This window comes from Lissotriton helveticus, chromosome 4_1 (assembly GCF_964261635.1).
Source record: "Lissotriton helveticus chromosome 4_1, aLisHel1.1, whole genome shotgun sequence".
Classification (NCBI taxonomy): Eukaryota; Metazoa; Chordata; class Amphibia; order Caudata; family Salamandridae; genus Lissotriton; species Lissotriton helveticus.
Genome location: NC_136063.1, coordinates 290,966,442 through 291,110,620, shown reverse-complemented (window position 1 = coordinate 291,110,620; position 144,179 = coordinate 290,966,442). Strand labels below are relative to the sequence as shown.

The 144,179-nt window shown below is 44.3% G+C and overlaps 1 protein-coding gene and 1 long non-coding RNA gene across 2 annotated transcripts; one reads left to right on the top strand and one right to left on the bottom strand.

Moving 5' to 3' along the window:
- The first annotated feature begins 46,021 nt into the window (after positions 1 to 46,021).
- On the top strand, positions 46,022 to 91,888 carry LOC144828535 (uncharacterized). The gene is made up of 3 exons (XR_013610481.1): positions 46,022 to 46,096; positions 52,061 to 52,201; positions 90,182 to 91,888. It is a non-coding gene; the product is annotated as an uncharacterized LOC144828535 (long non-coding RNA).
- Positions 91,889 to 94,658: 2,770 nt separating this feature from the next.
- On the bottom strand, positions 94,659 to 124,332 carry RNF139 (ring finger protein 139). The gene is made up of 2 exons (XM_078686793.1): positions 123,995 to 124,332; positions 94,659 to 97,009 (listed from the first exon to the last, which is right to left on the bottom strand). Exons 1-2 carry the CDS (start codon positions 124,149 to 124,151, stop codon positions 95,133 to 95,135), a joined length of 2,034 nt encoding a protein of 677 aa, XP_078542919.1. The 5' UTR covers positions 124,152 to 124,332; the 3' UTR covers positions 94,659 to 95,132.
- Between the last annotated feature and the right edge of the window lie 19,847 nt (positions 124,333 to 144,179).

The following is a 144,179-nucleotide window of genomic DNA, read 5'->3' as shown; positions in this document are numbered from 1 at the left end:
TGCGCCACTGGTACGACACAAAAAGTGACGTACTGGTGGCGCAGGGGGCTTGTAAATCTGCCCCCAAGTATTTTGAGCCTGCTACGGCCTGAACATTGGGAAGTTCAAAAATGTTTGTATGTACCAATCTGAAAAAGAACATTGTCATTTTCTGAGGAAAAACGTCCTCCATGCTGGACAAACTTGACTTTCAATCCTGTGCCATTGACTTCCAGTCAGATACTTTTTGCTCTCAGTACCCTCAAACCTATGGGGCAAATGTTTTGTAAAAGTTCTCAAACTTCTTTTGGTGCCCAAACATCCACAGGAGTTCACTTTCATGGTATCCAGGACCTCATGGGGAGCATTGAAAGACTCTCATGTTGTCAGGTAGAGGGCAATAGCAAAGCAGGTTCAGGCCCAGTTGCAACTTTTCAGCTGGGATACTTTACAGAAACGTCCTCTTTGGTTTTTTTAAGTTCCTGGAGCCACCCAGGGAATCAGTCTTATGATCCTTGAATATTTTCTCTGTCCTGGGATTTCAAGTGGAAGGGAGTCCAACATCTTCAGGTCCTTCTCATAGGACAGAGATGCCAAGTGCAGCAGATCAGTCTACCTTGTATCCTATCGCAAGTCCAGGCGTGTTCCAATGGGGTGCCACATTAATGCCTGGCACTAGCTATTGGGTGGCGATGACTCCTGGGCATTTCCTTACCAATGGGGTAAACGTTCCGGGGGAATCCTACAACCTTTTCAGTAATTACTGTTTGCTTTGCTGCTAACAGGCCCTAAATGTCATGTGCCTGGGCATTTTCAAGACAGTCAAAGTCTCGGTGTGTGTTGAGTTTCATAAATAAACTACCAGTGTCCGACTACAGTAAAATCCAGTTGGAAGCAGGTACTGTACCCACAACAAACCCAAAGACAGAGGTCTGGTAAGACAAAAGCAGGGCCCTTCAACAACCAAAGAGGGAATACACAAGAAATTAACAAATCAGAATGGGGAGGTAGACATATTGGAAGTGGGTCCACTCAACGTCCAGACGTAAATCATAAAAGAGGGAGGTTAAAGAGAGGTGTTAACATGGAAATATTTCCTGCTTGGCGGATATATATAATTATGAAAAAAAATTATACATTAGAAAGCGCAAAGTGTCACACCTTATCCCATTTACACACAGATAGGAAAACAATCTCTTAAAAAATTCTTGTTAACGCAGCAACATTTATACAAATTTTATTCTTTTCTATTACTTATTTTTTTAAATATTGTATCATAATTTGGAAATCAATAACACAAGTATACATGGGCAAAAAATAAAATATCTGCATTACGCAAATAGTGTAGATATGACTGAGGTATAGCATCCCTACACTTTGGGAATTTACAGGAGCTTCTACAGTGAGGTTCTGAGGAAAGCTACTAGACCTGTGGTGAGATGAGATGGCTGAAACATGTAGACCACTTTGTTGTGATACTGGGGACCCATAATTATCCCTACTGACATTCCTTTTGCTTTTAACCTTAACCAAGCACCCAAAACCCCTTAATTAAATTATTTAGGATACTTGAGGCAATTTTATACTTGTACACAGATCCTGGCTGGAAATTCCTTTCCCAAGAGCTTCTTCTTTGGGACGGTAGGAGGACTTGATGATGAAGCACGCTACTGGTAAAATGTAGTGGATGAAAGTCCTTCTAACAGAATTCTAAAGATTCCCAGGGTAGGAGAGTAGTAAACGTGGCTCCACCCCTCCCCCTCTTTTTTGATACACAAGAATTGTCTTGGCATCCTTTTCTTGCCCTTTTAAGTTCATCCCAAATGATACATGTGGCTCAACTGACCTGTCAAGCAGGGCTTGACAGTGTGGTGTCACAGCCCCCACTCTGAATATTCTGCAGAGTTCAGTGGAGTCATTTCTGCCCATTCAGATCAGGCTCATTTTTGCTCCAGTGGGCATTTCACTCCTTTTCCGCAACTATTCTTGGCTTGAGCACAGGTTTAGAGCTGCAGAGGCTTATGTTAAGTTACTATCCCTTAATTTTTATTAAAAATCCAACTTTTTAATAACTATTAAAAATATTGGTTTAATTATGTACCCAGCTTGTCCTATTTCTGAGATCCTTTAGGGCCTTGTCACTGTAGTGACATAGTAACATTAATGTTATACATTTCTCACTTTTACATACCATGCACCCTGCCTTGGCACATACCCTGGGCACTGGAAAACAGAGCGTGCACATTTAAACCAGCAATAAAATTCTGCAAAAAATGGGGGTGACCACCCAAAAATGGGCATAGCTCTTAAGTGTCTAGTCAAATGGCGGGTGATTTTATGACATCATTCAAGGTTAGAGTAAAGTCAACCACTATGAAGTGATAGTCATAAGATTTTATGGTGTGATGAGTTAAAATCATCAATACAAAAATCCATACATAGTTTGTATACATGGCACCTTATAATGCAGTCAGTCATTTGGTAATCTGGACTCAAATTGTCAATAGTGAAGAATATGTTATGTGTTTTCACGATTTAGTCTAGACAAGTTGGGTGATATCCAGTTAAAAATCTATTAGGCTATTTCTTTGAATGGAGATTAAATGAAAAGGCAGATACATTCAAGTAAATGTGAGTGCTATCTGCATACTACTGAGTGCAGATTAAAAATGTATTCATAGTGACAAAATTCATATTTGTACGACAATAGGTCTTCAGTTCACTGCCTCTTACAACAAACTCTTTATGGATTGACTTGACAGTCAGTGAGTGCATTCACATTTCTTGTTCTTCTTGTATAAAGTGTCAATTCACATGGAATACAATTACATGGATGTTATACTGACAACAGCAGATGGATAAGATGAGCTCCTTCATGAATACATCGAATTTCTCAACTATAATTGTAGCAACATACACTAAACTGCTGAATGCAATAAACACTTTTATTTTTGACTTAGACCCTAGAGTCTAGGGCCTAGACCTTTACATTCATTCCCAATCACTATCTAGAAACGCAAACACATGTTAAAGAAACTGGTGCAAACCAAATCTTATATGCTTGGACTTTTTACTCTACACTTTAAAAATGTAACATACCAAAACAAAATTGTATTATATACATAGCCAGGCCATATTCCCAACCACCTGGGCAACCAATCCCCCGTTGGTGCACAGACTTTAGCCGTGCTCCAGTGTAGGGTTGGCTGAATGGCCTTTTGTTCACACTTTTCAGCTTCTCAGAGCTACCAAGATCCTGAATACCAGCCATGAGCTATCTTACTGAAGAGCGCTAAACAGGAATATCACAACTGCGAGGGTAAGACATGCCTGTCTTCGGCTTGGCTGACAGGACAATGTTTATCCATTTATAATGAGGATGGACCCATGGTTTAAGAGTCAACTGTCCGATGGGGGGGCGTGGCTTGCGCCCAAAGAAAATGGCGGCAGATCCGTGACTCTCCTGCGGAGGCGGGGACCTAGACGGAGCGAACACGGCATATTCCTACACGCATCATCCTCAAAATGTAGGACATGCGGCGTGACGCTTTACGGACCTAGATGATCTCTTTTCAACATCTTTTCCTGCTCGGCAGACGGAGTTTGTGGCACAAGTAATTCGCGGCGCAGCTCCGATGAGCGTGCGTCCGCCATTTTGTTGTTTTCGGAGCCGCTGACGGAGTTCTCTCCAACGCGGTGCTCCACTGCTACATCTCGCTTCCTGCTCAATGAGGATCACGGCGGATTTTAAAAGACATGGCAGGTACTTTTAGGCTGCCGTGGAACATATTGGTCGTTCCCTTTCATGCCTGTGTTACAGCGCGGACCTGTTGAATTTATGTCCTCCATTGTGTGACTCTTCTGCCTGCAGCCTCTTCTGCTTGTGCCGCCCTCTAATTTAATATTGTAATAGATGAACTCTGTCTGCCAGCACTCCTTAGTTGTTCTTGCTCTGCATTTTGCAGCTCTTTTTATGAAATTGTGGTCTACCACTTTACAAATAGATGCAAGCAACACACTTCTTTCAACTTTCTGACTGAACTTTTCCCACATTGTATTTAATTTCTAATGAGATGGTATCTGGCTCAATACATCTTTTTCATACTACTTATGCCATGTTCTTTCCTCAATCAGAGCAGAGTATATTGTTTATGTTTACCATTTTTCAATAAATGTTTGTAACGGTCATAGCATACTTTTGAGGATGTTTTACTTTTATTGTATTACTGGGTTGTGCTTCTATTAGCAAAGTAATTTATTTAATTGCATAGGCCCATTAATTTATGTGCTTATGTTACGGAGTTCCTTCTTCTGGTTTTTGCAATTTGATATGTAACTATTGCTACTGTAGTTGATGCGACGCATTCTTCAGGTTTATGGGCAGGACATCTAAAACTTCATCATTATCTAAACCTACACCTCGTAGATTTTTGATTCATACTAGCTCACGCTATAACTGCCTATCCATGGAGAATTCAGCCACTTCCTCGCCTAAAGATGATTCGATATCTCACTCTACTTTAAGCTCTAATGCCACTAAAGCATCAACGAAAAGGTTGAAGAAAGATCCTCCTTCTCCACCTAAACAATCCACTTCTGTCACAATGGACTTGTTACTTGAAGAAATTAGAGCCTTGCAACCATTTATGGAGGAAACTAACTCCACACTTCAGATGCTTTCTGACAAATGGTCGAACATGTATCAACGAGTCCCCGTATTAGAGCAGAATTTTGATTCCTTATCTTCCTCTACCTCCAAAGTGGACTCTATTTGTTCACAGGTCTCCATACTTCACAAACAGATTGAGAATTTGGAAAACAGAAATAGGAGTAATAATCTTCTCATTTATGGTCCTCCTGAAGGAACGGAAGGTTTGTATCCGCCTTATTTCTTCAAAACCTTTCTCCCAAAACTTCTTAAGTTACCTGAGGGCACTACTTTAAACATTCAGAGAGCTCATCGATTGGGACCACCATCACATCTAACATCCTCATCACCTGCACAAAAACCGAGAGAAGTGATCTTGTATTTTCTTGAGTACACTGACTTATTAAAGATCCCATCAGCAGCCAGAGCAATCAACCGCATAACTTGGTCAGGAAATTCCATATTCTTTTCTCAAGACTACGCTAAGATGACCGCTGATCGACGTAAGGAGTTTTTATCATTAAGGCCGCAACAACGCTCGATAGGAGCAAGATATGGTCTCTTTTACCCCTGCTTATTCAAAGTGACCATCAATAATAAAACCACAACCTACGAGGATCCAATTAAACTGAAGAGTTTTCTATATTCCTGACGCTGACACATACGCTGACACAATGGAAACCAACTCTTCAATAAACTCTAACTAGATAGTTTGTGGACTTTGTTATGGGTATCATCTTTAATGATCTTTCAATTGGTTTTGGATTCAATTATTTTGTATTAATATGTAAGCAGCAGTTAACTTATATTGTTATTGTTTCTTATTGCATTAATTTCTTCTTTTTCTCCTAACAGGTTGTACCTGCGTGTTATCTTTTCCTTATGTTTTGAAACTGTTCGTTCTGTTTTCCTTTCTGCCTTCCCTTGTGGGTCCTGGACGTGTCATTGTTCCGTGTGGCCTTCCCTTCCTCCACTTCTCATATGTTCTGGATTATATGTAAGTCTTTTTTTTCAATTATTCTCTGTCTTTTTCATGGTACTTTTCTTATTCTTTCTTTCTTTCTCTGAGTACTTTATCCTTTCTCTTACCTTTCTCATTTCCTCTCTCTATTTTGTTCCAGAGACTGCTATTTTTCTTTCTTCTCTTTTCTTCTCGCTTTCGTTTCCTAGTTCAACTTTTTCATTCTTTATACAGTTGGTTGGATGTTAATCATATCCTAATTAGTTTGAGATGTTTTTCTTATTATAGTTTTTTATATCTTCGTAATTTTAATTTATGCCTTTAAAAATTGTTTCGTGGAACGTCAGAGGTTTACATTCACCCATTAAACGACAGAGAGTTTTGACCCATTTGGCTAAATTGGAAGCAGACATCGCATGCATACAAGAGTCTCATTTAACAAGTGAAGAATCAACAAAACTAAAAAGAGGATGGGTGGGTGAAGTTCTCTTATCCCCGGGTGATGGCAAACGCAATGGAGTTGTTATTCTTTTTCGTAAATCCCTTTCTATTAAAATATTATCACATTGTACAGATCAAATAGGTAGATGGGTATTTGTTAAATTTGTGTTGGATGACATTCCTCTCTCTTTATTGAATATTTATGCACCCACAATTAGTGAACCCTCTTTTTGGACTTCTTTGACCCAACAAATCACATAATACTATGATGACAACTTTATTCTTGCAGGCGATTGCAATGATACTTTAGACGCCTTTTTGGATCGAAACTCATCGACTCCCTTTGTACCTCACAAACCCCACAAACTATTTGCGCAAACCATAAAACAACACAAACTCATAGAAGCTTGGAGACTTTGCAATCCTACCCTAAGTGAATATTCCGCATACTCACCAACACATCACACTCAGTCACGCCTCGATTATCTTTTTGTATCTCATAATATTTCTCAATCATTGATGAAGGCGGATATTGGTTCCATTTTGATATCTGAACATGCCTCTGTTGCCATACACCTTGATGCTTTGCATAAACACAACTTGGCTCGCAAATGGCATTTTAATAATGCCCTTCTCTTAGATCCAGTCTTTATATCATCTTTCACTTCTGTTTTTAATGAATATTTCACTATTAATCAAACAGATGATTTGTCTTTTCATATAATTTGTGATGCCTTTAAGGCTTCAGCCAGGGACTTTATTATTCGCTTTCTCTCCAACAAACGTAAAAAAGCACAGCAAACTACTACTGCCCCACTAACCAAAATTAAAAAATTGGAACACTCTTAATACTCCTCCAAATCAAAGGATTGCTTATCTGAACTTTTGAAAGTCAAATTTCAATTTAACTGGGATACCACCATTAATGCTTCAAATTATTTATTGAAATCTAGTGCGAAATTTTATGGTGGTCAAAATAAAGCCGGGAAATTATTGGCCAATTATTTAAAAACTAAACAAAAAAACTTAATATAGAATCTATATTTGGCTTTGATAATTCATTAAAATTTAAGGATAAAGACATTTTGAATGAATTCCTTCAACTTTATAAAACATATATACGTCTGAAACCCTTTCTTCTGACCACTCCATCACTCCTTTCCTAAATTCATTGTTCTTCTGATTCGCGCCCGGATCTCTCTCCTTTAGAGTCTGATATCACACAGAAAGAACTTTATACTGCTTTAAAAATTCTTAAAAAGGATAAGGCTCCGGGGCCGGACGGCCTTACTGTAGAATATTTTACTCATTTTGCTTCTTTATTGATTCCTAAATTGCATAACCGTATACTTACTTTTTTACAATCTGGAGAATCTACTGGATCTTTTTCCGATGCTCTTATCTGTCTCATTCCTAAGGAGGGTAAGGGTCCTCAATATTGTAAAAACTATCGGCCTATTTCTTTGGTCAACATAGATTATAAAAAATTTAGAAAGCTTTAGCATTACGATTGGAATCTCAGATGCCCGATCTGTTAGGGACTCAGCAATCCGGATTTGTTAAGGGAAGGCTTATTACGGACAACACTCGTTTATTTTTTTACATCCTTTCCAAAGCTTCACATATCTCTCACCCTTTGGCTGCCACAGCTTTGGATGCAGAAAAAGCATTTGATAGAGTTGAATGGCCTTACCTTTTTCATACACTTAAGTGGTTTGGTTTTGGTCCTAGAATTATTGCTTTAATCTCTATTTTATATTCCAATCCAAGAACTGCTGTCACTGCGAATAGTGGGATTTCTTCTTACTTTAACCTTGCAAGGGGAGTTAGACAAGGATGTCCTCTTTCCCCGTTTCTTTTTAATATTGCCTTAGAGCCTTTTTTGCTTAGAATCCGACAAAATAATGACATACACAGCTTTACTTTTCAAGAGACCAGTATTAAAATGGCAGCTTATGCTGACTTTAATTCCTATCACAGCCCCAAGCTTCCCTCCCTGCCTTTATGGAGGGGGTGGAATCCTTTGTGTCTGGATACAAATTGAATAAAGACAAATGTGAAATTTTACCCTTGACGAAATATACTTTTAGTGCTGACTTTGCTGTTCCAGGTTTCTCATGGAGCCCCCAGTCCATTAAATATTTGGGTTTACACTTTACTTCATCCATAGTAGGGACGGTATCACGTTGTATGGAAAAATGCATAGATAGATTATCTTCTTTGACAGCAAAATTGCATCCCTTGTAATTGTCCTGGTGGGGTCGTTTAGATACCATCAAAATTATGCTCTCCCCCATAGTTTTATATACAATTTCTAATATTCCGTTGTCGATTCCTCTCAAATATTTTAAGAAAATTAATTCCATCTTATCTTCTTTTTTATGGGGAAATAAGAAATCACATATGTCCACTCGTAAACTGACTCGTCCAAAATCAGAAGGGGGAACAAATTTACATAAATCTTTCATAATAACTCAGTCATCACGTTGGCTCTCTGATCCTTCCACAAATTGCCCTCTTTGGACCACATTAGAATGGTCTTTCATATCCCCTTTCTCTTTCCAAGAATATTTATCCTTCACGCGCAAACCACAATCTGTTCCCACCCCTATTCTTAAACTTACTTCCAAAATCATTTCAGTGGCTCCTTCGACATCCTTTCTTGATTTTCCTGTATGGCATAATATACACATTTTAATAAATAATAGACCTTTCTTTTGGAAAACTTGGAGACAACGGGGGTTGATCTGGGTGAATCAATTATACAGTCGGATTTGATTATGTCCTTTGCACAAGCTAGCACTGTTTTTGGTATACCTTCATCCTTTCGCTCTAAATATTCTCTCTTAACACATGCTATCCAATCTGCCTACCTACACTGGCAGTTGTGTTGTTCTTTAGTTACCTACACTACACAGCATCCCCTCTTAGCACCTCTCCTACATCTACCCATGCAGATAAATTACGCTCTTTAATACTTTGTGAGTCTAAAGCTTCTACTATATATAAATTTCTACACACTCCACCTACTCCAAGAGACAAAACTAAGATAGAATTGTCCTGGGAAAAAGACTTAGATATCTCCTGGACCGTGGATTTTTGGGATAAAATATGGCTTAAACTTAGGAAATCATCGAGAGCCGCAAACACGACACAGACACTCTTTTTCATATATAACAAACTCTTACTATCTCCCCTCGTCCTTAATACGTATTGTTCTGACACTTCACATACATGCTGGTCTTGTTCGTCACCACATGCTGACCTGTTCCATCTACTCTTTGCATGCAAGTTTGTCTGAGTTTTTTGTGAAAATGTGTGGTCTCAACTCAATTTGATTTTTCATTCTAACCACTCCTTCTCTATTTTACATATCTTTTTGGGTAGCTTATCTTCTATTTGGGAACATTCTGACACAAATGTAATAATAATTGATCTTATATTAGCAGTAGCTTTCCAACAAATACTAAGAATTGGAAGGACTTTACAAAACTTTCATATCAAGCATGGTGGTATGATGTTTGCTACAATCATAGGCTAGACACCACATTTGTATACCCGACACATCTGGCATCCAAACGTTTAGATTTGTGGGCACCGGTTATATTATTCAATGATACTAGTGCTAAGTGCTTTCCCATCTCTACACCTCTGCAGCAAGAAGTCCCTAAACCTCCATGACGTCCTCTATGTTATTATATAGTTCTATTTATATTTCATATGTATTATAATATTTTATAAACTATGTAATTTTCTCTTTTTCCATTATACTGTGGTATATGATATAGTTATATTGATTGTTTATGTAATATTAGATTGATTCTTTTATACTTTGGATACTCTTCCAATCCAACTGATACACTATGTATAATCTTATTCCATTCATTGTTCTTATATTTTGTACACTATTGTATTTGTTTATTCTGTCCATTGGATGACGTTCCTAAAGGAGGGCCTAGCACCTGCATGATACCCTTGACCATCTAGTCATCAAAGGTTTTCATTATATTTTTAAAAGTTCCTTAAATCCTAAATGCAGTTGCTCAAAGCACTGACCATGTATTTATTTATAAAGCACACTGTCACCTAGGAGGCATCCTGGCGCTGTGGTACTTAATGGTAGAAAAAGAGTGTAACCTTACTCAGCCACTAGATACTGGATTAGAACACCAAGAGACCCTCCTCTAATTTTGGGAAAATACATGTTTTAAGGCCTTTTCTAAAGTGTAAGAGATCATCAATGGATCTCAAAGTCACTGGCAAATCATTCCAAAGTCGAGTTGCTGCAATCATAAATGCCCATCCTCTAAGCCTACTCCTCTTCATTCTGGCCACCCTGGCCATTTTGGCAGAGGAGGAGCGTAAACTCCTGTTGGGGGCATAACATTTTTATTTCTTTGGCAGAGGAATTGGTCCGATGCCATGGAGTGGTTTAAAGACAATACACAAAGACTTGAACATGATTTGTTGTAGTATTGGTAAACAGTGTAGGTGAACTTGAGATTGGGTTACAGAGTAACTACTCGTCCAATCCAGGGCCAGTTTGGCTGCAACTGCTAGAACTCTTTGAAGTCTCTTAATTAAATAGATAGGAGCGCCTAACAATAAGGCGTTGCAATAGTCAAGTCAACTTAAAATCACACTCTGTACCACCAGTGCTCAAGGGGAGATAGGGAGCAGTAGAAAAATCTTTTTGAGCGCTCTAATTAAGGAGAAACAAATCACTCCCATCTTGTTGACATGATCCTCCAAAGTAAGCTTCCTATGAAAAGTTACCCCCAGGCTCTTGACGGCCTCTGAGGCTGTCAAAAGCTCATCCAAAGATCCTGGCCAAAAATAAGGTGCAAGTAAGACTGCAACTCTGGACACAGGACAACACATGATCTCTGTCTTGTCTCCATTAAACTGCAGTGAATTGGATTTGAACCACGCTGTAATCCCCTCCATGCATTCATGGAATGTGTCTAGTGGCATTGATTGTTTGCCATCCAATGATTGAATTAGTTGGGTATCATCCACGTAATTGACCACCTCAACTTTATATGATTCGATAAGTGAGATCAATTGGCTCATATAAGTATTAAAGAGTATGGGACTGATTCAAGACCATAATGGAACTTCATATTTAATGGCCCTGAATTCTAAACAGAAGGGAGGAAGGGACGCAGCCTACTGTCTATCAGATAGATAAGATTGTAGCCACTTTGCCACCACACCCCTAAGGAGAGGAGCCTTCCAAATGAAAATTATAACTGACTGTATCAAACGCGGCAGATAAGTGCCACAGGATCCAATGTATGACCCTTATCTGCTCGCATTCTGAATACATCTATGGCCGTTAACCGAGCAGTTTTCGTTCCATGTCCCGGACTGAAACCAAATTGCTCTTCCTCCAGAAACTTGTTAGCTTCCAAATAAGGAGAGTGTTTTACTAAAGAAGTGTTCCAAACTTTTCATAGGATATGTAAGAAGAGAGATCGGCCTGTCATTACTAAATACAGTGAAATCTAGAGATGTTTTTTTTTAAAGTGGAGTTAACCACTACCCTTTTCCAGGCTGTTGGGGCCATCCCACTGATCAGGAATTGTCAACAAATAAGACGTAATGTGGGAACAGCTCATCTGCCAAATCTTTCCAGGTCCTTTGGGGTAACGGGTCCTGAGGTGATTCAGATGATATGTTAAAGGCCAATTCTCTGAAATTTTCCTCTTTTGAAATTATCCTGTTAAAGGCTCAAAAAAATGCTAAGGTGTTTGTCTGCTTCAACAGTGCCCTTTCCAAAGTGGAATGTGCAGGTAGAGTAACACCTTGAGGAACACAATCGCTATCATCGGTCAACAAAGTGGTCCCAAGCCCATTGACTAATCTAACAATGTTCTGCTAAATAAAATGCCATTAAACTATTACCGAGGTCTTGAGGTGCAGGAGTGGCATTGTTTATACATTCCAACATTTCACGCGTTATTTTAAATACACATCTAGCGCTGTTGAGTACAGCCAAGATAGAGCTAGCATAGTATTTCGCCTTAGCTCTGGGAATATCAGTCTTATATTGATGTAAAGCATCTTTTAGAGCTTGTGTATCCTCATCTTTATAGAGCTTCGACCATTTCCTCTCTGCGATTTTGCAGCGCATCTTTAACTCTTTGAGACTGGAGATATACCATGAAGCAGAGGGTCTCTGACGAATTGTAATTTTAATTTTATCTTGAAACTAGAAGGAGTACAACTGAGAAATAACTTTCATTAGCAATAGGAAACTCCAGATCAGGACTTTGCCTGTTGCATTATCTGTATTTCACAAGGTTCTATGGCAGGCGTAGGTAATGATATGTTCCTGTGATCTTGCAAAAGTTGAACTTTAAAGTCCAGTGAAAGATTCCAAACCCAAAAAATTTGCATCCGGCAGCACAAAAACACTCAGGGAGGATAACCAGCAACATTGTTAGACAATCCATACTCCACCAGAGGCTTTCTGGTTATCCAAAAGAACATAAAGAAAACAAATAATGTTGATCGTCAAGCCTTACATTGTGCTGCACCTGTGACAGCGCTGCTCTAATCGCAGAGTACTTTCTTTCCTTTTGAGCATCTGTGATCAGCTCATGTTATGTAAAACATTTATCTGCAAAAAAACTGAGTAAGATGAATTTGTACGTTGGGCCATTTCTCAAACGAAATCAACTAGGTTTATGATCCATGTCCCATTAAAAGACCCATACCAATACAGCCATTTTTTTATTTTTACCCCCAACACCTTTAAAGCCCACTGAATAAAAAAGTATTATAGGATTTGAGCCCTAGAACTGTGCTAAGACTACTTTTAGCTTAAGGGTCTGTTAGCGCGACCTGTTGTTCCCAACATAGCATAGGCTATTGGTTGGCCCCTTGTGCATGGGTGGAGGGCTATGTTGTCTTGCTCACTTCCTTGATCATGATTTAAAAGCTTTCCCCTGTTTTTTTTTGTGTTTGTCCTAGTCAGGAATATTTAGGGCTCACATCCTTCTGACAGATTGACTTGTATCTGTCTACTGATGATGCTTATTCCATTCCAGGAAGTACAGTTTTCCTTCACGTTCACCATCCATTGTGAGTGCATGTGTTTTCTTGCTCCCTCTCCTGTGTGCTGCTACCGCCTCACATGCCCACAACAGAATGCTCGAGACGGTACGTTAGCATTGTGTATAAATAAGGGAAAAAAACACAAACCAGCTGGGTCACATAATTGCTCCGCCCTCCACTTCCTGGTTTTGCTTATTTATTATGCATAGCTCTCGGAGAGAGCCATTAGCATAAATCACTGGGTCTTAACTCCAGTAATTTACTGCTATGATGCAGCAGCAATGAGTAACTGAACTTGTTAAACCACATCGTAAAGGAATTCCAGGCTTCTCTGGCTGGTCCCTCTGACAGCTTGTCGCAGCAGCACGGCAAAGCAGGGAGAACAGATGTTGTAGGAGAAGGTATGCAAGGAACAGAGAGTGTATGGGGAGTCACGATGCCATGTTTTTTTTAATTTTTATTTGAGACCGGAAGGTGAGGCCATTTAAAATATATATATATATGGATTTACAGATGTGTAATAGTAAATTATGGTGATGTGTTTCACCTTCGGGTTATGAATGACATTTATTGACAACTCAAGCTTCGATCCTTCACTGTTACAATCAATCGATCAATCAGTGGATTTGTAGAGCGCACAACTTACCCGCGAGGGTCTCAAGGCGCTGGGGGGAGGGAGTGGGAGGGGGCAGCTGCTAGTGGTCGAAGAGCCAGGTCTTGAGTAGTCTCCTGAAGGTCTGCGGGTCATCAGTTTGTCGTAGGAAGAGAGGGAGGGTGTTCCAAGTCTTTGCGGCGCGGTGGGAGAAGGACCTGCCCCCGGAAGTGGTTCTGTGGATGCGTGGGACTGCGGCCAGAGACAGGTCGGCGGAGTGGAGTTTCCTTTTCCCGTCTACAATTCCATATTTATATATATATTTTTTAATTAGATCCTCCATTTTTAGGGCCGAGTAGCTGCACTTTGCTGCTGCATCTATCCTTTATTAAAGTGCGCATTCACACACATTTCAGTGTTATTTCCCGCTCAATGATGGGCTGAATGGTAAATAGAAAAAAATTGCGGATATGTCATAATGTATATGCACATGCCATGATGCTATTGCATGCATGCATCACAACACACAGTGTCACAATGGATGTTTTATGGCGACTGAGCAGAAGTGCGCTGACGCCTAGAAGTGCATGCATCAGGACGCACAGCGGTGATCTTGGAATTGGTTTACCTTAATAGGAGATCCATTTCAAGATTGCTTGAAATGCATGCACATGCATCTAAAGCAAGTGTCTGCACATCAGTGTAAACAAGCATTGGCAAAGCCAATAGCTTGGCTTTTTAAAGTTGAGGCCTGTTGGCATTGCCAAAGGTTGTTTATATTTGGAGTTCCTAAATAATTACATATGTAACACAATTTGTCCAGATATTATATACCTTATTATTACAGAGATTGAATATGGGAAAGGTGTACATTAGAAGATCTAACACACAGTGACTTCATATGCAACAAACTATTCGTTTTTTATAAGCATAGAAGACGCCTTGAGCAATTTTAGTGATTAATTGTTTTAACTGCTTAAGTTTTATTTTTGCATTCCGCAACATTGATTGCAAGATTAAGCTTTGCAACAGCCTGACCTAGTTCATGAAACTAATTAAGTTTGGACGTTCTGGTAAAATCGGATATATTGCAAGCTAGCTTTAACCAGCTACGCCACCTCAACTTGACCAGTGACTTATTCATACATGTTAGACCTGGCATCTTTGGCGTGGTTTTCCCCTATCTCTTTGCCTCTACCCCCTGTATTTTTTATGCTGTGCTGGATTTTGTTTTTGCTGGTTTAGATGCTTTGAGCACTTGGCCACTGCTGTTCAGTGTCAAAGTGTAAGTGCTCCCTATGGAAATTGTTATTGTGATTGGTTATCCATGATTGGCATATTTGTGTCACCAAGAAGACCCTAGTAAAGTGCACTGAGTGTGCCAGGGCTGGCGATAACAAATGCTACTAGTGGACCTGCAGCACTGATTGTGCCATCCATATGAGTAGCCCTAAAATGGTGTCTCAGGCCTGCCACTGCAGTGCCTGTGTGCAGTTTGTGAACTGCCATGTCCTCCTGGTCAGTGTCCCCATTGACCAGGCCTAACCCTTCCCTTTCTGTACACATTGGTCACCCCTATGGAAGGCCCAAGGTACCCCCTTGGGCAGGGTGCAGTGTATGTGAAAGGTAGAGCATGTACTTTTGCAGGTGACATGCTCTGGTTGTAAATTACAGCCATTTTCGTTTTTCACTATTGTAAGGCTATCTTACCCCATAGGCTGTCATGGGGAATGCTGGCTACAGTGGCTACCAGCATATTTTCCCATAGGAGCAAGATAGGACATCAAAGTCTGGTATCCCTGAACTCAGAATTTAATAACACATCTTTTAGGAAAGGTTGTTTTTTAATCCTGTGTTTGAGAACGTTTAGGGGTATAAGTACAGGACCCCTGACTGCAGAAAATTAGATCATCCTGGAATTAAGAAGGTACCTCTGCCAAGGAGAAAGCTGAAACTGAAGAAGGAAGACTGTCCTGCTGTTGATCAGCTGGACTTACCTGCTGTTGCTTTGATGCCAAGGAGAGGGGAAGGACTTTGCTTTGTGCTGTGTCCCCTTGCGTGAAGGAATCTCCAAGGGCCTGAGAAGAGCTGGCTCCCTGCTAAGAAGTCCCCGGAACAAAAGGACTTCACCCCCAGCTTCCTTGAACTCTGCTGAGAGAGGTCTGTCCTTCCTAGAGTGCTTGGGCCAGTTGTGGTGCCTCTAGAAGTTGTACCTGTGTTGGGAAGCTGGAAACCAAGATTTTAAAGACTTTCTGCAAGTTTTATCGCATCGCCCGCTTGCGGAGCGCATCCCCGTCAGTGCGAGGAAACTCTCGCCGCTACGAAGGCCGAGATCGTCGCAGCGCCTGTTGCCGCTGCCAGAGTCGTCACATCCTTCGTTTGCGGGACACACCAGACCAGTGCTGGAAGATTACCATTACTGGGAGTGTCATCGCAGAGCCTGTCGTCGCTGGGTGAGATCGTCGCACCGCTTGCTTGCGGACCACATCACGTCGCTGCGAGTGTCGTCGCAGAGCCATCGCATCGAGGAGCTGCGAGAGGAAGATCACCGCTGGTCCGCGCATCGTCGCCCGGGGGACCCAAAGATCATCGCATCGTGCCTTAGCAAGCTTTTTCACTACGGAACCTCTGCACCGGAATCCATACAAGGTATCGCATCCATCCCCATACAGACCGGAGTCACCGCAACACGCCCGCTACATTCAGCGGGGTTGTAGCATCACCTCCCCAAGGTATCAGGAGTGACGCATCGCTTGTTTTCCACCGCACCAGCTTCTGTTTTGTAACTTTGTCGCATTTAAAGGTACTGTTGGCTAACGTGATGCAACTGTGAACTTTTCGCGCAACTGTGGATTATTTTATCGCAACTTTAAGAACTCTTTTGAAATCATATTCTTGAACTGTGTATGTTGGATTTTTGTCGCTTTGGTCTTGTGTAGCTTAGATTAAATACCTTTATTTTTCTAAACTGTTGTAGAGTCAGTTTGTGGTGTTTTCACTGTGTTACTGTGAGTGTTGGTACAAATACTTTACATATTGCCTTTGATAAGCCTTGACTGCTCTTGCCAAGCTACCAAGGGCGTGAGCAGGGGTTTTCTCTGAGGGTTTCCTCCTTTCCCTGACTAGAAGCAAGGGTCCCTATATGGACAGTGGTACCTACCTCTGCCAACTAAAGACCCCCAGTTCTAACAATACTTCTTAGGTTGTTTGACAAAAATTAAATCATGGACAGCTGATCACTTACTAAAATTAATTTCAGATATATTTCAAGCTAGCTTTAACCTACTACTCTTCCTCAGCTTGATCACTGACTTTCTTATACTTCTTAAGTTTTTTCTCAATAATAAAATCATGAATAGAAAATCACTTACTAAAATTAACTTATCTTCTTACCTTCTAGAATAGGTCGCCTTTTAATCTACTCCTGGATGAACTGTAGCCTGACACCATCACAGCTTAATCTGAATCCTCTGGTCTATTTATTATTAATTGGTGGCCCAGTTCATCCAGGCAAAGACCAGATTGTCATGTCTGCTAAAGTATACATCCAGAGGAAGATGATTTACTTCCTTCACCTTTGGAAATTACAAGCTATAGTCATATTGAGAAACAGCTCAGGAAGAACCATGGATTACCAGCATGCCCTCACATATAAGAGGTCCTCTTTGCAGCAACACAATTTATGTGACACAAATAAAATCATGACATCACCAAGAGCTCCATTTTGTTCATTTCATACTAGTTAAAGACTATTCGATTTAAAACTGGCTGTACAGACTAGAAAAAGTCTGTGGTGGTGGTAGATCCAAGCCTAGCCTTTAACCCCTTCCATGCTCGTGACAGAACCATTCCGTCATGAGTCACGGTTGGGCTGTGCTGATGACGGAATGGTTCCGTCACGACCACGCCCGTGATTGGAATGTCCAGCACAGGGCTGGAATTCCTCCCGTACGCAAGCGGTTAAAGCTCCCAAATTCAAAATCAAACAAACAACTGCAAGCATTCCTTGTGCAGTTCCCAGCATCTGGAGCACGTTCCCAGTGCACCACAGGTGTATGTGATTACTCCTCCAATGGTGAAATATTCCTTATCAACAAGTTCCTGTAACCTTTATTGGGTGTGATTTAAATTCAATCAAAACTTTATTGTTTGCTTTCCTGTGATGATGCACAGTTCCTGCTTCATTCTGGAGCCAGCCCCATTATTGAAGCTTCTGACTTTGTGTCGACTGTTAATGCTAATTCACGACAACAGAAAATCCTCAAACTGAAGTGGGTGGTTCTCTGCAGTATGACATAGTGACCACTTTGAGAAGTAATATCATATTTTATGCATTTAAGAGTTCCTTAAATTAACAATTTTTACGTTATCATATCTGGCAATTAAGCAATGTTTTCACTAATTATTTTGTCAAGGAAGATGTTCACTAAGTAAAACGAAAGGGAAGCAGACATTTTCCAAATTGACGTGTACTCTAACGGCATTGTTCACAAGGTATTCTCAAGGGAGGTAAGTGCATATTTCCTGAGTTTAGAATGCTAGAGACTGTACGTTAGCATTGTGAACAAATTCGGAAAAACACAAACCAGCTGGGTCACATAATGAAAGCAAGTCAGTTCAGGAGTGACCCAAGAATCCTGCAAAACTGTCTAGAAGACTCAAAACAGCAAAGCAAAAACAAAATATAAGACAACTAAAGACTCAGGCAATGACACTCAATAGGAACTTAAGGCGAAAGAACCACAGCCTCTGCAAAATTCATGGACAACTACAGCCAAGCACTTTTAGTTTCAGAAAAGAAATTCCCCAAATATGACAGTGTAAAGGTGTATTTATTATCATAGGCGCAGCAATCATAGAGATAATTTCTGCTAAGGACCAACTTAGAATAAGAAGGTATAAAACATTTAAGTTCAAAGTATGTCAGTATGAAAGACCATGCATAGCAGCTTGGTACATTTTTCTTTCAAAATTCTCTTAAAACGTGTTCATCAAAGAAAAATCAATGTTGCAACCTAAGGAATGAATCTACAGATTAGCAGTGCTAGTTTACATTTTTTTACAAGATCTTCAAAGAGCAAGCCAAGTCAATTATTGTGTGAGGCATGTTGGACATCGAACAGAATATTAATGATCCTAATACAGCAGCATTGGCTGATACTTAAGGTTGACTTAGGTCTTGCATTGGTATTGCCCTACATAGCCTATTTAAATTATTTATTAACAATTCTGTTAATTGAGAAAATACTAGGTGTAAAGACAAAATACCCCAAGGCACACAACTGACCTTTAAATAAATCACCATCATTTGGTTGACACAATACTCTCTGAGCGGACCGCCATGAAAAGGCTGTTAGCAAGGGACATCACCATCATTAAGGACTGCGATTCCGACAACCGCCCCGTCTGGATCAGTAGATCTTGTTGGAGGCGGAAGTCTGTTCCCCATCCGACAAGGGTACAACATTATGCGGCGCTTGGACCGAAGGGCTGTCTCTCAGTCTGACTGCCCCCAATGGCCTGTCAGTGGTGGTCTGACTGACGTAATCAGGCTCTTAATTCTTTGCATTATTACACTATTCTCAGACATAAAGACAGAAAGATTTATCACAAAAAGGAAAACAATTACTCTCACATTGGCTAAACTCACAGCCAAGAAAGTTCAGGCATGGAAACTATCAATTGGAAATGTACTAAATATTACTCTAATGCTTGCTATGGGAGGGCTGAAACACAAGATCACGTTGTTACTAATGTTATGGAACACTACCACCACCAACTGCTACTGAAATCGAATTAAGGCATGTATTACAAGATTTAAGAGAAACAAGCAGTAGCTCCCAAGATCCCACAACAAAAATACAAAAAATATATACTCCCTAAAGTCTCGATACACATCATAGGCAGCTACAACCACTTTAAAATGCTTGATAACATGTAGTAAAAAAGTCAGCTGTGATACCCCTCCTGCTCCTAGACAATACCAAGATATTCAAATTCCTAAACTCTTAACCACCACACATAATGAGGAACACTTCCTCTTAAATGATAATCTTAACAATGCTAAATGTATCCTAATGTTGTCTACAACAGATAATAAAAATAAGGCAATGTCAAACATGGATGAAGGGGGGACATCGTCAAGAACAGATGGTGAAAGCAGTGTGATTGCCAAGTTCTGGCGCCATAGGCTGGTGACAGTCATCCTCCTCTGGCCCTCGAGCCCCACATACCACCCATAGAATTAGGGCACACCTCAGGAGCTGGAAAGACATCGCACATAGCCCCCGCGTCCATGGATGGGCCCGCCACAGCTCTTGTCACTGACGCGAGCACAGCAATGCAGCTAGGCATGATAGCAGCCATTGCATCACGCAGGTGAAAACTATGCCTGCCGGGGCCCAGTATACTTTGTACAATGGCATACCAGACTTGAGCAAGCATGAAGGAATTAAAAGCATTTGTAGAGAGTACAACTACTCAACAACAGTGTCCCGGCGAAGATCAACTGAAGCTAACAGGACCTAACAAGCATGCTTAACCCTAGAAAAGCCAGGTCTTAAGATGTTTCTTAAAAACTGTCAGGTCAGCTGTGGATCTGAGAGCAGCCAGTAATTGATTCCATGCTAGAGCTCTCAAAAACTCGAAAGATCTGCCCCCCATTCGGGCTAGGCGTACTCTAGGGATGCAAGCCAGGCCCAAGGAGGAGGGCCTCAGGGATCTGGCAGTGTAATGCTTCAAGAGGGGGGGTCATGTGGGCCCTAGGTTTAAACCTAAGGACCAATCTGCCCCTGGCATTCTGAACCACTTGAAGGTGCTGGAGGAGATAACCTGGAAGGCCCTAGGGTACAAAATGTTTGCGTAGTCCTGTATGGAAGTCAGCAGAGCCTGTACCACTGTTTTCCTGATGCTGAGTGAAAGAAGAGGAAGGAACTTTCTTAGCATGCCACAACAAATGCCCAATTACGGACTCGACTTGGGGCCTCATAGAGAGCGCGCTATCAATTTGGATGCCAAGATTTTTGATGACCGTAGCCTGGGCTGAGAGGGGCGGAGACATCTCCTCAGGCCACCATTGTCTTTAATTGCCCACAAAAGGAGAGCCAAAAAAGACGATTTCCGATTTCTCTGAATTACAACTGAGTTGGTTTGCATTGAGCCAGTTAAACACATAGGTGAGGCATGATCTAATCCTATCCCCCTGTGTGTCGTCAGCGTATGAAATAATTTTGCCCCCACAGGCTTCCATCAGAGATGTGAGGGGTGACATGTACAGGTTAAAAAGAGTAGGGCTAAGGATGGAGCCCTGAGGGACTCCCACATTCAGGCTGGGCATGGGGAAGCAAAAGGAGGCATCTACATTTCCTGGCTCCTGTCATCGAGAAAGGAGGTAAGCCATGTGAGCACCAAACCGCCAATATCACCCAGCTTTTCCAGGAGCCTGTCATGTGGGACCGCGTTGAAGGCCTCCAACAGGTCCAATAAAATAAGGATAGCTCTGCCCCATATCAAGCTTTTCCTTTATGTGCTCAATGACCTCTAACAGAGCCGTCTCTGTGCTATAATTGACCCTGAAGCCAGATTGAGTAATGTGCAGGAGTTTATGACTCTCTGCGTAGTCTGATATAGCTCTGTTCACATGTTTCTCAAGTTACCTTAGAGAGGGCCGGGAGAAGAGAAATAGGCACTTACAGATCCGCAAAGCGTTTTTTGAGGAGCGGGAGAATTTTCGCATGCTTCCAGATGGAAGACACGAGGCCCACAGAAAGAGATGATCACCTTATTAACTACAGGATTTACAGCAGAGGCCACTGAGGCCAGTAATTTTGCTGGACACACATCCACAGGCTAGCCAGAATTGAATCTCTTGAGAAACACAAGCAATGTCTAAGGCAGCAGATAAGGAAACTGCAGTAGCGCTTGGGTTTGCCGGGTATCACACTCCCTGACCGGATCAGGACGTGGAGCTAAGTCTACAGTCCCCTTAGGAAAGGATTGTTGGATCATAACAATCTTATTGTGGAGAAAAAAAGCCAACTGACTAGTCCATTCTGCAGAGTGCAGAGACTCCTTAGTAGCAGCCTTGGGGGACATATACGACTTTAGGATGTTAGAAATCTCCTTTCCCTTGTTGTTAGCGGTCTCGATCTTAATCTTCAAATAGCTCTTCTTGGCCTCCTTAACCTGCAGATAGTAGGCTTTAAGAGCCGCCTTTAAACTAATTTGTCCTCAGGTTTATAGGACTTCCGCCACTGCCTCTCCAAGTGTTTGCATTCACTTTTGCTAGTTCTCAAAGGCTCCTTAAACCAAGCGGCAGAAGGGCTGGTCCTACTGCAAGTGCGGGTAGTCAGAGAGGGTAAAGCATTGACATTAATCCTAAGCCAGGATTCAACAGCGAGTGCGTCTACTTCAGGGTTTTAAAGTAGTAGGGGGCAGATGTTTCAAGAGCGTTCTCCAAGACTGGGAGAGAGATCTTGTGCAGGGCTCTATACTTGTATTCCGCCCTTTCCAGGAAGGACGGGATATCGTTCCCTATGCTAGGCACCCTGAAATTAATGAGGAAGTGGTCCGACCAGGCTAAGGGAAGCAGCAGACCCATGCTGGGGCCCTCTCTCCCACCTCAGGAGTTGTTTGCACCACACGAACAAGAGCATCACACAAACCAGCAGGCAGGAGAGGAGACAAGACAGTAGCTGTAATAGACCGGCAAAGTAACGGCAAGGAGAGAAGGCAGCCCGCTGTGATTAGGACCCGATTAGAAAAGGCCAAAAGGCAGACAACCTGGACTCTGGAACCCCTCTCGTAGTAACCCCGCAGCAAAAGGACATGTGGTGCACAACCGCCATTCCCCCCCCCCCGCCATAATCCCCCCTCCAGAAGGTCTGAGCAAAGCACAACAGTGGAGGAACAGCGCTGACCCTGGGGGCTGGAGTGGATGGGCAGAAATGGAATATAGAGGTGCCTAGAAGTGAAAGCGAAGGAGAGAAACGGAACTGAGACGTTGGGAACCACACACAGTGAGATGCAGGCTACCCCCATAACAAGCCTTCCAAAAACTGCTGCTAGGGGGGACACAGCAGTAGAGAGGGGAGCGCCGGCACCTGGAGAGAAACAGAGCAGGGACACATGGTGCCACAGGAGACAATGGGGGAAACAGATCAGCAAAGCAAGGCAATGCTGGCCACGGTGCAGAAGATGGATTCCACTGATCACTGGCGAGGATCGAGGAGGAGAGGCCCAGTAAGAAAAGGGGGAGAGGAAGGGAGATCTTTTCAGCGAGGTTGCTCATGCCTGGGTTGTGGTGGTGAAGCCAGACTGGGAAGGGCAAAAGGCCTACTGGTGTGCTACACCAGGAGATGAGAGAGTAGGTGTGGGCAACAAAATAGCAGATAAGATCTCACCAAAGGGGGTGCAAGCAGAAGAAGACCAGGGGGCACACACAACCATTATTCTAGTGGCTATACAGGACACCAAGTTTGAATTGTAGCGCAGGATGTGGTGCTGCTACGGGCCAGCCACACGAAGACAGCAGAGAGGGTGTCGTCTGTGGAGTCCACGCTGGTGCAGGCACCGCCAAATATATGCTCAGTCCTCATGCATACAGGCACGAGAGAAGGAGATAAACATGCTCAGGGATAGAGTGGAAGATGCAGAAGGATGATTGTGTCCTACGTGTGCCTGGTTGGCCTCACTGAAGGAGCTGAAGGAGCGTGGCACCGCAAGCCCTAAGGCTACGGCACGCTGCGACACGCTGCGGCACTTCGAAGCACAGGGATGCAACATATTTATGAGAATATGTCGCATCTCTGTGCTTCCCCCTGCGCTGGCGCACAAACTGCAGAAATCAGATAGGTTTCTTTCAGCTGTTGAAAAAGTTCTTTAGCTTTGTTTTTAAAAGTTTTTGCTGATGGCTGTTTCTTTGCTTCACTCAGGTGTTCAGATGAATCATCGAAGTTGATGAAGTAGCCGGATGCTGTTCTGTCAATTGTTCCAATTGCTTTTGGATTTTGCTTTGTTTCATTAGCAAAGTCTGCAGTTACATCATCATAGGTTGTTGTTTCTTGATGAAAAGTTTTAATTTGGGTTTTAAGAGGTTCAAGTTCCATTGCTTTGTTGCATATTCCTTGTTGATTCACTGTAGATTTTCCAAAGGTGATCAGTCTTCCAGTTTGAGCCTCTGTATTCGTAGCAAACATTGGTGTTCTGCTACTTCTTGGGAGTCCACTTGGCCTACTGTTTGTTATCGGCCACATGATTGTGGTTTAACCAGGTCGATGGATACAACTCGGTTCTCCTTTTTACCAGCAAGGGGCGGTAGTACTACTGATCTTGTCCCGTTGATAGACAAGACAGGAACTGCTTTTCTGTAAGAAGGCCCAAATTCCTTCTTTACCGCGATCTTTTCTCTGACTAGATCCCCGACTTTTGGAATCCAGACAGGCCTTGCTGGGACAGGTGGTTTCTCTTCAGTGGTTGTTGGCTGTTGTTTCAGCTTTATGTTGCTCAGGTCTTTTCTTGTTTCATTTAAGTCCTGTAAAATAGCCAAACGATCTTTGATATCAAAGCTTTTGTCTTTAACCACTGAAGTCTGACAATCAAGATCTTGGATCATCATTCTAGTCCCGAACAATAGTTTGTACGGACTGAACCCTTTCAGAGAATTCCTTGGCAGGTTATTTAGATTACGTTGGACACTTATTAAATGTTTGACCCACCCAGCTCCCGAACCTAATACCTTTTCCGTTATAGATTGCTTTATGTCTTGGTTTTTTCTTTACACCATCCCGTATCCCTCAGGAAGGAAGTGAGAAGAGTCCCGCTATGCAATGCTCATTTGGCCATGCTTCCCCATAAGCTTGAGGGCTAAAAGGAATACATTAGTCAAAACGTAGCATGCTCCTAGCGTATATGCCATTATAGACTTGCAAATCCTTTTATAACAGTCCAGACGTCAGCCGAGCGCTGGGGTCTACATTATAAGTGAAAATTAGTCTTTTTATGTTAATATAGCGCTTTTTTCATGATGGGTGCTTTCTTGTTGTTGTAGTTTATCTGGAGTGAAATGCCATGGCAATAGTCCTCCCCGCTCGCCACTGCGATCTCTATTGCAGTCTGGGCAGTTTTTTACAAAAATGTGATGATGCAGGCTCATGCCTGGCCACCAGTACACTGATTGTAATTCTTCCAGAGAATCTTTTTGCTTAAGGTGTCTGAGACCCTCACCCATATGTGCTTCTGCTATTAACAAGCCTCTCCTGTCCGTGTTTGGAATTACTCTATCCCCCACTCCAGGGATTTGAGCAAAAGGGACTGAGTTTGCATCGATTATGTATGTATAATTGAGTGGATAATTGATCGGTAACGCTGAGCAGTCGCCTTTTGATGACGTTTTCACCACCAGCACAGTTTCACCGTCAATGTGTTTTACTGTACGCTTTTTTGTCCGCTTTTTTGTAGCTACGGAAGCCGGTTTAGTTGCTCCCGCTGTGGCTGTCTCAGCCAATGAATTCCCTGCAACGTGAACGCCATCACGCTGATGACTCAGTGAATGTATCACGTGAGTTTTTGGTAGTTCTTTCTTTAAAAGAACTAATTGTTCCCAAAGTGCTTTCTGCTTTATTGTGGCACCTGTGTCATCTTTGTAACCGTTTTGAATCCATTTCTTCAAATCGTTATTGTATGTTTTGACGCAGTAATACGAATCGCACACAATAAGTGTCGGGAATTCGCGATCGGCATTATCTAGCGCCATTTTTAATGAAATTATTTCCATTTGTTGTTCTGAATTATTTTCCACTGAGCGTGTTTTTGTAAGTAGAGGTCTTAATTTACCTCCGCGCCACACTTCTTTTACAATTTCGCATGTGGCGTTGTAAGCCAGCTCTCCCCAAACTGAGGGTTGAGCATACCCGTCTGTATATATTACACAGGCGTACTGTCGTAAAGGCAGAATGTCGATTGGCAGAGGGTATTCTCTTTCATATTCTAGATATTTTAATTCTTTCATTTCTGGGTCAAAATAGTATTTTACTTTGTCTGTAGCAACAGAATTTACCCATTGTATCCATTCTGGATTCAGTGCAGTTGTCGGTAAATTACATGGTGTTGTTAATGCCTCAAAAGCTGATTCTGCTGTTCTGACTGTATCCTGTCTACCGTCTGCTTGGTATTTTGCTTCTACTACAGCTGTTTGAACCGCATGAACAATATTTTCTTTAATGCTGAACCTTTTTTCAGCTTCTGTGTACAAATGTGATTTGTATGCTATTGGTACCTTCTCTCCCTCATTAGAGGTCAGGTATGTGAATCCGCATCTTCCTGGGATGACTCGAATCACAAGGTTGCGTGTGTTGTCACGTGTTTGTAGTTTTGTTTTAACTAACATATCTGTTTGTAACAATCTCAAAATTTCTGTGTGTTTTTGAGTCCAATTGATTCTTTTAAAATCTGGTTTTATTAGATCATAGAGAGGTTTAATTCTCTCTGCATAATTTATAATGTAAGTTCTTCCGAAGTTTAGGAAGCCTAGAATTGATTGTAAGTTTTTCAGTATTCTAGGTGCTTGGATTACAGCACATTTCTCTAGGAAATTGTCAGCCAGGCTTTTGCCTTCACTTGATAGTTCATATCCTAAAAACAGGACTGTTAGATGGGCAATTCTTGACTTTTTAAAGTTGAATTTGTAACCCTCTGCTGCGAACCCAAGTATTATGGTGTTCACTCTCTTCAAGTGAGTATCCAAGTCATCATCTGTTAGATAGATGTCGTCGACATAAGATAATGCCTCGTCATCATATGTTTGTAGTAATTCTGTTATTCTCGCTGAGAATAATCCTGGGCTGTTCTTGAACCCCTGGGGCAAACGACAGAAATTCTTTTGCGTGCCATTTATTGAGAACGCCGTCAAATATCTGCTCTCTGGTGCTATATTTTGACAAAAGAATCCATTAGAAATGTCTAATGTGGTTTTGTATTTTTTGCGCACTATGTTATTCATTAGTGCAGCACTATGCGAGTTTTGTACTGCAAATGTTTTGCAACATGAGTTAAGGTGTCTGTAGTCCAAAACAAGACGATATGAATTGTCTGGCTTGGAGACAGGAAACAAAGGTTTATTCATTTGTGAGGTGCAAGTTTCAATCACCCCCTGGTATTCAAGTTGATCTAGGATCTCTTTTACCTGTTTTTTAGCTTCTTGCTTAATCGGGTACTGCCTCTGTGCAGTAGGTTGTGATTTTAACTGGATTTTGTGAGGAGGAGAGTCCTCATCCCATCCCACATGAGTTTTATATAAGGCAGGGGCTTGAGCTACTGCCCACTTTCTTGCAAGTGTATATTTTTTATGAATTGGAATATGGTTTGAGAAGGCAGGCATAATTATTTCTTCGCCATGTGGGCACTCCATGACAAACTCTGGAGGCCAGTCTCGTTCAGCTAGAAGGATGTCATAGCCCTTGGACAGATTATCCCAAAATAGTCCCCTTATTTTTCTAGTCTTATCCCCTTCTATACGCAATGTTATTTCATATATTTTATGAGGTTTGCTAACTCTGGTATCTGCAGTTTCCACCTGAATGTATTCATTCGTGTCCACTGTCTCCAGATGATTCATAAGGACTTTGCGAGCTATGCTCACTTCTGCTGCGCTGTCTAGCATTGTCTGAGCCCATTCTCCGTTTTTCAGCTGTGTCCTCAGTATTCTCGGCATTGTTGATTACTTTAATACTGGCTACCTTCTTTTTTGGAAATTGTAATTTTTTATTCAGATGAGCAGGTTCTCTGTCTTTGGACTTGACGTGCTCTTCCCTTTGTTCTGATCGTCCTCTTCTTTCCGATTTCTGCGAGGAAGTCTGAAAAGATTGAGAGGGACGTGTATCAATATCTTGATATCTATCAGGTTTCTTTATATTATCCCTATTTCTAAGGTTGTATTTTTTCACAGAGGGCTCCCTTTGGGGAGACTTGCGTCCATGGTCGGGAGATCTTTCTCTCCGCCGAGGAGACCTTCCTCTGGACTGGAATCTTTTTTCTTTAGGATTGGATTGTTTATTTCCATCCCAGCTCTTTTTTTGAGTGTTTAAATTATTTTTTATAAATACCTTTTCAGGACTTTCAACTAGTTGGGGTTTCACTGGTATTCCACCCAAACTATCTCTTCCTAGTTCTTCATAGGATTTTTCTATGATTCTGGCAATTTCAGATGGTTGGTCTGCTATATTTGTCTCTTTTAACCTCTGGCGAATCGCCACATTTGCTGCTTCTCCCTTTATGTTGGCTAATAATATTGCAGAGACCTGCTTGAAGTCTTTCAGTAATTTCATACCGAGAGTTAAAGCGGGTTCTGGACCGTATTCATCTTGAATCTGTTTTAGCACATCTGGTATTACTGACATGGATGGTACACCATGTGTTTTTGTGTAAATGGAAGCAAAGACTGTTCCCCAAGTGTCACAGTCCTCCACATGTGGTGCAATTCCCATTGGAAGACAGATAGTCAGAATCCTATGTTTCTCAACAGGGGTGGTATCTGGAAACACTGCCTCTATTTGAGTTATTTTTTGTGCTAGCCACAAAGGAATTTGTTCCCGTTTTGCGGGTACTTTACCTAGACAGGACTGTATGTTCTGTGGTGTAATTTTATTTGTGTTCCCCTGATGACTGGTCAACTGTGGAATTTTAATTGCTGGTTGGATAGTTGAAGTCCGCATTACATATTGGACTAATTGTCTATGTATTTTTATTAATTGTTTTAGCTGTGCTAAAAGTTCTGGTGCAGGCATTTCTTCAATGTCTGGATGTGGTGTGTATCCGGCTAGGACCGGCCACGTTGCTCCTGGTCTACCTAGTGGACCGAGCCTGGTGATGTGATTATTATGTTTTAGGGCGCCATTAAACAAGAGCAGGTGCTCTTGGAATTTGAGTGGTATTTCCACCTCCTCGAAAGGAGTGTACTCATTAGGAGGTTCCTCTATTTTGTAATAGTGGAAGTCCTTTGTTACAGCGTTTGCTGCTGGAAAGTTTATCCATGAATAGAATACCTCTGTCTGCCGATATTCGTGTGCCTCAATTACGAATATGACTGTACCACCTCTTGGTGTCAGTCCATTTTCTATAAGCTTTAGGGTTATAGATTTTCTTATGTTGACCGGGATGAGTATTATATCCGGGTCATTTTGCTGCAGAGTATTATCTGCTTCTAGGAGTTCAGCTGCTAGTCTAACTGTCTCCCTTTCTTCTTCAGTTTCTGACATACTATTGTCAAGAAGGTTATTCTGTTTGTTTGCAGATCAGGTTTTTATGGAAACAAAGATTAGATGCACAATATTTGGGAACAGTGTATCCTTCAACGTTGAGTAAACCATGAACCATACATAGGAGTCTCCTCCTGCGAGGTTTGGCGGATAGGACCTTTCACCCACTCCAGACGTCTTTGGAGTATTATGGGAAAAAAGGGGTTCTGTGTGAAAAAGCACGACTGAGTTACTCTAATGTCTTGCGTTAGTTTTATCGCCTATCCAAACGGTTGGGCGCCATGTAGTGTAGTTCCTATTATCCCAATAGGCTCTGCGCATTGGAATAATATCTTCAATAGTATAGACCTAGGGCAGAGGTTAACTAGGTCTTCTACCGACGATATTAGACTTAAAGGTTTGTGTTTGCCAGCTAGCTCAGAGTTCACTAGAAACTTTCTCGAATAGACAAGGAGGATTTTAACCTCCCTGGATAGACAAGAAGGGATTTAGTTTCTGACAACCATAGAACATGACAACTTTGCTCTCCCCTAATCAAGAGTGTATCTCTAGAGTCGTGTGAAAACAATAGACAACTTATTTTACTTAGTCAGTACGTGCATTCTTAGTTTCACCAGTTTGTAGAGAAATAAGAGATGGGCGTGGTTCAATAAAAGATGTTATTTATTGATCAGTCTCTTTTCTCATACAAGAGAAATGAATCGCTATTATTGCAATACTTGTAGTTAAGTAAAGTGCATACAGTAGAGACAGAATTATAAAATAATACTGTAAAAGCATTGATATGGTTTCTGAGCCATATGATACTTTAAAATGGATAAAATAGATACATACATATATACATTTGACTAATCGTACTCAACTGGTACTTCTAACCACGCCTACCCCAATGTACCTGACCTAAGCCTAATACGTGGGCGGGAGTAGATAAGTAGCAGTTTAAGTTAAGTTTGTTTTGCCAAGGGACTGATTCGAGAATTCTCTGCAAGGGGTTATTCAGTTCTGTACCTGAGATCTAGAATGATGGAGGGCTGGTATCTCTTATCCCAGGTCTTGATATTCCAGCTGCCTGCGAGGGCTGCATGGAAGCGCCGGAGCTGGATTTCTCGGCAGGAGAAAGACAGCGTCTCGTTCTCAGCGCGTCAGGAAGGCGGGGCAGCGTCTGTGGGCTTCGCTCTCTGCTGGGCTCCTCAGCACGTCTCGCTGCTCCGATCTCGTCACCACCGCATGTGTTTGCTTAAGGCAATGTCGGTAATATTTATACCTGAAAGGTGCCGAGATTGACGTAAGGATGGACATATATACGTCAATAAGGATGTCATATGAACGGGCTCGTTCGCACATTCTTTTGCTGAAGTTCTCGGTGAAATCAAAACAATGGTTATGGGAATTTCCCAGGTCGCTGTAGGTTTGATTTGTTTTGAGAACTCCGTATGCCTTATCAGGGGCTGGAGGAATATCGCTTGTCTAATTAGATGGCATGCGTTATGACCTAATCAGATAACGCGCTTCTGTGCCGTGGTGTGGCTTAATCAGATAACGGTTCTTGCACCGTTGGATGGCTGCTAGTTAATTATTAACCAAACCAGGGTCAGGAATAGGGGAATCGATACAGTACCTATAGGAATACATCACAAAACGCTGCTCATTAAGTCAGCTAAGTGGTTCTACATCATATGGCTGAAACAAATTTATGAAGCAGGCAACAAGGCAGGGAAGATCTTAGCATGGCTAAGCACTATGGAACGAGAAAGAAATTACATAACCACGATAATAGCTGCAGATGGCAACAGCATAAGTTGCAGGAGGCCGTTGTTGATGTTTTGGGGACCTACTTCCAGGACTTCTACGCTACAAAACCACAGCACACCAACAGAGCCCTGAGGGCATTTATCACTGACTGCTCAGGGAACAAGAGAACAACTTAACAGAATGAACCTCAGCTGGCCATCACACAGTTGCAATCTAGGAATACTTGGGGCCCTAACAGGCTCCCGATAGACTTCTTCAAACAAATGGCTAGGGAGATAGTAGCCCCACTACACAATATGTTTATTGAGGCTGACCAGAAAAGAGTAGGATGAGCCCATCTCTCTGTATGCAGACAACATCCTACTGTACCTGGCAGAGATAGATCTCTCTCTAACAAGGGTGGGTGAGATATTTAAAATATATGGGGAACACTCAGGACTGCATATTAATTGGGACAAATCTCTCCTGTTCTCAATGGGCAGCTGGAAACCGCCGTCATCCCTACCCATGCCCCTTAAGAGCGAATATAAAAACTTCAGATATCTAGGACGGTGGATATCCACAGACAAGAATACACACTATACCGATACACTAGCACCCCATTTTACCAGATTAGAGGTAGACATATAACACTGGAAAGCCTTGCCGCTCTCACTGATGGGTCAAGCAGTACTCTTTAAAATGACCACACTACCCAGGTTCGTGTACATTCTACAAAACAGCCCATATAGACTACCACCTACTTTCTTCAAGATGATAAATAGACTACTGTGATCTCTGTTATGGCAGAATGGCCCGTAGCGCATAGCATTCTCTACACTCCAACGCTTAACCTATGAGGGAGGCATAGCACTCCCCAATGTCCGGAAATACCATGAGGCAGCCCAGTCAGTGTAGTGACAAGTGGGTATATGCCCCACTGGACTACTCGGCATTTTGGCTGGAGAGACTGACGCTGGAGGAGCAAGACTACGTCAACGTCCTATATGGCGGCAGAGTGGCGACCAATGCACCGCCTGCAACAGTCGCAGTGATCATGATCTGGCATAAACTACTGAGGGACATGGGATGGGCAAAGACACTGGCAGCAAAGACCCCTTCTATGGCTGGGTACTAAACTAGGACCAGTCAGTACCCTTCAGGGGTTTAAGAAATAGGTTGTGATAGACCTCTCGGTCCTCTGGGATGATTGGGATGCAAGCAGGATCGTGTCCTTCGAACATCTGGGAAAAGAATACAACATGTTGCCCACATAGCAGTTTAACTACCTGCTGCTGCGTCATGCCCTGCAGGCCAAGATTTCCCCGGAGGAGGACACTATGGGAGAATTCCCCCTGGACAGACAGTTGCTAGATGGACAAATGACCACCTAGGTCATCTGCATCACGTATGGCCAAATTATGATCTGCACACAGGGCCCGATTCATAGAATGAACTTAAGGCTCAATCCTAAACTTACTACTATTTTGGTATTCACAGAATGCACTTACTGCTTTTGGCATTCACAGAATGAACTTACTACTTTTGGTATTCACAGAAGTTAGGATTTTGTCTTAAGTTTGTCTTAAGACAGACTTAAGACAGACTTAAGACAAAATCCTAACTTCTGTGAATACCAAAAGTAGTAAGTGCATTCTGTGAATACCAAAATAGTAGTAAGTGTAGGATTGAGTCTTAAGTTCATTCTGTGAATCGGGCCCACAGGGAGGCCTGAGCAGAATTAAGGCACAATGGTAGACGGATGTAGGGAACCTAAATCATGTTGGCTGGAGGGATGTCTTACACCTGCCTTGTGAGGTGGCGATATAGGGACATTTCCTTCTAATCCAAATTAAAATACTACACTGGATATTGTATACTAGAACGCTCCTACACAAAATAGAAAGGGTTGCTAACAACGGGCACTTATGAGCCTGTGGCCAACAGGGTCCTTCCTCCCTATTCTCTAGGCCTGCCTGATACTGGCACCGTTCTGGGTGGGGGTGTGGAGGCCACAGTGGGCACACCAACAGGGGGACAGGGGGCATCCACGCTGCTAGGCGTATCGAGAGACTCGGATGCAACAGCGTACCAGATGACTCACATCAACCTGGGATTGCTGTTGGTGAAAAGGGAAATTTTGAAAAAATGGGGGAGTCAGCATAGGCCACTCATTCATGATTGGACAAAGGAAATGCAGAGAAGCCGAACATTGGAAAAATTGGCTTATGAGGGAGGGAATGCCCCAAGAAATTTGGGAAAATATGGGACAGTTGGGACATAAAGGACCGGTAGTTAAGGTTTGCTGCAGGTAAACTCAAGGCCATGAGGCGCTGACCAGAAGGAAGTATGATGTGGCGAACCATGGACAAGAAACTGATGGCAAGCGCTCACAAGCGAGGGCAGCAGACCCCAGCCGTGAGACCTATTTGAAGGGTATACAAAGTGATTGCAACCATTTCGGGCCAAAGAGCGACTATTGAGGAGTGGAAGGAGTTCATTGTGCATGTGTCAGATGGTTAAGGGTGTATTTTGAGGGAGGATGGAAATGTTTGACCTGGAGTGAAGTTATTTAGGTCACACTACTGCTACAGTTGCAAAATTCAATAAAATATGTAGGTTAAATAAGTAGGATCGAACTGTTGACGGTGGATCAAAATTATAAAATGTTGATTTTATTAAATGTATACATGCAGTGGGGAAATGGGGAGGAGTATGAAAGGGAAATGAGATTTTTTTAAATGGATGTAGACAGTATTCTAGAAAATTATCCCGCAGACACAGTAATGATTCTGGGGGACTTCAACCATAAACTGAACCCAAAAAAGGCTGACATTTGGAACAGGGAACAGTTGGAGGCATACGGTATAAACCCGGCAAGGTTCCCAGCTGGGGAAATATCGAGACAAGATCGTGATTTAACAAATATGCTAGGAGGCAGGGGCTTCCATTGCGTAAACGGAAGAACCGAGACTGATACACCGGCGGAAAAAACATTTATCCCAGGGCAACAGAAGTGCCCAATTGACTATATTTTTTTACAGGCCTGGAACTTCCACCAGATTAGGCACTTCAAGGTAGATCAGAAAGAGGTGAGCGACCACAAACCTCTACACATAGTAATAGCGGGGGGCAGGAAACTACAGCGAGAAACAGTGTCTAACCAGGAGGTTGAGTATCCTAAACGAGTGACGACACGTTTAACAGAGGAATTCGTAGAAAAACTGAAGGCTACGCAAATAAAAATGGCCCCCGAAAACTATGAGAATAAAAATCTGGAATGGTTTATCGTAAAACTAGAAGAACTAGTTCAATGCCTTGAGATAAAATTAAAAGGGGATAAGCCCATAAGGGCGAAACAATCAAACCGTGGTAATGGGTTCTCTGTGGCGTGCCAAAACAAAAAAAGGGAGATAAGAGCTGAACAAAGGAAACAAAAAAAGAAGTTTACACAAGAGAGACATGACTACCTAACTAAGCTGAAAAAAGAATTTAGGCAAATGGTACTTGATGCAAAAAGGTCACACAAAGAAAAATGCTGGCTAGAACTTTTAAATGCCATAGAGAATAAAAATCTAAGGCAACTCTGGCAGCTAGTAAAGGCAGCAGCTGGAACAACAGAGGGCGAATTAAGCTGTGTGGTGAGTGAGGCAGCATGGGATTCCTATATAAGAGAATTGTACGGGGCGAGGGGGCCTAGAGAGGAGATGGTGGCCAAAACATGGCAAGTAATCTCAGAAGATCTTCTAGTTAAATTTAATGAAGAACAAGTCGAGCGCACAATAGAAGAACTTAAGTTAACCCGGGCAGCAGGCCCAGACAATTTGCCTGCAATAATTTTGAAGACCGAGGTTAAATGGTGGGCTAGATTCCTTGCAAAGATGTTCCAGGTAGTGCTAAAAGCAGGAGTAATACCTCCAACCTGGAAGGGGGCCATAATCAGGCCGATCCATAAGAAGGGGAGCAAAGATGCGCCAAAAAATTATCGGATGATTAATCTTCTAGATATTGGAGAAAAAGTATTCTCTAAAATTGTCCTAAAACAACTGAATACATGGGCTGAGGCGCGCCAAATAATCCCCATAGAACAGGGCGGTTTTAGACCGGGCCACTCGACAATAGACCACGGGTTTGCCCTATGGGCGATGGCGAGGAAGTCGACGGAACAAAATGGCAAGTTATGCTGTTGTTTCGTCGACTTCAAAGCAGCCTTTGACTCTGTGGATCGAGCTAGTCTATGGGATACATTAAAGAGGCTAAACATTCCAAAAGACCTTCTTACTATAATAACAGAACTCCATAGGGAAAATTGGGGGCAAGTAATCAAAGATACGGGGGGCTCCCTAACTCCCAAAATACCCATCGCCAACGGGCTAAGACAGGGCTGCGTGCTGGCCCCCCAGCTTTTTTTCGATTTTTCTGTCAGATCTCCCGGCACACCTTGAGGTGGAGGGTAGTGCCAGCCCCAAGATGGACGGAAACAAGATACCCTGCCTATTGTATGCGGATGACCTGGTGATAGTAGACCAGACTGAGATAGGCCTCCAAAGGAAGCTAAATGCTTTCAATACTTATTGTGCCAACAAATTCTTAACCATCAATCTGGATAAAACAAAAACCCTATGCTTTGGGGAAAAGCCAAGCAGATTCAGTTGGTTCATAGGGGACCTCAAACTAGAGTCAGTAGATGAGTACCGATATTTGGGAATCTGGTTTGACAGGTCTCTAAACTGGTATACTCACCTGGAAACGCAAAAAGCAAAGGCACTCTCCTCCATATGTGGCCTAAAAAGGTTCAATGGGGACTATGGCGAGAAGTCACACCGACCATTGCTTAGAGCCTTTGACGCAATGATCCCCCCGCAAGTTTTATATGGCGCAGAGATCCTTTATTTGAGCGGTAAGGGATCTTGGGACATGATAGAGGGAAACTGCATAAAAAGGCTCCTATCTCTTCCTCAATCTGCAATGATACAAGTCATCAGAACTGAAATAGGTACAAAGTCCTGGGTGACATTAACCCAGATGGCTGTGATCAGATTCTGGAAGAGATTAGACGACCCCGAAAGTAAAAAAGTAGCATATTGGTGTCGCAAAGAAATCCAGAAAAGCGAGTTAAAATGGGCAAAGTCCAGTAGGGAAAAATTGAAGGGAATCTGCAACGTACTTGAGATCGACTTGGATCTGAGTTCATATCAAATCCTTATCTCTAAAGGCGATCTGAAGCAAAGGGGGAAAGAGGTCTCGAAATCAACTGATATAGGCTACCTAACTAAGAAAAAATCTGTGGCACATATGCTAAATGCGTGGCCCCAGGAAAACTGGTTCCCATACCTCGATAGATTACCCAACCGTGGCTTCAGGCAAGAGATCCTGAGGCTTCGAATTGGTATCAACCCATGGGTAACAAACAGAGACCTCAATATAAGAATGTTAGATGAGGAAGGTTACTGTAGGTGTAACTTGCGAACCAAGGGTGATCTGATGCATTTCCTGTTAGACTGTGCGGTACTCTTAGAACAAAGAAAAATGTGGCTGCGCCCTGTATTTATAAAATATGAGGTAAAAACAAGGTTTCAGGCGGCCAACCTCCTATCTGAAATCCCCTACTTGGATATTGTAATAGCCCTCGGGAAATTCGTAAAGGAGGCCCTGGGTGCGATGAGGGCCAAAGAATAACTGTATTACTGTATTTTACTCTAGCGGAAGGAATACTTGGAGTGATAAGAATGTGTATAGGTTTTAATATTTGTATATTTTTTTTGTACTTTTGATAATAGTGTGTATGATAATTTTAATGGACAAGTTTTTAAAAATAATAAGTGTATGATTTTATGACGCATACTCCACTCGGCGTTTTACTCACTGTATTGTTTAAAGACTAAGGTCACAATAAACATATATTTTGACTTGACTTGACAATAAAATATGTTATTAAAAAAATGGGAAATTAATGTGACATTCAACATGTGCCACAGACTATTCACTCAGATATGCATCATACATGGTGAATGTCAAAACACTAATATACCATTCATATTAAAACACTAATATACTATTCATATATGCACTACTACTTAATAAACAAAGTAGCACTTACTACGGACTACTAAACCACATTAAAATTAAAACAAACAGCTACAATTTTATCAAAAGCATTTTGACACATCTCAAACAATCTGCACTAAAAGTAAAATATGCAACAAATAGCCAACTTGCCTTTTAAAATAAATGATTGCACTAGCTTATGTCCGTTCACAGAGGTAGCTAAACACTGTAACTTACATATATAAAGCACTACCAACAAAATGAACACAAACTAAGTCCCTAATGGATTATTTTGAAGATACCTGTGTTGGTAGACTGCATCTCTCTGGACATAGATGCCAACCCAAATTCCAAATACAAGGGTGGAATGTCTACAACAGTACCATGGCTCATGAAGCCAAAACTAACAATGTAGTAGAAGGATCACACAATGCCTTCAAAGGTAAACAAGGAAGAACCCAACATACAATCTACAAATTTATAGCAGCCCTACAAAAATAACAAAGTTACTGAACAACTACGAATGGAAGAATCAGTAAACCAAATGAACCTAAAGTTAGCAAACAAACCCATAGAATGTACAACATGCTAGAATGTAAAGTAAAGAGTACACTAGTTAGAATCAATATCCAAAACTCTCTTATAAAAAAATCCTTTATAATACAGCACCAAATAAACCAAAGTAAGAATCCAAACCAGCATAACTAAAATATATTATAACTAATATTAAACTAATATTTAACAAATTATTTTAATGCATCAATCAAAAACACCAATTCCATAAAACATACGCATAATAAAATATAACATTGCTCGCCCACAAAAAACCCTGAATATAACTTAGGGCCCACAAGTCTGGCGGTCCACAGACTGCCAGACACCTGGGGCTGCAGCAGCGGTGGTCTCCTGACTGCCCTATTATGATTCGGGAGGGTCGGACCGCTATAGTGACGCCGCAGCTGCCAGGGAACCGCTGTTCCTCGGCGGTGTTGCGGCGGTGTGGAGGCAGTGGTATATTTGGCAGGACTGCTGCAGTCCCGCCAAGCATATTACAAGTTTCTTCTGCGCTATGGTTTTCATGGCGGCGGTTCCACCGGCATGAAAACAGTGACAAAGAGGAAACAATAGGGGCCCCTGGTGCATCACGCACTGTGGATGCACACAAAGGGGCACAACAAATGCCCCCCTGTGTGCATGCACACCAGTTCTTGCACAGCATGGACTTTACAGTCCATGCCGTGTAAAGTCCATGCTGTGCTGGAACTGTTTTTGGTGTTCCCATTGCGGTGCCCATTTTCAAGACACCGCCATGGAAACGTCAAAAACAAAGCCCACCAGACAGGAGGACACTCTTATCTGGCGGGCAGCTTGACCATAGTTTTGGCACTGCATAATCAGGCCCTTACTGTTCTGTAGCTGCAGATCTTCATTAGAATCCATGTAGTTAAAAATATAATCCACCAAAAAGTGAAAAATAATTTTCAAAAAGTCCCATAAAAATGCAAAAATTTAACAGGTCCAATAGAAATCCATCAAAGTAATCCAAAGTCTTAACAAACCATAAAAAAACTGAAAAATTGGTTTACAAGAAAAACGCTCATGGAAATCCAAAAAATGAAAAGAAATCAAAATTAAAACTATTGGTTTACTACACAGCAAAATGATTTCCTTAAAAAAAAATTTTTATCGCAAAATCCAAATGATATCTTTTGATCTGTAAACCTGTAAGATAAGCTGCAAAATCCACCCACAAAAAAAATACCTTCAAACTTAACATAAACATCACAATTAATTTATGCAAAGCATATAACAAAACATAATTGACATAGATTAATATATGAATAACAAACTCTACCTTACCTAAGCCTAACAGAAAAAACTGGGTCAGACTGATTTGCATTTGGCCATGTCTGAACTGGGGTGGTGGAGTGAGCTAAAGAATGATGATCAGTTGACTGGGGGTGAGTGTTTGATTTGCTCAAGCGCTCCGTCTATCATCCCCTTTGGTATCGCTTTGTTGACGCTAAGTTGGCAGGGTATGCCCAGACGTGGGTCCCTTGCTCACTTTGCCACTGGATTTAAGGTAGCCTGGCTGATGAGGGTTATGAACCCGAAACCGGTCCCAGGATGCTTGTTTCCGGTCCAGGGAAGACATGGCTTGGCAGTTCGCATGGCTGGACTGTTCCCATGAGGCACAGGGTCAGACTGAGTTGCATATGGCCATGTCTGAACTGGGGTGGTGGAGTGAGCTAAAGAATAATGATGAATTAATCCCAGATCAGTTGACTGGGGGTGAGTGTTTGATTTGCTCAAGCGCTCCGTCCATAATCCCCTTTGGTATCGCTTTGTTGGCCCTAAGTTGGAAGGGTATGCTCAGACATGGGTCCCTTGCTCACTTTGCCACTGGATTCAAGATAGCCTGGCTGATGAGGGCTTTGAACCCGAAACCAGTCCCAGGATGCTTGTTTCCGGTCCAGAGAAGACATGGCTTGGCAGTTCGGGATTGACTGTTCCCATGAGGCACAGGGTCAGACTGATTTGCATATTGCCATGTCTGAACTGGGGTGGTGGAGTGAGCTAAAGAATGATGATGGATTAAACCCAGATCAGTTGACTGGGGGTGAGTGTTTGATTTGCTCAAGCGTTCCGTCCATCATCCCCTTTGGTATTGCTGTGTTGGCCCTAAGTTGGCAGGGTATGCCCAGACGTGGGTCCCTTGCTCACTTTGCCACTGGATTCAAGATAGCCTGGCTGATGAGGGTTATGAACCCGAAACCGGTCCCAGGATGCCTGTTTCCGGTCCAGGGAAGACATGGCTTGGCAGTTCGAGCTGGACTGTTCCCATGAGGCACAGGGTCAGACTGATTTGCATATGTCCATGTCTGAACTGGGGTGGTGGAGTGAGCTAAAGAATGATGATGGATTAAACCCAGATCAGTTGACTGGGGTTAAGTGTTTGATGTGCTCAAGCGCTCCGTCCATCACCCCCTTTGGTATCGCTTTGTTAGCCCTAAGTTGGCAGGGTATGCCCAGACGTGGGTCCTTTGCTCACTTTGCCACTGGATTCAAGATAGCCTGGCTGATGAGAGTTATGAACCCGAAACCGGTCCCAGAATGCTTTTTTCCGGTCCAGGGAACACATGGCTTGGCAGTTCGGACTGGACTGTTCCCATGATGCACAGGGTCAGACTGATTTGCATATGGCCATGTCTGAACTGGGGTGGTGGAGTCATCTAAAGAATGATGATGGATTAAACCCAGATCAGTTGAAGGGGTGAGTGTTTGATTTCCTCAAGCGCTCTGTCCATCATCCCTTTTGGTATCGCTTTAACAGAAAACACTAGTAAACAAAATGTTTTAAACTCATAAAACACCTTTTAAAAACCACAGAGCAACACTATAACTTCCATTTACTAGCACTTCCTACATACCCTCTAATCTCACAACCCTAAAAAAAACCTTTAAAGGTCTTCTCTGCTCCGACGAACAACAGCACCTTCCCACAACTTACTTCCAGAAAAATGAACCATAAATTAGACAAATAGACAACAAATGATAAGTTAGTGGTTGAAAAAATGGTTGCTGAAGACTATCCTCCTATAGAGAAAATTAGGAATTATGTGAAAAATGTTTAAAAAATGTTTAAATAAATGTAAAACATGTCAAACAAAGTGATTTGAAAATATGAAACAAGCAACGTATAAAGTAGTTAGAACTATAAAAAACATAGTATTATTTAAAATATACTTTAAAAAGTATGTCAAAATTGTCTAGAAAAATGTATGTGAAACAACTGCATTAATGAGCAAGACACAAATGTACCACAATAGAAAATATGTTTTAAAATGTATAAATGTACAACACTGTTTAAATATTTTTCACATGTTTCAGTAAATATTAAAACTCTATTAAAATATAGTTTAAATATGAATGACTTTTTTCTTAAGTGAAAAGGATGTACGTAATAAAAAGATTTACACAAATACATTAAAAACATATTACCAAACTATAAATTAAAATTACAAATTGTGTTACGTACCCATATTATTAAAAAATATATATAAATATTAATTATGTATGTGAAATTTGCAAACCCAACTCCTATCTAAAAATGTTGGGAAAAGTCTTGGAAACTATAGGGGTTACATTAATTATTTCTACTTCAATCCAAACCATGTTGGCAAAGGTGCTGGACACTATAGGTGTCCATTATACTATTTCATCTCCAATGTAAAACCTTTTAGGGAAGCTGTTGGACACTATGGGCCTGATTACGATGTCGGTCGGAAAGCCTCCGACCGACAGTCGTATTCCCCTAGACCGTGTCGGAATCCATCAATCAGAATTGTTTCCGACCAACCGATTATGATGCTCATGGTCGGAAGGGAAGCGTTCAGTCATTCCGAATCGGTTCCGAACAGCATTTGGAGAATCCGAGACGGTCTGAGTTGATTCGTACTGCTCAATGGACAGCGTTTCAACTGACCAATTACGAAGTAGGATTTTAACAGCCTTTCCGACTCGGTCTGTCCGACATGAAAAGGCGGTCGGAAACTGACTTTGGGGGCTCCTAGCAGGCATTCCTTCATCCTGAGGTCTCCGGTTTGGGGTTGAGGGACTACCCAGGGGAACCCCTGTAAAACCATGCGCAGTGTGGCATGGGGAGCCCGCGACGGAGTGTAAGGTTTTCCACAGGAGCCTGTTTGGTCGGTCGGAACACAGGCTCCCATTAAAGCCAATGGGATTCCTTCTGAACAGTGTTCGGAAGCATCATAATCGTAACCAGGCCCTAAGTGGGTTCCATTTACTTCGCTCACTTCAATCTAACCCATTTTGGAGAAGGCATTGGACTCCAAAGGGGCTACATTTACTGTCCCCACTCCAATCTAAACCATTTTGGGTAAGGTGTTGGACAGTAAAAGGGGTTACATTTACTAGCCATACTCCATAGCAAAACATCATAAACAATGTTTGTAAAAAATACATAAAAACGTTACTTGTAACACACTCCTTCTTACCTAATAAATATGTTCTAAATATTTAACAGTATAAATTATACTGAATAATTATTTCTAATTTAGAACACTAAATTAATTATACATTACATTTAATATTATAACCAAAACAATTCAAAGAGAAATATAACATTAAATCAAAATGAACCTACAAATAATCCGATTAATGAATTGAAAGCATTACATATTTAATATAGCATATTTAATTTTTTATATATATATTTAAAAAGTATTCATTTATGATCACACATTAATGAGTAAATTATATTCACAATTACCTAATTTACAACACAAAAAAAACTCTATGATTACTAACAAAATGAATATATTAAATTACAAAATATCATACATTATAAAAATCAACATTATTAGTTTTTAAAGATACATTTATATTAATACATATGACTTACATTCTCAACAAATATTAAACATATAAAAACATAAAAAAATGCATTATAATATTACCTTTCAAAATATAATTATTTCATAATTTATAAACAATTTACTATTTTTAATGTAACGTAATATTCATTTCAAACACAAAAAAGTATATATTGTTATTAATGTAAATACTAACACAAAAATTAACATGCAACTAAAATAAAAACACGTTCCCCAAAAATAACCGATAACAATAATATATACAACATTTTCACAACCTATAGTTTTTATGATATTTTAATAGAACACTTAAAGCAATATTTTTACCTTTGATATTCCTGTTGACAATATTTTTGTCATCCTAGTATTCTTTTTTTTTCTTTACAAATCATTTTATTTAACTTTTGCATCATACATCATGCATGGGTAATCAAATTCTTTTTCAATGTAATACAAATAGATGTTTGATTCAGATACAATGATTCATGTAATAGTTAACAACATATTTCTAATGTTTCCCCCATGCTCTAGCTACATTGCGCTTGGCAACACCAGCTGCTAGCGTCACCCATATTGCCTGGTATCTGGGTCTTGTTTCCTCCACCGATATGGTCAGCAGGAGTTCTTTGGCATTTAAGGCAAACTCTGTACTCATGACCCTGGAGATTACCCTCACTGTCTGTCCCCAGACATTTGAATTTGCGGACATGCCCAAAAAATATGGAACAAATCTGCTTCCTGATCGCAGCCCCCCTGACACACTGGCTTCATCGCCCCAACAGTCTTAAAGACGAATGTTCACGAGAAGTACGATCTATGTAGGATCCTCAACTTTATCAGTCGAAAGTGGCCTCTGATGGCAATTTCCCTTGGGCTCTCAAGAGCCCCAGACCATTCCTTATCCTCGCTATCTCCCAGGTTTTAAGTCCATTGCTCATGTAGTTTCACCATTACACACGGGGAATTGTTGTGAAAAAGTAGTTTTTTTAATGAGATACCCTTTGCGGGCATGAGATCTGCCAGTAGACGGTCCTCTAGCGGACATGACTCCAACAGGCATTCCCCCTCGTAGATGTTTCCGGAGAGCATGACCCAACCGTAGGTATCCGTATCGCTCAGCCTCTGCCATGTCATATTCCTGGCGAAAGTCAGCGAAGTCAAAGAGAGCCTGTCCTCTTCAAATGTCCACCAGGTGCTGTATACCTATCTGTTCCCACCGGGGAATCACTTCAGTCTCCCCACCTCCTTTAGGAGGTCGCTGTGCCACAATGGGGTACGTGTCATCAGTTGACCCCTCCATCCCAGATATTGCGCTGTTTCTCTCCACGCCCTGACCACAGACTATGTATGGGGTGACAGATCCCGCTCTGCCACCGCTTATAAAGAATAGACTCATACTTCCCTTGGCCCATTACAGATCTGTCTACTCGGTATGCAGATTCCTATTGGCCTGAAAAAACCCAGTTGTTTATTACTATTAACTGTGTCGCCCAGTAGTAGAGTTTGATGTCTAGAACCCGAGGCCACCTGTCACGCGTTGCTCACAAGGTTCCTGTTGTTTCCTTCTTGATGATGCCTAACTCCCAACTCCCTCGTGGACCAACCTGTTAGCAAGGATGTTAGCACTTGACAAAACTGATTAATCCCCAAGGGAAAGGGGAAGTGGATAGAGAAACAAACAAGACACTGGGGGGCATATTACCAAGCAATAGCGATAATTATCGCTATTGCTTGGTTAGAGACAAAAATTTACCGCAGAGCTGCGGCGATTTTTATCGCAGATAAACCTTGGTATTACCAAGGTTTATCGCAAATGCGATAAAAAACGGCCGCAATGCATGAATATCGCTGAAAAGTCAGCGATATTCATGCATTACCGAGCTAATGCTCTTAGCCATGTTATCCACCTCCCATTGGATAATATGGCTAAGAACTGCTCAGGGCAGGTGTTAGCTTTTGGAGATATTCGCGCTTAGCGCGAATATCTCCAAAAGTTGGTAATAGGAGATAGCGATGTTAGCGACTGTTTCCAGTCGCTAACATCTTGGCACGCCCACTTTGCATGTCATTAGTGATAAATATCACTGACATGCAAAGTGGGGCCCAAGATGGTCGCTATCTCCTACTAGCTGTCGCTAACTGGTGTTAGCGACAGCTAGGTAATAGGGAGATAATTTTATCTCCGCTTTCTTGGCTTTTAAAGCCAAAAAAGCGGAGATAAACCCCCTTGATAATATGCCCCACGATCTCTTCTCAGGGGTCCAGTTGAGGTTTCTCTGCGTGAAGTGTTCTGGGCTTCTTGTGGTACTGCAGGGACTTGTGATACTGCAGGAACTCGTAAATTCTGTCTCTATATAAACAATAGGGCTACATGAACTTAAACGCTTTCAGACCTTAAGCATTGAACTTATCACTTTTGCTTCATTGATACATACCACTTTTCGTTAAGCCTAAACCAACACTTCTGCAATTGACAGGCGGCTCTTGTTCTGATCACTTGCCTTGCCTTTGATTAATCTCATCTCAATATACCTTCAGGTATTCTATGTCATAACATTCGAATAGCACAATACAATTACAATAATAATTGCATCAAGTTTTTGTACAGTCACTATACGCTACTTATTATTGCCAATGTTCTTCATGCACCACAATTGCCTTTTTGGTGGCTTTACCAATGCTTAACTTTTGCCTTGCCCAATGTTTGTTTCTTTTGTCCAATGTTAATGTTCTTTCCTGCCCAGTGATGAAACCCTCTTACTTTATTTGCAGGAAACAGGAAACCGGAAGTTGCAGGAGATGTCCTGGCCGGAAGTCTCGTCGCGGTGAAGAGAGGCTGCTTTGTTTGCTACCTCGCAAGAGCCAATGACTAGTGCTGACCTTAGACGCCGCCGAATTGAACTGTTTGAGAACTGCATTTTAACCTTTTTTAAACCAACTCGGACAGTTTATGGCCAATTGACATGCCGGCGCCCGTAAGGGCTGTACTCTAGCGACCCTCCCGGCGCAGTTTGAACATTGGTGTTCTTCTACGCGATTATTAAAAACACGTAACGGATTGAAAGGAACAAGACGCCTTTGCATTTCACCGCATGAGAGTCTCAATAGCAGCTCGACTTCCCCGGTGAGTCTCCTTTTCCCGGCATAGGCGGTACTTGCTACAAGATTAGTTGTAGGTCCCCACAGTATCTGATTGCGAACCTGGCTCCTCTGCTTGTGATAATCTCTCCCAAGAAAGAAATATTCTGCCATATTCCATCTTGATATAAAGCTGAGGCTTCCATACCCCACGCATTCAGTTGCATTTTGAGAAAACCCAAGGCCCTGAAGAGAATCCCCCCAAGCCAACGGGATTCGAAACGCGTAGGCCATAGCCATACAGTTGTCTGCAAGAGTGACAAGCACTGATGTTGAGAATTGCTTTGTTGCTTGCTCCTATTTTTGTGTACATTACCTTGTTTCAAAAAACATTTAATTTCCTTATAGGACTGTACCTGGTGCTAGACTAATTATCAAGTAACCATATTGCTAAAATTGCCCCGCAGACCTTGGCTTCTTTCCTCATTTTTTTCCCCTTGTATCTTGTAAATACTGAAAAAACTTTTGTACCTCCTGTATTATCCTAATTATTGTACCCCCCCTTTTTCTTGAATGGTTGCATTGTGTATGCTTGTGATATGTGTGATATGTTGAATGATTCCCAAAATTGACCCCCTGCTGCATATATTTTTTGTATGTTTGTTTCTTTGGAATATGCATTTGCTAAAAATATGAATTTTTGTGTTGATATAATCCCTAAGAACAATAAAAGCTATTAACTAGCTATTGGTCTTGAATGTTGGTTTCAAGTACTGTACCTAAAAGTATATGAATTATTTTGTGATCAGTATTGGCAATTCTCTTTTGTTATCCGCTTGTGAGGTTCGGCGCGCTGAAGGGAAGCTGTTCTGGAAGGCTGGAGGAAAGGAGAACGAAGACTGGACCCAGGTAAGGATCACGGGGAGCCGAGGAAACCAGACAGGAGCGGGAGTACGAGGGAGGGAGGAAAAGGAGCCAAGAAGGTCCTCGCAGTCGGGAACTGGAAGTGCCGGGTGAAGATCAGGAACGCTCGCGGTGACGCTTAGCTACAGACCAAAGCAAAGCGTCCCTGCGTGTGTGAACAGGGCTTTTATAGTCTTGGTACTGGGCGTAGGCCTTTATAGCACGTGCGGTTCAGAAGCCGGTATTATGATCCTGGCACGTGAGGCGACGCCCGATCAGGACAGGGCAGCAGTACGAGTATAAATAAGCATTGCTAACTACAGGGGAACTTATAGAAAAAAACAGCAATGCAGTTGCCCAAATAAAGTCATAAGAAAACATAAACAAGTGCTGGTCCGCATACAATATATTCAGAGGACACAATGGTAACCACATAGTCGTATTCAATCATTCATCATTATCACAGTGCACAGTTACCTCTCCAGTGCATATGAACCCATGACAGTTCTCCCCCCCAAAGGCCGCCTTGGAGGTCGGGGTTTGTCTGGATGAAGAGCATGAAATGACCGAATCAGCCGGGGAGCATGAACATTTATGGCAGGTTCCCATGATCTTTCTGATGGGTCATACCCCTTCCAGTCAATTAAGTAGTAAAGACGGCCTCGTATGCGTTTTGCATCCACAATTTTCTCAACTTCATATTCTACATGATCTCCCACCACTAGAGGGGGAGGAGGGCTGTCGGGTCGAGTACCTGGGTCATAGGGTTTCAGGAGGGATACGTGAAAAAAAGGGTGGATTGAATAGTCCTTAGGGAGAATCAACTTAATGGATACTGGGTTTTCAACCTTGTCAACAGGTAATGGCCCTAGAAATCGTGGTTTTAGTTTCTTAGGTCCCTCTATCTGGATGTTTTTGGTTGATAACCAAACTAAATCTCCTTCTTTATATGGTGGAGCCGGTATCCTATGTCTGTCTGCTGCTTCTTTCATTTTAATCTTGTGTTTGGCTAATGTCTTTTTAATGTGCTCCTGAAAAGCTAGCAATTTGTCTAATCGTTCATTGACAGCAGGCATGTTTTGTTTCTTCTACGGAACTACAATAGGCAGTGTTCTTGGATGTTGACCTGTGAGAAAATAGAAGGGCGAACAGCCTAAGGCTGAATGTACTGAGTTATTATAAGTGAACTCTGCTAGGGGTAGCGCTTCATCCCAGTTGGAAGACAACGTGGTTGTTAGACAACGTAGACTTTGTTCTAAGTACTGATTCACCTTCTCGGTTTGACCGTCAGTTTGAGGATGGACGGCTGACGATAAGTCTACTTCGATCCCCAACTGACTACTAAGTTGTTTCCAGAATTTTGAGATGAATTGGGGACCCCTGTCCGAAACAATTTTGTGTGGAAGGCCATGAAGTTTAACTATGTTAGACAGAAACACACTACTAAATTCTGTTGAAGACGGGAGTTTCGATAGTGGGATGAAATGTCCCATCTTTGATAGTAAATCTACAACTACCAATGTAGCGGTGAAGCCATGAGACTTGGGTAAATCTGTGACAAAGTCTAAGCTGATCGTATGCCAGGAAAATAGAGGAATAGCCATTGGTTGTAATAAACCCATTGGAAAGGTATGTACTGCCTTCTGTTGTGCACACATGGGACAAGTTCTAATGTATTGTTGTACATCGAAACTCATGTTTTTCCACCAGAAATGTCTTTGACATAATTCTAGGGTTTCCTGGGTGAGCTGCTGTAGCCAAGTCATTATTCCACATTATTATTTGTTGGCTTAAGTCGTTTTTTGGGACGAATAGTTTGTTCTTATGGAAGAAAAACCCTTCATAAACTGAATTCTGTTTCTGGGAGAGCCATTGTTGTTGATCCAAAGTCTCAGTTTTACTTTTCAGTAATGTAAAGAAATCCTCAGAAGTGGTCTCTGCACATACTTTTTCAGTGGGAATAATGCTTTGCAGCTCTTTTCTTTGCTCATTATCTTTCTCACATACTAAGCGTGAAAGAGTGTCCGACAACAATTGTTTAGTACCAGGGTGATAAGTGATCAAGAAATCAAACTCACTAAAGAATTGGAACCAATGCATTTGTCTAGGAGTGAACGCTTTTACTGTAGAATAGAACTGCAGATTTTTATGATCAGAAAATATGGTAATGGTATGTTTTGCCCCCAGGAGGTGATGTCTCAATTCCTGGAAGACTGCCTTTATTGCTAATAACTCGCGTTCAGCAATGGTGTAATTTTGCTCCGCGGGTAAAAGCTTTCGAGAAAAAAAAGCTATAGGATGTAGATGTCCTGTACTGTCATCTTTTTGCATGAGGACTTCACCTATGGCTGTTTGAGAGGCATCTGCTTCTACAAAAAACGGCCTGTCAGGATCTGGATGGACTAAGATAGGTGCTGACATGAATGCCTTTTTCAAAACAGTAAAAGCATGTTCAGCCTCAGAACTCCAATGAAACTTTTTCCCTTTTTGTAGTAATTGTGTGATTGGCACAACTATTTCAGAAAATCTAGCAATGAAGCGTCTATAAAAGTTTGCAAAGCCTAGGATTCTTTGTATTTCTTTGACTGATGTTGGAGCAGGCCAAATCAGAATTGCTTCTACTTTTTTGGGATCCATTGTGATGCCATCAGGGGATAGCCAGTATCCCAGAAATTCCACCTTGGAAGCATGAAACACGGATTATTCTAGTTTTACAAACAAGGAATTATCTCTGAGTCTTTGTAAAACAGAGCGAACATGTTCCACGTGCTCTTCTGGATTTTTAGAATAAATTAGGATGTCATCTATGTATAATATGACACAGATGTCCAAGAGGTCGTGCAAAACTTCATTAATGAAGTACTGGAATGCGGCAGGAGCGTTGCACAGACCGAATGGCATCACAGTATACTCGAAGAGACCGAATTTGGTGCGGAAAGCGGTTTTCCACTCGTCACCTTCTTTGACGCGAATTAGGTGATAAGCTCCGCGTAGATCTAGCTTGGTGTAGATGCTCGAACCTTTGACTTGATTTAAGCGCACTGGGATTAATGGCAATTGGTACCAGTTTTTTATCGTTGCTTTATTTACCGCACGATAGTCGATGCAGGCTCTCAAATCCCCCGTCTTCTTCGCTACGAAAAAGAGGGGGGACAAGACGGGTGATGTAGAGTGACGGATAAACCCTATCTCCAATAACTCGTCCAGGTATGATCTCAGATACTGATTTTCTGGTTCCGTCAAGGCATATATTCTGCTACAAGGCAGAACAGCTCCAGGGATTAAATCAATCCTACAATCGTAGATCCTGTGAGGTGGTAGCTTAGTTGCCTTCACGGGGTCAAAAACATCAGAATAATCCCGGTACTCACTTGGAATAGTAGAAGGGTCTGAACTTGATGTGGTACAGAAAAGTGGCATGACTGGATCTTTGGTCTCTTGATAACAATGGAGTTTACAATAGGATGAATCTAAAGTCACTATACACTTCACCCAATCAATCTTTGGGTTATGGAGTTCCAGCTAGGGAATTACCAAAATGACCCCGAAAGTTGGTGTATCTATGAGGTCAAATATGGTATGTTCAGTGCGGCCGTTATCTGTAACTAAGTCAAATGGTGTTGTATGAAATCTTATAAACCCTGAGGATAATGCTGAACCATCAACAGCCCGCACAGGCTTAGGTTCTTTTTTGGGTACTTGAGTCAAACGTAGTTTTCGAGCTAACTCTAGATCAAAAAAGTTACCTATAGCTCCTGAGTCTATGAGAACAGGGATGCTATGTCTTTGTTGGATTGACAAGATCAGGATTACCCTTACAGTGAAATGTCTAGGTATATGATTAGTGACATCGGTTGCATAATGTGAGATCTTTGAAACGATACCACCCGAGGAACCGATCTCCTCATTCCCTGAGAAACCTAGTTTTCCGACATCTGGAGGGATCTGAAACTACAACTAAAGCCTTCTTTTTGACGACGGGTTTTATAGGACAATCTCTGGCGAAATGACCAGCTTTACCGCAATACAAACATAAGTTCCCTTTTCGCCTTCGTTCTTTTTCCTCTTGCGATAAACGACCCTTAACTCCTCCAATTTGCATAGGTTCTACCTGATAATTTTTCTCTTCAACTTCCTTACGCTCAACTTTAAAATGCAGGTTCTTAATGTCATTTCTGGGTCTTTCGCTTTTTCGTTCCCCCAAACTATGATCCAATTTAAATACTAGGTCCTGAAAGTCATAAAAGTCTTCAGGTAGGTTGATATTGTGAGCAAGGGAATCCTTTAAGTCGTCCCTAAGACCACGGTAAAACAAGGACACTCTTTTCTCATTAGGCCAATGAGTTTCTGCGAGTAGTCTATTGAAAGTTGTGACATGTTATCAAATCCTTAGACCCTTGACGCCAATTTAAAAGCTCATTGTCTGATGCTTGTATGAACACATGTTTGGCAAAGAGACTAGACATTGCTGCCTTAAAATCATGTAAATTATGCAGTACAGGGTCATCATTGTCCACCAAAGGCATGGCCCAATTGGCAGCTACTCCTCCTAGATAGGAAATTATAAAGGCTACTTTCGAGGTATCTGAGGTGAAAACCTGTGGTTTACATATGAAGTGTAACTGGCATTGACTCATGAATGTGGTGTAGCGGTTGCAATCTCCTGTGAACCTTTCAGGGTTTGCCAAGGGAATAGGACTTGGTGTCACTTGCACTGGTTAATCAGCAGTGCGCCCGGAGGTGGTCTGTGAATGTAGGGCAGAGACGCCGAATTTTGGGGGTGTTAGGATAGGACGTCTTTCCTCTGATGTCTCCCTCCAGGTAGTGAACCCTGTTCTAGTTTTGTCTAATTCCTGCCTGAGGGACTGATTTTCTAGGCGTAAATCCTGCATTTCTTTGTTTACTTTTCTGACAATTTGTGTCAGCTGAGTAATATCCATAGCGGAGAGATCCATGCCTTAACACTATCAAGAGGAAACAAGGAAAGTGTGGCTTCGCTTTTTGTCATGCGTTGCTCACGAGGTTCCTGTTGTTTCCTTCTTGATGATGCCTAACTCCCAACTCCCTCGTGGACCAACCAGTTAGCAAGGATGTTAGCACTTGACAAAACTGATTAATCCCCAATGGAAAGGGGAAGTGGATAGAGAAACATACAAGACACTGGATCTCTTCTCAGGGGTCCAGTTGAGGTTTCTCTGCGTGAAGTGTTCTGGGCTTCTTGTGGTACTGCAGGGACTTGTGATACTGCAGGAACTCGTAAATTCTGTCTCTAAATAAACAATAGGGCTACATGAACTTAAACGCTTACAGACCTTAAGCATTGAACTTGTCACTTTTGCTTCATTGATACATACCACTTTTCGTTAAGATCAAACCAACACTTCTGCAATTGACAGGCGGCTCTTGTTCTGATCACTTGCCTTGCCTTTGATTAAATACAATGAACACAGAACACAAATATGAACCGTCTGGAGAAATTACTTGAATGGAGCAAATTAACTGGTTAGTGGATTAGCAGTGTAATTGGAAAACATATCTACCAAATCCTACCTTTCAATTGTACGTTGATGTCCTTAAATGGGTTCTGGAATGACATGGAACAGAAACAAAAAAACTACAAACAAAAACAAATCCTAAATGCACCAAAAAAAAACTCTGTTTGTTTGTATTTCACACGTACTAGCTTAACACGTTTTGCCATACAATTCAAGGTGCTTCATCTCAATATACCTTCAGGTATTCTATGTCATACCATTCGAATAGCACAATACAATTACAATGATAATTGCATCAAGTTTTTGTACAGTCACTATACGCTCCTTATTATTGCCAATGTTCTTCATGCACCACAATTGCCTTTTTGGTGGCTTTACCAATGCTTAACTTTTGCCTTGGCCAATGTTTGTTTCTTTTGTCCAATGTTAATGTTCTTTCCTGCCCAGTAATGAAACCCTCTTACTTTATTTGCAGGAAACAGGAAACTGGAAGTTGCAGGAGATGTCCTGGCCGGAAGTCTCGTCGCGGTGAAGAGAGGCTGCTTGTGAGGTTCGGCGCGATGAAGGGAAGCTGTTCTGGAAGGCTGGAGGAAAGGAGAACGAAGACTGGACCCAGGTAAGGATCATGGGAAGCCGAGGAAACCAGACAGGAGCGGGAGTACGAGGGAGGGAGGAAAAGGATCCAAGAAGGTCCTCGCAGGCGGGAACTGGAAGTGCTTGGTGAAGATCAGAAACGCTCGCGGTGACGCTTAGCTAAAGACCAAAGCGAAGCGTCCCTGCGTGTGTGAACAGGGCTTTTATAGTCTTGGTACTGGGCGTAGGCCTTTATAACACGTGCGGTTCTGAAGCCGGTATTATGATCCTGGCACGTGAGGCAACGCCCGATCAGGACAGGGCAGCAGTACGAGTATAAACAAGCATTGCTAACTACAGGGGAACTTATAGAAAAAACCAGCAATGCAGTTGCCCAAATAAAGTCATAAGAAAACATAAACAAGTGCTGGTCCACATACAATATATTCGGAGGACACAATGGTAACCACAATGGGAACCACATGGTCGTATTCAATCATACAGCATTATCACAGTGCAGTTACCTCCCCAGTGCATATGAACCCATGACACCACCCATGTTAACTCCCCTCTGCAGCTTGCATAATACAATCTGGGGGGCTGAGCTCTGCTAAAGCAGCATCTTCACCTCATAGTGAATTTTTTAAAATATCATATTACGAATAAGGTGGGGAGTGTTTTGCCAAATATATAACAACCAGGGGAGGGTCCTCATCTTGCAGAGCGACGCCCTCCCCATCAGCGAGCGAGGCAGAATCTGCCAATGCACCACATCCCCTCTGAGTCTGTCAACCTGGGGGAGTATGTTAAGGCGTATACATTCTTGTGGGTCCTGGGTGACAATTATGCCGAGATACTTGAACCCCTCTGTTACAACTGGGGCCTCACAATCTGATGGAAGCCGGGGTGTCCCCACCGAAGTCAGGAACACAACTGATTTAGACCAATTGATATAGTACTCAGAATGTAGTGTAGTTCCTATACTCCCAATAGGCTCTGCGCATTGGAATAACATATACTATAGATTTGACGTAAGATTGAGGTCTACTAGGTCTCTATCGAATATATTAGACTTAATTGTGAGTGCCAGCTAGCTCAGAGGTCACTAGAAACTTTCTCGAATTCACAAGAAGGGATTTGTGCCTGACAACTGCATAAACATGACAACTTTGTTTCCCAAGAATAAGAAATGTATCTCCAGAGTCGCGGAAACAATAGATAGATAGATATTTCACTCAGTCAATCGTGCATGCTTCGTTTCACCAGAGGTGCAGAGAAATAGAGAGACGGGCGTTTTCAATAAAAAGTATTTATTGAACAGTCTTCGTTCTCATGCAGAGGAAATGAACTGCTACAATCGTAATACTGGTTGCAAAGTACAATGCGTACAGTACAAAGAGTATTATAAAATAATACTGTAAAAGCATGATATGGTTTCTAAGCCATAAAACACATAGAATACATACATTAATAAATAAAGACTAAAAAGTACTCAACTGGTGCTTCTAAAATACGCCTACCCCGGTGTACCTAACCTAGGTCTAGTACAAGGGAAGAAGTAAGTGAGGTGTAGCTTAGTTTCAGTATTCTTTTGCCAAGAATCTAATCCAAGAATTCTCTAAGGGTCTAATCAGCTCCGTACCTTGGTTTTAGAATGAAGGAGGTCTGATATCTCTCTCTCAGGACTCAATTTCCCAACAACCCGCAAGGGTAGCTTGGAAACACTGGAGATGGATTTCTCAGCAAGAGAAAAGACAGCGTCTCTCTCAGTGCGTCTGCTGGAGGTTCGGCCTCCTTCGGCACTTGCTTCAGCGAGATGCGTCGGGCAAGGAAATAGTCGAACTGCTCCAAACCACCGTGTGTTTGCCTGGGCAAGTGTGGGCATATTTATACCTTGAAGGTGCCTAGTTTGACGTAAGGTTGGACATAATAGCGTCATCAAAGACTCAGTTCTTTGAAAACTCCATGAGTTCTTGGATAAATCAATATTCAAGTAAGGGGAAGTCCCTGACTGCTGAAGGAGGGCTTTTCCAAGAAATCTTTGTGGATTTTCGGAACTAGTGGAAGTAGCCATGCCGTATTTGGACTGCATAGGCTAAGTCTAAATATGGTTATGATTTCTATGCCTATATAAGGATAGGGTGATTTATACCTATATATGGGCATGAATCGGGAAAATTACGCTAGGGTCCTAAATTCATATACAACAAGAACACTCACCAAAGGTACCAAACATCTGTAATAGATGGCTCGCAGAGCGATAGGGGTGAGTCACGTACAAAAGAATATCATCCACATAAAGCTGTATGCGTTCTTGGTAGTCTCCACTCAGTGATACCCCCTGATCAGGTGGTCTTGTTACACCCATGTGCAGGTGCCTTAAGGTCGGTGCAAATATCAAGGGGAACACCGGACAGCCTTGACGCATCACTCTGTGAAGAGGGAACTCACGGGAATCCACTCCATTCACCCTGGTGCAGGCCAGAGGTGCTTGATATAGTAACCTAACCCATTAGCAGAATTTGGGTCCGAACCCCATTCTGGTCGGGACTGAAAAGATGTGATCCCAGGAGATGCTGTTCAAGGCCATTGTTGCATCTAGGGCCAGTACAACCGCTCTTTCTGAGTATGGTGGTGCAGTCCAACTCAGAACCCTATAAAAGCAACGGAAATTAAGGCAGGTGCTGTGATGGGGCATAAAGCCTGATTGGTCAGGAAGTATCAGGGATGTGATTACCCCCTCCCCAATCTACTTACCAGTGCCTTTGCTAATACCTTGACCTCCACTTTAAGGAATGAGATTGGCCTATAGGAGCCACAGAATGATGGTGACTTGCCCGCTTTATCGATTATGACTATCGTAGTGGCTCGCTGATCCCTCGGCCGTTGACCCACCTCCCTAGCCGCCTGAAACATTTCCAAGATTGGCTTGGCCACTCCTGCCGCACAGACTTTGCATAATTCCACAGGGATACCATTTGGGCCCCTAGCTTTCCCCGAAAGTAGTCCTCAAAAAGTGGCTACTATCTCCCCCTCAGTCAGATCTGCCTCTAGGTCATTTCTGTACTCTTGTGATAACAACTGAGTATCAATGATTTGTAAATAGGCAAGGTGATCGCGGTCGGCCCTGGATGGCATGGGGAAGTACAAGGCCTTATAGTAGGCAGCAAATGTGTCAGCTATATATGTATTGGTTCTCTTTATTACCACCACTGGGTCCTGGATCTCAATCACCCACTTCCATCCCAGTGTTATTGACACAATATTTATGCATCACAATATTTTATCATCTCCTCAATATAAACATCCATTGATGTCACCAGCCGCCTGGACTACGGGAACACCCTCTACGCTGGAACCACCGCCAAACTCCAGAAAAGACTCCAGCGCATCCAGAACGCCTCAGCACGGCTCATCCTGGACATCCCTCGCCGCAGCCACATCACTGCCCACCTGAAAGACCTTCACTGGCTACCCGTCAACAGGAGGATCACGTTCAGACTCCTCACTCACGCACACAAGGCTCTCCACGACATGGGCCCGAAGTACCTCAAAAGCTGCCTCACATTCTACACACCCACCCGCCAGCTCCGATCCGCCAGCCTCGCCCTCGCTTCCGTCTGTCATAAACTGATCATGAGTGAACTAACCTCATATAACAGGATACAGCAGGAGCGATGTCCGATGCTTGTTTCCGACCTCCCCCGTGCGAAGTACCTCCTGCGAGTAATCAGACAACTCTAACAAGGGTATCACAACGAGGGAAGGGGAAAAGTGGAGAAAGAAACCATAAAGTAGCTGTAGTGTAAATCAGCAGGTAAGGGTTGAAACATGCATGGAGAATTCACTTCCTCCGAACCCAGGACCCTGCAAAACAAGAGCACAGATCATACACACATACACTCTATACTCTTCCTATCTAATCGACTATGTGTGTGTAGTAACTTACTGTTAAACACTACTGCCGTTGCTCATATATTCAAAAGACAAAAATAGAAAAAATAAAGGAAAAGAAAAGAAAAACCAAAAGTAATTCTGCTTCTCAAAGCAGTTCGTAATTATTACAAGGAGTCTTGAGAACCACTCTGTCTTTTGCAACAGTACTTATCTGCTCCCAATGGATTTCCGATTCTGTGAGTTACCAACTCAGAGATAACGTTATGTTCTGTGTTGAAAAGCAGACAGTAGTTCAAACGAAAGCGGCTTATCTCGTCTCCCAATAATTTCAATGTTCATCCAAATAGACGCACGTTTCGTGCAACACGAAGCAAAGCCTATCTAATCCAGCGCGGCATGCGCTTTGCTAACTAACTATCCGTTTCGGTGCAGGCTTGAGAAAACGCCTCTGAAACAAAACTGTTTCTCGCGTATTAGTGTCCCGCTCAAAATCACCGAAACCACTGAAAACGCTAACCGCGTATCTATCCCTCTTGAAGCTTCATGATCCAGCGCGGCTGCGCTTGGCTTCCGAAATTCGTATTCTTCCTCTCGACAGGCTCTTCGGGATTCTTTAGTCTTCCTCTCGGCGTCAGAACAATAGTGACAAGCACCCGCTCCCAGGAAGACAGAGTCTATATAGAACATGGAAAGCGAAGACAGAGAAGGAACTCAAGCCCTAGGGCTTCTGGGACATGTAGTCCAACAAGCATTCAACACACAGGAGCGAACGGAATATGACACCGTCCCATGTTTTCGGAAATCCACCGTTGGAGGAAGATCCTTCTCCTACCTGGCAGCGAAGACATGGAACTCCCTCCCCACTCACCTACGGCTGACCCGGGACCATCTCTCCTTCAGGAAACAACTCAAGACCTGGCTGTTCGAGCAGTAGCGACCCCCCCCCTCAGCGCCTTGAGACCCTTACGGGTGAGTAGCGCGCTTTATAAATTTACTGATTTTATTTTATTTGAGACTTTGGTGTCTATTGGCCTAATTACGAGTTTGGCGGTTCCACGTCTGCTGTGGGACCGCCAAACCCGTGGTGAGACCGCCTGCCAGGTCAGGAGTTTTTTCCTGGACTGGCAGGAAGTCTTGCGGCGGTCTGAGAGCAGCAGTCTGTCAAGCTCACAAGCGAGCCTAACAGGCAGACTGCCGCTCTCAGAGCACTGACTGCAACTTCCTGCACGGTGTGGCATACATGCCAAACCGAGAAAAAAGGTGGGGGTGCACCCCCAGGCGCAAATCCGTCAGGGGGCCCTGTTGTCACTCTGCCACCCTTTTCATGGCAATTTTACCATCATGAAAATGGTGGTGAAATGGCAACTTCAAACCCCTATCCACTATGCATGCAGTCCCCTAACTAACCAACACACTTATAGTTCTGCACTTATACATTCAAGAAAAAAAACAAAATTTCAGTTTCAATATTTTAAAAATATTTTTATTTCCATTTATATTAAAAATATATAATGTAATTTAAAAATTAAAATATGTAAAAATAAACAGTTGAAAAACTGTAAAAAATCAGCATCAAAAAATACATATAACTATTTTTACATTTAAAAATTATCAGTTAGAAAACCTTCGAAAGTCACTGAAAAAACCATAAGTTTCAGACATGGTATAGTTAGGAATTAGCATTTAAAAAAACCTTAGAAATTCACTGAAAAAAACATAGGTTTCAGGGCTGTTATAGTTAGCTGGACATTTCACTCGTATAAAACCATTGAAATTCCTCCGTTATAGTTAGTTCTGCGATGTTCGCAGTTGGAATGTGAACCAGCCGGTCATTCGAACTTGGTTTCGACCGACTTGCGGAGTGTTCCTGTCGGTCAGAACCGCACCGTAACCCCTTATGGAAGGCGTTTCTGCTGTCGGGATTACGATGTCGGTTTCCAACAGCCTTTCCACGCCAGCCTTTACGATACGAAAAGGCTGTTGGAAAATGACTTTAGGGGCCCCTCGCAGGGCCCCTTAACCCCCACAGCCTACCGTTGGTAGCTGAGGGGGTACCAATGGTGCCCTCCTGTAAAACCCTGCACTGTGTTCCAGGCACCATGGGGTGCCTGCGACAGGGTGCAGGGTTTTACACACACACCCCATTTCCCCATAGAAGCCTGTGTTACGGCTGTTTCTCGGCTGTAACACGATCTCCCATAGGAAACAATGGGAATCCGACCGAACAGTATTCGGTCGCATCGTAATCTGGTGGTCAGAGCCATCGACCGCAAGTCGGTCGGTTCCGAATTCGAGACGGTGTCGAGCGGACGTTTCCATCCGGCATCGTAATGAGCCTCTTAACATTTATTTATGATCACACACAAATATGTAAATTATATTCACAACTACCTAATTTGTAACACTTAAAAATAATTTGTATCTACTAGATAACAAAATGCAATTATTAAATTACAAAACAGAATGTTATAAAAGTCAAAATTATTAATTTTTAAAGACACATTCATATTAATACATATTAATTACATTTCAGCATAAAAAGTAAACATAAAAATATGTATAAATACAATATGTTACATTTTAAAATATAATTATTCAATATTTTATACACAAAAATATTTAATTTAATATTGATTTCTAAAGTAAAACAAAATATATATAGATATTATGATTCAAGTTTAATAGATAAAGTAGGCAAATCATAAACACTCGCACACTGGGCATGGTTACACAGAAAGAGGTGGCATCTGGAGACTGCAGCAACAGGGAAACAGATAATGAAAACGGTGGCCATTAATGGGATGACTGTCCACATAGCAAGGCTTCCAGGATGCAAAAACACATGCAGGTGCTGGAAACCATTAGCACGCAAGCCCGTCTTACCTGATGCAGCTTACTCTGGTGGGGCCCTGCCCTCTCTCAAACCTACCCAGACAGCAGACCAGAAACCAATTAGGAAACAGGGTAAGGCCTATAAAAAGGCACAGCCAAATGTTAGCCTATCTGAGAAACTTCCATACTACGAGATGCAACTGGCTAGGACTGCTCCTTTGGCTACACTGACTTGCATGTGTGCCAGCTTTCAACCGTTATTAGGATTTATCACAATTTCTTAGAGGTAGCTGCTGAGGAACACATTATAAGCATCATAACATTCTGGATCGGGTAGTTCACCTGGGAAGTCTGGTAGTTGTAATAGTTGGCAGTGGAGAAATACCAAGAACCTACACTCACATTGTACTATAAGGGCATTTTACTCATTATTCCCCTTGGCTCGTTTCAGCTCTTTTGGTATCACTGTTATCTTTTTCTCTGCCCCTAGGCAAGATGCCTTGACACCAATCGGATATACTGTTGAGCAGTGCTCCCTAAAGAGGTAGGGAGATGCATCTTTAATGGGTACTTCTATCTCCAGCAGCCAGAACCCCATAGTTATGTTGCCATGTAGTGCCCAAGTGTGCATTAAAAGTGAAGATGACTAAAAAATAAATCAAAGTAGTGGGTCTTATGATAAACAGGAATTGTGACCTGATCCATTATGCAAGTGCCACAATGCCTGTGGGTGAAAGAGAACAGTTTCATCAGCTAGTACTATTGATGTTTTGCCCTCATATGATACCAATTTAATGGGGTCTTCATCAGGCCATGGGTCAATTACAGTAGCATCCTTTAATCACTTAACTGCTAAACTACATTTTCTTAGATAATTCCTAAGATAAGTTTTGAATGGGTAACTCACTTCAGTTGAGATTTCTCTTTATTCCTCCTGTCATTAGCACAGGAACGCTGTGCTAATGACAAAGTCTAAGGGCCTGATTATGACTTTTGGTGGTGCGGGAGCCGGCGGCATGCCAGCGCCATGCCAGCGCCACGCCCGCACAAGACGCTGCCGCCTTCCTGCCAGAATACAAATAATTTTATGGTTTGGCAGGCGGCGTGGCGGTCTTATTATTATATTATTATTATTTTGGAATTTATAAAGCGCAGACTGTCACCATTGCAGGCATCCTGGCGCTAAAAATGAACCAGAGGAAAGCGAGAGAAGAGTAGGAACAATTGAAGTGTTTTAACCAGGGTAAAGCCAAGTTTTCAACTTTTTTCTGAACTGCAAAAGTTCGTTAGTTTGCCTGATCTCAGTGGGGAGGGTGTTCCAAAGGCTAGCAGCCGCCACCTCGAAAGACCTACCTCCAGCTCTAACCTTCCTAAATCTGGGCACAACTACCAGTTTAGCTTCAGAAGAGCGGAGATGTCTGGTGGGGACATACCATGTGAACTTAGATTGTAGAGGGACTGGGCCGCAACCATGGAGGGCCCTAAAAACTATACAGAGAGCCTTGAATTGAATCCTCTGTCTAAGAGGAAGCCAATGTAGTTTAGCCAATGCAGATGGTCCATGAGATCTTCTCGGCCACCCTAGTGCCAGTTTCGCGGCCGCCGATTGGACCCTTTGGAGCTTAACCAGCAGAAACTCGGGGGACCCAAGCAGGAGGGCATTACAATAGTCCAACCTGCTCAGGATGGTGCATCTGACCACCTGGGCACGCGCAAGGGTGGGTAGGAGGGGCAGAACCTTCCTAAGTGAGCGAAGGATGGCAAGGCAACAGGCCGCTGTTTTATGCACATGTGTCTCCATGCTGAGCTTGTGGTTCAGCATGACCCCAAGGTTGCGGACAACGTCCACAGGCTGTACATTGGAGCCAGTTTACGGGGGCCAGAAGTTGTTAGGAAAAGGACGAGGGGTCCTCGCACTAGCACTAAAGAGCACCTCGGTTTTCCCCGACATTAAACTGAAGTGAATTGTCCTTCAGCCACCTTGCCGTGCTTCGTAAACAATTATGCAGGACCTCCACAGAGATGGAATCCTCTCCATCTAAGGAGAGGATCAGCTGTGTGTCATCTGCGTAATTGACAGTTCTAATGCCGAAGCCTTTGATGAGTGAAATTAGCGGCCTGAGGTAGACATTAAAAAGTATTGGGCTAATAGCGGAGCCCTGCGGGACTCCGTGCAATACCGGGGAAAAGGATGATTGGAAGGGGGGCATAGATACTGCCTGCTGCCTGCCCTGCAGAAAAGAATGAAACCAGAGTAGTGCTGTGTCTCTCACTCCTGCCTCCGACAGCCGCTTCAGCAAGATCTGATGGTTCACCGTATCAAAGGCGGCAGACATATCGAGCAGGATCAGAAACGAAGCCTGTCTTCTGTCTGCGCGCCTTTGAAGTTCGTCCATGGCGGTGAGGAGAGCTGTTTCAGTCCCATGGGCAGGGCAAAAACCGAATTGGTCCTCGTCAAGTAGTAGATGATGTTCCAAGTGGGTGGAAAGAATGTTGCTAACCACCTTTTCAACTATCTTGGCGGGGAACGGCAGCAGTGAAATAGGCCGATAGTTTTTGGAGCAGTCAGGATCTAAGGAGGGTTTTTTTAACAGGGGGGAGACTAACGCCCGTTTCCAATGGGCTGGGACGGTGCCAGTTACAAGGGATTGGTTACAAACAAGAAAGAGGGGGGGGGAAAGTTTGTCCTGAAATTCCTTCCAAATTTTAGGAGGCACCGGGTCCAAAGGAGACCCGGAGGCAATCCCCCTGGCTAGCTTTGAAAATTTTTCGAAAGTAAGTGGCAGGAACCTGCACAGTAAATTTTCCGAGGAAAAAACTGAAACAGGTAATTGGTCTCTCGAAGGGGCGAGGCATGGGCTAGAAGGGGAATTAATGTCAGGAGGGGTGACCAGGTCTTTAAGGATCAGATCTATTTTCTCCTTAAAAAAAGTGGCCAGATTGTCACACAGATGTTGAGATGGGACAGATGTTAGGGCGGTGCTGTTTAAAGGCTCATTGTGAGCCTTGAAACAGCATCGCCGTTGAACCACCAGTGCACGTTCCTGCACGGGAAGAAATGAACAATGTTGGGCATTTCTTCCTATGCAGGAACTTAGGATGCAAAATACGGGGGGGCACAAAATGTGCCCCCACTGCATGCACCCCCATGCACAGGGCAAGAGCACTGCAGGACCCCCTTTGTTGCCTCGCCGACTCCCTTTTCATGGTGGTGCCACTGTCATGAAAAGGGCGGTGGAGAGGCAACTCAAAATATACTCTGCGGTGCCGCTGCGGCACCACCAGCATATTTTGGTCTCAAACCACTGCCAGACTTCCGCAGGATCCTTGATCCACAGCGGTAGAGGCAGTTCTGTGGTGGTATGACCGCTACACTTATAATACTGCGGGCAGTCCCGCACTGTGGTGGTGGTTGGACCCCCACCACAACTACAGAGGTCCCATGGACCGCCATAGTCGTAATAAGGTCCCAAGATAACTGCTGGTCTGCCTGGTGTAACATGCTTCCACATAGCACAACTACAACTGCAGAGCATGGGAGAATAAGGGGACTGTACCCAGAGTCTCCTAAAATAAGTTGTAAACAAATATGCAGTAAAAAGACCAAAGCCTCAGATCAATCACATCAGCACGTTTCCAACTAAATGAAACTAATTGTCGATGGCATAAAGATCCAGATAGGTTCTTTCATAATCACACAACTCTTTCCACTACTGTGCTGCACTCCTCCTCAGGACAACCACAGTAGCAGGGCTTAGGAAGACATGGGCACCAGACACCAGGCTTTGGTCAATGAAATTAATCGCTATTATAAAGGTTTCTTTTCTTGAGACTGTTTTCGTTTGAAATGTTTTATTGAGAACCAGTACCACTACTTACCTCTCATTATCACGTTTCATCTCCTTTGGTACAACATGCTCCTCTACCCATTGTTGTGCTTCTAAATAAAATAAAAAGCCATCTTCTCTCCCAGAAGAGCTTTTTCACTCATACTTGTCACTAGGAGAGAAAATTGTGTTTTGACTACCATCAGCCTACAATACAATGTTGTTGAATCACTCTTTATGTTGATTTTCTAGTTCTTATAATTTCTTTTATAAAAACTCCAGCATATTAATTCAGTCTTTTCAGTTTAGATACCTTTTCCCTCAAAACTGCTTTCTATGCACACACTTGTAATTTCCAGTTTGCCCATGTTGGTAGTCTCAATTTACAGCATTTTGCTTTTTCTTATTAACTTGACAGATAAAGGAATCAAACCCATGGCTCTGCTGTCCATGCTACGTGGTTTTATTGGTGTGTAGGATTTGTGTACTTGAGAGTTGATCAAATATTCAAAAGTACTAGGTGACAGACTCTACAAGCATCCAAAAATCCCAAGTCATTTAGTCGTTCACTAATCACCTTTGGGACAACTCCTGCTGCTAGAACCTATAACACAACCAATCGCCGTCTTAGGACATAGCCAAATGTAGGTACAACCCTACAATAATGATACTCTTCCTGTTCTCAATTTGGTAAATAAACTGATGCTATGAGTTAGAAATGGGGTTTCTGTTTGTCAGTCAGCAGGCACCCTGTGCATGCAGGAACTCTCACTCCAGTCAGGATAAGTAAAGTACACGCCTAGTTTACCTGTGTTCACCCTCTGGTAACTAGGCACAAAACAGTCAGGCTAAACTACAGAGCCAATGTGCAAAGCATTTGTGCACACATACAGTAACATAGTGAAGATACCACAAAAGTACTCAACACCAGTCAAAAAAATAGCCAATATTTATCTGAACAAAACAAGACCAAAACGACTAAAATCTAACATAAAGAAATCAAGATATCACTTTAGAAAGGTTGAAACAGCTCAGTTCTGTTGAAGCAGAAAACTGCGAAATCCCTACTTGACACATGAAACTGATCTTGAGAAACCTTTTGAGAGAAAAATTACAAACCTTTAGGTGTGTACATTATACATTGAAGATTCATGAGAAATAGGTCATAAAGAAACTTAGGGGCTCATTAAGATGGCCGCCAGCACATTGAGATTTACCCACCGCCATATTAGGATGGTGGTGGGTATCACAGAGGATGCAAAGTCCGTCCACTGCTTTTCTGCCGGTGGCAATCGTGCCGATTGCCTGGCGGGCAGAGCAGGGCCACTAATATGGTGGTGGTGCCTAGCAGGCACCGTCCGCCATATTAGGATGTGTGTGGCCAGGCGCCTTTCCATGGCTGCGATGCCGACATGGAAGGGCTGGCGGGGATTGGGTTTGGGGGCCCATTGTGGGCCCCCCTTGTTGGGGGGTGGTGTCGCTGTACTGGGGGGTACCCATGGTACCCCCTACATATCCATGCAAAAGATTGCAGGCAACGAGTGGTGCCTGTCATGTTGTGCATGGAAATGCACAACATGACAGCATTTTCAACATTGCGGCGGTGCTCCAGCCTGCAGCACCATCGGCAATGTTAAAACGCTGGATGAGGCCATCACGGTGGCGGTCGTGTCCTGATTTGGAGTGTGGGACCGCCACCTTACAGGCGGGCGGTTCCGTTACCGCTAGGATGGCAGACGTACTCAAGTCCGCCCACCATCCTAATGACCCCCTTAGTTACTGCATCGTAAAAGCATGCAGAAGAGTGTAGAGTAAATGAAAACGCTCGTTTAAATAACATAGGTTTGTGTTTCCTAAGTTTCCATGGTGTATTCTTTTAACATGGAATAGAATTGTGATGACTCACGTGTTATAGAAGCTCCATTGATGCATTCTATTTTGAATAATTATGTATGTGCAGAATTAACAAAACTAAATGCTAATTAGATTACCGTATAAATGTTTATTGAAGAGTTTGGTTCTAACACTACCTGTGTTCATGTTACAGTGCGCATCAACCAAGAAAAAAAAGAAATGATGCTGTACGTATATGCTAATTCCAATTTCACTGACACTTTCAGAGAATGATCTTCATACATGTACTAATGAGAATTACTAAAAACGATTTAGTTACTTCACATTTTGAAATAATTTTATAGCTAATAAAGGCTAATATTGTTTACATAAATAACTGCACACACATTTACCTCCAATACGTACGAAAAAAATGTTTTTAAAAAGCTTGGAGTAAAGCAGAGAGGCCATGAGGGGGGTTAAGTATAGTGGAGTAAAGTGGAGTGGAGTAAAGCAGAGTGGTGTGGAGTAAAGCAGAGTGGCATGGAGGAAAGGAGAACATTGTGGAGTAGAGTAGAGCTGAATGGCGTAAAGTTGAGTGGCGTAAAGACCAGTGGCGTGGAGCAAAGCACATGAAACGACATTGCCACCTGACGAACAGGGCTTCCTTGGCCGCGCCAGGAGCACTCCTTTCATCCAGGCTGGTCTAGAAACCAAAGACGAGTTCTAACAGCCGGTCCCCAACTTACCACGCCGTGTGATCTTGGACAAATCACTGGGTTCACCAGCCGCTCAGTTCTATTAGCTCCTAAGACTTTGAAGCAGGGCATCACCCAGTTTCAAAGACAGGGTTAAAAGACATGCACAGACACAGATTCAAATGGCCGGGGCTTAATTTCAACCCACCAATGTATACTCTGCCGAAAATCGAGCTGGTACCAGATTTTAGGTTGGACATACATTTTAGCTGGTGTGTAGGTCACCGACGGTTCTGAATGAGAAAGACACTCTCACATTGAAATTAACTGGATGGCGAGGCTCTAACCGAAAATATATAAGCATGAATAAACATCACATGCGCCTGTCCATTTCACTATTCAAATGCACATATTTCAAGCACATTTTACATATAGCATTGACACAGGCACTCTACACACATCCCATATTCCTATTTACAAACGGCACAGCACGCTGTCCGTTAACAAGGAAACACACACACCCCTTGTACCTAGACATAGATTTTACCATAAACCTACCTTGCACATATCAAAAGAAGGCACGTTTACCGTACCACGCTGTCTTTGCAGTAAGATATGTGACATGACCGGTTTTCGGTGGGACGAGGGACGCTCGTGTGTTCCCCGACAAGCACATTATCCTATGAGCTGCCCTTCTGGCTGATAACATGTCCAATGTTCTCTTAAATGATAACCTAGCGCAGAGACGCCTCTTCAGGGATAGCTGTGCGCTTTATAAATGGCTTTATGTTGTATTGTAGCCTGCATCCCACTCCCTCCTCATGTGACGGAGCAGTGCCCCGAGCCGTATCTCACTGAGGTGCCCTCCTGGAGTCCTGGCTGTCACTGACTATTTGCAGGAATGCAAGGAGTGTGCAGTGCACAGAAAGGGGGCATTGTGCAGGCACAGAGCACCTTCACACCGAGGGTTTCACTCCACATCAAGGCACAGAGTGAGTATTCACACAGGTAGGGCCTGCTCCTAAACCGTGCACACCCGAACCCATGCCTTAGCAGGATGGGAAAAACCAGGGCTGGGCAAAGGGGGTGTTACCCATCAGCCTCTCTTCCCAAAGTCTGCATCAGGGGCGTAACAAACACCCCTGCAGCCCCCGTGGTGCGGGGGGCCCAGTCTTCACTATGTGAAGGGGGCCCCCTCAGCTAATCTGTAGAGAGCTGTGAGAGGCTTGCTCTAAAACAGCTGCAATGTGCACCCTGCTCTGAGCTGCTACTGCTGACCCAGGACTGAAGAGAAACAAAGTAACAAGTTACATTGTTTCTCTTCAGTCAGAGCCAGGCCCGGAAAAAGGATGGAGGTGGGGCCCCCAGAGAGAGCATTCTTCACAGGGCACTGCTCCTCTGAGAAGGGATGAGGCAGCACAGAGCTGACAGGGGCAGGAGAAGGTTTGCGGCTCCAGGAACAGGATCTGCTGGCACTCATTGGAAGGTAAACTAGCATTTGCAATATATGGTTTTGCAATATATGCATTTGCATATATGCAAGTCATATATGGATTGGATTGGAATTGTTAGTTGTGTAATTGTGTTGTGTGGATTGGATCTGTGAGGTGAAATAATGTGGCATGGTATGCAGTGTAATTATGTGGATAGTAATTGTGTGGTATTGGGTGTACTGGAATTATGTTGAGTGGGATTGTGTGTCTTCGAGTGAGATTATCTAGAATGGTATTTTGTGTTGTGAGTGGTATGTAGTGGAGTTTACTTATGTGGTGTGCTGTTAAATATTGTAGCATGATGTGGAATTTTGTGGTGTAGATTGGATGTATGGGGTGTGCTGTGTCGTTAGTTTGAATTATGTAGTTTGTTGTTCATTTATGTGGTGTGGAATGGAAATGTGTTGAGTTGAATTTGTGTGACGTGGAACTGTGCGCTGTCGAGTGAAAATTGTGTTGAGTGGTATGAGGCATGGTGTGAAGTGTAGTTATGTGGAATGTTGCTATGTGGCATAGACTGGATTTATATTGAGTGAAGTTATGCAATAAGGAGTAGGGCATCATTATGTGGAGGTAAGTTATGTGATGCTGAGTGGTATTATGTGGAGTGTAATTATGTTGTGTGATGAATTGTGTGGGGATGAAGTGCGGAATTGTGTGACGTGTGGAATTATGTGGCATGGTGTGGTGTATAACTGTGCGGAGTGGAATTATGTAGTGTGTTGTAGAGTTTATTTTGTGGAGGGTAATTATGTTGTTTGGAATGGAGTGTAAATATGTTGTGTGAAGTATAATTATACAGGTTGAAGTGGAATTATGTGTAGTTGAATTGTGTTGTGTGGAGTGTAATTATGTGGTTTGGAGTTGTATTAAGTTGTGTGGCAAGTTTTTATGTGATGTGGAATTATGTGGTATGGAGTGAAGTGGAAATAGGTGTTTTTAGGATTGTAATTATGTGGTATGGAAAGTTGTAGGGTTAAATTATTTATAGTTGAATTGTGTGGCATGAAATTATTAGATGTTCAAATGCGCTGTGTGTGGTAGAATTAGCATAGCTGCCAAGGTTTCAGATTGCTATGTGTAACATTTCTAACCCTGGGCAAAGCACTACGCTACGCTCGCGTAGTTTGCGGAGTTTGCGCTACTTCGCACTACGCGAATTGCACGTAGCACAGTGGAAACATGCGTAGCGTAGTGCAGCGGTCATTTTTTGCTTGTTTGCGGTCCTCAACGTCAAGTTGGCGACTGCGAGCAAGCAAAATGACATCCCGGCGAGACTTTTTCCTCGTTCGCAATCTGCAAAATCGAGTTGGCGATCGCGGGCGTGGAAAATAAACGTCCCGGCGAGATTCTCAATGCGGGGAGGTCAGGTTTCTCGTAGTGCAAAGTGCACTTCCCGTAGCTACGCTTAGCGCTACTTCGCAAACTACGCCCAGGCTTCACATTTCCATAATTTCAGTATAATTATGAGTGACATTTCAACCACTATGAGTGACACTGTCTCGTGAGCAAAATCAAGCAATGAAGAGGAGGGAAACATAAATATCAGAAATTACACCCATTTGAGCAACTAGAAACTCTAATAAAGTCACTGATCTAAAGTGCGCTAACAGCAGGCTACTGAAAACTAAGCAAAGTCAGACTGCATGAATGTCACTCATTATTACAGTTAAAATATGAAAACGTCACACTTACCAATCTGAAACCTTGAGTGAATGAGCGTGGAAATGTGATCTAATTGAGGTGTGTTCCTCTGCACCCTCATGGTGACCAGCCTGCCAGGTGTCTTTGCAAATTTGCAAGCGCCTAGCAGTTTTCCATCAGCTACATGTTAATGTAACTCTACAAAATAAATACATAGGATGTTCTCTGCAGAAATCAGAGGTTTGCCTGCGCCAGGTTACACTTACTCCAGCACAAGTATCAGTTCATTCAAGGTCCAATCAGGCCTCCCATAATGTCTGGTTACTCTGTGTAGAAATGCTGCAAAGTTTTTTTTAAAAGCTAATCTGTGGTCAGATTAAACCTTCTAAAGAGAGCTGCTTTCATCTATGAGTAATCAGTCTGTATTTGGGATGCTAAAATCACAGTAAGACCCATTGACGTACTCTCTAGTGCCTCACAGGGATCTTCTGTCTCAGGTAGGGTGCAACTGGGATCTAATGTGTTTTTGGACTATGTGGTCTAGACTGCCCTGGGCTGAAGTGTTTTGTCTATTTAGCCAGGAGTGTGAGAGGGGAAAGATCCAAGCCTGAAGTAGTATGTGCAGTGGTGCCACAGCTCCCTGCGCCAAGGTAGGCACCTAGACCATCTGCGCAGTCAGCTCGTCTGCTGAGCAAGGTATGTAGGTGCATTAATACAATACCTGCGGACGGAGGGGGACCTGAGGTCTCTTCAGTGTGTGTGTAAACTGAGCTTCACAGGCCTGCGAACAGGAGGCAGAGGCCCGAACTTGAGAGGCTGGATGAGGCAATATAGTAGACTGTTAGAGCATACCTCTCGATGGACTCTAGTCAAAAGAGGAGCACTGAGGACCACGTGAGTGCCAACAGGTGTCGGATGGCTGCAAGGGGACTGACCACAGTAAAAGGTGGAACTACGAGATGACTGGAGGCTCTAACCCTCTGAGGAGCAATAATTCATGGCAGTAAGGGAGTGTATTGTGTGGTATCAATACAATGTCACCTGGGTACAGTAATGCTTTCGGAAACCATTGTCACGTATTTAGCAATTACTTAATGTAACATCCCTAATCAGTGCAGCTATATATCTATCATGCATCTGAAGAAATCAACGCTCTGACACAGGTAAGAGTTACCAATACACCTGGGTCACAGGAGTTACGGGACCTTCCCAATTAATGTTTTTGTTTTTCATTCCGGTATGTCTGCTGCTGAAAGTAGCTTTTACCGCCATGTGAAAGTTTTGAAGAAAACAAGTAGGAATCAGCCTGGAAACACACTCCAACATGCTATTCCTTTAATACTTACTCATTGTTATTTCCGTTCCCCTGTGGTGTCATCGTGTTGGAATCTTAGATCCTGGCTTCTCCATTCAGAGCAGGTGTTTTTTGCACATCGCTCCCCACAGGGAGGCAGAGGTTATCCCGGGTCTCAACATTACCCACTAAAGAGCTCCAGTGCCCTTATTAAGCACCTAGCTCCTGTCATGAACCAGTCCTTGCAGATGTCGCACTCGAAGCGGCTGACGTCGTAGGGCTGCCGGTGCATGGCACGTGCACGCGCGCCTGCAACAAATCCTCGCGAGACCTTACTTTATGGACACACTACGGAAATACGGCAAAATGTTGTGGGCATAGAAAAGGGAAATTCATTACAGGACTACCACATAGGCAGCTGTACTGCATAACGAAATTTATTGCATCGCGTTTAGGAGACAGGGAAAGCACAAAAAAATAGACGGCGGCCACATGGAAATAATATTACACCAACATTGATTAGCAGCACTGGTACTCGAGGAGGCGCAATGCCTGTTATGGGTGATTTGGAATTTCATTGCGGTGATGCAGATCACCACACTGAAATGTGTTAGTCTAATGCCAGATGCGTGGTACTTGGCAGGGCTGAATTAGTTGGCGTGGATTTGGACAAACTGTGCACGCTGAGGCTTTTATGTCCTGGGGTATAAAGGGGACGTTTGTCTATTTTTCTTGTAAAAATAATATGGGCTGTTTCTTTACCTTCCTGTACATTTCTGAATAATTTGTTAAGCAAAATTGTGTTGTTGCATTGTGTGCGCATGCAGGGAAGAACGAGTGTCTGGCAGACATGCAGAAAATCATCTTACGTCTCAGTATATATATATTTTTTTAGAGTTTAATATAGCACGAACTAGACCGGAGACATCGGGTATCAGAGAGCTTTACATAGCATCAGTTTAGTTGCAGAAGGACACATTCATTTTTGTTAGGCACGGGGAGATTAAGTGATTTGCCCAGAATCACAGGATGTTTAGCGTCATTTCCGAGACTCGAACCCGGTTCTTCAGCTTCGAGGTCGACCGCTCTGGCCGTAAGGCTACATCCTCTCCCCAGTATTAACTTCCACACTTCTAAGCCGTAATTCCAATCCTAGAATGAGTTACCTGTTTGCTTTAAAATGACAGTAAAACAAGTAAGTGCTTGGCGAGCCTGTATAAGTAGCAAAGGTGTTAAAGTGACTTGTTTTCGTGCAAGGTATTGCTTTTCCCAGTTCATGGAAGGGATAAACAAACATCTCCAGATAATAATAGGGTTGACAGGATGGTGCGACAGGCGAATATTGATTTGTGTGGATCTGGTGAGGACTACGGGCAGCAAGTGCTTGATACGCTATTTGCATAAGAAAATACTATATATTCTTTTTGTTATCCTCCATTATTTATTAGTAAGGAAGGGGGAAGAGAAGCGTTCACTGAAAGCATTTGGTTACGGTTAGTCGTAGGGAGACAAAGAATGCTGTAGCCCGTGGTAGATGCCGCCCAGAAGTCATAGATATATGTATCAGGAGCTGCCAATGAAAGGAAGTGGAAATACGCTTTAGATGTTGCCGGTATTGATGGCTACTGTGCAGTTGCAGACTTTGCTGGGCTGACAAAGGGTGGGGTAATGCTACGTAGGTTTAATTACATGAATCGCGCATTCTCTCTGGTGTTTATCCTTGGGGTACTTGCTGACTGGGGAGACACATGGGATCAGGTTTGCCTTTGACAGGAGGTATGGTTTAGTGGGGTACATAGTGTAAATTAATATTGGTGTGAGCAAACAAAAATCGGACCCTTTGTACATTTAATATTATTGTGTGCATCATGCAGAGGATGAAAAGTAGCAGGAACGGCTTTGATGCCGTAGAGGCTAGCAGGAAGAACTGTTTTGGGGTGGTCGGTTGAAGAGATTGTTTAACATGTTTTAAAATACTACAGTGGCATTGGGGGGGCAGCAGCTGAAAGGCTCTGTCGTTACTGGTAGGCAGTGGTTAGATAGGGACTGGCCATCAGTCTTTCAGTCAGTGGTGGACAGGGAAGCAGCGGGCGGCAGTCACGGGTTCACAGTGACATCGGAGGGGTGGTTTTAAAGGCGGGTGGAAAAGCAGAACTGCAGGTTTCGTAGGGGTGAGAGTAGAGTTAATGGATGCATTAGTAGCAGGCAGAAAGGTCTGTGTTTGGAGGTGGTCAACTAAGTGGGCTTCGCTTGAAGGTGGGTCATCAAGTAGGAGGATGGGTTTGGTGGGCCGGCTGTCGGCAGGTATGTAACTTTGTTGGAGGGCGCAGCAGTAGTAGTATTTACTGATATATGTAAATCGCCTGATGTGACCAATGGAGGAACCAGAATCCTTTATTTATGGCTGGGGTGAGCCCCTGCAGTATGGCGAGTCGCTGGCCTGAGAGCTCTTGACTGACGCGGAGAATGGGGACCCCTTCATGTACTTTGCAGGGGGCCCTCTCAAGTTTGGTTACGCCACCGATCTGCATTATAAGATGGCTTCATCTGAGAGGGAACAGCAGCTTTACACAGGGAGGACTTCAGTGGACCAGAAAAAACCTACAGAGAGCGCTAGCAGCAGGGAATCTGTATAGTCATTTAGCAACTAAATAGTGCCCTGCTTGTCACTGGCTGGTGACATTCAATGCAACGCCCCCCCACTATCAACACAAATGTACAGAAGTTTCAGCCATGTTGGGATTCAAACCTGTGACCTGCAGAGTACACAAGAACCCCTAAACTGATGATTAACCCACTGTGCTATCCATGTAAAGAGGTGAGAACTTCAGTGCCAAATGTGGCCTCCTCAGAGGTTAGACTTTCACAAAGTTATTTTCTTTCTGGCACTGGTAACTGCTTGAACAAGCATTTACAATGCAACGGTCGCGCCTTTGCAAACGTTAGAGCTATTGGCACTGTAAATGACAAACTTTTTATTTATGCGTTGGTTTTGAAAACAGATAAATAAATAGCATTGTCATTTACAATGCCAATAGCTTAATCTCTCGCAAATGCGAGACCTATTGCATTTGCAATGCAATAGGTTGCGTATTTATGCGATTTTGAACTATTGACATTGCAAATAACAATGCCAAAACCAAAACATAATAAAAGGTCTCTCACACTGCTGTCTCTCACACTGCTGTCCCTCTCACACACACTGCTGTTTCTCTCACACACTGCTGTTTCTCTCACACACACTGCTGTTTCTCTCACACACACTGCTGTCTTTCTTACACACAATGCTGTCTCTCACACTACAGACACAACAAGCCACATCCAGACATACCGAACTACGAGAGACTTGCACCGGCATGCCACAGACTCACCCACCTATCACACACCCCTCTAGACACACCGACCTACCACAGACTCATCTAGACAGACTGCTGTGCCACAGTCACCGAAACGCACCGACCTACCACAGACCCCTCCAGACACACCGACCTACAACAGACCCATATACACACACTGCTGTGCCACAGACTCACTCAGACACACCGACCCACAGACGTCACCCCTACAATCACTACATGCATTCAGTCACCCAGGCACGCCGTAGCCAAATCCACTCGCATAGTTCACAAACCTGCACCAACAATAACACAAACACACACACCTCTTCTGAGTGCACTGCTCCATGGATGGACCGACTCGCAGACCCGCGTGTGTGACCCTAGCTTGAGCTCACCAGCGTGCGCGCCCATTGACTGCCCTCATGCACACACTAACGGGAGCACAGTGTCCTCACTGCACAGTTGCACACACCAACGGGAGCACACTGTCCCCGTACACAGCTGCACACACTATTTTCATGTGTGTGTGCTTGTCAGTTGTGCACTGGTTCTTACCAGTCAATATTGTTCATATAAACTAAAAATATGTGACCTACTGGCCAATATTTCACAAAATGGATTTGCAAATGTGTAGTACTGGGCAGTAATAATTGTGTTATTTATATCAGCAGCGATCTGGGGGGTTACTGGCTATTATTGTTAAAAATAAATGATAGAAAGTGAGGCCTTGTCGTTAATGTTCACAGGAACACAGAGCAGCTACAGCACAGGTCAGGAGTAACGTGAGTCATGTGGGCAACTAATCAGTTACGTAAAGGCCAGGTCTAGTTGTTATTCACATGTTCTGCTTTACTGTAAAGCGCTCTGATGCCTCCGGCCCACGTTAGCGCTATATGAAATCACAAAAGTAAATAAAATGTTCACACTAAAAACATAAAGAGCGCACAGTCCAGGCCAGCATCAATCAAGAAACCTGGCCTGGATCTTCATGATCCCTCAAGTTACAGGCCGATCTCCTTGTTGCCTTTTTTGTCGAAAATCCTAGAAGCACATGTTTCCAACTGTTTATCCAATTTTATCGAAAGTACAGAATATCTTGAACCCAATCAGGCAGGGTATGGTCCCTGTCATTCTACAGAGACAGTGATTTTGGCAGTTCAGAACACCTTGCGTTGCAACGCAGACGGGGACGTCCACCAGGCACTGGTACTTCTGGATTTGTCGGCCGCGTTCGACACGGTTGACTATGCCATCCTGGTCAACCGTGTCGAGCAGGCCGGCCTCAGGGGGCCTGCCTTGTGCTGGCTGAAGTCCTTCTTCTCCAGCCGCACTCAAGCTGTGAGATTGGGAACTTTCACAGCCCCCAAGAGAAAGTCCACCTGCGGAGTGCCTCAGGGATCGTCTCTGTCTCCACTTCTATTTAATTTGTATCTGCGCCCCTTACTTTACTCTTTGAAAAATTATAAGGTCACTATTTTTAATTACGCAGACGACCTGCAACTGGTGTTTCCTCTGAATTCCTTTGATGCTGTGTCGGAATTTCAACAGGTCATGTGCCACATCCAGAGATGGATGAATCTAAACCACTTGAAACTTGACCCAGGCAAGACAGAGTTGGTCCTGCCAGGGAAAAGTGAAATTAGCTGGGGGCCTCACTTTTGGCCTCCTGACCTGGGTGCCCCTCCGACTAAATCTAACACTGTCAAGAGTCTAGGGGTTACTCTTAGCAACGATTTATCTCTTAAAGCCCAGATTGGAACGGTTGTATCCTCTAGTTTTTTCCAACTGCGGAAGATTAAGAAAATTTCTCATTTGTTGACCCACTCTGCCCTCATTCAAGCAGTCATTGCCCTAGTCTTGTCCCGCCTAGACTATTCTAACAGTCTATACTTAGGACTCCCAGCTGGGCAACTGAAAAGATTACAGTATGTCCAAAATCAGGCAGCTAGGCTTATTATTATTATTATTATTATTATTATTATTAATTAATCTTATAGAGCGCGACAGCTACCCGTAAGGGTTTCCCGGCGCTGATTGACAGTGATAGCATAGTAAATCCAGGAGAAAGTTATTGGTCAAAAAGCCAGGTCTTTACGGCTTTACGGAAGCGGAGATGACAGTGCTCCACTCGTAAGTCCAGGGGAAGAGAATTCCAGAGTTTGGGTCCTAATACAGTAAAGGAACAAACACCCACTCTGGAAAGCCTGAACTTAGGCACACAGAACAGATGTTGGGAAGAAGAACGGAGAGAGCGTGCGGGTACATAAGGTTTGACGAGTGATTGGAGATAAGTGGGGGCGGCTTCAATTTTGATCTTATGCATGAAGCATAGTGCCTTGAATTTTACCCGATTGTCAAGATTAAGCCAATGGAGTTGCTTGATGCGTTCAGTAATTGGATCATATTTCCGGCATCCACAGAGAAGACGTGCAGCGGCGTTCTGAACTAGTTGGAGACGGCGCATGACCGCCCTGGTAGCCCCCAGATAGAGCACGTTACCGTAGTCCAATCTAGAGGTCACCAGGGCAGTCACGACAGATCTCTGGGTGTCGGAGGGCAGGATCCAGAAGATTTTTCTCAGCCATCTTAGAATAGTAAAGCAGGTGGCTGCGACTTTATTGGCCTGGTCTTTCATCGATAGATCCCTATCGATAAGAACCCCAAGATTTCTCGCTCGTTCCGATGGAATGGGTAAGTCGCCCATGGTCGATGGCCAGTGTCTCGAACTCAAAAGATCAGGCTTGTTACCAAGGACAAGCACCTCAGTCTTATCGCTGTTTAGCTTGAGAAAATTACGGCTCATCCAACGAGAAATATCACTAAGACCTGTTTGCAAAGAAGGTGAGGAAGGATCGGCTTGGGATAGGGAAAACACAATCTGGGAATCATCAGCGTAAGTAAAGAGATTAAGGCCAGAGAGATGTGCAACATGAGCCAGAGGAACAACATAGAGATTGAAAAGAAGAGGACTAAGAATAGAACCCTGGGGTACACCATGTGGAGAAAGATAAGTGTTGGAAGTGGAAGTGTTGGAGAAGATTTGAAAAGTCTGGTCTATCATTTACCCAAATGGCAATCTATCAGGTCAGGACTAGCCAACCTTCACTGGTTACCAATAGGTCAGAGAGCTATATTTAAAACCGGTTGCATTATATTCAAGGCTTTACAAGGGAAGGGCCCCAAATTTATGATCAACCTGGTGTCTAAATATATCCCTTCACGCAATCTTAGATCTGCTCACAAAGATCTGTTAACTATCCCCTTAGTTAGGAGGAAGCGTCAAGGTGGTAGCTCGTTTCAGTTCTTGGCCGCCTCTTTGTGGAACTCTCTGCCTTCCTCCTTGAGACATAGCGATAGTCTCCTCAACTTTAGACACGCCTTTAAGACCTGGCTTTTCAGACAGGCATATCCTTAGATTAGTTTTCTGACTCTCATGTTGTTGTGCTGTTGTGTTGTAGTTCCCAAAAGTTTCGATAGCGCCATGAAGCCCACGGGCGTACGTGCGCTGTATAAATTAAATTTAACATAACATAACATAGTAACGCGAAGAATGAAATGCACTGTACCGTATTGTTCTAATTAGTGCTGTTGATATTGGTGGGGAGCAGTGACGGGAGACGCTGGGTGGTGTTGTGGGGCGGGCTGTGGATGGGCCAGGGGAGGGCCGCTGTCCCTGGGGAGGGAGAGGCTGCAGGAGGAGGGAGTGACGGAGGAGGCTGGCTGAGGATATGGGAAGAGAGCGCATTCCTCGCCTGGACTGGGGAACAGCTGGGGTCTGCCGAGGGCAAGAGACACACAGCGCCGCAGGCTGGCACACACACACCACACCTTGCACACATGCTGACTCATGCTTACACACACACTGACACTCACACACAACTTGCACACAGACTGACAGACACGCACACACGCTGACACACACCATAACTTTTGCACACACTGACTCGTGCTTACACGCACGCCGACACCCACAACTTACAGACACACTCACAACTTGCACACAGGCGACGCTCACACCCACCACTTAATCACACGCTGACACTCGTGCACACACCCATACTTGCACACCGGCACGCTCATGCAACTTCACACACACTGAGACCCCTACATTTTGCGCACACACGGACATCACAGTCCATCCATGTGCTTATTTCTCATGTGCATGTCAAGGAAATCAATGTCCGTTGTAGGTTTCCATGTTACCTGGAAACACCCACCCTGCAAGGGGTACTTTCCATCAGGATACCCCGCCTACCTATGGTTAGCTAGGACAGTTTATACTTAACTTTAGTTTAGATTTCCCTCCGTAGAAATCTCTTTACCACCGTGAAAACACAATTAAGTACACATTTACGAGTGTTTCCAGGGCGGGAAAAATCCAGCACATGTTTTGATAAACTCACAAAGTTCTCACTTTCTAGGATCATTTCACAAAACATTTACATGTACTACTCCCCTCAGATCTTTTGTGACCCTTTCCTTAAACACACTGAAGTGAAACGTCAACGCTCAGAAGTCTATTAGAAATCAGCATTTACCCTTCAGAAGCATGCCTAAAAACAATTGTGAATCGGGGCCAGTGTAGACATTGGCTACACCACTGTGTTTGACGCTCTGCTCGCCTTTTATCTTCTCCTGGGAATACTTCTGCCTCACCTGGGTAAGCTCCAGTGCGAAGACTCCTGAAGTGTGGTCTTCCAAAAAGGCGTAGCTCCCATGTGTGCAGCAAGTGCACACCAGAGGCTTCAGGGCCCCACTGAACCCCCATCACTGCTGTATTTCACAGTACAAATGGCAGTCAGGGGGGGCCATTTCCTTCCTCACACAAGGCCCTACGACACCCCGGCAACTCTACAGGTAATCAACCCTTACAAAGACAGGACTTTTTACAGCCTTTAAAACTGCTGCATTCTAGAAAAATAACCCAACCATCCCACAAACACCCGTGGCTTGGCCTTTTTTTCCCAGCTACTTCGCTCTGTGGGCACAAGGCTCCCTTCTCCTCGCTCAGCCTGCAACAACAGACGCCATCTTGATTGCGCGTCCGGTCTGCGGCACGCCCCCTCCGCCGCCACCACCTACACAGACAAGACGAGTTAGAAAAAAAATGCACGTCCTCTGTAGCTGAAGACCTGCCGAGAAACTGGCTGTCTGTTTCAAGGACTCCGTCACCAGCGACTTGCAAAAACACACACGGGCTCAGCTGCAAGGGAACACGAAGGAGGAACCCAAAATGGCGGACCGAAAAAGAACAACTCTAATGGCGAATGCCAAGAGCAGCTGTCTCGTGTATGCAGCTTTTGGACCCGGCCTGATTCTACAAGTTAAACGGATGCAGAACACACTAGAACTAAATACATGAAAGATGCAACTAAATATAGTTTTGGTGCAGACGGAGGCGAGATAAGAATGGGTATGGGGTTGGAGCCAGCAGTCGCTGCACCGCCCTCTCCGCTTGCAGGCCAGAAATGGATCTCCAAAACGCCCCGTCATTTTCAGACTGGGGGGTGTGTTTTTCTTACCCTCTTCTTCCCATTGCCTGGAATGTAAAATTCCAGCCAATGTGAAGAGGAGAGAAAGAAATGAAAAAACACACCCCTCAATCCCGAAAAGACGGGGCTTAAATTAAAAGACAAACCTCTTCTCCAATGGGTGGCCAGCATTTAGGAGGCCAGCCAATGGAGAAGAGGGGCGGGTTAAAGCCCCACACTAAGAAACATAAGATCTAGCCGGCGAGACTGCGCAAGCGCAGCCTACGCAGGCCGAGACCTAAAAAGGGAGCCATGTTTTTGAGAAATAGGTAAACAATTGTCCTGCCCCAACATTCATTCAGTAGTTTCGGATTTCAGTCAAATTTCCCACCGCAGCTGCTCTGATTTTTGTTCAGCACAAGCTCATAAGCTGGCCTATAGGATTATGTGATTTTGCAGGTGTGGTGTTTTCCGCATGATTATGGATTTGCCACGTGCCATATAATACATCATCTGCTGCATAGTCTGCAGATGTTAAGAACAAATTATTCTAGCTAAAAGAGACGAAAATGTACTTAAAAGCATCACCGCACAGGTTGCCCTTTGCAGCCATTGATTGGTCCCTTTCTGTTGCTATTGTGTAATTAGGTGATACACTGTTACTTGTGAAGTAAACTATTCACAAAGTGTTAACTTGTGTAAAAATGGCAAAGTGAGAAAGTAATACCACCATAAAATGTGCTGCATTATACCACAGTTTCCCTTTTTGTTTCATAATTTAGTCAACCCTGACACATGATTTAGACCTCTCCTGCCACATAAATCTTGTGGCCGTGGCCACATGCTCTTTGCTGCTGGGGCCACAGCGTATTTGTTTCTTTGAAAGGCCAAGGAGCGGGCAGCTGGCCTGACGTAGCACAAGGCGCTACATTTCCGATGCATCTAGAACCACAATAACAGTTATCACCTAAGTCACATAGAAAATAAAACATCTCACATAGCATTATTTAAAAAAATACTGTAGCTTGAAATCGATATTAATATAAACATTTGCAGCGTGCCAGTGATATCAACTTTAGTAATGGCCTTTTTGAGACTTCCCTAGAAAATAAAATTTTTGATTTGCTGAGGACTTTGAGGCCATTCGGGTTGTCTGGGAGAAGGAGTGGTTATGCTACAGCAAGAGAGGGCACCCGCGCTGGAAGAGTTTACTTCTGTCTGGGGGGCGGGTGAGGGGCTTTTCATCCACTCCAGGGCACGTCTGGGTCCCCTTTAATGCCATGTGTGTTGGCAGATCCCTCACCCTTGATGCAACCGCCATCTGGTCTCTCACGAGCACCAGCCTGTCAAGTAATCTTTCTACTGACCTATAAGTAAGTCCGCCTACTATCTCAGAACAGCCCCCCATTACACCTTTTTCGACCCCTTAATGTCAGCAGAAGAGTCCCTAAATGGTGCTCTTGTATTTTTGCCATATCAACATCTCAAGGATTAAAGACAGACCAAAGGATGAAAGGCTAAGTTTGCCCTGCTGGGCCGTGGGGCTAAAGTAAGAGCTCTGAAGCAGGTCTCTTAATCCAGATAGCGGTCTTGTCTCAGAACCCTTTCTTCAAACCCAGTAAAAGGAGAAAACAAGCATTTACAATGCAATGATCTCTGCATTATTAAAGGTAGAGCTATTGGCATTGCTCATGATTCATTTACATTGCCAATAGCTTAATCGTTAAATAAATGGCATTGTCATTTACAATGCCAATAGCTTAATCGCTCGCAAATGCATGACCTATTGCATTTAAACCCACACAGAGCCACACACACAGAACCACCCACACACACATAGAGCCACCCACACAGTCATTCACATAGAGCCACCTACACAGAGCCACCCTCACACAGACAGAGCCACTCACACAAAGAGCCACCTACGAAAAAAGCTATCCACACATAGAGCCAACTACAAAAAAAAGCTATCCACACAGAGCCACACACACAGAAACATAAAATCTTCGGCTCCGCCCACTGCTATGCAGTGCGACGGTCCTCGACCTAAAAAGGGGACTTGATGGAGAGCGTGCTCTATATTAATGACAATTACCAACCCCCTCCCCCTTACTATGTGTGCTGAAAACCTATTTTCAATTCAAGCTACTTGAGAAGTGCAGGGTGCATGGCTTAAATCGTAAATAGTCCCAAAAAAACGACACCGTTTCAATAAATCCACAGTTAGTATACTCCCACATATTAAACACACTCAAACTTCAAGATATTCCATTATAACGTGCAATCTAATAACTCTCCTATGCAGAGAATCGAAACTTCTGTTGCAACTGAAATGTCATACATCAGAAAGACGACAATGAGGATAGCCACGCTTTCTTCCAGTGAAGTTTTTTTAAATCGTACTCACTGCTGCAACACTGGTAGCTTCAGCTCTCTACCCTTCCTAAAATAGATATCCAACCGAAAAAGGAATGTGAATAATATGTATTTCTGCAGCAAGTTAAGTAGTCATTTCTTCTGCCTCCTACAGCGATTAAATGGGTCTTATTTCAATAGACCCGTGTAGTGCGGTATAAGGCACTTTTTAAAGTTTGTGGGTCACGATCCTCCGTCAGACTACAAACCAAAAGAGAGAATCAACTACAGAAATAAGTGTAATAATTACCCTATGAGCATCATTTACAATAATGGCAAACGAAAGGGGGGTGTTTGGGAAGGGGGGGGGACAAACTTGCACCCTACCCTCCCTGTACAATATTAAGTCTCATATGAAAGAGAAACAAATACACATAACACTGACATGTTCTTCATTCGGAGATAAAGACGTGCACAACGTAGTTGCCGCGAGCTTTCATCAGTAGAATTCTCAGTAAATAAAGTTTAGGGGCTCAAGTAGACCACTGTTTTTCCCAGACAGTACTACTTGCAGTGTTTTCCGAATAAGCCGTACTTAATAGAAATTCTAAAGCACAAATATTTATGAGAAAGGTTCACTGCACATCAGCAGATGCTTTCAGGAAACAGATGCAGACTACAAAAACACACAATTGAGTGCTCCTAGGCTGAAGGCAAAATGACATGGGATCAGAGATGCACCGCTTCAGTGAAGCAGTTATATGTGGCACTTTAAAAAATAGGCAAGGATGTTTATAAGCACTTTTGGAAAACCACAAAGAACGTGATCGAGCTGCATCGAGAGCGGGACGCAGAGAGTAATACAACTGGGAGAGGACTGAAGGTACCACTGAAAACAAAAGTAAAATATGAAAGGGTAGTGTGGTAGTTCCCCTGTGAAACCACATCACCGCCAGATGTTTCAAAGCACATCCAAGCGGGCGGCTAGTGGGGCAAGTAAAAACCTTAAGCACACCCTCTGCCCATTGGGCAGGCTAACAAGGAGACCATGAAGTTAAACACCCACTCCCCAACCCCTTGTCCTCCCATACCCAAGACTCTCTTAGACTCCCAAACCACCGTTGGCCCATACAATTTTGATACTCGCAGTCTTTGCCTAAAACCCTGACGCCAAACCCATTTCCCGCACCTTTGGCCAACGCCAGTTTTCTGTGTCAATGGTGTAAAAGATGCCCTCCTAACGAATCTCGGCCTTGGAGATCAGACTGATCTTGCTGCCAATGTAGGGCGTCCCGCCGCTCATGGCTGCAACCGGATTGGGAACGCTTCCCCCGGTCCAGATGGCTGCGGATGGAGAACAAGAACCTTCTCACTTTCCTTGTGTTGGTAGTGAATCTTATCAGCTGCCCTAGAAGCGGCCCCCTTCACACCTCAGACAGTACACATGTGATCCCCTTTGAAGGAGTGTTTGAGTGAAGGGGGGGGCAGTGTGCGGGTGGGGGGAGCCCAGGGCAGGCTGGCTCCAGTTTGGACTCTGCTATGCGGCTATGTGCCTCGACTATTTGTGGCACACACGCAGGAGACAGCCCCTCGGCGGCCTTGCAGACTCGAGGCCAAATTCACCGAGCATACGCGGTACAAGCCAGACACTTACTCCTGTTGATGCATGGCTACTTTGGGAATACATTCAGAACTTTTATGGAAGATTCGGGGCAGTCCCAGGAGCCCTCGCATGCGTAACCATTTATTCATACAGGGTTGTGGAAACAGAGCTTAACCCCACTTTTGTTTGCGATATGTTATTTTTTTTCTTTCTCCAAGGGGAAACCCTCCACATCTCAGTTCTCATCCTAAATACAAATGTATTCCTAACACTTCACAGTAGTAAATATACGAGCGCACTCGGGGCGGGGCCTCCCCGCTGTAGTGAATATTCATTTACAAGCTTGCAGGCCTGTGGTCTTGCAGATTTTCTCTGGAGCCCTGCCCTCCCTCGGCACTCAGAATCCCACGCCTAGCAGGGTTGCTTGCACGGCAATTTTTTTATTCCTAGCGCAATTTCCACATTATCAAATCACCCGGCATAATTCAATCAATGCAATGTGTTTTACATTGGTTAAAAACCACAAAATAGTTAACTTTTTCTGAGTTCATTGAGTGTAAAGCAAGGAATAAGTACAGCGTTGCTCATTTGCACGTAATTTCCAAACTTTTTTTAAAATTCATTCCTTAAGGAACACTCAATGCTTTTTACCCAAATATAATTTATTCGATAGGGGGTCTTCCAAAGAATGTAATTTGTTGCAGTTTTAGAAAAATGTATCCATAATAGTTTGCCATGAGCGTATGTTGCGTTAATGGAATTTCAATAGCGTTAGAAACATTGGACTATCGCCCCGTAACGCTCTTACTCTGGGCACGCTATATCTTAAGTCCATTAGTCGTGGACATTGCTTGTTAGTCCTTTACTGTCTGTGGTTAGTAGACAGTTGCGGAGTGTTGTGTAGGTTAGCATGAAAGTACACCGGGATGTGCAGCGCTTACTATTGAAGCGCCACAAGCCGGTGTGTGGTTCGTGCAGCGCTGCGGGGCGGACTCGCCCTTGGTGAATGAGTGATTTGCTCGCGCAGTGTAATCTCCAGGACCTCAGATAATGTCATCGACTTTCACTTAAAATAGACACCCTCAGTGAGAGGAGGCCAGGTTCCACGTGCGTCAAGAGGGCCTGTCAGCTGACATCACAGGGTGTGGAGAGGGGGAGGAGGCAGGTGTAAGCAAGGGGGGGGGGGGGGAGAGAGAGGCCGGGTGTGGGAAAGCGAGAGCGGGGAGATGAGAGAAGAGGTGACGGGAGGCAGAGGGGAATAGAAGTGGTATTGAGGGGCGGTATAAAGAATACAAAATAAAAAAGCGGATATAAAGCGGAGAAGAGAGAAACAAAGGAGCAATAAGTAAGAAAGAGGGGAGGGGGGGACAGAGCGCGTAACAGCGGGAGCCTGACTAAGTGTAGAACAAGAAAAACGACACAAAAAAAATGACGGCCGCAAACATCCGACAATTTCGGATTCGGGGGCGTGTTTTGGCCGTTCTGAGTGACGGATGACGTCACAGTCGAAAGAACGCAAAAAAACACGCCCCCAAATCCGAAAGAGACGGGGCTTTATTGGAGTGACACCCTTCTCCTCCAATGGCTGGCCTCCGTTTAGGAAGCCAGCCAATGGAGGAGGAGAGAGGCGGGTTCCAAGCCCCCTAACTCCAAAACATAACATCTCCGCCTCTCTTCGCAGTTCAACAGTCCCTCAACCTAAAAACAGAGAAGTTAGCAAAATCGAACTTAATAAAAATCACAAACAGCTCGAGCCCGTTTCATGAGCCAACTTTTCCAGGTCCTAGTGGTACACGGACCAAACATAAATCTAGTTCTTGCACATCTACACACTGAACTAGCAGGCTGGGCCCTGTGACATGAAGCTCTACACATCTATCCTCACACATTTCAGCAATAGATGGGTCTAGACAACAAGGTGTCTAACTGTGATGAAACCAATAGTATGTACCGTACACACACACTTCTGCAACAAGCGCACAACCCAGAGGTGTTTTAATGGGTTTGGATTGGAACCGGTGCCCTGAATCTTGTATACACAAACAGGTATGCATAAGCGTCAGGGGCATTGTAGCGCTAAGCAATCACAACCGAAAAGGCCATATGACCTGTGGCGCGCAGACTCACAAACACCTGCAGAGAGTGCATTAACCCTTGCAGCTGTCATTATAAAATTCCAACCTTTGATCAGTGTGCGCACAGAAAAAACAGGGGTGTTCCCCACCGAGCTATATTAGATCAGAGCACGTGGCCTGCAGAAAAAAACATCCAAAGCAGGGGCATTAACTCACACACAGAGACTGATACCCGTGACCTGCTGGGCACAGCTAGCTGTCTGCTAATTTGGCAAGCTTTCTTACTGAGACTGCAACCTGTGACTCTCGGTCACACACTCATCTTGCAAACCAGTGGTCCACCCCTCCCTGTACGGTCTGTGAACCAAGGTGAGAGATGTCTGCAGCAGGAGCGTTGACCCACTGATCTGCCTCATTGGAAACACGACCCCCTCAGCATCTCAGAAGAGGCTCGCCCCAGCATCGCCGCTCACTCCCTCCTTGGTTTATGGCAATGCAGTACAAGGCTATACAAAGTGGTTGATAAAGCATCTAAACTCCTTGCCTGGTTGGATAAAAGAACTAACCACAATTGGGCACCGTGTATAACAGACAGAATGGGCCAGACCCATATTACAGGCAGTGACGTAGCTGACGCTTTCGCCTCCTATTAGGAGTCCCTATACTCCTTGATGGACCAGAAATCGGAGAAAGAATGTATAGAATTTCTCCACGACATACAATTGACATCTTTAGCCGCGGAGCAGAGGGAGATTCTGGAAGAAGACCTCTCTATAGAGTAACCTAAATGGGGGATTAGATCTCTACAATCAGAAAAGGTCGGAGGGACTAATGGCCTACCACTAGTTATATAAATGTACACTGAATCACATGGTGGAACACCTCCATGACATATTGATCGCGGCACGGGAGGAGGGAATGCTCCCACAAGACTAGAGAACAGCCTTGATCGTGATAATATCTAAGGTAGATAAACCTGCGACAAAGTGAGTTATATCACCCAATATTGCTTCTAAATTATGAGCCCAAAGTCTTAGCTAAAGTCCTTTCAATTCTACTTAGTAAGGTTGTGACTTCCATCATTCACCCGGATCAGACCGGGTTTAAGCCCTACAGAAGCACCAGACTCAATCAGAGACGATGGTTTGGGTTACTCCACAGAACGTCACAATGAACTGCGAACCTGCGGCCCTACTTCGTTAGACAGAATGGCTTTTGATAGTGTGAAATGGCAATATATGTACGCAGTTCTGAGCCGCCTCTGCTTTGGTCCTAAAGTTACGAGATGGGTGAAACTCCTTTATTAGAAACCTTTGGCAAGAGTGAGTTAATTTCTCAACATTTAGACACATTCAGGAACATGCATCAAAGGATTTTGCGATTGCAAACGGTGCAAATCGCAAAATCGGCCGTTTGCGATTGCAAAATCTGATTTTGGAAAGCATGAAGGGTGAAGGCCCTCGCAATTTGAGAATTCACAAATATTTGCGAATCCTCAAATTGCGATTGCATTTAGGGAATCGCATTTTGCAATGCATGAAACTTAAAAAAATTGCGATTTCGCAATTAGGGGGAGCAAATTACCATGAGGTTGAACCTCATGGTAATTTGCGAAAAAATTTCATGTTGTGCACACACATGCCCAAAGGGCATGTGTGTGCACAACATATGTGCACAGATTGTTATCAGGGCTGAAACAGGGTGTCCTTTGGACACCCCTGCACCCTTGAAATCGTATTCTCAATTTGCGATTCGCTAATTGCTAATCGCAAATTGAGAATGTCGGCCCATAGGAATGAATGGGGAGGTATTCCTTAATTGCGACTCGCAATTAAGGAATATTAAGAAATCGCAATTTTTTTAGCAATTTCTTGATGCATTGCATTTTGCAATTCCTTAATTGCGATTCCTTATTTTTCGCAATTAAGGAATCGCAAAATGCAATATTGATGCACGTGCCTGTTTGAGTTACAAAGGGGGACGAGACCGGGTTCTCCTCTCTCCCCACTACTGTTCGACTTGAACCTTGAAGCAAGCATAAGGCAAGATCCCCTGATATAGGGTATCTCAATCAGGGATGAATGGGAGGAATGTATATCCCTCTACGATGACTACGCACCCCAGTATGTTGAGAGACCCTGACAGTCAGTTTAAAGAATGCTTCCGATCTTTAGGGAATACTGCATTGACTAGGATGTCGCTCTTATTCCCACTGGCAGCGGATGCATACCTTTATCTCTAGATGTAAACTTCCAGTAGAGACTTCCAGTTTTAAATACTTAGGGATATACATAGCTAGAAATCCATGCAAATTCTATCAATAAAATGCAGAAGTCCAACTAGCAAGGTTTTTTAAACTTCAACCGCTGGTGCACACTACCCCTTACACTTGTTGGTTGGGCAGCGAAGTTTAAGATGATGACACTCCCTCAGCTACTATACACAATACAAAACACACCTTATGAAATCCCTAGAGTGTTCTTCCAGAAAAAGAATGCAGAATCGAGGACACTCATTTGGAAATAAAATAGTCTACGAGGGTGGGTTAGCTATACCAGATATTAAGGCCTATTATTGGGCCTCCCAGGCAGTACGTGTTAATGATTGGGTATTTACGGATAGATCTGAGTCAGCATTCGGGCTTGACAGAGAGGCGAGGGAATTAGGGGTCACCCCTCTCTCCTGTAGAACAGGCTAAGGCAGAGAGACTTACCCCCTCTGACATTGACAGTGATAAAAGCATGGCAATTACCATATTCTTGGGCTGAGATAGAAAATTGACTGGACTGACTACTCTTTGGGAAAGAGAATGGACAGATGCCTTCAGGGCCAGAGATAAGGGGCAATCCGTTCCAGATTCCGCCTGGCTCAGCTGAAGGTCTTGCACAGAGTTTACTATCCCAGAACATTGCGACACATGTTCGGCAGGGCAGAAAACAGCCTCTGTCAGAGGGGCTGTGGACAGGTGGGGTTGTTCAGAAATACAAAAATACTGGGGAAAAGTACGAGATAACATGGTTAGAGTGATGGGAGTTGAGGTCTCGTTAGATACTAAATAGTTTTTATGGAAGATCGAGGGTGAGGAGGATTGGCCTAAGTGGACGAGAATGTGGTTGACACTATCAGCTATGATCGCCAAACGGAACATCGCAAAACACTGGGGTGCAGCTCAACCCCCCCCCAAAAAATAGCGGAGTGGAAAACAGACTTAGATTGGTGTCTCCTTGCAGAGCAGACAATATATAAAGCCAGAGGCTGACCGCAAAAATGAGAAAAAAATGTGGAGCCCATGGAAGGAATTCAGGGGACTATAGGGAGAAGTGGGAAGGTGGGGTATTCGTTTTCTTTTTCGATGTTGTATTTACCTATCCAGTCCGCTATCCGACATGTCAAATGTATTCAAAATTACTCCAAAGGTAGATTATTTACAAATGTATTCGACCCAATTGTTTGTAGAGCACAAAATCAAAATAAAAAGAATTTAAAAAAAATAAAATAAAAGAATGGTGACAGGAAGATCCCAGGTGGAAGAAAGGGCTTGTTACCACTTTGATCACTTGAAGGCGTAAAGTGTTGAGATGCAGAGTCCAGCTTTGGCTCATATGTGTTAGCCATTATTTATTATTGATTTATTTCCAAAGATCATATTTTCAGTTTTATAAGGGTTAAGTATGAGAAGTTTCCCAACATCTATCAAATTATTTCAGAGGAAATCAGAGAATTACATTTGGGCTCAGGGGCTGTTAAAAACTAGTTATGATTAATGTGTCATCCATGTTTTTGTAGCCAATTGGTAAAAACAAAATATATAGACATTTAATTAAAGGTAACATGGAGTTAAGGTATGTGATGAAAAGAACTGGGAAGGTGTGGACCCTTGTCTTTATGTTGTCAGGTAGACATACTTGATATGTTACTTAGGTTTTGCGATGAAGGGATGTCACTAGTTCAGTGCTTTCTTTATTACACCAAAGGTGTTCAGTGCATTTGATGAGGGTCACATGTTTGATTGTGCCAAAGGCAGCCAAGACGTCTAGGAGGTAGACCAACCTTGTTATGGAGGTCCTTGTACAAGACTTTTAAGATGTGGTGGGTTGACAGGGCATCACAGATATCTTATGAATGGATGAGGCATGTAGAATGCATTCTGAATTTTGTAATTCAGCTATTACTTTTTACAGTTTCCTTGAGAAGCAGCGTTGGAGCTATGAGCTGAATATAATGTATTTTGTTCTCTTGATACGGTTGCATTAAAAGAGAAACGGGTCCACAGTTGTACATAGTCTAGCGACAGTTTAAGACACTAGAAAAATGTAAGTAAGCTGTAAAACGGCAGTATTCAGGGAGGAACTATTTCCCAGATTACTATATGTGTACATAGACAATCATACAAGGTTCTATGCTGTTTAGGAGAAAATCAAAATGGAGCATGTCTTGCAATATCGTTTAAGCTTCTAAGATAACAAATCAGTTTGAAAGTAATTTACAATAATTTTGTTATATAGCAGAGGGTACAAATTGGCTAAGTCAATGAACTTGTTTTTTTTCATTTCTTCCACCCATTCAAGTTTATGAAAACACCAGCTTTGTAAGTAAACTCGGAACTAACATGTAAGAGGGCCAGCCAGTGGGTTCAACACAGGACAAATATCGATTCCCTGTGAGGCTGAGTACTGTCGTCCACTAGCTGTGAGCAGGCATTATTGGCAGCCATATGTAAACATTCTGAAATTACAAATTCGTTTGCTTGTACATAATGACTGTACTCGCCTTTGTTTACCCTACAGCATGTCATTTCCCAATGAAAAGGAAAGCACATAGAGCTCTTACATCATAAAATAATTCTTCCCATATTTGCATCATCTAGAATACAGACTGCATTGTGTGCCACCTGCTCAAGTCACTGAGGTTTATGATAATCTTCAATCTGATTTTTTCAGCAGGCTATTCCTCTCAAAGGTTCATACTCATTTATTTTTATAAAATACAGCTGGAATAGCTGAAGAACATTAGGACTATGGATAAAAAGAAACCAATGAATGAGCCACAGCAAATTCTGCAGGTGGCAGTGTTTAACATGAACCAGTAGTTGCAGGAAGGGGCCACCACCACCTTTTTGAGAGCCATCTGTTTTTTATCCTCTCAAGACCTTGTCCCTAAGCAAGAGAGGGAAAACCACACAAGAGGGAACAAAAGAGAAAGATGGAAAAACAGGGAGAAAGCAGAGGTGGAATCAGAACTCGGTTGGCTTGGTATTCAGCAGCACCAGCAAAAGGATTTTTAGAACTCATTGGACATCAGCACTTTGTTATTTTACAAATTAAGACCTGGTAAATGGCCGCTAAAAGAGAGGTCTGGCCATAAAGAAATGCGTAGTATCTGTATTAAAATCACAAGAGACTATGGATATTACTATATTTTGCCTAAAGAACAAATTGAGACATGTTCTATGTGAAACATGGCTCGTATACATTGTGAGGGAGACAGTTGCTTTGGTTATAGATATGAACCTATCATAGCTTCTGCCAGGAGAGTTCCAAAGCTTAAATACAATGCAGAGGATTGCAAATGAACGATGACTTGATTATGAAGTAATGTAGACAAAATATTTATTTTTTACTTTTAGTTTGGTTTTATTGTAGCATTGTTATGTTTTTCTACAGCCCTGATGAAGTTTCCTGCAGGGACAAAACTCATTTGCTGGGATGTCATTGTTGGTTTTTCTACACGCAACAAAGAAAATGAAGAATAAAGTTAGATAATGCCTTTTTAATCATCTGTATCTGAGACTACTCATCTGAAAGGTAGAATGTTGAAAAAATTGCCACTGCACCATCGACTTAGGACTTTGTTTTATATGATCAGCAAATCATAAATAAATTTGACTTTTTGAGTGATTCCCTTTTGTATGATGATCATTTAAGGAGTATGGTTAGCAAAAACCATTGGTTGCCCAATTATGGCAGTGTACATTTTAGGACAGGTAACATGCTTCTCAAACACCACATCCGTGGTTGCATGAAAAGTAAACTATTGAAGAACAGTATTTCATATTTTAACATAAAAAAAAGAGAAATGGGTGTTTTTGTTCAAACAACAAAGAGTGACCCTTTAAAGCAAAGGGAACTGGGTTGAGACATGTAATAATAAACTGTTCCCTTTGGTATTCGTGGCTCGTTAAACTCTATATGAAAAACACATTTTCATAGAAAGGTGCGGCCTCATTGAAGATGTGCTTATCTTCAAACACTCCTACATATTAGCAGGCCAAACTAGGGCACATGTGGCTCCCATGCTGGCTCCTTTGATTTGGCAAAAGAAGCTTCCATCAAACAAAAAGATATTGTTCTTTCAAATTAATTCTGTAAAATCAATAATTAGCAAGGCACGTTCTGGTAAGTCCCCATTTATGTCTTTTAATATAGCTCTAACTGTATTAACATTTGCTGTTTGTGAATGCATAGTTACAAAACAAAATGTGATGTGCCATTTGTCATCTAATATCGCAGACATACAAGGATATATGAGATGTTCTCTCTATCATTCATGAAATAAGCTTAATTTTTAAGAAGAGTATTTATTTAACATTGTGTACAATAGAACATTAGCTTTGTAAGTAACAACTTTCAATAAAGGCGGAGATATTTTTATATTACTGGCAAGACAATGTATTCATTAATATTTTCTTATTTAGTTTTTCACATATTGGGGCATACTGGATTGAATGAGTGTGTAAGAATGAGTAAAGTTTAACAAGCCACCAGTACCAAAGGGAACAGATTATTATTACCTAATAGGTGTTTTTGTCCCTTTGCTAATAGAATAAGTCTACTTTGTTATAAATGTCTGTTCTTTCAAAAAAAAAAAAAAAAAAAAGATTGGATGATAACATCCCAGTTATAGGATGCTTCTAGATCCAGACCTCAATCTATTAATTCATTAAAGTGTGATTATGTCAAAACGGTAGGTATCAAAGGAAGAACCATCCACAGCACAACCTCGAATTTGTGGAAAGCAAGACCTGAAGATGGCCGATCTATAAGTTTAAGGATTTGAACCCCAGGTTTGGAATCCGTGGCCTTTTTCATCCTATGGTCCAATTGCAATCGGGTTTTAATTTAACGTGTTGTATGTGCTAGAGTGATGATTTTTTTTTTTAAATCATAAAAGGTAACAGCTTGTCTAGAAGAACATAATGAGATTAGATTTGATTTTTACTACCCAAAGGGTATAAAGATAGGAACAATTTGGCTACTGCTTCCTATTGGTAGATAGACTTTGTACCCCTGGAAATGAGGCAACTTAAGTTCTGGTTGACTGAACAAGTAGAGGACTTTCACTTGAAGAAGAAAAAACAAAGCATTGTTGTATTCTGGAAAATCTGTGATTTAAAGCTTTCGAATGTAAATGTATTTCGATTTATATAGCGCACTAATCACCCAGGGGTCTCAAGGCGCTTGCTTAGGGAACCCGTCCTGGTATTCCCCTGTGAGATACCCCGGCAGGGTATTCACAAGGTGAAAGCCAGGCATCCCGCCACGAGGGGCCGTAGTGGAGATTAAGCAAGCTATTGCCCAGAGTCGCAGAGTGTGACCCCGTGTGTCGAGTAGGAACCGGAGCGAGAATTGTCGAGTCTGTGGAATTTTGAGCCCGAGACCCGCCGAGGCGGGGAATCGAACCCTGGTCCACGGCTGATCTCAGCTTCCGGGTCTGCCACCTCTAACCACTGAGCCACGCTTCTCCACTGGCTGATAGGACTGGCTGGCAGGACTGACTTAACAAGAAGATGGTGGTGATGAAACAAAAAGGTCCTTTAACAAACTCAAGATAGGTAGCTTTAAAAATGCTAGCCTTTTAATGCAAAAAATATATGTAAATATATTAATTTTGCTCCAAGGATAAATCCAGCACTTAGTCCTGTGTGATTGGGTGACTTCATGAAGTCGAAAGCCAAGAATATTTATGCAGGCAAAAAGTATATCAAAAGAGAATATTCAAAACTTGCAAAAATAATGTCAGTTCTAGAGAGTGCCACTGGCAGAATGTTTATCTCCCCATGGAAGAACGCTGCTTTTTGAACGTCTTATTGTGATCCACTCCCTTTGGATTCTTTGTCCAAAACATAAGAGAATTCTTAACTGAATGACCAAGTCTCTTGTCTTTTTCTAAAGCACAAGTCAGTTGTAACAAGTGCCAAAAACCCACATAGTTTACTAATAACTGAAATTCTTTATCAGTTGGTCCCTTGCGTTTGCATCTATGATTCTAGAAGCCGGAGGTTCAGCACAAGACTTATTTTAGACTGGTACAGAATGCTTTATTGCAAGGAGTCTATGTCCAACAAGTGCTTTGAAGAATGTACCCTTGAAAAATGGCAGAAAAAAATTGCTTAGGAAGCGAAACTCTGGTCAAAGATTGTAAATTTTGATAGTCAGTAAACTTTAGCTTGATGTCATGCAGATGTTCACGAGCTGGCTTTTAAGGGATGTGCTGCAATTTAGCCATTGCCAGCATACCATTTTCTTGAGGTTGATCAGGTGGCGATGTCAGTGTGATGTTTCTGTTGAACTTGAAGAAACCAGAGGAAAAAGACTTCCAGAGAGGCTTACTATGGTTTTTGAACTGGTTGACCAACACATGAATGTCTTAAAAGATGGTCTGATCCATGGTATTACATATGTAAATTCAATGCAGTTTTGTTTTTGTACATAACATACCAGGAAACACCAAGATCAATATGGAAGGAGAGGAGGATGCTTCAGGTACTGATTTTTGTTCTTTTAATTCTCCCCCCTCCCCGCCCGCCCCAAACACCCTTTGAAATTACCTTGTGAATCAAATTGGTAAATTAAGACAATTGAAATGCTAAAGGATAGTATACACTCTTTAGAATTTAGTGGCACTAAGGACCATGGAGCAGCCCAGCTAAATATCCAAATGAGCAATTTGGTTGAAAGCCCACCAGTCTTCTTGGGATATGACAATAGCTCAACTAGCTGACGTCCAAAAGTACCTGTACGGTACCTTTCTAAACTTGCTGGGGAGTGAGTAAGTACCAATGCTTTACAGCCAAGCATGGTAATTCTAAAGGGAAATTGCACAAACGGAGGCAGACCCTGCACTAATACAGATAATTATTTCACCAGCAAAAAATTTAGCCTCACCCACAGTGCAAAAACTTGTGAACCATGAAGAAGGCCCCTGGCACAAGCCAAAGTATAGTAGAGACAAATTAGCAGCATGGAGCATTTCTCATGGGAAGGTTCTAAGTGAATCCGAATCCTAAAACTGCTTTACACACAGCACATTGTGTGATTCCAATTATAGACAATAGGTAGCAAAAGGAGGCACAATGTTTTAAAATCCCAATCAATGAGCAGAAAATAAAATTCACTATTAGCCTGAAACAAATAAAAACACAAGTAAATTGCACAAAAATGGGAGGGAGAAGCAAAAAAATGTGTATTGGTTAAAGATTTAACAGAAGCTGATTAAGAAAATTGTTGCAAGATGTAGGGGCAGGCCCTAGTTGTTCAAAGGGACTGCTTTGTTCTTGAGTAACTTTTCCAAGTCCTGCCTGTGGTGGGGTATAAGATATGGTATTTTGACAAAGTAATGCCTGAAGAGCCTTTTTTGCTCCAAGAAAGATCTAAAACCTTAAAACTGTAAAATACTTTTAAAAGTTTGGTTCCAATAAATATAATCCTACCACTGCAACAAGATGCTAGATTTGAACAATTACTATGTTAAAATAATTACCTTCCTGGGGTGTTGGATGGAATTGTGCAAAATCTCAAAGCAAGAGCAAGTGAGCAACGTAATAAGATATCTGGCAGGTACGCAGAGCAATCTTGATACTTGACCGTACATGGTTACAAGTATAGAGACTCTGTAATCACCATATGTAGAAAGAAATCCTGTGAAGCCAAGAATACAAAAGATAACTTTTGCAGGGTATCATTGCAACGTGTGCAAGCTTCGCAGATTTGTCCACAATCTTGTTGTGTAGACAATGCCAAACCAATCTAAATGTATTACTAATTATGCAGCAACATGTCCTATATCACACCATGCGGTACACTGTCAAAATGCTGCAATCAGGTTGTTTCCAGGAAACAGGTAAATAGGCTTGAGTACCTCTTATGTGCAAGGTAACGTTTACTTAATCAGATGTAAAATTAGGCTGTAAGCCACCTTTACAATTCAGTGAAAAAAAATGCAGGCATTTTAAAGCTGTATTCCTTTACAGGTGGTAGTACGTTAGTCCCATTTGAATAATTTAATACATTTGGACCATCTGACACCATATCAGTATGCACCCACTTTTGGCATAGACTGTTTCAGTTAATTACTTCAAATGTTGGCATTAAAACAGTATATTAAATCAACATTTTATTCCATGTACAATAACGTACATAAATTTCGTGGTCACAAAAGAGACCAGCAGTAAGGAAAGAGGTATATTTACAATGGCACAACAAAGTAAACCCATTCCCAGCCCGTTCACAATCATTCACAACCTTCCGATATACTGTTTTGTGCTTTCAGCCCAACACTGATGAGGCAGAACTTTTTACTAATTTTTGAACAAATACTTCAATGCTTTATAAAACATTAATCCCCACCCGAGTCAGTATCATTTAGATATTCTTCCTCAGCATTGGCACGGCGCGGTTCAACTGTCCACTCCTCTTCATCACAGTCTGTGCTGTCATCATGGTCTACATTCAATACATTTAATTCATTTTCTGCTGCAGCGGCGGCAGCTCCAGCCTGACCAGCCAGTGCATTCTCCTGTTCTTGTACAACAATCTCCTGTTCTTGTACAACAATCTCCTGTTCTTGTACAACAATCTCCTGGTGATTATCTACTGGCGCACCTTCCTGTAAGTCATCCTCCATGTACACTTTCTGGTGGCACATTGGGCAAGTGTCTTGAATATATAACCACTTTCGAAGGCAAAGTGCATGAAAGTAATGATGGCAGGGAGTAACACGAGCTGCTGTTTGGAACTCATGGTAACAGATGGCACACACATCATCTATTTCACTTAGTTGTGTTCCCTTTACTTCAGGAAGAGAGTTGATTTTTTTAACCGCAGTCCTACGATTCATAAAAGTCTTCCATCCATTCTTTGCTTGCAAGTAGATGTTGAAGTAAGCATGCAGACACATCATACAGGCCCGGATCTTACTGCCTGATTCAAACATCATTGTGTAGGCTCCATTACCAAACATGATTACCCCAAATACAAACTCAATAATATTGCCAGTTGAACGTACATAGTAGACATAATCATCAAGCTTCTCCCAAAGCACGTTATAGTACCCATCCACCATGAACAATGTGTAGACAGTTAGAGAAACAATTACTTTCAGACACAGTTCAACGCAAAAAGCTGTCACCGCAAACAACCACGTATTTAGTGCATAGTAATGCCACAGCACATAGCTGAGAAAAATTGGAACAAAAAAAAGGCAAGTGGAGACCAACAACACGGGGAAATGTCTGCGAAATGAGGACACATGGGAGGCACTAAGAGACATCAAAACAGGATCAGTCATTCCATGGACAAAATGCAAGATTGCAGTTAACAAAAGGCACATGTTTCGACTTAAGCGAACAAGCCGTTCCTCTGGTTTTAGCCCGCTCAAACCAGTCTGCAGAGCCAAAATAAAAAACAGAACAGGTGCCACAAAACCTAGTCTCTTGTCCTCCTCTTCTGTGGATCCAATAAAAGACAAAATCCCCAAGCCCAAATAATGTGCGATTGACGAAATCACAGCACTCATCCCCATGACAGTTAAGGTAGAATCACAGCCACTGATTATCAGATTGCACACCACATCCCAAAAGTCATTCCACGATATTAAGTAGGGTGTACTATTTTCAGCTATCTTCAGCACATACACCAGCATGACAGCTTGTGCAGCAAGTCTAGTTAACCAGAAGACTCGCAGTACATCTGGCAGACGGATCCTTTTCCAGGTATCTTCAATCAGCAACTGTAATCCATAAACACGATACATATGCTTTATCAGAAGATAAATGTACCTTGTGGAGTAGTAGAACTTTTTCATTTTCAGAATTAAGCACATGGCAGTCTGTAATGTCAAAACAAGAGCCGAAATTAAAACTAAAATCTGTTGTAGGTGCGGTGCTAATCCAAGGATCAAACCTGTTACAGGAAGCAACAGATTGAGGATGATTAGATGGGAGTAGTTTGACTGTAGCTGGAGCAGCGTCACATAACCAATTCCAAAGAACAGCTGCAGTATAGCAAGTGCCATCCACACTGAGGGTCCATTGGAGAGGTCGACGTCTAGCCCAAATGCTTCTTTGTAATAGGCATGGTAAATGTTCAAGTGCAAAGTAGTGTAATAATTCACAGATACCGAAGTGGCAGCAAGAAGAAATGCGAGGCTGAACGTATAAAACTTCAAAAGTGCTTGTTGCGATAATACCAAGACAACACTGGATAGTAAAACAGCTAAAAGAAAGAAAACAAAAGAAAATAGTTACGTCACGGGTTAAAACTTGACATGACATTTATCACATGTAAGGTATAGCACAGACAACACCAGCATAATATTCTGTCTGAACTGCTGGCACTCTAATCACTTCAATAATTCCTTTAATATCATTTTTATTCGATTCAGGACACCAGAACTGTCGACAGAAATTCAATAAAAAAAAATTAAGATTTAAGAAATCTAGCACCTATAACTAAAATTAGAACAGTCAACTAAAACAGTTCATTGCATTTGTGGTGGCACAGATATAGGACAAAGCTACTTTCGTATGGCAAATTTTGTTAACAATCAGTGGGTTATGAATGAAAGTGCCTTTTGAAACACTGAAGGGTTTAGGCAGTATAGATGCACTCCGTCACTCATCCTTGCAGTCATGTATCCATCGGTTCATCAACTGAATCATTTTTGCATTCACTCTGACACAGCCCACCCATGTATTGTGGGCGAGATTGGGGATGCTGAAGTTCAGCATAGCTGTCTGCTCGCTCAATGAAAATAAATGTTTTTCAGCCATTTTACAATTTTAGTAGGGATGGGGGGCTCTCATCCAGCAGCAGGGTAGTTGGTTTTTTTTGCCAGCAGGGGCATCATTCCCACCAGCCACCTTGCCGGACTCAGGATGTGTTTGGTGTACCCCAGCAAAGCAGGTATTGGGGTGCAGTCAACTTCAGTCTCTGCTATGTCTGCTATAGTGTGGAAGGCATCCACCCGGTAGTGTTGAATAGGTGGGCATACCCATGCTAGGTGACAAGGAAGCAGGCGGGGTGACATTGGCAACGGGCACAATGTGCCGATTTCTTTTGGCCTAGTGTGAGTTAGTACTGGAAGGAGCAGTATAATCTCTTTATAAAGTACAAACTCAACAACATAAGCAAAGTTAATTAAAACAGAAAGACAACAAACATGCTGTTGACTAAACCATGACTGGTATATTCTTGCAATAACAAACCTAAACATAGCGGCAGGTGTCAGTATTGAAAAGGTACGGTAAATAGCTATGGTTATTTTCAACAAACAGCATGGCCACAACATTTAGAACCAATGTGTTAGCCATCATGGAATAGTAAAGCAATGATATGGTATGGAGAACAGCATTCTATATTGGTCTATTGGTTTACAGGAAATTGCCATGTGAGATGACATGAGTGGCAAGCAACATTAACACTGTCCAAAGACATGTAGTGTCCTCTTAAATATTAAAATAAAAAGAGAAGAAGCAAATAAATGAAGGGGGAACTATAAAAGGAGAAAACTGAAGGACTGGGCAATCCGCCCAGACACTGAAAAGCACTCATTTTCAGGTGGATGTACATGCTAATCAGAAAATGCAGGTATTCATAAGGCAAGAGAGCCAATAGTTGATGTGGAATGAACCATTACCTCATGCAGCACACTATCACAGAAGGAAGACGAGTCTACGTGACATTCAGAAAAAGCAATGACAAAATAGAGCTGACCCAAAGGCCTTCTGTGCATTTCTATGGATATATATGGATGCATGTATTATACAAGGATTTTATTTTTATTACAAGATTCTGGCTAAGAAGAGATTCTAGCAAGAATTATTACAGTGAAAATCTTCTACCCCTAAAGTTTGTCAGAGGCGGTAATCAACACCAAAATCCTTTCCTACAAAAGTAATCTAACATTTCATGCAACAACACGTCTGCAGGAGGGGTCTCGAACCTTGTCTGTACTGAGAGCTACTTGTGCTCAATGAAAAACGTAGTGTATATTATATATGAAGGGGTGGCTTTCCAACTGAAGATTCATACGGATACCGGGCTCGGTATCCAAATAGAAACATTATAACGATGTTTAGCGACGCAGCACGTGAGGAAGCAGCCTTGGGGATGTTTAAAAAGAAAAGGAGTGAGGCTGCAGCAATTGATAATTCAGACAACAGAAAGACGCGCTTTAACAGCTAAATATCAAAAACTTGAGAGACTACACGAAAGAGAGATCCGGAAGTGGCGGGAGGCGACCTCTCTCCAAAACCACATCGAAGTGGAGAGGGTCCCTCGCGGGTTGCGGGTGTACACCATTCCCGCATATGAAAACCTAGACCCGCTACTTCTGGAGGAATGGAAGATTCACACCGCATCTTTCTGCAAAGGGAGCCTACAGTTACTGGTTAGGTTCGCTTGGAGCGATAGAGCCAAAGTGCTTGATGAAATAAAAATCTTGGGAGTTGGAAAATAATCCTGATAAAAAGGAACATGAAGATATCAAAGGAGAAATGAAAAAAAGACTACAGAAATATGAGTTGAAAATTCGGCAGAGAAAGGAAGAAAAATTCGACAGACGAAAGAGACTACTCTATGGGTCGTATTCTCACTTTCGCCAGAAAATTTGATGGGCCCCTTAAAGAGATGATACGTAAGAAACAAAATCCACCAAAGTCATTGGAAACAGTTGAGACATCGGAATCACATATAACAGCATCAGAGCATTCAGGGGATGAAGTGCCTGGACCATCAAGGCCCCCCAAGAAAACCCTTTTTCACGAGGAAATCGATCTGATAAGAGCAACATGGCTACGGGGAGGCAAAACCAACCCCCCAGAACAAAACGCAGGAGAACAAGGAGGGGAGGTAGGAAGAGGAAGGGGCAGAGGTCAAAATCAATCTACCACAATAAAGAAGAAGAGAGGGGGAAGGTGGTAAACACAGCAGATAGTCAGATTTACTATCGTTAGGTTAACAAGAAATTAACATCAGACGAAGAGTCCGTATTAAAACTAGGATTTTCGTTTTGTCCACCGACCAACCTAGAATATACTCAAACGAGGATTGATCTCTTTAAGTTTACCAGAAAATTAAAACTACACAAATACTACAAGCTAAAACCTACAGTCAAAGAGACTAGACACAAGACACAATAAGGGACACGGACATCATACAACTGGATGATCTGACAACATTGGAAGCCCTAGAGGAGCTTAGAACTGAAAATTGTATGGAGAGACAAGATCTTGAGACCTGGACAGACAGAAGTAGGAATTTGGGAATAGGACAGGAGGCACCAAAAACCAACTTCAAAACCATTTCCCAATTCCTCCCGCAGACACCACAAGACGCCATTGACATCTTCAGTGACGCTATGCTAAAAGATCTTAGTGAATTCCGATGCAAAGACGCACGCAAGTGGACCCGGAGCCCACTCACTAAAGGACAATCCCTAGCCTTGAGGAAATTACAGGAAGAACCGAACATAATCTTTAAACCCTCTGACAAGGGCGGTAACGTTGTACTGTTGACTAGGGAACAATATGTAGGAGAAGCCATGAAACAACTAAACAACAATAACCACAATGAACGTACGACTTATAAAAAATATCAAGGAAGCATCGAGGAATATGACAAATTGATCCTTAAATGGCACAATAAAAAGATGCTGGACACTGACGGATATCTATTTTTAAGATCAAATCATCCTGTCATACCAACGTTCTACCATTTGCCCAAGATCCACAAGGATGCAAAGATGCCACCGGGGCGACCTATAGTATCTTCTATGGGCAGCCTCACCGAAAACTTCAATCTTTATCGACCATTTTCTATTCCAAGCAGTAGTTACTCTAAGCTCTTATATTAGGGACACTAAGGACTTCATCATGAAACTGGAGAAATTGAAATGGGACAATTCTTATACCTTAATTGTTATGGACATTATGAGTCTCTATACCTGCATCGAACACACCCAGGGTTTGAGGGCAGTTGAGTACTTTATGAAGAAAAGACCACTGAAATTTGCAGGTCACAGCACCATGCTCCTTGAGATGACAGCGTTCTGTCTATTAAATAATATCTTTCTCTTCGAGGGCAATATGTACAGACAGGTCTCCGGGACTGCGATGGGCACCTGCTTCGACCCCAGCTACGCAAATTTATTCGTGGGCTGGTGAGAGTAGCAGGTGGCCTGGTCCGATGGTAACCAATCTTGGTCCAATCACATAGTCACCTGGCATAGGTACATAGACGACCTTTTTATGGTCTGGGAAGGGTCAATTGAAAGTGCCAAGGACTATATTGAACATCTGAATGATAACAATTTGAACCTCCGCTTTACTGGCGAGGTTAGCTCAGTGGCAGTGAGTTATCTCGACCTGAGAGTAGAAATTAAGGAGAATGAGGTTACTACATCGCTGTATAGAAAACCCACCGCTGGTAACAGCATATTGCATCCTGACAGCGGACATCCAATTGCTTTGAACAAAAGTATTCCTTACGGGGGAGCTTCTGCGCCTTAAGCGCAATTGCTCCCGAGATGAGGATTTCTTAAAACCTGCGGATGAGAGTATTGAGATTTAAATCCAGAGGTTACAAAAGGGCCCTCTTAATGAAAACTCTCAATAAAGTGTCCAAATTTCTACACCACCAACTATTGACCGACGCTAGGGCGGTAACGAAGCAAAACAAGGAGGAACGTAAATTCCGCCTAATTACATCATTTTCTGAAGATGCCAGTTTTCTGAAAACCACTCTTAGAAAAAACTGGCACATTCTGAAAACAGATCAGATTATCGGACAAGATATCCCCCAAGGCCCGTTGGTCACCTTCAAGAAGGTCAGATCCATCAAAGACCTATTGGTGCATAGTCATCTGGACATCCTCAAAAAGAAAGATAACACCTTGAAAAATATGAAAGGCTTCTTCCCATGTGGGAAGTGTAAAGCCTGCACATTTAGCAAGAGGGTGTTAGGATATGATGTGCCAGGATTGCAAGAGCACAAGAAAATATCTAAATTCATTACCTGTCAAACATCACATGTTGTTTATTGCTTGGTTTGTCCGTGCAATCTCAGATATATTGGGAGCACGGTGAACAGTGTTAAATTAAGAATTCTGGAGCATATGCGGGCCATATCAAAAAAGGATATGAAATCCCCAGTGGCCAGGCACTATGCCATTAAACACAAAAGTGACAGATGCCTTGCAATATTTTGGTATTGACCATGTCTGATCACGAGAGAGGGGGTGACAGGATGACTAAACTTAGACGTCTGGAATCGAGATACATAATAGATCTCCAGACCAAGACACCCCAAAGGCCTTAACAGGGGGGAGGAACTTGCTGTACACCTGGGGAAGTGAATTTTGTCCCTTTTCTTAAATAGTACATTACATCAGTACATCCCATAACTGCTGCTGCTAACTATTCTGTGATCAGGGGATTATCCGGTTGACGGTTTAATTAGGAGGTATACTTGGCGGTTCTTGTTAGAGCAGCCTATGCCGATCCACGGCAAGATTTATCATCTTCATACAGGTTGTGCAATATCAGCTGAGCGAAGGTCTATATGAATTGTGGACCCTTGCTGCAACAATTATGTTTATTAATTTAATGGCATGCATGGTTTTTAAGTAATGATATTTTAATTTGTATGCATTTGAAATTGTAAATGTATGACGTTTCTGCACCCTGTAAGATGGCGCTCACAGGGGTAATGCTGGTGAGCAGTCCTACCCTCCATTTCCCCTATCTAGTCACGTGCTGGGTCCCTCTAAAGTAAGCTTCCGTGTTTCACCGTGGTGAACACATTGACAAAGGGGTTTCCCGAAACGAGTCTGTGCGAAGCATTGAAATAAACTGAATCTTTGAAGAGGAAGAGGAAGATCTATATCTATATCTATATCTATATATATATTAATTACCTACTGGCGATAGCTAGTAGGTATATATAGTTAGGATTGTTTTCCATAGGGAAATCGCAACATTCTATTGGGAATAACTTTGGCGTTTAAACATGCCGTTGACATTGCTGCACTCATCCTAAACAAAAACTTTGACCTAACTATTCTAACAGAATCATGGCTCAATGATTCCTCATCTCCTTGCCTGGACCTCTTAGTCCCTCCCGGCTACATCGCCAGGCTGGACAGACAATCTAGCAAGAAAGGAGGGGGCATCGCCTGCATCTACCGCTCTAACCTCAGCATTTCTGAACGTCTGGATGATGCCTCTGACCTTTGCGAATACCTCGCACTCTCCATTTGCAACAACTCCACCCTATTGTGCAACCTACACATCTATCACCCCCCTGGCACGAACGACTCCTTCACTGACCACCTCATGGAACTTATTACTGCTAAGTTCTCCTCCAATACCAAAGATAACCTCCTGGGCCATTTCGACCTGCATTTGAATGACCCCAAGGACCTTCATGTCAACACCATCAAAGACCTCCTGTCCGATCAAGCCCTGACCCAAGCCTGCTCTCTCCCAACACATTCAAAAGGGGCCACCCTTGACTGGATCATTTCCAAGGAATCAACAGTCAAGCTTATCTCCATAGACTGATCACCACACCATCGCATTCCGGTTACAGGGCACCCACAAGATAAGGGGCCCTCAACTAGTGATTCCCAAACACTGGATTAGAGATACTAGAAACCTGGACCACAATGAACTAGAGACTCGCTGCAAATCTGACCTCCCCCCCACACCGCTCAACGGTCAATGACCTCAATAACCACTACTCCGCAACTATCTCGAACATTATGGATGACCTAGCCCCACTAAAGCTAAAAAGAACCCAAACTAAATATAGGAACCCCTGGTTCACTGGACCACTCAACAATGAGAGGAGATGCCTCCGGCAATCCGAAAGAATCTGGAGACAGGACCCCTCCGCCGCTCATCTAAAACTACTCCGCCAGGCCAAAAATGCCTACAACGTCCTGAAATCAAAGAAAGAATTTTTCAGATCCGAACTTGAGAACGCCAAGAACACACCTCGTAAGCTCTCTGATCTGGTCAAACACCAATCCAACAAACTGGTCAAAACCTCGAAAGAAGCCCCCAAGGCTTTAATATCATCCGAGGAATTCTCCTCCTTCGCGGACAAAGTCGCAACCTTAGAAGATGAACTTAGTGCCGCCACATACTCCCTATCCCTGCCTGGCCTGCCTCACACCCCTCCTACGATACACCACCCCCTAACCCCCTAATCTTTACCTAAAAATCAAGCACTCTGGACCGACTTCATACTCTATAACGAAGACTCCGTTTCTAAAATCTTATTGTCCCTAAACCCTAATAACCATTTCAACGACCCGCTCCCCTATACTGCCTAGCGACTGTCGCCCAATCCATTATCCCTAGCTGGACCGCAATAATTAACGCCTCGCTCCAGCAAGGTTCCATTCCTGACTCCCTGAAAGTCGGCTAAGTCCTCCCCATTTTGAAAAAACCATCGCTTGATCCAGCAACCCCGAAAACTTCATACCCATCTCCAACATCCCCCCCCTAGCAAAAGTGTTGGAGAAATGTGTACAACACCAACTAAGTCAGCACATCAGCAACTTCCACCTTCTCCATGATTTCCAATCCTGTTTCCAACCTAGGCACAGCACTGAAACGACCATCCTCCACATCGTTGACGATGCCCTCCAAGCCCTGGACCAAGGGGAAACATGCCTGTTAATCCTCCTAGATCTATGCTCGGCCTTCGACACGGTCAACCACGAAAAATGCATCGAATGCCTCAAACTGAGGATGGGTTTGGCTCTGTCCTAGAATGGTTTAAATCCTTCCACCAAAACCTATTGCAGCGATTCCTAATCAACGGCAAACTATCTGCTCCCTCGCCAGTCAAGGTAGGAGTCCCTCAAGGATCAACCCTATCCCCTACCCTCTTCAACCTTCATCTTGAACCACTCATCGAAGTTCTACGCACAGCAAATATCTCCTACCATATGTATGCTGATGACACTCAGCTCTACATCAAAGCCTCCTCCCTTGAGGACATTCTCTCCATGAACGAGGCCCTGAAATCAACCGTCCACTGGCTCACCTCCAATCAACTTAAACTTAACGCCAAGAAAACAGAATTCCTCCTAATCTCCCCTCTAAAAACCAATCCCAAGATTTGACCATGGGTCAAGGCTATTACAGCCTTAGATTGCCCACCGATCATTGTGAACTCCGCTAAATCTTTGGGAATAAATCTGGACTGTAATTTGAACATGCAAGACCACATCAACTCGATGGCCAAATCAGCCAGATTCCACCGGAGCTACCTCTGGAAACTAAAACCCTTTCTTGACGCTACCGACCTCAATAGCGCAGTCCAAGCGCTAGTAATCTCTAGACTGGAATACGGTTGTTTCACTCTCTCAGGCTTACCAAAGATCTCCCTGGCACCCCTAAAAGCCTGCCTTAATGCCGCCACCAGACTTCTTACAAGCTCAAAAATTTTTTATCATATCTCTCCACACCTGAAAGCTTTGAACTGGCTCCCGTTTGAGGCCAGAATCAAACTCAAACTGGCTTGCATCACACACAAAGCTTTATACTCCAACTCCCCTGCCTACCTTGCACAGAAACTTGTGGTATCCGGCCGAAGCAGAAACTCCCATTCCGCCAGAGACCTTTAACTCCAACCTGCACGGTTCAAGAAGAAGAAAAAAAAAAAACGTATAACCGTGCTTTCTCTGGATCCGCACCAAGAATATGGAACTCTCTCCCGCCCGCCATTAGAAGAATCCCTTATCTGGCACGCTTCAAAAAGGAGACCTTCCTTATGGGTAAATTCCTCTCCTAAATTCTGCCTCCTGCCGATTCTCAGTCCTTAACCAATACACAGACCATGACCTAATACAGACTAGTGTCTCCCTTCGGAATACCGTCTTCCGTCCTCAAGAAATCAGGGGCCTTAGCTGGAGTTAATTATATGTAAACTGTTTTTATACGTGTCCGCTTAACTATTGTGATTCCCTCCTATTGTACACTGCTATGTTTTCCCTTGTAAAGCGCTTCGATACCCTATGGTCAAGTTTGCGCTCTATAAAACAATAAAACAAACAAACAAATGATTAAGCATCACAATGTAGCTATTTACTGAAACCCCACGAGGAACTGTCCCTTCCTCCCCAAGACAGGAGTGGCCTTTAAGGAGCTTTTACTACTGTAGCAGCTGCTTGTTGCCTTCCAGGGTAGGCTTGTAGGCCACGGCTCGCCCATTAGACGGTGCTGACGATTCAGATGAAAAGTAAGATGTCACCGTAATTGATTTTGTTTCTGTTACTTTGTGTTTTAGAGAAAATGAAAGCGCACTCTTGTGGCGGTGGGGTGGAGGGGACGCGCCTTCCAATGAAAGCGGCAAGGTCTGGAAATGAAACCTGACCCAAAACAGATGGCAGCCTGCGCGCCGCCGCTGTTGGCTCCTATTATATAATGCCATTACCAAATCAGAAAGCGAGCACAGTATAGAAAATCAGGAGCCGAAAGTGAGTTATCCCAGTGTGCAAGTGAAGGCGGGGCTGGAGTATGCTGCATCTTGGTGCAGAATAACAGATGTTTATTGCCAACCAAATGAATGTTAATTCGTTCCTCGCCCTCTAGTAGGATGAAAGACTGAGCAGACGCTCTGGGGTTCAAACCTGCAGTTGTGAGGTCAAACAAAAGATGAATAGGGTGCTTGCCTTAAAGTTAAGATTGCCTTTCTCCTTCTACAAGTCAACAGCAATGGGTTAGCATGACAGCAAACGCAGAAGTTTCTCATTGCAAACAGAGCATAGGCAGGGCTGTGCATGTGAAGGGAGGGTTGGTTATAAAGAATGGCGCGAGGGTGAATCAGGGGCGAGTGAGCGCGGTGAATGCGCTAATTAAAAACTGATTGTGACATGACTCCGAACAGATGGCGCCCCTGCTCGTAACCGCAAGCGGTAGGTCGTGGGCAGATATATTTACTGGGAAAGGTGGGACATGCAGCCGCCTTTGCCCAATTGCCTGCTGTCTTTTTAGAAAGACAAAGAACAATTGAAAATGCAGAAAACAAAAAACACGCGCACAAGCATGTGGAAAGTCCAGAGTGATTCCAAGAGGTCGTTTTCCAAGAGCAGCGCATGTGTGCTGCGCTAGGCTCGATCTAAATAAGCGGTGGCTGGGAAAATCGGGCACCCTGTGGCGGGCACCCCCTGGTGCCTGCCACACTGTGCATGGCTGGTGAGAGGGGACCCATGGGTACCCCCACTGGCCCGATTGGAAAAGCTCCAGGTGCAGGGGGGCCCACTAGGGGACTCCAAAGTCTGATTCTGATTGCTGATTAGAGTCGGACGACACGATTCAGAAAGGCTGTACGAATCCAGCATCGTAATTGGTCGTTCGGAAATGCAGCCTGACTCGCATCGGAATCGGCCCTTAAGTAAGGCATACTTGGTCCTAACTTTAAGTTATAAGTAAATCCCAACTAAGGTATGTGACATAACTTTTCAAAGTGAACCGATGAAGTCTCTAGCCATTACCAATGACTTGGTACAATATGCTTAAAACAGACAGGTCCCTAATATCTGGCCATCAGTTATGGCATAAACAGTACTTGCATCCGTTTGAAGCATCAAGAGAACCACTAGTGCCATAGTTATCAGTACAAAGTCACAGAAAATGTTGTCAAAGAAACAATTTAAATCTTAAAAATACATAATGTATTTAGTGCAATACAATATTCTGTACAAAAATACCATCAAGGCAGATTAACAACATATCATTTTCATAATCACTTTAAAAAAAAGGAAAAACAGGTTGTCGACGCAGCGTTTCGGTTTTTTGGATTTTACACCTTCAGGACAGTTTTTCTCCAGTAATTTGTTTTCTACACAAGACACCACATTGCATTGGGGTTCACTCTTCCAGTTCTGGGGTCATGGAGTCTATCATCAATTATAGAAGATCAATATCTTTCTTGTTAAAAACAACCTTATGGCTATCGAATTCGGACAGTGTATATATGTACACTGGAGCCACCGATGTCTGTATTTGGTAAACGATACTATGAAAATTATTATTATGAAGGCTCGAGTTACTAGCATGATTGGATAAGGGCATGTCTCATCGCGGCACGGATATCAGGGGTTGCCCTCCTGCAGTGGTGATTCAATTTACCATCTAATAACGAGAGTGCGGCCTCCCTGCTCCAAGTATACAGGCTTCGGTAGTAGTTGATCAACTACTTCATAATAATACATTTCATAGTATCGTTTTTTTAAAGACGAAAACAACATTTTTGCCTTCAGCTAATGTTTGTTTATATTGATGAGGGCCCAGCACCTTCCTGAACAATAAGGTTTGGCAAAATTCATGACGAGTTGTCAAAAGGCTGGTGGACAATGCCAGACAGACCTATTAGCTTAGTTAATGCTGATTTTCCTTAGGAAGCACACAACCTCTGCCTAACCAAAACACATGTTCCTGGCTGCCAACGTGCGGGCAGAATCGAAGCCCCTCTGTAGTACTGCTGAACGCTCTTTTTTAGGTTGAGCACATTGTCTGGTGGCAGCTTCACTGTCAAGCCTAAGCTGTGTAAGATTTGACGTGCCAATTTTAGCAAAGGCCAACAAACAACAAGCATTTGCAATGCAATAGGTCTTGCATTTCTGAGAGTTTGAGCTTTTGGCATTGTAAATGCCAATGCCTTTTTTGTGTTGGTTTTTAAAACCGATAAATAAAAGGCATTGTCATGTACAATGCTAATAGCTCAAACTCACAAATGTGAGACCTTTTGCATTGGAAATGATGGTTCTCGTAAGCAACTCCATGTTGCCAGTACCAGAAAAACTTCACCATGATTGCGACAGTGAAGGCAGGGGCATTCACGTGCTCTGAAGAGTGAGTGTCAAAGAAAAAGAGAAGTAGGGGGGGGGTCTTTCTTGTTTCACAGCAAGAAAGTGGAGGCATCATTAGCTGCTTCATATGATTATTTGGAGGGAGGGTGGATGACCTACTACATTTGGAGGATCAGCCCTTAATCCAAAATTGCAGCCTAATCCTGATCAGGTGTTGAGAAGTGTTGATGCAAGCTAGCACATATGCAGGGTGACCCCGGTCTCTTTTCCTGGGTGTTTATTATCCAGCCTGTGTTTGGTGAGGGAAGCACGAGTAGCATACCTTTTTAATGAATATAGCTCGAACTGTTTGTTCTAATAAATTTGCAACCTTTGAACACTCAACTGACCTCAGAAATTATGCTGACTGATGAAATGTGGTTTAACACACAGCAGTTGATTGTCCCCAGAGTAATGTTTGCATATATGTGATATACCAAGTGGTACTAACGTAGCAGCAGACAACATCTAGCGTCAGTCAGCAAATGCTAATGAAGCAGTAAGTCATATGACCGCGGACTGCAGTCACCAGCGCGGCTTGGGCCCCAGGAATGTGGGCTGGCTGTCTGTTGTGAGCACCTGGTCACCACAGGGGCTCGCAGATGAGCTTAACATCCGTTGTTCGAACTAGGGTCAGCCTGGTACAATGTGGCTCCCCACCTTCAACACAACTTCTTATAGCTGTCCCTCTCGCCTATCTAGAACCACTAGACATTGGGACGGGTTAGATCATCACCACACAAATGAGACGTTGCTACACATAGCTAGAATAAGGAACAAGGGGAAACCGGTCACAAAGCACGCATGGCCCATGCCAACATTTTAAAAGAAGAATGTAGGAGATTTTAACAAAATAATCAAGAGATGCTATTTCCCCCACTGACTTCTATTGAAACAAACGTAATTTCAGACGGGAAACAGCCAATATTAAGCAATATTTTGCTTCAAAAATCGGGAGTCTTCCTAATGGGTCGAGTCTATTGGCATTCACTTTTGTTTATAGATATGACAGAGCTGACGTAACGACGAAGAATAAAACGGAGTACGCGTTTCCTTGACAGGGTCTTTGTGAGGTTGACAGTTATTTCCCCTTGTGCTTAACATTCCCTTCAAGACAATAGTGCACGTGTTCCTGTTGATACTATGAGGCACACTTAACAAAGTCAACGTGTAAACTGATAATGCTGGGATCCTTCCGCTCCCCACCCAGCGTGTGGCACAATAATTAATTCCCTGGTATCTCAGGATAACAAAAATCTTTTCAAATTAAGTTTTAGGCACTGGGGTCCTTCGCCCACAAAGCACAATGGCAATGCCTGCTGAGACCGCTGAAAACGACAGCTCCCAGAGCTCCGCTCGCTTCAGTAAAATTACACAACCCGTTTCAATGCCGCCCAAGACCCACTTGCTTTCGGTGCCCACTCGAATACTCAGCCCCAGTTTCCCCTTTCAAATGAGACCCGGCCTTGACAGCAAGGCACCTGCCGGGAAACCGAGTCCTGGTCGTTTGGGGTCATTTGATCGATGAAGAGGCAAAGCGAGCCCAAATACTACAACTCCCGACAGACTCTACGCTGCCGGCACGCCCCGTGGGGCACCTGTGTCGAGCTTCCCGCACACGCTACGTTTAGTCACACCCTAACTGAGCCTCTCGCGTAGGCTGATGGGATATGGCGTTTTATTTTATCATTTATTTCTAGGCAGTATAAGGAGACAGAAAGTTTACAAACTACGACTTCATTATAGCTTCTAGCGGTGATACGCAAGGGGCACACTCGGTACACGCTTAGGACTAGCGGTTGCTAAGAAACGGTAACGCCTTGGTTGAACAAGGGAGCACGGCAGCGAGGCGAACGCACGCTGCTGTGCATGCTAGACACCGGTGGGAATGGGCGGAGTAAATGTGGGACATGCGCCAGTCTTTGCCGGATTGCATGCCGTATTTTTGTAGAAAAAACGCTAAAGCCAATGACGGCCGCGTAAGCCTGATCCCAAGCACGAGCGTGTGGTCAGCTTTCAGAACCCCATACAAGAGGTCTTGCACGAGCACTGCTGCAGACTGCAACACTAGGCGCGAGACCTAAAAAACACTTGTGTCTAATCCTGAGCCCATTCTTTACACAAAAGGTCATAGGCACTACTCTTGGTTCGGGCCTACCCATCTACCAACAGTAATTTAATGGGTAACTTACTCTCCATTCTTAAAAAAGATGAAAATATTTGTATACTATGTTCAATCTGAGTTTTAAATAATTCTTGTGGCTATTCAAAAAGTAAAGATTGCTAGTACCTTATATGAGTCCTGTACAATATGCATAATATGCCAGAGATCCTGCTTTTGCAATCCTGGATTTCAATTCAAACTTTACTATTGGAAGAGACCCCCATGTTAAGAAGCTTTGCAGTTCTATTTAAATGTTGCAGTGCAACACATATTAGTACATTTACAGCTAGCAGATAATCCCAAACATAATTTCTAGGAGCGTACAATGACTTTTCAGAAGAATAATGATTTCCCATCACCCACCTACACAGGAAGTGACATCACTTTCTGCCTTTCCCCTACTTCAATTAACTATTCACCGCATCCTATTTTTGGGTGTTCTATTCCTTATGTCACTGCATTTTAAGATATACTCGCTTTTGTGATTTTGCAGCTATTGTCTACAGTTTAGTTAAGGCATTTAATCTGGGCTTGCATAAAAGAATTCATCTTTATTGTAAGTGATTGATATTTTTTGTACTTCAAGAAAAAAAAAAAAGGAATAGTTATAGGATCCTTTTTCTTCCCTCTTCTAGGTTACTTGTGGTAATTTTGAAAAATAATTAGTATTGTACAATACTAATAATATGCAAACTATGAATCTACATTTGAACTCACGTTTATACACCAACCTGATGCTGTTGCTTTTTTTAACAATTTTGTGATGCCTGTTGAAGTGAATTTTCCTGGCCTAAGATAACTCACCATCTTGTTCAAAATGTATGTCTCATGTTGGTGCTCCGTTTATTATTTCTGCTGCACGTAGTCAAGTAAATCATTTATTTCCAATGGATATTGTTCTCGATGAAACTCTTTGGCATGTGCTCAGTGTATTGCATCTTTTCTACAAGATTCTTACGCTTGCATGCAGAAATACATTCATTCACAATATTTCTCTGTTGTATATAACACTTGCTTGTTTTGACACCTCTGGTTGACAATGGGTCAAAATAGGCTGAATCAATATTCAAGTAGTGGACTAGCGCTTAGGTGGTAAGGCTGCATGACAACTCTAAAGCCGTGTTTCTGATGTGTTGAAAATGTTTGTTTATTTGCTGGTGATGATTCTGCACTTCTCATACATTCGTAAGAGAACATTCCCTATATAAACCCTCAAATTCGGCCGAGACAGATGATTTTTGGGTGCTACTACGGATTCTGCTTGACTTCCTACTGCATGTAGGAAAGTGACACTTTTTGCAAGGTAGCCCCCACCCACTTTTTGCCGGACATCTGATGCAACCTGACTTGATGTGCCCTGGGTTCCTGCCAATCAGGCTCCCAGGGCGTGTGTTCTTCCCCAAGACTTTACCTTTGTATCCACAATTAGCACATCCCTGGCCACAGGTAAATCAAGGTACCATGGGTACCGAGGGCACTGTGACCAGGGAAGGCCTCAGCAACTATTGTGTCATCCTTAGAGGCCCTGCACCTTAACACACCCACACTGCCACTGCAGACTGCGTGTTTTGATGCAGGGAAGAGTTGACATGGCACACATCCCTGTGTGCTATGACTGCAATCCACTGCTTGAGGCCTAGGTAAGTCACCCTTCTAGCAGGGAGCACTAGATCTAAGGTGAGGGTACAGAAGCATCAGCTCTGAATCCCTACTGTTTCTAAGTTCATTCTTAGACATTTTAAGTTTAGTAAAGCCATAAAGAGAATACAGTCTGTGATTTGGTCATTACGAACTCAACGCCATAAAGGCTTCACTAAAAACTGGGAATTTTGATAGCAAAGGTCTCATCACATTAAACCCATACTGATGCCAGTGTGAGATTTAATGCAAAATGCACCGAAAGGGCATTGCAGAGATGCCTCCTGAAAATCTACCAGCACTGGTGTGGTTCCTGAATGGCTACCTGCCATTTATATGAGAAAAAGGTACCCGCCAAGTTAACTATGAGGTCCAAGAGCAAGGGGGAACGACAACAATCATCAAAGAAAGCTCCTGTTGGACCTGTATTACTTTACAGAATGGCATCCAATGGGCTAATACTCAAGGCAGGTACACAACACAGCACTCTGACCATAATTTTTTTATAATATTTTTTATATAATTTTTTTGATTTATATCAATTAAATTTGACGCACAATAAACACCATGTCAGTAGTTACTAACAAAGACAAATTGACAATTACATTATAACATCGTAAAATGCATGACCTATAATCCCACTTTTAACTATCATCAGCCATACTATCCAGTCATAACTATCTCATACACGGAGCGTGGCTACGGCGTGTTGCGAGATGGCTGCCTGCTGAAGGCCAGGCTAAACAATCAGGCTAATCCCATTCTAAATTCCCATCCTCAGCTCAATAAAAACACTTGTACCGTCAGTTGGACAGGTCCTGATCACGCGGCTGTGATCTGCACGTTCGGCCTCCGCTGCAAGCTCTTGAACCAAGTGGTGACGATATACGGCGGAGTTGGTGAAAAAATGGCCGCCTACATCTGAGGCGTGACCCAGGGACCAGATCCTATTAAGGGGACGAGGGGCCGCTGTGACTCGACCTGCAGCATGACCAGCATCACGCCAGACTGGAACGGCGGTGTAGAGCGGCGCTGGTGCATCTACCCGCCCAATCACGGAGCGGCGTCTGCCGAGTCCTGTGGAGTGGGCTGCTGGGGGCTGCCGAGCGGCTGTGCTGGAGGACGTTGGTGATCGCTGATACCAAGGATGTCCCTCCCCCCCCCAGAGTGAGGCACCCATGAGGCAAGAGCAGTGGGGCCTGGATTGGCTGGCACCGGCCTGGATATCCTTGTGCGGTCCGGGCATCCTCAGACGCAGCGACGGCGTGGGGCCTGTGCTTGTTGCTGCGATCATTTTGGCCTGTGTGGGGGCTCTGGACCTTCTTGCTCCCTCCATCTGGGGTGCTCCCTCCTAGTACTGTTATTGCAGGGAGGGGGTACAGAGGTCGGTGGCAACGGGCTTCGCCCAACTCTCCCCTGGCAGTGAATACGGGGGTCTGATTTTGGGGTATGCGGGCCTTCCAGATCTGCCCTTCTCTTGCGCTGCGGGTGAGTCGGGGTCTCCTTCTCCTGTAGGCACATCTGACCGGTGGCTAATACTACGAGTATCACCCTGTGGCTGTACTGCTGCCTTACATCTGCCTATTACTGGGGGAGTCTGACTGCTGACAGCGGCTGGGGTCAGGCTCGGCGCTGCCGCGGATTCCTCCAGCTTGTCCTGGGGCTCTCGCACCTGCGTGCTGGCCCGAATTTGCCGGCCTGAGCTGCCTGGGATGGAGGCGGAAAGGACTGGGCACACGCTTCTAACTGAGGCGCATGAACTCCTGACTCGACCCCCTCCTGCCGGTTTGCGATCAGCCTAGGCCTACAATAGACAGCGCAACCTGCCACAACGAGACAATACACACCACGAAGTGCGGCACTACCTCACGAACATGGGTAAAACAGACCCCAAGCAGCCCAAGCCCCCATTTGAAATTAAGCCTCACACACGCACTGTAGAAACGCAGATGGAGTCGGGCGCCGCCCAGGACCCGACTGATGATGTAGATGTAGATGACCCGGAGGAAAACAGGAGGTCCATATTGCTGGAGATGCGCACTGGACTTTAAACTATTGACAGTAAAAATCGATGCCCTCGCGTCCAACTTAGATGCAGTAAAGAAAAAAGTGGATGCGCATGAAACCAGAATAGATGTGCTGGAAAAACAGGCTGTCGGACACGCAGGACTACACTGCTGAAGCAAGGACACAGATTCTAAACATGGAGAGGGTACTCGAGGTCATAAAGATGAAGAATGAAGATTTGGAGGAGCGTTTAAGACGGAATAACCTTCGAATAATTGGCCTTCCGGGATTGACAGCCATCTCGAAAATGGAGACCTTCATTGATAATCTTCTCCTCAAGTTTTTGGTTCGGTGCTGTCTCCGGTAATGATCGCAGAGAGGGCGCACCGGTCACTCGGTTCTCGACCGGCTCCAGGGGCGCCAAGGCGCCAGATAATAGCATGCCTCCTCAACTACGCGGACAGGGACATTGTTTTTCGAGAGGCGAGAACCAAAAGCCCCGTTACTCATCAAGGCAACAAACCGTCCTACTTTCCGGACTACACCCCGACAGTGCATGCTGTACGCAGAGAGTTCCAGCCAGTAAAAACGATTTTGCAGTCTACCTCTGTTCCATATGCAATGCTATACCCTGCTAAATTGAAAATCACTCATAATAGTCAAACATTTCTTTGCAGACTCCAAATCGGCTCCGATTGTAGTTCTATATAAGGATTGGGGTAGATATCAGGATGGGGAAGGGTTTGTTTTCTCAACCTAATTGGGAGGTTGTAGTGGGAGGTGGGTGGGCACAGTGCGTCTGCAACTAGCCAATGCACATGTGTAGACATGAAAAAGGTTGTTTATTGTGATTGTATTGACACCAAGTATGAGCACTGTGTTTTTAACTCAGCGTACTATGACAGTCAGATGTTTAATCCACTTTTGTACTCCACTACTAAAAAGACCTATGGTGAGGACTATAGACTTCTAACGTGGAACATTAGAGGGCTAAACTCTCCCAAGAAAACCTGACTTGTTTGCATACCTAAATCGGCATGGTACCGAGATCGAATTTATACATAAACACACCTGCCAAGGCCTCAGCTGCAAACATTGCGCTCAAATGGGCGGGGTTCAAACTAGCTTCATCATACTCGTCCTACGCCCAGGGAGTCATCATTATGGTCAAGAAAGGAGTCCTGTTCACACCTCACAAGACTTACACTGATGAAGGCCGATGTGCAATGGTCCAGACCAGGAGACTCGTTAATCACTCTATAACCATGTACAGCCCCATAGCAGATAAACCAGAAGCGTTTCAAAGTATGTATAGCATACTCAGACGCCCGAGACAGCCATAGTGAGGGAAGTGGGGGCGGGGGGAGGCTAACTCGTATCTAGACCCTGCTCTGGATAAATCTAATCCACAGAGCAATCAAACGCCTAAAGTGGCCCGGAGTGTTAACCAGGCTAGGTTGGAATACCTGCAGATAACAGCTGGTCTAGGATAGATTATTGGCTTCTTAGTGAGGTCGCGGCGGAGTGGGTGACTGAGGTCGCCAACCACCTGCGCACGCGCTCGGATCACAACCCAGTACAGCTAACTCTACGTATCCCCACTTTCACACGTCACCCGTTCACTCGGCGCTTCCGATCGGAGGCGCTACTTAACCCCCTGTATAACTATACAATCTGCAAGGCAGTAGAAAACTACTTTCTAGACAATAAGGGCACTGTTGGTAGCGCCGCCACACTCTGGGAAGTGTTTAAAGTAACAAGTCGGGGAGTCTGTATGAGCACAACAGCCGGTATACTGAAGGATCGAAGAACACAACTCAGCAAACTAGAGGACACACTGAAAATCCTACGCTATCACGCATTCAAGCACTGATTCTGGAATATGGCGCCGCAACGGAAATTCGCTACATTTCGCGCAGACATGTGGCCAGGCGATATGGTGAGGGCCGCAGACCGGGCCGCCTTCTGGCTGGGAAAATCAAGGCAAGCGAGGACCACTACCATATAGATAAAATAGTCGATTACCAAGGTTGTGAGCACTACACTCCACTAGACATACTGGAACAGTTCAGAGAGTACTATGCTAATATGTATGCTTCTTGAGGGGCAGGCCCAGAGTCCGCAGTTGAGGAGTATCTAGACATTGCTTGCGCGTGGCTAGAGGAGGGTCACCGTGAGTACTGGAGTCAACCGATAGATGAGACGGATATAAAGACCGCGATCTATGCTCTACCGAATGCAAAAGCACCGGGACCAGACGGTCTAATCGTGGAATTTTATAAAGCCTACGCGGACCCCCTTGCTCCATATTTATTAGAGATGTATGCTGAGGCACACGATGCTGGCATACTGCCTCCGTCCCTCCGGCAGGCTCTCATCACCCTTCTAAAGAAAGACAAGGCCCCTGAGGCGTGTGAATCCTATCGCCCCGTCGCTGATCAATACCGAAGCAAAAATATTTGCCAAGATTTTAGCCACGAAACTCCAGCCAATGATGCAGTGTTTGGTTCTACCAGACCAATCAGGATTTATCCCGGAGCGATCCACCTCTCACAACCTACGGACCATGTTTGCTGTGATGCACGTTCTCGACCCTAACTTGCGTGCTGCGGCGGTCATGCTTGACAAGGCCAAAGCGTTCGACTCTATAGAATGGAACTACCTGTTTCGCATTCTTCAGCGTATGGGATTCCCCCTACTGGCCGTGAGAGTGCCGCTGGTGGTGCAGCTCCTGTGCTGACCTTAGCTTTGCTCCCACAAACGAGTGACCTGCTCGTCAGCAGTCCCTAACTGAAGGCCGCCTTAGCCCCATTGGCTAACATTAGGCCCCTGCACTCTGGACCCGGCCGCCCTAGTGCAGCTAGACCTTGTGGAACATTGATCCTAACCCCCAAAACTCACCCTCATAAGCTGTGTACTTACCTGTGAAACCACTAACACTTTTTTCCCATTGGAACCTATGGAAAGAGATGTTGGGCCTAAATAATGTCTAAGTGTTGAATTGTGCTGTATGAAGAAAAGAGAATTCTATTGCAAAGTATAACAAGCATTTACAATGCAATGGTTTTGCCTTTGACAATGTTAGAGCTATTGGCATTGTAAATGTTAAAATTTCCATCTATGTTTTTTTTGAGTAAACAGATAAATAAATAGTGTTGTTGTTTAGTAGTAAATAGCTTTATTTTTCGAAATTGTGAGACTTATTGCATTTGCACTTATACACACACACACAGGTATATGTACACAGAGCTATACATACACAGAGAGAGAGAGCTAGAGTGAGAAAGACAGAGAGAGAGAGCTAGAGGGAGTAAGACAGAGAGAGAAGGAGCTAGAGAGAGTAAGACAGAGAGAGAAGGAGACAGAGGGAGCTAGAGGGAGTGAAACAGAGAGAGGGAGCTAGAGGGAGTAAGAGAGAGAGAGAAGGAGCTAGAGCGAGCAAGACAGAGAGAGGGGGAGCTAGAGGGAGCAAGGGAGAGAGAGGGAGCTAGAGGGAGCAAGACAGAGGGAGCTAGAGGGATTAAGACGGAGAGAGAAGGAGCTAGAGAGAGTAAGACAGAGAGAGAAGGAGACAGAGGGAGCTAGAGGGAGTAAAACAGAGAGAGGGAGCTAGACAGAGAGGGAGGTGCAGTAAGATAGAGAGAGAAGGAGCTAGAGGGAGCTAGGGCGAGCAAGACAGAGAGAGGTAGCTAAAGGGAGCAAGGGAGCTAGAGGGAGCAAGACAGAGAGAGGGAGCTAGAGGGATTAAGACGGAGAGAGAAGGAGCTAGAGGGAGTAAGATAGCTAGAGGGATTAAGACGGGGAGAGAAGGAGCTAGAGGGAGTAAGACAGAGAGAGAGGGAGCTAGACGGAGCAAGACACAGAGAGAGGGAGCTAGAAAGAGCAAGACATATAGAGAGGGAGCTATAGAGAGTAAGACAGAGAGAGAGAGAGAGAGAGCTAGAGTGAGAAAGACAGAGAGAAGCTAGGATTTATCATGTAGTTGGGGGAGTCTTAAATGCCAGTTTCCAGCACATTTACTCAAAATGGCCTTCCCTGTTCACTTGTAATATCTAGGAATCAACTTAGACATCACAGAGGCAAACTGTCCCCGTCTGCCTAAAAATGTCACGTTTCTACCGACAGGGGCAACCTCGGATGCCGGGATCCCAATGAGCCAATAGCATTTTTTCCTTGTTTCCCAGGAAACAAGGAAACTTTGTATAGGCCGGGCATAGGACCATGGATTACCAGGCTAAAGTTAAGATAACATACACATGGCACACCACAAACTTCTTCAGCAGGATCCGAACGAATTTTACTTCTATTCTTACATATGATATGGGTCCTTTTGCCCCAGTAGGTATAAAAGTGGCCTTGGAGAGCAATGTACTCACAATATACTACACCATTGTGGCATAATCTTGGCCATGACTAAAATGATTTGTGACTGCACGATTAAATTTCTCAAACAGCTTTTACGTGCACATTGAGCCAATTGCTCGTGTAACTTGAATTTACATGCGGATATGGCTCTGTGGATAGAGTCCTGCACAGGTGGTGGGCGAGCTGTCCGCCTCACTTGCAATATTTGTGGCTTTTTCAGCGACAGGAACGCTCAGTGCTCTGACAGAGAGACGCAATATTCGTACAGTAGGCCTCAGCTCTCTAAAAGAACGCTGTGCACCCGCCCGCCCCCTCCCACTCCCCAGGCACATATGACGTCGTGTCAGACTGAAAAGGCGCGCGCTCGCGCACCAGTGTGACTGACATCGCAGGGTGTGGAACATATGCCAGCCATGAACTTCCTGTTCTATTTCTGAAGCACGCATGGCACAACCCAACGTGATTCTATAAACATGCCCGATATATTTTTAGTAACTAACATGAAAATACGGTAATAGACTAATTATTCGTAGCATAATCCGTATTAGCAAGAGTTGCTCCAAAACCCGCCTGAAAAGACTTCTTTTTTGGACGGCCGCAAAAAGAGAAAAGAAATGCACTTAATCAATGGACGGCCGCAAAAAGAGAAAAGAAATGCACTTAATCAACATTTTCACCCTGGTGCTGAGATGAAAATAAATATATCTCTTATTATGTCACAAAGGACTAAGCTTTCATGAGTGGTATTTCCTTACTTACTTTTTCTTTCTTTTGAATGTCAAAAGTGAGGAGCAAATAAGAGAAAGTTATTTTTACAAAGTACCTAAGTGTAAAGCGTATGGTCATAGTGCGAGGAACACAAATTCATCGAAAGGAGTTTAAACATCAGAAGCAATAACAACTTACAATAACCTGATGTTAAGAACAATAACATAAGTTAGATTAACAGTATTGATGCCTGCTCGAGTTTCTGAAGGAGTTAAGACCCCCTCATGCCCCTCGCAGCCCCCAACCCCCTCCCCCTCCCATCTCCTCCGCCGCTCTCCCCTGCTGCCCCGTCCCCGCTGCCCTCCCTGCCCCTGGCCATCAAACCCAAGGCAAATCAGCAGCGTCAATGACTGAGAAACCTCATACCTGGAAAGAGGACAACCGAGTGGCCCAGGGTCCCTGAGTGACACGGCGGCGGAGAAAAGACGAGCGGAGACCAACGCGCTGGAAGGCGAGACGAACCGCCGGCTGCAGTGCCAGACAGCAGAGCCCGGGTAAGTGTGGTGAAGTGTGCCTGGACCCTGAACTGCGGAGGTGGGAGCGGGAGACAGGTACACAACACCACATGAGCGAGGGCAGGGAAGCGAGGACCCAGAAAGACACGAGGAAGGGGCACCGACACCACATGAGCGAGGGCAGGGAAGCGAGGACCCAGAAAGACACGAGGAAGGGGCACCGACACCACATGAGCGAGGGCAGGGAAGCGAGGACCCAGAAAGACACGAGGAAGGGGCACCGACACCACATGAGCGAGGGCAGGGAAGCGAGGACCCAGAAAGACACGAGGAAGGGGCACCGAGGGGGCTGTGAACGGATCCTGGACACAATACGATTGAAGGGGAAAAGGGAACACCCCAGGGCCCATGAATTACGTGAAGGGCAAATTAAAGCAACTAGTGGAGGACAGAGACTCTGGAAGCGGGAAGAAAGAGCCCGGTGGCATGTTGTAAGGAGCGAGCGCTGATGAGGGCAGAGCAGGGAGCGCTGCCATCTGGGTCAAGAGAACACCTGAGGGGCGGGCACTGTAAAAACTGCAAACTGAGCTGCACACGGACGCACGGCTAGGCGGGTGAGGCAACCACTTTCACACGGGGAGGGGGGGGGCGGAACGGACACACGGGGAGGGAACGGCAGCACTCACCTCGACTTCCTCCAGCGGCTGTCGGCCGCGTAATGGGAAAAACAAACAAAATTTTTTTTAAAAACGAAACTCCGCCCACCGCCGCGATGACGACATCGCAGAGGCGGAGAGGGAAAAAATGTCGGGAACGCCCCCGAATCTGGTCCGGCCTTGACGGACAGATCCGGCTCCCAATGGCTAGCCTCCATTTATGGAGCTAGCCAATGGGAGCAGGGGGCGAGTCCCTGTTCCCCACTGCAAGACATAAGATTTTGCTAGCGCATGCGTACTTCGTACGCATTGCCAAGCAAAACCTAAAAAGTGGTACTGCCCTTGTATGTAGAAATTCTAAGGTGTGGTATCTAGGCATACCACACCCAGCACTCAAAGTAATCAGAAAGTAGCTAAAAGGTAATCAGAAAGTACTGACTGTATAATTCCAACTGCATTTTTAAAGTGATACAAACCTGTAAAAATTGCAATTTCAAGCACAACTGCATTTCTTTGAACAGTCTTGCATTTGAAAGTATATTTTATTCACCTGTGCCAAGTCTTGGTTGGTTCCAAAATAAAACAAGTATATATTTTTTATACTTACCTAATTGATCTGGATTCTGTCTCTTGAGTGTGTGTAACCAGCCCCTGATTGAGTGAATACAATAAATGCATAACCCACCCTCTAGATAAGCCTAACTGCTTGCTCACACTACCACAAAGAGAGCGGTTAGCACTTACCTGATTTAGCCTTTGCTATACCTTTGGGGACTCCCTGGACTCTGTATACACTATACCTTACTTTGGCATAGTACATACAAAGCCAGCTTCCTACACTGCAATTTGCGACATAGCATTTTCCTCTGACTTTATCATTTTCTGGACCGAGTCTTTATGACACTTGATTTCTCTCTATCTTAGCAGTTTTTGTAATCAAATATTATGCATTGTACCTTTTAAGTTTTTTTTAAGTTACAACTGTGTAAATCTGCAACAGGACGCATGTTGGGTCATTCCTTTTTGATTTGACTGAGATTTTGAAATGCTGGGTTGCACCTTATCTTGGGACACAAGGCCTCATGAAACGGAGGTTTAACACCATGCTGACCCACCCATCCATTCATCCATGGGTGGGTTATTGAGATGTATTTTAGGGTGTAAGAATTTAGGGGTACAAGGCGCCCACAGAAGGGACTGGAGGAATGAGATTCTAGACCTGTGCGGACTAGGGATGTCCGTTATTAAAAAATAATAATGGCCAGCCTTACTTAAGAGCAATCTGGCAGCCAGTAATTTCTTATTTACACACATCATAAACAGGAAATCAATGTTCCTTGTGTCATTGCATATTAATATACTCTTGAATGATTTTGTATCTGTTGTCCCCAAGTAAAGGCATTTAGTTGTTGCCTGCATAAACTAATACGACTTTGATACTTTAAGATAAAGTATAGTTGTATTATCCTATTTCGCCCCCTTCTAGTAGGCGCAGTAAGTTTACTAATACATCACAGTAAGTAATGTTCTTTATGTTTTTTCATGAATTGCTGATTTAGGCAGCTTGCTGAACATTCATGTGTTGCACCGACATTCTGATTCCTACAATTTACTCTGGATGAACAGCACGAGAGAGTAGTATAGTTGCTGACGTCCTAGTTTTGGGTGTGATCATCGAGTGGTCACTCAACACTCCAAGGCCAGTCATCTTACAGAATAACGATGACGGGTCCTCTAATTGTTGTGGGGTGTCATGTACCAGGCAACCTCTGCTTTGCCCAAAGTAATAATACTTTACATTCACTATCTTGTTTTACCAAGTTTTCACTTGCTCACCAAATCATAACTTCTCGTCTTAAATCATAAATTAACTCTTATGCACTAGTGCCTCTGACCTTTCTGCTCCAGATACAACATTTAGATCATTTACCCTTTTAGCTTCTAAATCATGCAACACTAAGCTCTTAATATAACTCTTGAAAGCTGCTCTCAAAAGCAACATAGAATCGTTCTCATTGCTTCCCAATAATTTTTTTAGTCTTTGAATTCTAAGCCAAAACGCAAGAATGATGAAACAAATGAAATTACAAGTCACCAGTCGCTACACGTGCCAACGTTCAAACGAGGATAGTCTGGCACAGAAGCAGGGCTTACTATAAACTACATACCTGCCAACAGGGCCAATTCACACGGGAGACTCCCATTTTTTTAAGCCAAAAATGCTTTTATTTTACCGGTTTCCCGTCTAAAGTTGCCCCTTGTTCAACTTGTGTCAATGGAGACAAAAAGCATTCCACTGATTTTCTTTTTAAAAACTCCAATTTCTCGGTTGTAAAATGTAGACATGTAAGAAAATAAAACGACTGACTTACCACGTGGAAAGTCAAAGAAGGCAAAATTCGTGAGACGACTCTCCCCCAAACTAGAGTTGTTTCCCCCACTGCCCCCTACACCTAGGATTGTGACCAAAATGATCTCGGGGGAAGTTAAACAGAGCCCTGGGTCCCTATAGAAAAAGTCAAATGACCTAAAGACACTACATCGCGTTTTCACTCCAATGAATGTGCTGTTTGAGAAATGCCTTCCAATCATAACAAACTGTTGCACAAAAGCTCGAAGCAGTCGTGCTGTGGTATAAACAAACACGCTGTAGTGTTATGAGCAGGCCCTTGCTCCAGTAGCGCCCAGGGCGAAAAAGATTTTTGCTGCCCTTGCTACTGCTGGGAAATAAAATGTAACAACAGACGCTTTTCACCGGCCAAACTCCAGCTGGTTACATCAGTCAGCAACTTGCCTCAAAACACGCATCTTCTCCAGGTCACCTGACACACACAACGTAGCACTGTGAGGCGAGTTCAAAACCGTTTGCTGGGTTAGGGAGGGGGGTGTTGATGTGTGTCCACATATGGTTAGAGATAGATGCGTGGGGTGACAAGTTAGACGGCCGATAGGGTACTAAAACAGCGTCTGTGGCACATTAAAAACGATTAGTGGCACTTTAAACGAAATCACTGGAGCCAAGGAACAGGGGGGCGGCTATCTATTGAACAGTTCTTTTCGCCCAGCTGAAGCTTGACTCCCTGTGCCTAGGCACTGCTCGCCCATGCCAACAGCCGGCCCTCGTTTATCAATCAAAGGAGCATTACTAATCTACAAAAGCAAGGGGTCTTAATTAATGGAGACCGACACTTGTAGATCAGAAAATAGATCAGCAGAGCAACCTATCGCCCCCTATCCCCGACTAGCATTCACTGTCTCCTCCCCGATGTAAACACTGCTTACCCAAGAGACGCAGCAGGATCTGGGCAGCGATGTCCAGGCGACCCGCACTCGGGTCACGATACGAGTTGAAGATGGCGTCAATGATGAAAATGCAGGGAACCCGCAGCGCCACGTCCAGCACGGCGCGGATCCGGTCGCCCAGCGGCACGGCCGCCATGGGAGCGGGTGGGGTAAGGAGAGCCGCAGCGACACGACTACTCCCCGGTGCCGCCCACCTCCCCCGCAGCCCGACGGGCCGCCTCCATATTGTCACCTTCCGCAGTTGCTAGGCCCGGAACGCCGGCTTCACCTCTCATGACGCCATAATTGGGCGCAGCCTGGATCGCCTGTCACCGCTAGACACAAACGAAGGACAAACACGTCAATCCTCAGCATGAGTACTAAACGTTATTATGATTTTACCTTTGGGAGTTTTTTACCCATCACAGGCAGCTTCTAAAATGTAAAATCTACTTTCGAAAAAAGTGTAACGGATAGAAACATTTAAATATGACAAAATAATTACATTATTTTAGATTATTTATTAGCAATACGCTGAAGAAAAACGACATGGAGTAAACTGTTCAAGTAAAAAGGATAACGTTTTATGGCTCGGCGACTTTAAAAGAAATTAAAGTCATAACGTACACACCTTCTATAACGTAAGACTGTGGTTTGGTTTCCTAGTTCTTTTAAACATTAAGCACACTTCAAAATGGTCGCATATTTTTTGCGTGAAAGAAAGTCACCTGCGGCACTTGCCTGTTTTTTAGGTCTCGCCTGTCGATGCGCATGCGCATCGAGCAAGCGAGACTATAGGGGCTCATCCAGACTTTATCTAACTTGCAAGGAATCGTGGCGATTCCTTGCAGTGCCCGTGACTTTTAAGCTCAATGCGCATGTGCATTGAGCTTAAAAGCGCGTGCACAGCCGCCCGCATTCCTCCGACACCTTTGAAGTGAAGCTTAGCTTCACTTCAAAGGCCCGGCTTCTTCACACCCACATGCCGCTCTGCCCCGCTCCGCCCCCTCCCCTGAGTCATCCTGCCTGCCCCTTCCCGCCTTGTCGCATTTCTCCTCCCCCCTCCCCTCTCTTCCCTCCGTCTTGTTGTTGTTCTGTTGCATCTATCGTGGTCTTTTTTTTTGTTGCGACTCGACGTGCCCCGCTCCCTTGCTCACCCGCCCCCCCCCTCCGCCACGCCGAGAGCTTGTTTATCTTCCGTCTTCTCTTTCCCTCCCACCCTCCCTCCATGTCTCTCGCATTTTCTCTTTCTCGCCAATGCTTGTTTCCGTAAACCTTCCAGTGTGCGAGTCATGGCTGAAGACCTACTCACTCTTTCCGTAGCTCAAGGCTCCTTTACTACTGTTGCTGCGCAAAACCGGACGTTTTAGCGTTATCATTTTTAAGATTTACAGGCTATTCACGCTATCCACGCCAGAGATAACTTCTGCAATTCAGTAAGGAGAGCGTGCTGGTGGCGGCTTAATGGTGTCAGCCCTGTCTCCAGTTCATTTCGCAGCTGCTGACTTTTTTTTTGTTGCGACTCGACGTGCCCCGCTCCCCTGCCCCCCCCACCACGCAATGCCGAGAGCTTGTTGCTCTTCCGTCTTCTCTTTCCCTCCCACTCTCCCTCCATGTCTCTCGCATTTTCTCTTTCTCGCCAATGCTTGTTTCCATAAACCTTCCAGTGTGCAAGTCATGGCTGAAGACCTACTCACTCTTTCCGTAGCTCAAGGCTCCTTTACTACTGTTGCTGCGCAAAACCTAACGTTTTAGCGGTATAATTCTTAAGCTTTACACGCTATCCACGCCAAAGATAACTTCTGCAATTCAGTAAGGCGAGCGTGCTGGTGGCAGCTTAATGGTGTCAGCCCTGTCTCCAGTTCATTTCGCAGCTGCTGACTTTTTTTTGTTGCGACTCGACGTGCCCCGCTCCCCTGCCCCCCACCCCCGCCACGCAATGCCGAGAGCTTGTTGCTCTTCCGTCTTCTCTTTCCCTCCCACTCTCCCTCCATGTCTCTCGCATTTTCTCTTTCTTGCCAATGCTTGTTTCTGCCTTCTGCACGGGAATCCCCTGAGCCACACCTAGGTTAGATAATACTCCCTTCACTTGAAAGAGACTACACAGAGGTAAAAGTGGAAAGCATTCCTTGTCTGCACAAACAGTTTTTGATTCCTCCGTCTTGTTTATTGTACCCGCTCCGCCCCCTCCCCTTCCCGCCGTGTCGCATTTCTCCTCCCCCCTCCCCTCTCTTCCCTCCGTCTTGTTTCCTTTCTTGTTTTATTTCAGCACGGCGTCACTTTTAAAGCTGCGCGGCGCCAATGCTTGTTTTGTATATGGAAATCTTGTGCCTCTACAGGTAGGTCACCGTTTTTTATGCCGCTGTGTTCAGGGTAAATATCTAACACACATATACAGACTCCCTCTCGTCTTGTGCTTTGAGTGCGTTGGTGAATACTCCTCCTCAAGTGTGCAGTGCAGGAGCAGCTGCCACCCCTCCTCCGCAGCCCTTCTGTTCTGCACGCTTTTCTTTCCTTCAGATTTAGCGAACTTTCACTGCTTTCTGCTTCCCGACACCTTCCCTTACCAGCTCTTTACATTGCTGTGAAGTTTGCGCTCGGTCAACTTTTGCCCAGGTCTCATGCACCAAAGAGCAGGGAGAGTTTCACAGAGTGCCAGTCTGCACTGTCACTCTCTGTACGGGCTAGTGATCTTGCTGAAGGAGAGATGGGGGTCACAAAAGCAATGACCGTGTGTTGGCTCCTGAGAGAGCCTTCATTCATTGCAGACGCTTGGCTTGTCCTCGATCTGCCTTCTGCACGGGAATCCCCTGAGCCACACCTAGGTTAGATAATACTCCCTTCACTTGAAAGAGACTACACAGAGGTAAAAGTGGAAAGCATTCCTTGTCTGCACAAACAGTTTTTGATTAAATGCGGCCAATTATCGTAGTTACAGTGGAATTCTAAACCTCTTCACTGCGGAGAATATGGGGGTAAAACTGGAGACCATACTAAAAACTTTGTGTAGTCCACTTTTATATGTGAGGCTCTTCGGTGCAATTTTTTCATTAAAATTTGCAGCAGAAAGCCTGTGGCTATGACAAGCAAGATAAAAGCACAATCTCATTGGTGAGTTCTAGTAGCTGCACACTGAACTGATGCATTTCAAATATGCAGCCAGTTCCGAAATTCTCTGTGCCTGCCTTGCAAGATGTGTCCCTCTTGCACACAAAAGATAGTTGTGTTGAAAGCTCTGGTTTTGTGAGCAGACACACCCACCCTCTCACCCACCCTCACCCACCCTCACCCACCCTCACACCCCTTCACTCACCCTCACACACCCACTCACCCTCACACACCCTCACACACCCACTCACCCTCACCCTCACACCCCCTCACCCTCTCACCAATACCCCCTCACCCTCACACACCCTCACTCACCCTCAACCCATCACCCTCACTCACCCTCACTCACCCTCAACCCCTCACCCTCACTCACCCTCAACCCCTCACCCTCACTCACCCTCAACCCCTCACCCTCACTCACCCTCAACCCCTCACTCACCCTCAACCCCTCACCCTCACTCACCCTCACCCTCACTCACCCTCAACCCCTCACTCACCCTCACTCACCCTCAACCCCTCACCCTCAACATCAACCCCTCACCCTCACTCACCCTCACCCTCACTCACCCTCACTCACCCTCACTCACACTCACCCTCACTCACCCTCACCCTCACCCTTACTCACCCTCACTCACCCAAACCCTCACTCACCCTCACTCACACTCACCCTCACTCACCCTCACCCTTACTCACCCTCACTCACCCTCACCCTCACTCTCACTCACCCTCAACCCCTCACCCTCACTCACCCTCACCCACCCTCACTCACCCTCACTCACCCTCACTCACCCTCACTCACCCTCAACCCCTCACCCTCACACAGTGGAATAGGTCTCGGAGCATTTGAGTTAGAGCTTTTAGAAAAAATTTTATGGTTTTTTTTTTTTAATTCTTTAGCATTGGCTACAGGAAACAAAAATGCTAAAGATTTACAAAAAAAACCATAAACAATTCTAAAAGCACTAACTCTAATGCTGCGAGACCTATTGCATTTCCAATGCTTGTTTTATGTGTCATGACACTTCACCTTTTTAGGTCTCGCTGGCGTTGCAGCGCGAAGCGCTGTCGCCAACGAGACTTATAGCTGCCTTCCTACCTGCCAAGGGAGTCAGAGCTGTGAACGAGCAGCTCCAAACCTGGGCACGAGCCAACTCAGGTCCGTGAACGCGCGGGAACGTCAACGTGCACATTCACGCGCGTCACGCTCCTGTCCTCCTGCGTCTCTTCCGAGGCGCGCTCCAGGCCGACTTGCGGTGTGCGTGTTCCAGCATTTCTGTGGCCGGAGGTAGGTAAGTGAGGGCAGGGGGGATTTGTTTGCTTGTTTTGTAAGGCTATGGATGTTTTGCGATGTGTATTTTATCTATGAAATGAATTTGCATTTATCCACGTATTGGATTGTAATACAAACATTTAAAAAATAAATCCCTTCCTGTAGAGACCCGCATCCAACATGTAAAATGGCTACCGGCCCCAGTGACACCGGTGCTGCGGAGTCACAACAGTGAATAACCAGAATTATAATCCAGATATTCACGCTAATGGCTCTCTCAGAGAGCCTGATATCACAATGGTATTTAGACAGGGGGCCTGCGGGAAAGACGAGCAGTTGCTAGCAGCTGCAAGATACACTGTGTCGCCGGTCCTACGGACGGCCTCAGGTTGTTTTAGAGACCATTTTGCTGAAGAAATGTGATATTTACTAAACATTTCGAGTCATATTTCACCAAAGACCTCTTTGGCAATAAGAAGAATGGACTAAACAGATATGTCAAAATAACAAAGAAGTGCATTTGAAAAGGTTATTCTGCTCTAAAGACAGAATTCATGTTTATAATTTTTGTCAAAGGTCTTTGAATAAACGGCGAGCAGGCTGCACGGTTTTCACACTGTGTAGCCCGGTTTTTACACAAAGCCTGCGCAGGTTACCTGTTCTTCAGTGTACTCTGTCCCAGCCAGGGCAGTAGGAGACACGAAGTAGCGTCCGTGAACGCGCGGGAACGTCAACGTGCACGTTCACGCGCGTCACGCTCCTGTCCTCCCGCGTCTCTTCCGAGGCGCGCTCCAGGCCGACTTGCGGTGTGCGTGTTCCAGCGTTTCTGTGGCCGGAGGTAGGTAAGTGAGGGCCGGGGGGATTTGTTTGCTTCTTTTGTAAGGCTATGGATGTTTTGCGATGTGTATTTTATCTATGAAATGAATTTGCATTTATCCACGTATTGGATTATAATACAAACATTTAAAAAATAAATCCCTTCCTGTAGAGACCCACATCCAACAAGTAAAATGGCTACCGGCCCCAGTGACACCGGTGCTGCGGAGTCACAACAGTGAATAACCAGAATTATAATCCAGATATTCACGCTAATGGCTCTCTCAGAGAGCCTGATATCACAATGGTATTTAGACAGGGGGCCTGCGGGAAAGACGAGCAGTTGCTAGCAGCTGCAAGATACACTGTGTCGCCAGTCCTACGGACGACCTCGGGTTGTTTTAGAGACCATTTTGCTGAAGAAATGCGATATTTACTAAACATTTCGAGTCATATTTCACCGAAGACCTCTTTGGCAATAAGAAGAATGGACTAAACAGATATGTCAAAATATCAAAGAAGTTCATTTGAAAAGGTTATTCTGCTCTAAAGACGGAATTCATGTTTACATTTTTGTCAAAGGTCTCTGAATAAACGGCGAGCAGGTTGCACGGTTTTCACACTGTGTATCCGGGTTTTTACACAAAGCCTGCGCAGGTTACCTGTTCTTCAGTGTACTCTGTCCCAGCCAGGGTAGTAGGAGACACGAAGTAGCTGGTTGAACAGTGACCGGCTTGAGGACTTTCCATTGACCCTATGCAATGTGCCCCTGGATTCCGAGCCACAGGCTCTGATAAACGTACAAAATCGCATAGTTCTTTAGTGCAATAGAAAGGCAGGCTTGCAGTCACCGTTTGCAAGTATGCTTAATCATTATTTACATTCTGCAATCTGCATAAAGCAAGGGTTGACAAGCATAGGGTTTTGAAGTGGAAGTAACAATTTTACCACTTTGTGTGTATGCTGTTAAGTGGAGCATGTATGCAAAATTTCAAAAGTTGAGAAAAAGAAAACTTTTCTAAAACTTTACGGGTTCCTCAAGGAAGCGTCCATTTTTGTTACAGAGTCCCGTCTACTCTTTTTAGGTCGAGCTGGAGCGACGCATTGCGTCCAGCTCGACAACTTATGTCGCCCGTCTCCTGGGAATCTGAGACAGGGGTCGGGCACGCGCGGCGATTGGTGTCCGTAGACGCGCACGTCTAGGCCGGCGTCGTGCACATCTCCTGCCTCAGATTCCCAGCACACACAGCCACACACACCACACAGCCACACACACAGCCACACACACAGCCACACACACAGCCACACACACAGCCACTCACACCGCCACACACACAGCCACACACACACACACACACACACACACACACCCTCCCTCCCCACTCACGCGCACACACACAGCCCCCCGACCCCACTCACCGGGTCTCTTGGGCTCCTCTCGTCCCACGGTGGTGGCGGCTGCACAGATTGGTAGGCGGCGGGGGCAGGCACCGGCAATGTGCCTCAAGCCCCCTCCGCTTCTCTCCCCAGACTCCTGGTTTATTTTTATTGCCATCTCTTCGTCAGGCGAAAGACCGACCCGCCTTTGTCCCAGGAGCGTCCCTGCCACGGAATGCTTAAAGAGCTATCAAGCACGTTTTTGCGACGTGGCCCCTCCTCCCCACCACTGAGGGTAAACAGGAAGTGTAGGAATGCTGGGGGACATAGTCCCGCCCCAGCAGAAGGCAAGTTTATGCCCGGGGAGCTTTAAATGCTTTTAATCACGTTGTTGCGGCATGCCCCCTTTGTGCCCTGTGCCACGGTAACCTTACATCGATTTGAATTGCGTTGGTGCGGTATGCCCCCTCCTATCAGCCACGAGGGCAAACCGGAAGTGCAGGAATGATCGGGGGCCACCTCCATCCACCTTCTTGGGCAGCGAGGCGCCCATTTCAGCTATACATCACTGGGGAGAAGAGGCGGCGCTGAGAGGTGAGTGCGGGGACGATTAGTGTCAGAGCATAACTTGTATTAAACTCCCTGGGGAGCACCTTCCACACCCCTTGAAAATGTAGTTGCCAGCAACCTCAGCTGGGCATCCCTCCTGCTGGGCATCTCCTCCACCATGTGCCCGCCAGCTCCCGCGGCGTGACCTCTACCCACATCCCATGCCTCTCACTTAGCGCTCAGTGAAGGATGCGGACCCGCCCCTCGCTTTGCCTTCACCCTTGGGATGGTATGTGTGTGGCGCTCCAGACCACAGCAGCCTCCGGGAGTTGTGCTAGGGACCCTGGGAGCACTTCTAGGCTGCCAACCTGCACGCATCGGATGCCCTGCAACGGCTCTTTGTACGGTATGCGGCGCTACATGCAGCTCTTGTCCTGCTTTTATCTTGCCTGTCACATGGATGCTGAAACTGTCACCCTGTCTCGTTATCGCGCCCCACAGCTCAATGCTATTGCGCACCTATCCGAAACATGTCACTTTAGTGCTCGCTCGAGTCCCAGCGTCTGAGCAATGTGATCTGGAAGCCCTTGCAGCCTGGGACTGGACACTGGCTGCCTGGAGCGACAGCACGAGAATACCCGCTGCTTGTTTTATAGGCTAGCCAGTAAATATTATAGCTCTTTACTAGGAGGTGCTACAAAAAGCACACGGGATACAGATGTATGGAATATGAGCAAGCCACTGGTCACTTACTTAAACCGCAGCGCTATGTGTGCACAATGATGTTAGCGCTATAGTATAGATATATACAATAATTACCATACCACGCAGGGGGGAACAGCCAGTGGCCACATCTGCCTGATCGTTCCCGGACACTACTGCAATATTTTAGAGGCAGCAATGTAAAGAGGTGTGTGCTTGTGTGCGCCTGGTACGTGACTTTTTACATCTCCTTGGCGCTTTCACTTTACCAAACCGCGGCGCTATGGGTGCGCAATGATGTACATTGCGGTGCTTTATATTCTGGTTTGATAGCTGAGCGTAGTAGTGTGCCTACGAACTGCAGGAATATGTGCCACACCCAATAGTCACAGGCTCAAATTTGTGCTAGTCCGCTTGGTTTATCAGCCTCCCAATGTTGATAAATCATTTGTAATTAATCGGACACAGCACTTAATCTTCCAGTGCTCAACACACATATATATCCTTTACACTTGCCATCTCGCCATTGTGTGTTTGTGTGCGCCTGGTACGTGACTTTTTACATCTCCTTGGCGCTTTCACTTTACCAAACAGTGGCGCTATGTGTGTGCAATGAACACTGCACTCAATGCAACATACACTCCACACAATACCACTCAGTGCCACATAATTACACACCACACAATTACACTCTACTGAATACAACATACACTCCACACAATACCACTCAGTGCCACATAATTATATGCTACATAATTACACTGCGCTCAACGCAACATACACTCCAAATACCACTCAGTGCCACATACTTACACACCACATAATTACACTACTGAATGCAACAGACACTCCACACAATAACACTCAGTGCCACATAATTACACTTAATTATTTACAACAAGGGGTGGTGATGGACAGAGTCTCTGAATTAAGCAGAGTACTCTCACCCAGTCAAGAGATCAGGGCTAGATCCAACACCGTTTTTTAGCTCATTGCACCATCCCAGTTTCAGAACCTGGCTGTATGCAAATTAGTCTGTCCCTGGCCCAGTGCATCATGGGAACAGGGCAGACCAGACTACAAAAGCCAATTCTTACACTGGGAAGGAAACAAGCTTCCGGGGACCGGTTTCTGGCATTACAGCCGTCTTCGGCCCGGCTTGCTTGAATCCTGATGGTGCAATGAGCAAGGGACTCACATCTGAGTATACCCTTCCACGCCTAGGGTGGACAAAATTATTTACAACAAGGGGTGGTGATGGACAGAGTCTCTGAATTAAGCAGAGTACTCTCACCCAGTCAAGAGATCAGGGCTAGATCCAACACCGTTTTTTAGCTCATTGCACCATCCCAGTTTCAGAACCTGGCTGTATGCAAATTAGTCTGTCCCTGGCCCAGTGCATCATGGGAACAGGGCAGACCAGACTACAAAAGCCAATTCTTACACTGGGAAGGAAACAAGCTTCCGGGGACCGGTTTCTGGCATTACAGCCGTCTTCGGCCCGGCTTGCTTGAATCCTGATGGTGCAATGAGCAAGGGACTCACATCTGAGTATACCCTTCCACGCCTAGGGTGGACAAAATTATTTACAACAAGGGGTGGTGATGGACAGAGTCTCTGAATTAAGCAGAGTACTCTCACCCAGTCAAGAGATCAGGGCTAGATCCAACACCGTTTTTTAGCTCATTGCACCATCCCAGTTTCAGAACCTGGCTGTATGCAAATTAGTCTGTCCCTGGCCCAGTGCATCATGGGAACAGGGCAGACCAGACTACAAAAGCCAATTCTTACACTGGGAAGGAAACAAGCTTCCGGGGACCGGTTTCTGGCATTACAGCCGTCTTCGGCCTGGCTTGCTTGAATCCTGATGGTGCAATGAGCAAGGGACTCACATCTGAGTATACCCTTCCACGCTTAGGGTGGACAAAATTATTTACAACAAGGGGTGGTGATGGACAGAGTCTCTGAATTAAGCAGAGTACTCTCACCCAGTCAAGAGATCAGGGCTAGATCCAACACCGTTTTTTAACTCATTGCACCATCCCAGTTTCAGAACCTGGCTGTATGCAAATTAGTCTGTCCCTGGCCCAGTGCATCATGGGAACAGGGCAGACCAGACTACAAAAGCCAATTCTTACACTGGGAAGGAAACAAGCTTCCGGGGACCGGTTTCTGGCATTACAGCCGTCTTCGGCCCGGCTTGCTTGAATCCTGATGGTGCAATGAGCAAGGGACTCACATCTGAGTATACCCTTCCACGCTTAGGGTGGACAAAATTATTTACAACAAGGGGTGGTGATGGACAGAGTCTCTGAATTAAGCAGAGTACTCTCACCCAGTCAAGAGATCAGGGCTAGATCCAACACCGTTTTTTAGCTCATTGCACCATCCCAGTTTCAGAACCTGGCTGTATGCAAATTAGTCTGTCCCTGGCCCAGTGCATCATGGGAACAGGGCAGACCAGACTACAAAAGCCAATTCTTACACTGGGAAGGAAACAAGCTTCCGGGGACCGGTTTCTGGCATTACAGCCGTCTTCGGCCCGGCTTGCTTGAATCCTGATGGTGCAATGAGCAAGGGACTCACATCTGAGTATACCCTTCCACGCTTAGGGTGGACAAAATTATTTACAACAAGGGGTGGTGATGGACAGAGTCTCTGAATTAAGCAGAGTACTCTCACCCAGTCAAGAGATCAGGGCTAGATCCAACACCGTTTTTTAGCTCATTGCACCATCCCAGTTTCAGAACCTGGCTGTATGCAAATTAGTCTGTCCCTGGCCCAGTGCATCATGGGAACAGGGCAGACCAGACTACAAAAGCCAATTCTTACACTGGGAAGGAAACAAGCTTCCGGGGACCGGTTTCTGGCATTACAGCCGTCTTCGGCCCGGCTTGCTTGAATCCTGATGGTGCAATGAGCAAGGGACTCACATCTGAGTATACCCTTCCACGCTTAGGGTGGACAAAATTATTTACAACAAGGGGTGGTGATGGACAGAGTCTCTGAATTAAGCAGAGTACTCTCACCCAGTCAAGAGATCAGGGCTAGACCCAACACCGTTTTTTAGCTCATTGCACCATCCCAGTTTCAGAACCTGGCTGTATGCAAATTAGTCTGTCCCTGGCCCAGTGCATCATGGGAACAGGGCAGACCAGACTACAAAAGCCAATTCTTACACTGGGAAGGAAACAAGCTTCCGGGGACCGGTTTCTGGCATTACAGCCGTCTTCGGCCCGGCTTGCTTGAATCCTGATGGTGCAAAGAGGAAGGGACTCACATCTGAGTATACCCTTCCACGCTTAGGGTGGACAAAATTATTTACAACAAGGGGTGGTGATGGACAGAGTCTCTGAATTAAGCAGAGTACTCTCACCCAGTCAAGAGATCAGGGCTAGATCCAACACCGTTTTTTAGCTCATTGCACCATCCCAGTTTCAGAACCTGGCTGTATGCAAATTAGTCTGTCCCTGGCCCAGTGCATCATGGGAACAGGGCAGACCAGACTACAAAAGCCAATTCTTACACTGGGAAGGAAACAAGCTTCCGGGGACCGGTTTCTGGCATTACAGCCGTCTTCGGCCCGGCTTGCTTGAATCCTGATGGTGCAATGAGCAAGGGACTCACATCTGAGTATACCCTTCCACGCTTAGGGTGGACAAAATATTTACAACAAGGGGTGGTGATGGACAGAGTCTCTGAATTAAGCAGAGTACTCTCACCCAGTCAAGAGATCAGGGCTAGATCCAACACCGTTTTTTAGCTCATTGCACCATCCCAGTTTCAGAACCTGGCTGTATGCAAATTAGTCTGTCCCTGGCCCAGTGCATCATGGGAACAGGGCAGACCAGACTACAAAAGCCAATTCTTACACTGGGAAGGAAACAAGCTTCCGGGGACCGGTTTCTGGCATTACAGCCGTCTTCGGCCCGGCTTGCTTGAATCCTGATGGTGCAATGAGCAAGGGACTCACATCTGAGTATACCCTTCCACGCTTAGGGTGGACAAAATTATTTACAACAAGGGGTGGTGATGGACAGAGTCTCTGAATTAAGCAGAGTACTCTCACCCAGTCAAGAGATCAGGGCTAGATCCAACACCGTTTTTTAGCTCATTGCACCATCCCAGTTTCAGAACCTGGCTGTATGCAAATTAGTCTGTCCCTGGCCCAGTGCATCATGGGAACAGGGCAGACCAGACTACAAAACCCAATTCTTACACTGGGAAGGAAACAAGCTTCCGGGGACCGGTTTCTGGCATTACAGCCGTCTTCGGCCCGGCTTGCTTGAATCCTGATGGTGCAATGAGCAAGGGACTCACATCTGAGTATACCCTTCCACGCTTAGGGTGGACAAAATTATTTACAACAAGGGGTGGTGATGGACAGAGTCTCTGAATTAAGCAGAGTACTCTCACCCAGTCAAGAGATCAGGGCTAGATCCAACACCGTTTTTTTAGCTCATTGCACCATCCCAGTTTCAGAACCTGGCTGTATGCAAATTAGTCTGTCCCTGGCCCAGTGCATCATGGGAACAGGGCAGACCAGACTACAAAAGCCAATTCTTACACTGGGAAGGAAACAAGCTTCCGGGGACCGGTTTCTGGCATTACAGCCGTCTTCGGCTCGGCTTGCTTGAATCCTGATGGTGCAATTAGCAAGGGACTCACATCTGAGTATACCCTTCCACGCTTAGGGTGGACAAAATTATTTACAACAAGGGTTGGTGATGGACAGAGTCTCTGAATTAAGCAGAGTACTCTCACCCAGTCAAGAGATCAGGGCTAGATCCAACACCATTTTTTAGCTCATTGCACCATCCCAGTTTCAGAACCTGGCTGTATGCAAATTAGTCTGTCCCTGGCCCAGTGCATCATGGGAACAGGGCAGACCAGACTACAAAAGCCAATTCTTACACTGGGAAGGAAACAAGCTTCCGGGGACCAGTTTCTGGCATTACAGCCGTCTTCGGCCCGGCTTGCTTGAATCCTGATGGTGCAATGAGCAAGGGACTCACATCTGAGCATACCCTTCCACGCTTAGGGTGGACAAAATTATTTACAACAAGGGGTGGTGATGGACAGAGTCTCTGAATTAAGCAGAGTACTCTCACCCAGTCAAGAGATCAGGGCTAGATCCAACACCGTTTTTTAGCTCATTGCACCATCCCAGTTTCAGAACCTGGCTGTATGCAAATTAGTCTGTCCCTGGCCCAGTGCATCATGGGAACAGGGCAGACCAGACTACAAAAGCCAATTCTTACACTGGGAAGGAAACAAGCTTCCGGGGACCGGTTTCTGGCATTACAGCCGTCTTCGGCCCGGCTGGCTTGAATCCTGATGGTGCAATGAGCAAGGGACTCACTCATGGTGGCCAAAATAATTTCAAAAAGGGGGTGGTGATGGACAGAGTATCTGAGTTAATCAGAACACTCCTACCCAGTCAACAGATCAGGGATTGATCCATCACCGTTTGTTTAGCTCACTGCACCATCCCAGCTCAGAACCTGGCTACATGCAAATTAGTCTGTTCCTGTCCCCGTGCATGATGGGAACAGGGCAGACCAAACTACCGAGCCAATTCTTTACTGGAAAGGAAACAAGCTTCCGGGGACCGGTTTCTGGCATTGCCGCCGTCTTTGGCCCGGCTTGCTTGAATCCTGATGGTGCAGTGAGCAAGGGACTCATGTCTGAGCATACCCTTCCACACTTGTAGTGGCCAAAACGATTCATAAAAGGGGGTGGTGATGGACAGAGCATCTGAATTAAGCAGAACACTCCTACCCAGTCAAAAGATCAGGGCTTGATCCATCACCCTTTTCTGAATCATTTTGTCCACCATAAGCGTGGAAGGGTATACTCAGATGTGAGTCCCTTGCTCATTGCACCATCAGGATTCAAGCAAGCCGGGCCGACGACGGCTGAAATGCCAGAAACCGGTCCCCGGAAGCTTGTTTCCTTCCCAGTATAAGAATTGGCTTGGTAGTTTGGTTTGCCCTGTTCCCATCATGCACTGGGACAGGAACAGACTAATTTGCATACAGCCAGGTTCTGAAACTGGGATGGTGCAATGAGCTAAAAAACGGTGTTGGATCTAGCCCTGATCTCTTGACTGGGTGAGAGTATTCTGCTTAATTCAGAGACTCTGTCCCTCACCACCCCTTGTTGTAAATATTTTTGTCCACCCTAAGCGTGGAAGGGTATACTCAGGCATGTGTCCCTTGCTCATTGCACCATCAGGATTCAAGCAAGCCGGGCCGAAGACGGCTGTAATGCCAGAAACCGGTCCCCGGAAGCTTGTTTCCTTCCAAGTGTAAGAATTGGCTTTTGTAGTCTGGTCTGCCCTGTTCCCATGATGCACTGGGCCAGGGAGAGACTAATTTGCATACAGCCAGGTTCTGAAACTGGGATGGTGCAATGAGCTAAAAACGGTGTTGGATCTAGCCCTGATCTCTTGACTGGGTGAGAGTATTCTGCTTAATTCAGAGACTCTGTCCCTCACCACCCCTTGTTGTAAATATTTTTGTCCACCCTAAGCGTGGAAGGGTATACTCAGACATGAGTCCCTTGCTCATTGCACCATCAGGATTCAAGCAAGCCGGGCCGAAGACGGCTGTAATGCCAGAAACCGGTCCCCGGAAGCTTGTTTCCTTCCCAGTGTAAGAATTGGCTTTTGTAGTCTGGTCTGCCCTGTTCCCATGATGCACTGGGCCAGGGACAGACTCATTTGCATACAGCCAGGTTCTGAAACTGGGATGGTGCAATGAGCTAAAAAACGGTGTTGGATCTAGCCCTGATCTCTTGACCGGGTGAGAGTATTCTGCTTAATTCAGAGACTCTGTCCCTCACCACCCCTTGTTGTAAATATTTTTGTCCACCCTAAGCGTGGAAGGGTATACTCAGACATGAGTCCCTTGCTCATTGCACCATCAGGATTCAAGCAAGCCGGGCCGAAGACGGCTGTAATGCCAGAAACCGGTCCCCGGAAGCTTGTTTCCTTCCCAGTGTAAGAATTGGCTTTTGTAGTCTGGTCTGCCCTGTTCCCATGATGCACTGGGCCAGGGACAGACTAATTTGCATACAGCCAGGTTCTGAAACTGGGATGGTGCAATGAGCTAAAAACGGTGTTGGATCTAGCCCTGATCTCTTGACTGGGTGAGAGTATTCTGCTTAATTCAGAGACTCTGTCCCTCACCACCCTTTGTTGTAAATATTTTTGTCCACCCTAAGCGTGGAAGGATATACTCAGACATGAGTCCCTTGCTCATTGCACCATCAGGATTCAAGCAAGCCGGGCCGAAGACGGCTGTAATGCCAGAAACCGGTCCCCGGAAGCTTGTTTCCTTCCCAGTGTAAGAATTGGCTTTTGTAGTCTGGTCTGCCCTGTTCCCATGATGCACTGGGCCAGGGACAGACTCATTTGCATACAGCCAGGTTCTGAAACTGGGATGGTGCAATGAGCTAAAAAACGGTGTTGGATCTAGCCCTGATCTCTTGACTGGGTGAGAGTATTCTGCTTAATTCAGAGACTCTGTCCCTCACCACCCCTTGTTGTAAATATTTTTGTCCACCCTAAGCGTGGAAGGGTATACTCAGACATGAGTCCCTTACTCATTGCACCATCAGGATTCAAGCAAGCCGGGCCGAAGACGGCTGTAATGCCAGAAACCGGTCCCTGGAAGCTTGTTTCCTTCCCAGTGTAAGAATTGGCTTTTGTAGTCTGGTCTGCCCTGTTCCCATGATGCACTGGGCCAGGGACAGACTAATTTGCATACAGCCAGGTTCTGAAACTGGGATGGTGCAATGAGCTAAAAAACGGTGTTGGATCTAGCCCTGATCTCTTGACTGGGTGAGAGTATTCTGCTTAATTCAGAGACTCTGTCCCTCACCACCCCTTGTTGTAAATATTTTTGTCCACCCTAAGCGTGGAAGGGTATACTCAGACATGAGTCCCTTGCTCATTGCACCATCAGGATTCAAGCAAGCCGGGGCGAAGACGGCTGTAATGCCAGAAACCGGTCCCCGGAAGCTTGTTTCCTTCCCAGTGTAAGAATTGGCTTTTGTAGTCTGGTCTGCCCTGTTCCCATGATGCACTGGGCCAGGGACAGACTAATTTGCATACAGCCAGGTTCTGAAACTGGGATGGTGCAATGAGCTAAAAAACGGCGTTGGATCTAGCCCTGATCTCTTGACTGGGTGAGAGTATTCTGCTTAATTCAGAGACTCTGTCCCTCACCACCCCTTGTTGTAAATATTTTTGTCCACCCTAAGCGTGGAAGGGTATACTCAGACATGAGTCCCTTGCTCATTGCACCATCAGGATTCAAGCAAGCCGGGCCGAAGACGGCTGTAATGCCAGAAACCGGTCCCGGAAGCTTGTTTCCTTCCCAGTGTAAGAATTGGCTTTTGTAGTCTGGTCTGCCCTGTTCCCATGATGCACTGGGCCAGGGACAGACTAATTTGCATACAGCCAGGTTCTGAAACTGGGATGGTGCAATGAGCTAAAAAACGGTGTTGGATCTAGCCCTGATCTCTTGACTGGCTGAGAGTATTCTGCTTAATTCAGAGACTCTGTCCCTCACCACCCCTTGTTGTAAATACATAATTACACGCCACATAATTACACTGTCTGTCTATCGCCCTCACTCTGTCTGTCTATCGCCCTCAGTCTGTCTGTCTATCGCCCTCAGTCTGTCTGTCTATCGCCCTCACTCTGTCTGTCTATCGCCCTCACTCTGTCTGTCTATCGCCCTCACTCTGTCTGTCTCTCGCCCTCACTCTGTCTGTCTATCGCCCTCACTCTGTCTGTCTATCGCCCTCACTCTGTCTGTCTATCGCCCTCACTCTGTCTGTCTATCGCCCTCACTCTGTCTGTCTATCGCCTTCACTCTGTCTGTCTATCGCCCTCACTCTGTCTGTCTATCGCCCTCACTCTATCTAGCGCCCTCACGCTATCTAGCGCCCTCACGCTATCTAGCGCCCTCACGCTATCTTGCGCCCTCACTCTATCTAGCGCCCTCACTCTATCTAGCGCCCTCACTCTATCCATTGCATCACCACAGCTTCACTCAGCACCACCACAGCATCACTCAGGGTCACCACAACATCACTATACGCTACCACAGCATCACTGAACGCCACAGCATCACTCCGCACCACCACATCATCAATCTGTGCAACCATTCAACAATAACTGGTTCAAATATGTTCTCTCAATGTTTCAAGCTTTATTACAAATGTCACAAAAAGATGTTAATATTTCACTTCTGTTCTTAGATTTTCTTCACAATAAAATACACTGAACATAATCTTCACAAAAGTTATTTACAAACGTTTAAGCTATTGTCATTCTAAATTACAATAACTTTTATTTAAGTATTAATTATTTAAAAAAATTAAAAGCCATTGTTATTTGTAATATCAATACATCTAAGTCACGTAAATACAACACATATTGCATTACAAATGCTATAGGTGTCACATTTGCGAAAGTTATAACTATTGCCATTGTAAATGACAAAGCTATTAATTTTGCTATTTTCAAAACCAACACATAAAAAAATTGTCATTTACAATACCAATAGCTCAGACTTTCCTAATGCGAGACCTATTGCATTGCAAATGCTTGTTATACATGTAATGTGGCCATTTTGAGATAGTTTATGAGTGATGAGGAAGTATGGCTATAGCAGTGGGTGCTATTTGCAGCAGTTGATCACACATGTTCTTCCTTTAAATTCTATGGCAGGACGGAGGCTCCGATTATGCTTTCTCTATTTCTTTACTGAGAAAAACAGCAGCCAATCAGTACACAGTAAAGAAAAACTACAATACCCATGAGTACTCAGATAGTATAAATAGGGTCTCAGAGGTCATAACTTCCTCTTTCTTTGCTGCTGTCGCAGCCAGTTAAGTGCATTTATTACTTTTACTTACTATTGCTGTACTGCTTTGTTGTGTAGGTTGTTAACGCTTTGTGCGCTTATTTGGCATTCTATCGCGCTTGCTTTGTTCATTTTGCAGCGCGTGCGGTGTGTTGCTGTACGCTGTCTTCCGCGGCTGTGTTTGGCTTCGACCGCTGTCCGTGAGAGCGTGTGTTCGCCTCTCTTTTCTTGACGCGCTGTGTCGCTTCCTTCTTTTCAGTGGAGCAGGAGTTTCTGGGGGCTGGAAAGACGCGCGTGTGTCGCGCGTCCTTCCTATCGGCCGGCTGCTGTTCGCGCATGCGCGTCAGCGGTTGTTTTGGTTTGTGACGACGCATTTCTGAGGCGCTAGTCGTACCCTGAGGAATTCGAAGCATTTGGAGCTTCTTTATCGCCGTGCCCTATTCTCTGCCTGCCGCTTGAGCCCCATTACGCCCCTATTTGATATATTTAATTACAGGGGTTGTAAAATTGTTGCATAGGCTCTGCCTAGAGTGGTTTGACTTGTTTTTAGTGCAAGCCCTCCCTCCACTTTTTACAAATTATACCTTGCTTGTCAGGTTTGACTCAATTGCTTGCATTAGGGGTTCCCCTCCCCCAAATTCGGCTTTGGCCTTTCAAATAATTTGGAATTCTTTACTTTTCATACAGTGGGCACTGTTGTTTTGATACATTTTTGTCGCTATGGCTGACTATTATGATGATGATGGGTATGAGTATTACAATGAGGAAGAGCCGTCTGCCTCCATGGATGACTTTATGGGTCAGGCATTATTTCAGGCGATTGCGCCTTTGAAGAAGCATTTGTCTGAGTATGCTGCCCAACAGGGCTGGTTGCCTCCTTCCTCTGGGCGCAGTAAGAAGTCGCCAAAAAACCCACATCATTCTGACTTTGCTAAGTTGGCGAAAACTTTATCTTCTGCTCCGGCAGCTAAAAAGCGTTCTGCTCCACCATGTGACTCTCCATCCTCTGATTCTGACAATGGTTCGTCTTCATCATCCTCTTCTTCTGAACCAGTGAAGCCGCCTCCTTCTAAAAAGGTTAGGAAAGAACATTTTGTGGATGCCCCTTCGACTCCTCAAGTTTTGACTTTTGACCCTGCGGATATAGTACATCTGAACTCTTCTTCATGGCTGCCCTCTCCTGAGGTAGCAGAGTATGTCCAGTACCATATTCACACCCCTTTTGAGAAGGAGGTGCGGGCGCGTTTGCGCTCTGAGTGCCCTCGTCCCGATCTCTCCAACAAGCTGGCACTTACTCCTGAGGTGGATCCGACTATGATCACCTACATGAAGAAATATGCAAAAGACCCAACTAAGGGGATCGTTCTTGGCGTTCATGTCAAGATAAACTTTTGGATATGTTGGGACCTCTCACTAAAATTTTGGATATGGCCTACCGAGCCAAGGAATCAGGAGCGTTAATTGACCCCGACGAACTGGTTGGGTGGTCCCAACGCGCAGTTTGCATTCTTGGCAATGCGAATTGCGCTCTATCTTCAGAACGACGCCGTTCTATCCTCATGAAGCTAGACGCCAGGTTGACTGACCTGGCCTCCTCAGAATCTGGTCCCCAGGCTCAAGGCTTGCTTTTCGGAGCTCCTTTGCTGAAAGAGTTAATGAAGTTTGTTTCCACCTTCAGTGGGTTGGATAAGGCCCAACCCAACCTCCGTAGAGCTTTTCGTCCACTTTTTGGAAGGGCCGGACGAAGGGGACGTTCGTCCGGCCGTGGAGCGGATCAAGCCTCGCAGCGAGGCAATAAGTCCCAGCGTGGAAATCAGACATATTCCGGCAACAAGTCTAGTTTCTATCCCTCCAGGAAGGGTAGAGGAAATTACGGAAAAAGAGGTTACAATGGGAACCAGGGAGGATGTCCAGATTCCGCCTCAGGTGAGCTTGATTCTCGCTTCCAATGTGGTTTTGGGGGGCAGAGTGCAATCTTTTCTCCACAATTGGCAATTGATCTCGAAAGATGCCTGGGTGCTGGAGACGGTACAAGGGTACAAGATAGAGTTTTACTCTCGCCCTCACCAGCATCTTCGGCCGCGTCCTCTTGGTTTTTTCCCAACAAGATCAAGAGGTTATCTCCGCAGAGATCGCCTCTCTTCTGGCCAAAGGGGCCATTGTGCCACCAACTCCACATCCCAGAGGTTTCGTCAGCAATGTATTTCTCGTACAGAAAAAAGGGGGCGGGTCTCGTTTGGTCCTCAATTTAAAGGATTTCAACGGCGGAGTGGTTTACCGCCATTTCAAGATGGAGGGCATCCATCTTCTGCGCGACTTGCTTCAAGAGGGCGACTGGATGGTTCGTCTAGATCTCAAAGCTGCTTATCTCTCTGTGACAATTTTTGCCCCTCATCGTCGTTATCTACAATTTCAATGGTTAGGAAATTCGTACGAGTACAAGATACTTCCGTTCGGCCTTTCTTCAGCTTCGCGGTGTTTC

Bases quoted from the DNA above. Each gene is read 5' to 3' on its own strand.
- RNF139 (XM_078686793.1), bottom strand. From the start codon at position 124,151: ATGGCGGCCGTGCCGCTGGGCGACCGGATCCGCGCCGTGCTGGACGTG. The intron at 97,010-123,994 runs GTAAGCAGTGTT...TCTTTCTTTTAG, and splicing joins GATCCTGCTGCGTCTCTTGG to CTGTTTTACTATCCAGTGTT.